This window comes from Carex rostrata, chromosome 17, assembly GCF_964058835.1.
Source record: "Carex rostrata chromosome 17, lpCarRost1.2, whole genome shotgun sequence".
In the NCBI taxonomy this organism is placed as follows: Eukaryota; Viridiplantae; Streptophyta; class Magnoliopsida; order Poales; family Cyperaceae; genus Carex; species Carex rostrata.
Window position 1 is genome coordinate 959,599 of NC_135934.1, and position 144,179 is coordinate 1,103,777.

The 144,179-nt window shown below is 32.8% G+C and overlaps 8 protein-coding genes across 12 annotated transcripts in view; all 8 read left to right on the plus strand.

Annotated features, from left to right (window-relative positions):
• Positions 1-5,320: 5,320 nt before the first annotated feature.
• LOC144568640 (GDSL esterase/lipase At5g45910-like) lies at positions 5,321-7,097 on the plus strand. The gene is made up of 4 exons (XM_078319014.1): positions 5,321-5,396; positions 5,475-5,623; positions 6,017-6,293; positions 6,871-7,097. The coding sequence occupies exons 1-4, from the start codon at positions 5,321-5,323 to the stop codon at positions 7,095-7,097; spliced, it is 729 nt and encodes a 242-aa protein (XP_078175140.1).
• Positions 7,098-7,867: 770 nt separating this feature from the next.
• LOC144567927 (GDSL esterase/lipase At1g28590-like) lies at positions 7,868-10,566 on the plus strand. Its single transcript, XM_078318124.1, has 5 exons — positions 7,868-8,182; positions 8,739-8,954; positions 9,388-9,536; positions 9,667-9,943; positions 10,199-10,566. The coding sequence occupies exons 1-5, from the start codon at positions 7,921-7,923 to the stop codon at positions 10,423-10,425; spliced, it is 1,131 nt and encodes a 376-aa protein (XP_078174250.1). The 5' UTR covers positions 7,868-7,920; the 3' UTR covers positions 10,426-10,566.
• A 9,304-nt stretch (positions 10,567-19,870) lies between these two features.
• On the plus strand, positions 19,871-24,258 carry LOC144567957 (uncharacterized). Of its 2 annotated transcripts, XM_078318158.1 has the most exons (9): positions 19,871-20,028; positions 20,359-20,782; positions 21,116-21,230; positions 21,744-21,853; positions 22,236-22,321; positions 22,645-22,754; positions 22,912-22,941; positions 23,570-23,641; positions 23,712-24,258. In XM_078318158.1, exons 1-8 carry the CDS (start codon positions 19,935-19,937, stop codon positions 23,615-23,617), a joined length of 1,017 nt encoding a protein of 338 aa, XP_078174284.1. In that variant the 5' UTR covers positions 19,871-19,934; the 3' UTR covers positions 23,618-23,641; positions 23,712-24,258. The 2 variants fall into 2 exon arrangements, 1 of the variants encoding a protein (XP_078174284.1); XR_013515571.1 differs by lacking the exon at positions 23,712-24,258 and having other exon boundaries at positions 22,236-22,326.
• Positions 24,259-38,788: 14,530 nt separating this feature from the next.
• LOC144567934 (GDSL esterase/lipase At1g28590-like) lies at positions 38,789-81,364 on the plus strand. 2 transcript variants are annotated; one of them, XM_078318128.1, is made up of 5 exons: positions 38,789-39,085; positions 39,757-39,972; positions 40,247-40,398; positions 40,563-40,839; positions 40,984-41,423. In XM_078318128.1, exons 1-5 carry the CDS (start codon positions 38,833-38,835, stop codon positions 41,208-41,210), a joined length of 1,125 nt encoding a protein of 374 aa, XP_078174254.1. In that variant the 5' UTR covers positions 38,789-38,832; the 3' UTR covers positions 41,211-41,423. The 2 variants fall into 2 exon arrangements, with proteins under 2 accessions (XP_078174254.1, XP_078174255.1); XM_078318129.1 differs by lacking the exons at positions 40,247-40,398; positions 40,563-40,839; positions 40,984-41,423 and adding exons at positions 80,207-80,358; positions 80,513-80,789; positions 80,936-81,364 and having other exon boundaries at positions 38,804-39,085.
• Positions 70,108-72,771, plus strand: LOC144567936 (GDSL esterase/lipase At1g28600-like). The gene is made up of 5 exons (XM_078318133.1): positions 70,108-70,419; positions 71,302-71,520; positions 71,631-71,779; positions 71,890-72,169; positions 72,395-72,771. The coding sequence occupies exons 1-5, from the start codon at positions 70,173-70,175 to the stop codon at positions 72,619-72,621; spliced, it is 1,122 nt and encodes a 373-aa protein (XP_078174259.1). The 5' UTR covers positions 70,108-70,172; the 3' UTR covers positions 72,622-72,771.
• Positions 81,365-85,411: 4,047 nt separating the features above from the next.
• On the plus strand, positions 85,412-99,178 carry LOC144567935 (GDSL esterase/lipase At1g28600-like). 3 transcript variants are annotated; one of them, XM_078318130.1, is made up of 5 exons: positions 85,412-85,843; positions 86,228-86,446; positions 86,552-86,700; positions 86,818-87,097; positions 98,807-99,073. In XM_078318130.1, exons 1-5 carry the CDS (start codon positions 85,597-85,599, stop codon positions 99,031-99,033), a joined length of 1,122 nt encoding a protein of 373 aa, XP_078174256.1. In that variant the 5' UTR covers positions 85,412-85,596; the 3' UTR covers positions 99,034-99,073. The 3 variants fall into 3 exon arrangements, with proteins under 3 accessions (XP_078174256.1, XP_078174258.1, XP_078174257.1); XM_078318132.1 differs by lacking the exon at positions 98,807-99,073 and adding an exon at positions 87,249-87,705 and having other exon boundaries at positions 85,428-85,843; XM_078318131.1 differs by lacking the exons at positions 85,412-85,843; positions 86,228-86,446; positions 86,552-86,700; positions 86,818-87,097 and adding exons at positions 97,019-97,315; positions 97,714-97,932; positions 98,043-98,191; positions 98,302-98,581 and having other exon boundaries at positions 98,807-99,178.
• Positions 99,179-103,007: 3,829 nt separating this feature from the next.
• Positions 103,008-105,595, plus strand: LOC144568642 (GDSL esterase/lipase At1g28600-like). The gene is made up of 5 exons (XM_078319015.1): positions 103,008-103,254; positions 104,162-104,380; positions 104,491-104,639; positions 104,750-105,029; positions 105,255-105,595. Exons 1-5 carry the CDS (start codon positions 103,008-103,010, stop codon positions 105,479-105,481), a joined length of 1,122 nt encoding a protein of 373 aa, XP_078175141.1. The 3' UTR covers positions 105,482-105,595.
• A 36,323-nt stretch (positions 105,596-141,918) lies between these two features.
• Positions 141,919-144,179, plus strand: part of LOC144568600 (GDSL esterase/lipase At1g28580-like) — a 2,795-nt gene continuing 534 nt past the window's right edge. Inside the window, exons 1-4 of the mRNA XM_078318975.1 lie at positions 141,919-142,225; positions 142,952-143,167; positions 143,253-143,401; positions 143,678-143,954. Coding sequence (XP_078175101.1) covers positions 142,000-142,225; positions 142,952-143,167; positions 143,253-143,401; positions 143,678-143,954 — 868 coding nt within the window. The 5' untranslated portion in view covers positions 141,919-141,999. The remainder of the gene's footprint in view (positions 142,226-142,951; positions 143,168-143,252; positions 143,402-143,677; positions 143,955-144,179) is intronic.

Genomic DNA, 144,179 nt, shown 5'->3' on the forward strand with positions numbered 1-144,179 from the left:
CATGAGTTGTATATTTTCTCCTTGAAAACACAATGAATAATCTGCAGTACCTTTCAGATATCTAAGTATTCTTTTTACTGCTTTCCAATGGGACTGTCCTGGATTGGCTTGATATCTACTCACCATCCCAACGGCGAAACTGATATCCGGCCTAGTACACATCATAGCATACATGAGGCTGCCAACAGCACTTGAGTAAGGAACTTTTTCCATTTGTGCTTTTTCATCTGGAGTCTTTGGACACATTCTTAAACTAAGACCTTCGCCTTTTGCTATAGGAGTATCAATGGGTTTACAGTCTTGCATATGAAATTTTTCAAGTACTTTCTTGATGTAATGCTCTTGTGATAGAGCTAACATCTTCTTGGAACGATCTCTTTCAATCTTCACTCCAAGAATGTATGCTGCTTCACCCATATCCTTCATATCAAAATTGGAGGATAACCATTCCTTAATGATTTGTACATACTCTTTATTGTTACTAGCCAACAGTATGTCATCCACATAAAGCGATAGAATCACAAATTTGTCTTTGGATCTTTTGACATACACACAATGGTCTTCATCAATCATTTCGAAATCAAATGATATGATTGCTTGATGAAACCGAATGTACCATTGTCTGGAAGATTGCTTGAGACCATAAATAGATCTCAACAATTTGCACACTTTGTGCTCTTGTCCTTCGGCAACAAAACCGACAGGTTGTTCCATATATATCTCTTCTTCTAGATTGCCATTTAGAAACGCAGTTTTAACATCCATTTGATGCAATTCCAAATCTAAACTGGCAACCATAGCTAGTATCAATCGTATGGAAGTAAATCTTACAACAGGAGAGAAAGTCTCTTCGTAGTCTATCCCTTCTTGCTGTGTATACCCCTTAGCAACAAGACGTGCCTTATACCTCTCAATTGAGCCGTCAGCTAGACGTTTAATCTTGAGAACCCATTTGTTCCCAATTGCCTTGCGTCCTTCAGGGAGATCAACTAATTCCCAAACACTATTTGATCTCATTGACTCAATTTCTTCTTCCATTGCTTTCATCCATTTCTCTTTAGCAGGACAAGTGAGAGCCTCTCGAATATTTCTTGGCTCTTCTTCATCTTGCATGACAATCATGTAAGATTCATTTTCGATTGGAAAATGACGTTTAGGGACTCTAGCACAATTGCTATGCCTAATTTGTGATTGTGCTGAACTTGGCTCAGCATCATCTACAGACTTGCTCCCACTTGGATGAGATACTGTTGGAGGTTCAGGAATATGCACCAAACGATTTGCAACAATTAAATCATCTTGCTCCTCTACTTCATATAGAGAAAATTCCTGACTTATCTCACCCTTTCTTGGAAATTCATTTTCTATGAAAATGACATCTCGGGACTCAAATTCTGTTACACTCCCACTCGATTGTTCACCAATGAACACATAACCTTTGGAATGTTCAGAGTATCGTATAAATATACTCTTTTTACCTCTTGGACCCAATTTACCATGTTGATGAGACAAATCATGAACAAAGGCAGCGCATCCCCAAGGTCTCAGATTACTAAGATCTGGTTTTCTATTAGTCCAAAGTTCGTAAGGAGTTGAAGAAACAGATTTAGAAGGTACACGATTTAGAATATAGGCAGCTGTCAATAATGCATCACCCCAAAAATTGATTGGCAGATTTGCTTGAGCCATCATTGACCTAACCATTTCCAAAAGAGTCCGATTTCTCCTTTCAGCCACTCCGTTTTGCTGTGGAGTATATGGCATGGTTAGTTGCCTTAGTATTCCTTTTTCTTCGCACATTTGTTTGAACTCATCAGACAAATATTCGCGACCGCGATCCGTTCTTAAGGCCTTAACCTTTCTGTCTAATTGATTTTCACATAAAGTTATAAATTTCGTGAAACAAGAAAGAGCGTCAGATTTATGAGATATCAAATAGACGTGACCATATCACGTATAATCATCAATGAAGGTGATAAAGTATCTACCTCCATGTCGTGCCCTCACATTCATTGGTCCACAAATGTCAGAATGAATTAATTGCAATGGAAATTCAGATCTGGTTCCTGTTCCAAACGGTTTTCTTGCCATTTTTCCTTTTAAACAATTTTCACATGTTGGTAGACTAACCCTTTCAATTTGGCCTAACATGCCTTCCTTGGCTAATCTATCCATTCGTTGCTGTCCAATATGGCCTAATCTCATATGCCATACATTCACATCAACATTTTCATCAGCATATGATGTAATTAAAGAAAAATGGGTATTAGAAGTCATCATATTAATAACATCCAGAATAATAAAACCATTCGATACATATCCATAACCATAACACACATCATCCAGATACAACTTAATACAAGTACCACACATGTTCAAAGTAAATCCAAATCTAAGAAGAACTACTACAGATACAAGATTTCGTCGAATGTCAGGTGCAAAGAGAACATCATGTAAGAGGAGGGTTCGACCATCACGCATCTCCAACTTGCATGTGCCTATACCCTTGACTGGTACACGAGAGTTGTTTCCTACATAAAGCCATTTTGAACCTTGCGGAATTCGACGAAAATCCACAAACAAATCACGGTCTTTGGCTACATGGTCTGTTGCCCCTGAGTCTACAGTCCACAAAGGATGAGAATCAGCAATAAAAACATAACTGGAAACATATGAAAAATATAAAAGTTTTTCTATAATTTGTACCTTGCGGGGCTCTTTGCATTCACGAGCATAGTGACCCTTCTTGCCACAATTGAAACACTTGATCTTGGCCTTATTATGCTTCTTAAAATTCTGAGAAGCCTTTCCCTTGCCACGATCTTGCCCCTTATGCTTTTTCTCTTGTTTGCCCTTCTGACCATAATTTGACTTACGCTTCTGGCCTTGCCCTCCATGAGAGCTTGAACCAGCCAAATGCACAGCAGATTCAGTTTCTTGAGGCTTGGATGCCTCAATACGATCTTCCTCAAGTTCCAAATGCCTTGCTGCATCGTTGAGAGTTTTAATACTCTCATTGTGGGTCAGATTCACCTTCATGTGTTCCCAAGTATGAGGAAGTGAACGAATCACTGCTTGAAGTTGTTGCTCTTCAGTCAAAACATGGCCAGCGTCCTTCAACTCACTAATCATATTTGACATCTCCCTGAGATGTTGCCGCATGCTATGATTAGGACGCTTCTTGTAAGTGTCAAACTTGATGGTGAGTTGTCTCAGTTTTGTAACAGAAGTTCCACCAAACTTCTGCTTCAAAGCAAGCCACATCTCTTTTGCAATCTCATGTTGCCTAAACTCACGCATCACATCATTATCCATACTGCTCAGCAATGTAATACGAGCAATGGAGTTCTTCTTTTTCCAGGACTCATATGCAGCACTATCAGCAATGTGCTTTGCAGTTGTACCTTTTTCTGGTTCGGTTAGAATATGATCCAGGACCGAAAGAACCTCTTGTTCTTCCAGGACATACTGAATTTTCATGGCCCAAATTTCATAATTATCGCCATTCAGTTTTTCACCCTTATTGAGTTCTGCCACAATATTCCTAGATGCAGATGCCATTTCACTAAGAATTTACAATTAAACTAAGTTAGGACATATCACAATTCTGATGGCTTAATACAAATTATTTAATACCTAGCATAACAATTCTAGTTTTACAACAACTGTGAAATAATTTAATAATAATAATACTTATAGATTAAAATCGAAAGATCACTAAGTTCACAATCATCATTTAATTCTATAAATTTTATTACTATTAATTATTCACTGTGCAAAACTCCCACTAAAATTATACAAATAATATATAAACGAAAATTATATATAAAAAAAAATTGATACAGAATAATGCATAATTTCATAAAAAAAAATAGATGCATAAATCCATATTAAAATATATATATATATATATATATATATATATATATATATATTCTAACTAATTGTATAAAACAATATAATTTGATACAAAAAAAAATTATTTATACAACTAATTCTATGAATTTAAAAAAAAATTCGGACTAGAATCATTTGGATTGAAAATTCTTGAGAAAATCCGAAAAAATAGAAATTCGGCAAATTCCGAAAATTTGTTCTTTGGACGTGAAAAAATAGAAAAAATAGAAATTCGGAAAATATCAACCATCAAATCCGAAAAAATAGAAATTCGGCAAGTTCCAAAAATTCTTGAGAAAAAATGGTTCTTTGGACGGTTGTGATTCATTTGGACCAAAAAATTGTCCAACCAGTTGTATTAGATCCATAATAAACTAAAGATGCATGGTTTTGCTTTGCATCTCCCATTTTCACTATACAACATCACTGTTTTGCAATGCATCTCCAAAAGATACATTTAAAAAATCTCCAAAACAATGAATACAAATATAAAACGTATTTATATCTGAAAAATTAATTTTATAAAACGTATTTATTTTTATAAAACGTATTTTATAAAAATTTGTGAATAAAAAAAAATACGTATTTAAAAAAAAATTTGTGAATCAAATCTTAAAATTAATTTTCGGAAATTCTCCAAAAAATCTGAAAATTTCTTTACAATTAATTTTCGGAAAATTTTCAGAAAAAAACTGAAATTATTTAAAGAAAATAAAATCAGAAAAAATTTCGGAGAAAAAAAATTTAATTATAACAGATTTTACGTATGTATTAAAACCAGAATACATGCCATAACTAGTGCTCTGATACCAATGTTAATTAACGGATAGAACTTACAAATTACTCCGTTAATCTTCGTGCGGAAGCGGATCTTGCGAGCGTAGCAGTATTACTGGTTCTGCAAGGAATCACAAGCCGAAGCCGGAAGCCCTGCGTTTTTCACGACCTAAAACCTTCAATCCTAATTAACAGAGTGCTTCTTGGTGCTCTCTATCTTTTCTCTCTAATTTTGGTTGTTACTATTCACATGTTTTTCTAATTATTTCTGTTAAGTAACTTAGAGAAAGAGAGGGATTGGGTTTATATAAAAACCAATGCACCTCTTCATTATGAATCAACACCTTTTCATAACGGATCAGGTTTTGGATTCGGGTTTCCCATAACGGGCGTATTATTTAATTAATCCAACAAAAATGATATCCTTTCTGTCCATACATTTTCTTTTTATATTATTTAGTTATTTATTAAGTATTCATTACTAAACCTTTTTAAATATAATATAGCTGAAGAGTTTGACCTACCTTTTGTTCCACCTTATTTGGCGCATAATGCAAGCTTTGAACAAGGAGCAAACTTTGCTGTTGCCGGTGCCACGGCATTGGATTTTGATTTCTTTGTGAAGAACAACCTCTCAAATTCATTCATGTTCAACAGTTCCCTCAGTGTACAGCTTGGATGGTTTTCTGAGTTGAAGCCTTCCCTCTGCAAGTTCTCTGAAGGTCGTTGCTCTGCAAATTTTATTACAATAACAAAATGGCACTTGAATTATTAATTTAAGTTTTCCATTTTTGTAATAGAATGCGAGGAGTACTTTAGTAAGTCATTATTTATCGTTGGAGAATTTGGAGGGAACGACTATGCGTTCATGAGATTAGGAGGCAAAAGTCTTGAGCAAGTGCATGGTTATGTGCCTATGGTCATTAAAACAATTTCTGCTGCGACTGAGGTACATTTATTTTAACATTTCTTTAGTGCTGAAACACTTCATATTGGTACATATATATATATAATCTCCAGTAAGTAAAAGAGTTAATATTCACAAGGTTAAAGACGAAATGCTCGAGTAATCTTTATTTACACTTGAAGAACTCTCGAGGGAAAGAAATTTGGCAAATAGACAAAGCTAAACTATGATAACATGTGAGTATTAAGCATACCGCAAAAGCAAAAAGCAAAAAAAAAAAAAAAAAAAAAAATCGTTGGTAGCCACTAGCAATCATTTCAAAAAAAAAAGGGGGGCATATCATCATTCGTAACTTATTAATCAATAGTGTCATCCTCCAAATCATGCTAAATATTGAGCCACAAAACATACAACTAATAATAAGTTTCTACATAGAGTCTAATTAAAGAAGGAGCTAAAACAATAATTATACCGGGCGTATGGCCAGACGGGTGTATGCCTGTAAATCTAGCACAAAACACTAGTAGACCTAAGGAGGACTATGAGCCTGAAACAGGGTGCCTTAAGGACTCGAATTATCTATCGAGGCACCACAATGCAGAGCTCTTAAAGGCGATAAAGCATCTACAACACAAGTATCCACATGTCAGGCTTATCTATGCGAGCTATTATCGCCCCATTATAGATTTCGTCAGGATGCCAGACCGCTTTGGTAAGCTTCCCTTCCTTGTACAAGATAGAGATTAATTAGCCAATGATAAAAAGTCAAATATTAGACAGTTAAGGTTAATTATTTAGTATTCTTAGCACTCAACACATTATGTGTAATATGGAAAACTGTTTAACAAATTATCATCTGGGTGGAAGAATATTAATAGGAGAAATTAATTTTAAGAAAATGCCAAATGGAAAGTGATATTTATAGTGCTCATACCATTATAAAATGAATTGATCTACAAGCTTTAACCTTGTTAGAAATCAAAGGTTCTAATATTGTTCTATGTTCATAGCAATTTTAAATCAAAGTGCTTTTTTCTCTCTCCTTGACCAAATTAGCATTCATAAAACTTGTTTCAGAAAAAGGTCCAAATCAAGGATTATTAATTAGGTGGCATTGCACACATGAAATTAGATTTCAATGTTGCAATTAAGCACAAAGAAATGCTGCAGAACCCCTAATTGACACAATGAAATAAAGTAAAATCATTCAAGGAAAAACTTAAAGATGATATCAAACTGACTGATATTATTTCTAACATTCTCACCTGTACCACTTCTATTAATTGCAGGATTAATTGATACCCCTCCAAGGACTTGCTGTGGAAATGCGACTAACCAGTACAACTTGGACCAAACCAAAGTATGCGGCATGCCAGGTGTTGGTTCATGTGAAAATCCAATGGAATATGTCAATTGGGATGGTATTCACTTAACTGAGGCTGCTTATCACCGCATCGCTGAAGGATGGCTAAGAGGCCCTTATGCCGAACCACCAATACTCAGCATCGGCAATTAGAGGATTTCTAGATACATTATTGCAAAAAGACAAACTGCATACACTTGTTCTTCTGTTAAAAATAAAAGAGGAAAATCAAATGGAAGTAAGAAAAGACAATGAAAATTTTAAAATTCTGTGGGACTCGATTGCTTTCAATTGAAGAATAAATTCAGATATTATTTGGTTTAACCCCATTTAAATATACACTTTTCACAGTGAGTATACTCTTCCAAACTAGATAAATCAGCATATATTCTTAATGTTGTAATTTCTTTGGGTTCAATTCAATTTAATTTGACCTATTGAGGAAATTTGAGGAAATATGAACTGTAGTGTGCAATTGGTCAAAAGTCCTTTGGGCCATTTTGAATTGGTCAGCCACGCACCAGCGAAATTATTGAATTGCTTGTTTCGTGATCAATCACACATTAATTTTTGAACTGATAATACTGGAAAATTTCTACCTATTATTTTAAATTTTAATAATTGATTTTGACTACCCTTTTACAAAACAACCAAACATTTTGATGAGCTCAACAATTAATGCACTCTGTTTTCTTTTACTTTCTTTTAGAAGCAAGTTCAACCAAATAATAGTGTTTGTAGGTACATTCCAGTGTTGACATAAGAATTTCGATTATTTTTTCTATTTTACATCTTCTTAATGGTGCCCAATCAAGTCAACGGTTTATCCATGTGATTGAAGTGCTAAATTGGCTCCTTCGAGATCTTACATGCTCAAGCCTTTGTATATATATTTTTTTTTCCTCCTCTCTTAGGAACTGCACATGCATAGCTATGATTATATGAATGCAAGATTGCAAGTCGATATTTCATATTCATGAATTCATTACATCAGTACGTAATGAAGCTAGTACTATTCCTCCTGTTATCTATACCATGTCTGAGTCATGGCAAAACACAGATAACATCGATTTTTAGCTTCGGCAACTCATATGCCGATACAGGAAACCTATTTATTCTAGGGACACAGAATCTGACACTTGGGCCAGTCGTGTCAGGTTACCCACCTTATGGTATGAACTTCTTTCATCATCCCACCGGCCGCTTCTCTGATGGGAGATTATTACTGGATTTCATTGGTAAGAGTACTTTTCAGATATTAGTTTCATGCAATGCAATCAACATTATTTTTATTTTCTGTGCAAATAATATAAAAGGATTAAACAAATCTAATGTGAGTTATACTAAAAGCTTGGCTTAGACTCTTTCCTTTTTAGTAAGAATCATGTGCATATGCATTTTCCCTTTTATACTGTTGATCAGAAGCTGACAAATATGCATTACTTTTACGGCTTCCTTAATTTATATATTATTTAATTTTGTTTCTCTTTTATTTTATTTTCGTTTTTGGTTGTCTTTCTATGCAACTTTTACTAATATATGTTTCTGGTTGTTTACTTTCTTGTTCAATTTAATTTATGAACTGTTTGATGAACTGTTTAATTTTCACTATCAAGGAGAAAATATTTAACAGTACTAAGCAAAAATGTTATACATATCCCCATTCCTTTCTACTAACTTGATTTCCTCTAATTGAATACAGTTCTTAATTTTCAACAATAATCAAAGTAATTAAAATGAGAGATAAATATTAAGACTTGATTTAATTAATATTGGATTTAATTTTCTAAGCAGCCCAAGCATTTGATCTACCGTTTCTACCACCATACTTGGGCCACAATGGAAGCTTCCAGCATGGCATGGACTTTGCAGTTGCTGGTGCAACGGGATTAGACTATTCCTTCTTTGTGAAAAAAAATGCAACATTTCCAACTCTTTTAAATACAACGCTAAATGTTCAACTCGGATGGTTCCTGGATTTGAAGCCTTCGCTTTGCTCTTCATTTGACAGTACCCATCTCTGTTTTAAAGTTCCATGGCCTGGTGAAGGCATACTGTAAATTCATAGCATGCCAACACGATACTCCTTCAATGGCATGTTGCCTATGTGACATTCGGATCAGTATATGATGATGAAATGCAACACCATTATATCTAATTGGAGGAATTAATTGATTAAATACCAAATACAATAGTTCAGTGACTTGACCTAATAAAAAATTTATGGTCTAACTTCCAATTGAACCAAGTGGAATTATTCATTTGTTTAGGGTTTTGGTTTAATTAGGGTTAGTGGCTCTTGAAAATTTAAGGTCTGACTTCAAATTGAACCAAGTGGAATTATTCATTTGCTTAGGGTTTTGGTTTAATTGGGGTTAGTGGCAAGACCTAAGCACAATTTAATTATTTATTTAAATGAATTAGTCATTCGATTTATGTTTAGGTTGCAGGAAATTCTTTCGTAAATCACTCTTTATTGTTGGAGAATTTGGTATAAATGACTTTTCGATTGCCATTTTGGGTGGGAAGACCTTAGCTGAAGTTAAAAGCTACATTCCCTCTCTTGTTAAAGTCATCACAAAGGCAATTGAGGTTACAATTTGAATTATTGTTTACTCTTATTTTGTTGGTTTGTCACATATTCAATATTTTCTTTTCAAGTTCAATTATATAAAACACAATATACTCTATTTTTTTATCTTATTTCTATGCATTCTTGTAGAGACTAATCTGCGAAGGGGCATTGACTATAGTGGTACCAGAGAATGTGCCATATGGATGCATACCAGTGATTCTGTCGTTGTACCAAAGCACAGATGAATCAGATTATGATCCTCATACCCGGTGCCTGAGGAAATTCAATGAATTGTCACTGTATCAAAATAAGCTCCTGAATAAAGCCGTCAATCAGCTTAAGTTGAATTTCCCACATGTGAGACTCATCAATGCAGAGTATTATCGTCCCATAACTGAATTTCTCAAGAATCCTAAGCACTTTGGTATGTTATTTTTCACCATTAATGTCATAAGATTATACCTATATAGGTATGGGTACAAGTAATACTTTTTCAAAGATGAAAGAATATTGATACAGATACTTTTGGACAGAACATAGTAAAAAATGTGTGATAATTAAATTGGTCTGTCATAATAATTAATATGCAAGTAATACAAATTATGTGTGCAAAACATTCCTTTTTATTCTCTTATAAAAGAAGCGAATTATAGATAAATTGGCCTCCATTATAATGTAGGATTCATAGACACACCACTACGAGTATGTTGTGGAGTAGGAGGTACATATAACTTCAACATAAGTCAGGGATGCGGCATGCCAGGTGTAAATGCTTGTCAGAATCCATCAACCTATCTCAATTGGGATGGGGCCCACTTAACAGAAGCTGCTGCTCGCTACATCGCCCACGGTTGGCTCAGAGGTCCTTATGCTGATCCACCTATTTTAACTGCTATCCACAACTGACAAAATAAGTTACTCGAGAAGACCCTGGTTGATTATGAAGAATAAAATCAAATAAATTTGTGTTGAACTTCTTTTTCTTCTTTTAATATTCCACTTTTTGTTTCCTTGGATCCTTAAATGCTTAGAAGAATTAGGCCAACATGACACGGGAACTCAGTAATTTATCTTCTTTTTATATTTTGAATAAAGCTAGGTTGAAAATTTCCACATGCATAATTTATTACCATTGACAAGCACATCAATGCATCTTATCACTTTCTGAATCCATATCTTCTGGCATACGATTCAATTTTCTAATTGATTGGTCTTGGGATTGAAATTTTAAATTAATTATCTGGCTACTTTCAATGCACCACACATTAATTTTATCATTGAGCTCTCATTTCTACCAGTAGCACAATAAATCAGAGAAAGAAACGTCACAAAATGTCTTTCAATTAGGATAAAGTCTGGGTGCTATAGTAATTGTTCCGACAACCAAACAATCCAAACAACCAAATCAAACAACCAAACAACCAAAATCTAAACTTAATTATTGTTAGATCTTTAATACAATATACCGAAACCCCGGTCTATACTATACAAGATATTCATACGCTTGTGAATTATTCGTAAAGTGGACCATTAGAGTTAATAAATATTATTAGTTCTGATTTTAACCCATCAATTATCAATGTTAATTTCACTAATTTGCAAACTAATAGATAAACATTGTGCCTTTTTTTTCACCATTTTTTTAGAAAATGCAGACACAAAATGAATTATGTTTGTGGTCTTGCTATCCAAAATCAAGATTCAGATTCTCACAAACAATTACTAAAATTGGTACAATAATCATAAACTTAGTACAATGATCATTCTCACAAACAATTGCTAAAATTGGTATTAACAAACAATTACACAAAATACACACAACATTGGTACTTAATAACAATTGCTGGACCTCTTAACTGTAATTAAAAAAATGTTTATACCTAATATTTATCCAAAAAAATCCTAAATAATCATGAGAAAGTTCAAGATAAAAATAAGGATAGTTGTCATGATTATTTATCAAGTTCATATTTGTCTCATGATTAGTTATCAATGAGGATCCTACAGAAAGAAAGAATGTGGTCCAATTGTTATTAAAAATTTAAAACTGTATCAGTAAAGGAGAAAACAGGATGATAGTACGGAATTTTCGGTGTTGTGGGTTTTGCAAACCATCTTGTATTATGGTTTCTTATGTTTGTAGTTATTTCTTTATGAGATCAGAATTTCTGACGAAACTCTGAAGCGCAAAACAGAATTTCTTAAAAAAACGGAAGATTATTTATCAATTCAGAGGGATGAATTATACAGTTTAGACTTCAGAGGGCTAGTACCAGGTCCAGTAGCAGAAGGTAGCTAAGGCTATCGGGCACATGCGGCAAAGTGGTACTGTGCCGGCGATCTCCCTTTTTTTTGCGTATCGCGCATAGACACGCGTCTCAAGCTCAGAGACGAGGGTTAGTTTTTTTTTTATTATTCATGATCTCTCTTGCTGGACTCTGGACTCTGGGTCAGGAGTAGGCAACTTATTTTTTCAAGGATAGGCAAGTCTAAAAGAAGCCTGATCACAAAAAAAATAAAAATAAATAAATAATTCAAAGGTAGGACAATGCCTATCTCTGTTACACGTTAGCTTAGTCCACAAGCATAGTACTTTTTTGTTAATCACTCCGCTATAATAAACACTATTTAAATCTTTGATTATTTTTTACTTTCGAGAGTTCGACAAAATATATATCTACTCATTTTCTCCCTTTTCCATCTATCATTCACGTACCTTTTATTTATGCTGATTCAACATCTTTTTCTTAATTTCTTAGTTATCGGCTTATCGCTGATCATTTGGTTTCTATTTACTATTACCTCAACAAGAGGAGGGATCTAATTACATCATTTTATCGTGACACATTTTGGTTCTGAAACCTTCAAAAATAACTCAAATTTTGGATTTACAAATGTCATTATGCACCCTCCAGTCCATTTTTCTTGGTTCCAAATCCTTTAAAAATAACTCAAAATTTGAATTTGAATTTGGACCGGACAAGGATAATTCAGACTAATTCAATAATTCAAATTCTAAATTTACAGAGTCTTTTTTTATATTTTGTGTCATAGAATGATTCAAATTCAACCTCAAACTTTGAGTTACTTTTTGATAATCCAAATACATTCTCAAGACTTATTTCTTTTTTAAGAAATAGATTTTTTGACAATCCGAATTAAGCATGACCTTTCATACTTTTTTTAAGAATTTATATTTATAAATATGTTAACTATATGTTCAAAAATACAGTATTATAAAAACTTCTACACTAATTTATGATTTAGTATAATTGTATAAAACCTCACCTGTTGAGTCTTAACACCTTTTGTTTGAAATATAAGCATCCTAACCAGATGGCAAGTGCTTGTACGTTCATGATAATATATGTCGATATAAATCTTCATTCTATTATTATGCACGTTGGGTGTTCGATCCGCCAACGGCTACGATTGAGAGATGAAACTTCGGATTTGATCTCAGCTCTCCAATTACATAATTTGTCTTCTTTTGATTAAATGCATCTCTTTTATGTATAGAAGTCTAAATTTAGTTAAAAATATACCCACCACATGTGCTGCCACACGATACATTACAATTTAAAATTAACAAATTCTGAAATATAGCTATATATTTATTTGTTTCCTTATTCCTTTATTTCCATTTTTTTTTCTCTTCAATTGAGAAGACTCCACCTTCCATTTTCTTATTTATTGTTTCCTTACTTCGTTTCTATACGAATCACAATGGAAATCATTTTTTTTTATTTCCTTATTTTTCTTTTTTTTGTTTCTATACATATTGGTGTGGGCAATTTAGAATATATTTTCAATATATAATATATCAATGTGTGTATGTGTGGGATCATTTTTATTAATACCCAAAAAAATAGAAAATTTTAAAAATAACCTCGGTTTTTTTTTTTTATTGATGCCCTAACCGCTTGGAAGCGGAGCGGGTTGGATCAAGAGGAAACCGCCCAAATCCGGGGCGCTCCAGGCCCCACCAAACCGCCCAATATATAAGCGGTTTATTAAAACACCAAACCGCCCAGTTTTGTAGCGGTTCAATATATTAATATTCGGAGAGTTCATTAAATATATAAAAATATATAATATTCGGATATTCGGATTCATTAAATGTCGTCGGATATAATATTCCAAATACCAAACCGCCCGCGTTTTTAGCGGTTCATTAAATATATAATATTCACAACAATATATTAATTTTAAAATTAAAATATTCGAATCTGATCCAACAGTATATTAAATATTAAATTAAAATTAAAATATTTGAATCCGTGATTCAACAGTATATTAAATATTAAATTAAAATTAAAATATTTGAATCCGTGATCCAACAGTATATTAAAAAATTAGAGTTAATTAGAGTTGTTCTCGGCTCCATTATTTATTCTTCTCTCCTGTCATTCTGCACTTTATTCTTTCTCTCCCATCATTCTATACACTGGCCAGTCATTTTACTATTTGAGAGAAGGCGATTTATTTAGCGATTGAAGGCGATTTATTTGACGATTGAAGAAGAATTTTACTGTAACAGGTATTTTTTTTTAATTATTTTCTGTTTTATTACTAAATTAGTTATTACTGTAACTGTTGCTAAGGTACATTACTTTAACTATTACAATTACTGTAGCAAAAGGTAGCAGTTTTTTTGTAATTATTTTCTAATTAGATTATTGTACCTGTTTTAATTTGTGAACAATTACTTTAATCTTCTTAAAATTATTTTTTAAATGTAGTTTATTAAAAAAAAGATGTTAGTTGCACTGTATGTGGGCGGCAAGCTACAAAGAGGTGAAGATGGCGTGCAGTACACGAAAGAGGCCGCATTTGGCTTCGAGATTAATGAAAATACCACATTTCAGGAACTGAAGCAGCTAATATACAAAAAGACAGCTGTAAACCCCAACATGTATGAAATAGAATTGGCTACACGGATTGACAACTCACGTGGGGGGGTAGACCTTACTTTGTTAGGTTTCCAATAACAGATGCCAATTTGTGGAGAGTTGTGTATACTCAATTTGTGGCTTGTGGGGTCCCAGTAATTGACATATATTCGAAGAAGGTTCCCCGGACGAGGGCTGGACCTTCAAGTTCGGCTGGGGCTGGACCTTCAGGTTATGACAACCAGGGGTACCAGCAGCACTCTCCTTATGACAACCAGGGGTACCACCAACACTCCCCTTATGACAACCAGGGATACCACCAACACTCCCCTTATGACAACCAGGGGTACCATCAACACTCCCCTTATGACAACCAGGGGTACCACCAACACTCCCCTTATGACAACCAGGGGTACCACAACTCCCCAGAAAATACTGAAGGGTTACCACCACCACCGAGACAGACACCCATAATCCCCAGATTTCCAACTATGCCAGAGTCAGGACTGGTACCCGTTAATCGAACTGATATTGATATTGATGTCGATGCTATTGATGCCGTACCAGAAAGGGAAATGGAAACGGGGGATGAATACCAAGGGATTTGGGAAGCTGATGACTTATCAGATGGTGATGCAAATGTACCAGGGTTGTCCAGGGCAGAAAAATTCCCGATTAGAGGTCGGGGGAATAAGCATCCGGTTGCCACATTCAACGACACCACAGCTTTCGAAGAGGCAGACATTAGTTTCTTTGGTCCTCATGTTGAATACAATAAAGAACTTGCCGCAGGGCAACTTTATACCAACATAGACGAACTTGTAAAGAAAATAAATGAGACTCATGTTCACGGCAACTGGGAATATGTAATACAGAAAAGGGACCGAACAAGGTTAGTTGTGCTATGTAAAACTCACCCGCGCTGTGAGTTCCGCCTTTTTGCAATCCCTGGGGATTCAGGGGAAGCATGGATGATTAAGAAGTGTGAACCACCTCATACATGCAAGTCTGCGTCCACAAGGACAGACCATGCGCAGCTGACGTCATCACTAATTGCCGATGCAATTAAGGAGGACATTAAGTTGGATCCATCGATGAGTATCAAGGCAGTGGCTATGGCCGTCAGGCACAAATACAAATATCAAGGTACCATCCTTGCCCATCAGCGGGTCCTCCGGGATGAATGCATCTAAGCCAAACTGTCGAGACACCCGATCGGGGTAGTGAAACTCTACAATCCAGTAACATACGACCGGTCCCTGATAATACAAGAGTGCTCTCTGCTCTAGCATGAGCTGGCTCAGATAGTGGTGCTGATAGAATCTACGATATGGAAACCAATCGATATTCGCATTTCGGAGCATCTGGAACTGACCCCGGACATAAGAGATCCCCCTGCCCATCTCTTCGTAGTCGTGATGACTGCCCCATATGGCACCGTATGCGGGGCATCTCTCTAGATCAGGCCAACCCCAACGTAGGAGTAATGGATCTGGTATAACTGGCCGACATACGGGCAGATGTGACCACGACCAATGCTGGAGTAGAAGAAGCGGTCCGTGAATCTACTTGTTCTTCACCTGAAAATTTAAGTTAAAATAAGAACTCGGTACTTATTCAACCTTAAATAAAAACGTATTTTTCATAACCAAATTAGTACATGCTTACCAGACAAGCATGACACAGGGCTCTGTATAAGTGGGCGAGAACAGCTCCACCCCAGTTCCACCTCGATGGAGATAGCATGTCCCTCAGCAGAGAGAGAAACATGATCGGGACCGCATCACCGCTAGAGTCCACGAACATGACTGCACCACACAAATCTAGCACAAATGCCCTAGTATAACTGTAATATACAATAATCGATATCAATTGTTCAGATTATAGATGGATTGATAAGTTTATTTTAAATAATGTAATGGTACCTCAGGATCGCATCAACGTCCTCAGTCTCAGGAAATATCCGATTCCGGAAGAAGTAAGATCGGAGTGCCGCTAGAGAAATACAGTACTGGGAAGAACGGAAGTCATCCTCGTCCCCTTTCTTCTTCTTCAATTTCTTCTGCAGAATCTTCGGATGACACCCTAACAGCTCTGGTATCATATTCTGCAGGTCTGGATGGTCTGAGATGCCACCTATGGGGATGCCATCAATAGGTAAACCCCACAATGCGCTCACATCACCAAGGGTGACTGTCATCTCCCCAACCGGGAGATGAAATGTATGAGTCTCAGGACGCCATCTCTCTGCTAGACCATGCATCAGAGCCTGATTGATACTACTCTACGGCATGGTGGCAATCTGAAACAACCCGAGATTTATGAGGCATCGCTGCATCAATGGATTGGCAACGAACGGAATCTCAGATTTGCGGTGCCTCACCGTAAGCATGACATCGTCCTGTATTTATTATCAACCTGTGAGACTCAAATCGTGTCATCTTTAAGTACTATTTACATTACGTATAATAATCACATACCTCAAGCGATGCCAACGAGACACGGTGTTTAACATGATGGGTCCATAGAAGAGGACTGAAAGTGTCAGGATCATGCCAACCCGACGATGTCCCAGCCGCAGAGGACGGACCCGCTCCTCCCGAATCCCCAAATCCTGCGCCAGTCATTTCTTCATATGACGAGCCCTCTCCAGTCGGATCCACCGAGTACGGATCCACAGCATCCGGATGGGGATCCACAGCATCCGGTGGTGGATCCACAGCATCCGGAGGGTCTCTCCATCGTCTGCGCTCTCTGGGCATACTACATTTACAGACAATTATAGATAATTAAAACATATGATATTTTTTCTAAAATAACTAATAATAATATAACTATATATTATAATATAACTACAGTAATTGTTGTTATACTAATTATTTAATATATTAACAATATAACACAATATAGTTATATATAATTAATAAGATACTAATTATATAATATTAATATATTCATAATAACTATAATTATATAATATTTTTATAATAATTATAGAATATGGACCATAAATTCGACCATAAATTCTAACCCTAAATTTTTAACCATAAACTATAACCCTAAATTTTTAACCATAAACTATAATCCTAATTTTGTATAACCATAAACTATAAGATGCATGCAAACATTATTCATATAGAAAAAAATTTAAGATGCATGCAAATATTTTACAATATTTTATAACATGCATGCAAATATTTTACAACATTTTATAACATGCATGCAAATATTTTACAACATTTTATAACATGCATGCAAACATTAATAACTAATATAACACACATATTTTTATTATCACAACAAAAATACATGATACAACTAACACTTAACATTACAATTACTAAATTGACAATATAAATCATCTCACCCATTTATTAGACCACACTTAGAAAATATATTCTAACTAAATAACTCTAACACATGAATTTTAATCGAATTTAAATTATAACCAATTACCAAATAACATTATAATACACAATTCTAACAATTACAATCATAATATGAATTTTTATCACATGAATTTTTATCTAACATTCACAATTATAACATGAATTTTTATCACATGAATTTTTATCTAACAATCACAATACATAATTCTAACAATCACAATTCTAACAATACACAATTCTAACAATTACATGAATTTTTTTTCTAAACAATTACAATCCTAACATTTATTTTTTCAAAAACCCTAACATTTTTTTAATAACAATTACTAATTTGATCACAATCATAACCGCAATCACAACCAAAATCACAATCACATTTAATCACATTCAATAACATTCAAACGATTCGATTCGAATCTATCGAATCGATTTGACATTCGAATCGATTCGAATCATTTCGAATCGTATTTAATCGATTCGATTCCAATCGAATTCAACAATTACACAACTTAACATTCAATCCATTCGAATTAAAAACTCACCCGAGAAAGAAAGAAGAGTGATGAATTTAACGGTGAAGCACCGACAAAGTAGAGACAGAGAGCGAAGAAGCTAGCAGAGTTGAGCTTCTTATTTTTTTTCCCTTTTCTTCTACTGCTGCGGCGAGACCATCTCTGTTTCTCTTTTTTTTTTGGTGCGGCGCATGGAGGAAGAAGAGACAGAGAGAGTGGAGAGTGAGGAGGAAGAGACAGGGTTAGGGGTTCAGGGTGTTCACGGGTAGGATTTTAGGAATTAATATTATATTTAATATTATATTGTTCACGGGTGCATATTTTATTTGAATATTATTTTATAATTAATGGACCGCTGGAATTTTGGGCGGTTTGCTTGGAGCTTTGGCCCGCCCAGGATTTGGGCGCTTCACTTGGGGCTCGGCCCGCCCAGGATTTGGGCGGTTGGGGCATCAATAAAAAAAAAATTCGAGGTTATTTTTAAAATTATCTTTTTGTTTTTGGATATTAATAAAAATGTCTGGTATGTGTGTGTGTATTCTAAATTGGAAACAAAGAAGAATATAAATTGGAACATGTGTGTGAATATATATTTTTCTTATAATATGTGTGTGTGTGTGTGTATACATCCTATACATACAAACGATAACACTTTTTATTTATGTTTTTTGATATCATATTATATGTTGATATTGAATTGTTGTATGATATTTGATATTATATTCGAATCGAGCTATTATAGGATATCATATTATATGTTGATATTGAATTGTTGTATGATATTTGACATTAGATTCGAATCGAGCTATTATTTGATATCATTGGTACTTAAAAATAAAGAATCATCACATCATCAAATTGTTATCAGAGATTACGATTAAAATTAATTAAAAATACATAATCATATAAATTGTCTATTAACATGTGTTTTAATTTTTAGATAATTATTATTTTCATTGATATATTTGTTCCTTATAATATGTTCTCGTTGCAACGCACAGGTATGATACTAGTATATATATATATATATATTAAAAATCACTAACGTGTGTATAAATATTAATTAAAAAGTTGGAACATCTGACTTTACAAATATAAAAATCTATTAATAAAGGTTAAATAATGAAAGTATCGATCATTATTGATATGTTATCGGTATTGTTCACATCATAATGATGCAATCTTAAGTAGTTGTTTAGAAAAAAATATTGACCTCAAATAATGTTGAACAATAATAAAAAAATTTAAACGATTGGGGGACTGCCGTTATCTTTTGGGCCTAAAAGCCCACTGTAAAGAGAATTATTGCCAACGATCAGGATTTCATCTCCTTGTCCTCGGGTGCCTCACTCTGAATTTATTATACCTGAGGTAACTTAAATTTTGAGTTTAGATCTGGACCATCCGATCTGCTTAGTCTCAAATATTAAAGAACACCTGTGCATTTCATCTCGGACTGAATTGACCTGATTATAATGGGACGGTCCAGATCCAATCTCAATGTTTCGAGTTACCTCAGAGAGAGAGCCGCTTTCGCCAATCAATCTATCAATTTTGCTGCTGTGCTCCAGTTTCACCTTTGAAGCCCGAGCAGCACCTCTCCAGTCTTCTCCTCCTCCGCAATGTCCGCTGGTACCACCCGATTACTGCTGATCAACGGCGTTCTTCAAACTGGAGATGTTCCTCCCGTCTCATCCTTCCTAGAATCCACCTCTGGTATTATCCTCACTTCCCATTCCCATTCCCTCTTTTGCTGCACTTATTCGCATATGCCCGGTCAATTCTTGTAATTACTCACTGAATCCAGTATATACTTCAGTCTCAGTAACCTACAAATTAGTCAATTAACCTTCTTGCAACTAATCTTCCACCCAATTTGTCTCAATTTGTGTTATAAAAGTTGTCTTTTATAGCTGATGCATTTTGACAGTATACGACTAGTAGCTGACATGACTAGTTATGTACCAAATTCCATGCAATCCTTGTACCAATTAAGATGAAAAGCAACTATATTTTGAAGAAATAATGATTGATTTGGTTAAATAGGAGCTTACACCACAACTCGTACCCATGACAGTGCATCATGCATCCTTTTCTGGGATCGCCATGTCAGACGGCTCACTGAATCAGTACAAATTCTGTCAGAAACCCGGCCCGATCTACTTGGGATAGGACCCGGATCTGCACCCTGCCAAACCAAACTGTACATGTCATCAGTTACGAAATCACTAAACCACTCTTTGAGAATTGGACACAGGCTTGCATGTGACGAGCGAACCCGGTACGGTCTGACTGATGAGCTGGCAATCACGGCCTTTGTAAGAAGCAAAGATGGTGTTGGTGGGTTGTTGGATGTTTTTCTCCATATTGGGTTTTATGTATCCTCTGTTTTTGGTTCTGGTGGGGCCCGCTTGGCAGTGGCTGGGCCTGGCAGAGATCTGGCATCTGCCAAATATTCAGATTGGGTCAGGTGACTTGGTTGCTCTCTTATTTTTATTTACTTTTTTTTGTTGAAAATTTTTTATAGGGTTAATGAGATTTCTCAATTTGCTAGATTAGACATGATATAGAATGCGACTCAAATGAGAAATCCAAAAAAAATCCTTACCAAAAGAATTCAATCAGAACCAGTAATGCCAGTATAAGTTCTGGTGCCATATAAAAATCTACTTTTGAATGTTCCAAGCATCAAGCCAAAACTTGTGCAAATGAGTTACCATAGCATACTGTTTCTTTTTTCGTTGCTGCTTTGTCTTTATTTTGTTTTAACCTCAAGAGGAAATTGTAAATTCTTGATTGGTAGGGTGAGAAAAGGATTGGAAAAGATGAGGCTGCCTAATGTAACTGAGTTACTATTGACTAACAATGGAGATGAATTACTTGAGGGTTCAATAACAAACTTTTTTGTTGTCCGTAAGGTTACTGTTAATTTTCACAAATTTCATTATTTAATTCTTGTAATAGCAACATGTGGCATTTGAGTGTATGAATATCCGCTCCAGTGGGTTGTGTTTTTTGCTTCTTTTTGGTTTGGTATTATTTACTGCATTGCTAGTTATTCTGATTCTTTCGATGCAAACTTACTCCTCAAGTAAAAAAAAACTGTAACATTTAGGAATTTTTTATTAGTATTGCAGCTTTATATACATTCCTTTCTGGATTCAGAAAAATATCATATATACATTCTTTAAAGCAAAAAATATATGATGAACCAAGTCTACCTTTTCTTTGCAAGTTGTATGAGATAAGACTCAGCTACTATTTTTTTAATTTTGAAGTCCAAAGTGGGCAACAGCAAATGTATTATTTTACATATTTAAAAGCCTAATATGTATGATACTTTTGGTTGGTTACCTCCAAGTGGAAATCATTTGTATTTCAAGAAGTTTATATAGATATAAATATTAAAAAAAATTTGTCATGAATTTTAGGTGGCTGACAACTCCTCTGCGCCAAATTTATCAAGTTACAGGATAGAAGTGCAAACAGCCCCCGTAAAAGATGGTGTACTTCCTGGTGTTGTACGTCAATTAGTTATTGAGTATAACCCCAACCCACCCCCCCCCCCCCCCCCCCCCTCAGTATGAATATTTTGAATGAAAAATAAACATATTATGTTAATAGCCTGTACCAGGCATGTAACAAATAGTGCAAGTCATGATTATATATTTCTTTATTATATTTTGTATTTTTTTTTTCATTTAACATGAAGTACTTATGTGTCTATTGTTTTGCTTATTATGTCTAATGGTTTTCCAGTTATTTAATTGATGAACCTGTAAAAAATCCTTGCCAATCGCATTTCTGTTTTTACTTCATTATTTTAAGATATTTAGTAATTATTTGGTAAGATCTTTCTTTTTAGGTAATAATGCAATTGTTCTATCATCTATTATTTTTATCAGAATATGTTTGCTTGATAGGATATGCTCTGACAAAGGGATCCCACTAAGGGAGATCGCCCCGTCATGGTCTCAGAGACATTTTTGGGAGGAAGCCTTCATTACAAGTGTGGTGCAATGTTTGCTTTTTCTAATTGGTTATTTTATTTTTTATTTATTTATAAAAGCATCACTTTTTGCAAAACAGTAGACATTATTTCTATGATCATTAAATGTATTTGTGTATGTATTGATTTTAGACCTTTTGAAATTTAATCTCTTATTTCGGTTCGCCAAACAAACCGAAATTTAGGTTTGTTTGGTTTGGTTGTTATTCAGTTGGTTCGGTTAGATTTTTGAAAACCGAATAAATTTTTTGTTTTGAATATTTTAATTCCATTTGAACACCCCTACTTATGACAAGAAGAGTATATTGTGAAAAATATCGTAGGTAGCTTGCGAATTGTACAGCATGTTGATTCAATTCAAGCTCCAGCTTCGTATCAAGACTTGAAATTGAAAACATGGGAAGATGTATCGTGGATTTCAAAGAATTTTGAGGTAGAATGATACACTTTTAATAGATTATGATTTTGAGGTAGAAGATGTATCGTTCATTTCTAAGTATTTTGAGGTAGAATGATACACTTTTAATAGATTATGATTTTGAGGTAGAAGATGTATCGCTCATTTCTAAGTATTGATTAATTGGTACCAGGGTCCAGGAGGTATCACCACACTGATACAGGTACACTTTTTCTTTTTTGCGGTAATGATATGCTTCTATTATTTGTTGGTTTTTTTTTTACCGAGCCTTCATTTTTATGGGACAGTTGTGAATTAACCCTATTGTTTCCATTTCCTGGAATATTACCACCTCCTATATCATTAATTAAATTAGAAATGCATGCCACTAGTTTTTTTTCCATAGAACTTCTGTGCATTAATTTTGGTATAAATGTTCATAAGCTCACAAAAGTAACCCTGTGAGAACTATGAATGAAATTTTGCACATAATAGTTTAACAGTGCTGTTTATGAAGAAAGATGGGCTTATAATAGTGTGTTCACTAATTACTGAAATGTATTACCTTGATTGAAATTTGATATAAAGTATCCTTAAAATAAGGTACAAGTACACAAATTTTGAAAATAAATGGGGATCAATTGACCCCCATTCCTTGCCATTGCCTCTGTCACTGAGCAAGGATGCATTATTCAACATTTACTTGTTCAGTGGTTATTATTTTGCTTATTTAATAAAAGGAAAATAAAAGGAAGAGTTACAACCATGCAAATTGTACTTTAATTTTTTGGGTCTAGTAGTGAAATTTCAAATTTATATTTAATTTTTCAAGTTTTTTTTTTATTATTTAGAAGGAAATAATGGCTAGAGCAGGAGGAGAAGGGTATCGAATAAATTAACTGTTGCAAGCTTCTATCTAGAAGGTTTGCATGTACTTGCTATAATGTTTTTATGTTTTTATTCCTTTTTTTAACTGTTGTTGTATGTATGCAGTACCTGCACGCTTCTACTGGTGCGAGCTGTAACTGATCATGCAATGTATTGAATATGTCCTGGCTGGGTACACTACACTGGTATCAGATATGGTATGGTACATTTGGTCTGATAAATGACAAGTTTAACTTCAGAAAATAACAGCTAAAGGCAAAGCCTATTTTAGGTTTGCTAATTTCATTATTTTTTTGTTTAGCAAGGAATCCCGGTATTCGTAATAATTTATTTATTATAGGTTGGGTTGATTTTTTTTTTTCTGAGCTTGGCTGTTGATGCAAATGTTGGTTTGAAAAAACAAAACAAAACTAATTTATATGATTTAGCATCTGATTATGTTATTGTATCTAAATTTTTAGCTCTATAGAAGTTTGTGTTGCTCCTTTAGCAAAGAATTATGATATTTCTGATTGTTTGTATATCTCATCTAGTATTTGCGATTCAATGAATGTTCTCCCACTTGATATACTTTTGTACAAATTGTACTTTCAATTCAGATACCTTTCTTCAAGTAGACAAAAGTGCATTTTCAAAAAAAAAAAAAAGTAGACAAAAGTGAATTTATGTTTATAGCATTTATAGTGTAATTCTACCAAGAAAATATAAATGAAATATATAATAGAGATGGCCAGATGGGGGCTTTATTAGCATGGCAGAGAGGTTGGTAATGCTGTCACCATCAAGGATTGAATTTTGTGAAGAGGAATGAATCTTTTGCATTGGATCCTATGTGGCGATGACTTTGTAGCTTCATTCAGCTCCTATGATCTGTACCTTTAATTGTTACCACTTTTTGGTTAAAGTTTAACAATTATGCCATAACGCACTGTAAGTTGTAGTGAATTCTAAAAGTGCAAGTAAATTGTAGCGGTTGTATTGTTGTTTTTAGTACTTGAATTATACTTGTACTAGATTTCAGTATTATAATCAAGGAGGTTGCTTATGTACCAATGATGGCATAGAGCAGTTCATTATACCAAGTGGATTTTTGTGATTTCGAAATTTAAATAGTCAATTTTAAAGTGCTCAATGTGTTCTTCATATTTAAGTGTTCTTGTAGACCAAATTTTATATTTTTTGGAATTACTTTACTATTTTTTTGGATTTTTTTTAAATCACTGTTTTCAGATTTGTTTTTTATTTTTTATTTTTATCATATTCAATTAGTAATTTTAAAAAATCTGAAACAAGTACCATATTCAAACAGTGATTTCGCCATATCCGTTTATCATTTTTCGCTTTAATATCTGCAAGATTCACTCTTCAAATGTTTATGGTTTGTTCTTTTTTTAGCAAAGAAAATGGTGAATTCAGTTCTTCAAACTTTTTCATCATACTGAATTTTTTCGGACGAATAATGTCATTATTCTATTCACTAAGTCACCTCAAGGATCATTAATCTTTAGAATAAATTACACAAATGTGGTCCTCAAAATATTAAAAAAAAATTCATTATGTTCCTTGAAAGGTTTAAAAGTGTCATTTTTGATGCTAATTAAAAAATTTCATTTAATCTAATTTTATTGGTGATAGTAATATGACCAATTTGGTACATGATGAAAAAATCAGGTGTGTAATTAACTGTAGAAACTTGAGATCAACGAGACCACACAAAAATTAGAAGTGCAAAAAAAAAAAAACTATAGGACCTTAAACAACAACCTGTGCATAAAATGGAAGTTAGTATTGCTCAAAATTTTCTGGCCAGCTGCCACACATAAGTTCATGGCAGATTGTTGCATAAGATCTTAAGTTCCTTTTTAAGGTCCCCCATGAATGATTTGCAGATTGAGAGCTTTTAGTGGATATTTAAATTTGTCTTGACTTTATATTACTTACAAAATTAATTTGATGGTTATATCGGATTCACATCCTCTATTCTATAACCGCAGAATTTTGAAAACCATAGGTTGATTGAAGGCCCAATAAAACCCAAAATTATCAATTAAGCCCATGAAAGCTCATGCTCGTCCAATTTGTATGAAGTAAATTAAAGTGATAGAAGATGCATGACTCAGTCTTCAGTTTACCTTTTGAGAAGGCAATAATTATTTTTGTTCTCTCCCCCCACTAGAGAAGGTAATTGTTACGCTGTGATCAGTTACATCACGTCACATCACATCACGTTATGTGTGTCAATTATGTAACTTGCGTGTGGCGTGATGTGACCGCATTTGGGCGAAAATTATACATCACGTCACGTCATGTTAACCAGTCACGTTACGTCACAGTATGAAATATAGAATATCAATTTTTTTCTAGTTAATTTTTAATTTTTTTATATACATAGAGTATCTAGGTTTCTCTTTTAGTATAGGTTCAGTGATAATGGTATTCATTTAGTACTAGTTTTTATTTTCTCTAGTTTAGTTCAATGAATATTTGTAATTTAAATTTTTAAAGTAATGTCAGATGTCCAACAACCTTTCCTCAAAAAAAAAAAAAAAATTGCAACATTGTTTATTTATTTTAGAATTTTTCATAACTTTGCACTTTATTTTCATTCCTTTGGTCACCGATGAAAGTGACATTGCTAAATTGTGTATTTCGGTCACTTTTATTTTGGTTGGAAGATCGCGGAGCCTACTTCAGAGTTCAGACACCACCGCTGTGGTAACACAGTTGGAAGTGGTACAGCTCTTTATTCAGAAGGACATAGGATCGAACCCTGCAGTCCGCAGGTAATTAGGGAGTGAGTTGTGAGGTGAGTGTGTAGTAGTGGATTGAATTCGGGTACCTCGGGTACGGGTAGGGCGGGTAGTCGGGTAGAGCGGGTACGGGTAGGGCTGGTAGTCGGGTAGGCGGGTACGGGTAGGTCGGGTAGGGTTTTAAAAAAGTGTACCCTACCCGTTTCAAACCCGTGCCCGTCCCGGGTAACGGGTACGGGTACGGGTACCTCGGGTACGGGTAGTCAGGTAGGGCGGGTAGGGTACGGGTATTTTTTTTTTTTTTTTATTTTCTTTCTGTTTTTCTTTTCTTTTTTTTTAGTTTTTTTTCTGTTTTGCTTTTCCGTTTTTTTTTTTTTTTTCTGTTTTGTTTAATGTTTTTTTTTTCTGTTTTTTTCTGTTTTGTTTTTCCGTTTTTTTTTTTTTTTTTCTGTTTTGTTTAATGTTTTTTTTTTCTGTTTTTTTTTTTTTTTTGTTTTTTTTTACAGTGTCGTACGAATATTATTACATGTTTATAATTCGATTTTTATAATATGAATAGTTCGATATCAAATAGAGTATATATAAACATGAAATTATCAAGTCGCAACTTTATAATTTATAAATGAATAAAATTTGTACCTTATATATAAAAATTATTCATGCGAAAATTTGTATATTTATACGGCTAAGTACAAATCTATTTATTTATTTCTTTAAGCAAGTCATTTTATTTTATTTTCAAATTCTCATTCTAATTAAAACAATAAAATATAAATAAAAATATCTTAAATTAATTTATTACATTAAAAATAATTATGAATAATTTAAAAACAATAGATTAAAAAATAAAAGTTACCCTCCTCCTTTATTCCGGGCTTGAGACCGGCTATGTAAAATAACATAGGCGGAGTTCTAACTTTTTTTTTATTAGTAATTGTTCTTTAAAATGAATAATTTAAAAACTAATTGAAATGTTTAGAAATTATAATTTTAAAAATAACCATAAAATTATACTGACACTACCTATCTAGTAGTTTGGATTCATATACCATTGTTCGCTTTCTTCCGCACCGTCTGAATCTGAATTAACTTGGGGCTGCTGCTCGGTAACACTTTCTTCAGTATCAGCTGCGGATGATGATTCTTGATCTCGATGTTGGTTGCGCTCGTCAGCATTAATCCAATCTTTCAAGCACACAAGTCTCTCAAAAATATGTGGACCCAATTTACTGCGTCTGTCGGAGAGGATCCTGTTCGCCGAACTAAAACAACTTTCTGAAGGGACGGTTGACACGGGTATGACAAAGACGTCGCGGGCCATCATCGCCAGTGTTGGATAAGACCTTTGATTCCTCTTCCACCACGTCATGATGTCAACGTTTTCATTTTCGTTGCGCATATTCAAATAGCTCACTAACTCGTTTGTGGATGCGTGAGGTTCGCTATCTGACTGAAAATCTGCTAACAATCCACTACTGCTAGTGCTCCTGAAAGTGGAACTATTAAAAAATAAAAATAAAATTAGTGGACAAATAATGCAGATATTATAAATAATAAAGATTAAAAGCATAATGTATATTTATTCATACCTAGAACCAGCCCGGGACCCGGGACGAAGAGGGGTTCTGGTTGCCACTAATTCTTGAGTTGTATATGTTAAACATCTCAGCGAACTTCGCATCCACGTATGCCTCGACCCCGGTTGCGTCTAAATGTAGATTATCTTTGTACGCTTCAACCATTTTGATCGTGTAATATTTCTTGTATGCCGGGTTGAGGCAGCTTGCGATAATGGCCAGGAGGGGTACATCTTCCCAATATTTTAGAAATTTTAGTTTCAAAATAATTGAAAGCTATATGATAAGGTTTACATAATTCAAAATAATTGAAAGTAATATGGAATTAGCATTTAGATGCATATTTGAAAAAAAAAATGAAAATTTTTTTTACCTTATATCTGTTCAGTTAATTTTAAAGTGGCCTCTGTTAGTAATTACTATTTTGAAAATTTATTAAAGATTTTCTAGATGTGGTTTTAGTGGTCCTGGTCAAAGGTTTACAAGTGATTCCAGTCAAAGCAGTTAAAGTTGATATACTAGAGGTTAAACTAGAGGTTTATTGGGGACCACACGGTAATAAAAAGTTGTTATTAAAATTCGGAATTCAATTTTTTATTTTTTAAAATTTAGAAGTGAGAACACCGTTGTTATCTGACTGAAATGGATTCTAGATCTCTTTCCTGGTTTGGCTCTAGTCGGTGATGGGGCTCTCCTTTTTTGGAGTGACGAGAACGTCGATTAAACTTTAATGTTGACTTACTTTCTTACCGAGTCAAGTAAGCAAGCTGAATGATTTAGGATGATTTGCTGATTTGCTGATTAGTCAGTAATCAAAGCACGCTCAATTCCTTTTGTTGTCTGACCTTGCTCTACCAAATAAGTAAAGGCTTTTTTACTGAGACCAGTAAATGCATGTCGCCATCAAATTAGTCAGCAGTAATTTGTACAGTAAAAATCCATTTGTTTTGGTCGTGCGTGGACCAAGTCCAATTGGTACAATTGGGTCAAATGGGTATGGATCTGTTGCCAGAACGGGTATTTGCTAAACCGTTGGCGCAAGGAATTTATCCATGCTCATCTAGCTCAGATTATACCGGATCCACCTAAACAAAATTTGACATGCTTTGTTTAAGTCCCAACGCAGATGCGAATTTGTATTGAGTCATGGTAACTAGTAACAGTGAGTCGTGCACCGTCATAAACCAGCGCCCTAAAATTTCTATTGCATTTAATTTCGGATTTGGTGGACCGCGTAAAGACCCGACGAATGACTCTCGTAGAAAATAATTTTATTTTTTATACCACACGCAAAGACCAATTTTTTGGTCTTAGTGATCAGCCACAGAATTCAATTACGCACAGTATTCAAAGTTATTTAGTTAAGCCTTCAGTTTTCGGTTAAAATGAAAAATGAAGCATCTGGTTCGGATTTTAAGATGATTATAATTAATCTAAATCCATATGGAAATTAAGAGTCAAAATAAGAAAATTATATATTTGATTCTTAATAAAGTTTAAGACATGGATTCAGATTTTGGATTATACCGGTGTAAAATATACATTTATGAATTTGGATATAATTTTAAGTTCGAATAAAAGGTATTAAGGTTATATATTTTAAAATAGATTAGTTTCAATCGCTCCTCCCAAAGTGAGCTCTCATTTTGAAATTAATTTATTTTAAAATATAAAAGGTTTTATTGTGTGCATGTAATTGTCAGCCTAAATGAAGACCAATATTTATTAAAGTTGCATGTGCGCTTTGCTTTGTGGTAATAAGTGCAGTGATGATTGTTTGGCCTTTTACGTGTGATCAATTTAATCGGCCCAAAGTAAGGTTAATTGTTTGACATGTTACTTAATTATCAATGCTTGATTACTGCGCCAAGATACTATAAGAAATTAATATTTTAGTCCAAAGACAACTTATTAATGAAAAACGGTATCTTGAGGTAATGGGATTAACCTTTATTTGAACTTATTATTATATATGTATATTTAATGAGTATGTAGTGTTTGTTTATTGTTAAAATTTTAGTTAATATCAATTCTAGCATTAAATTTAAGGAAATGACAATAAGACTTATTGTTAGTTCTCATAATTATGGATCTTGACATTGTGTTAAGGATTGATTCTCCAATACTTACGGTTATGAGTACCTTTAATTTAAGAGGGAGAAAGAAAAGTAGAAGAAGTCAAATCGCATGTGTTATGATCATAATAAAGGAATATTCTAGAAACATTTAGGGGTACTTTTACGAATATTTTAGTTGGCTTATGAATTCCTTTCGACTATTGAAAACATATTTGTTAAGAACGAATAGTTCAAGTTGATATGATCTTAACAAATCAAATTTTCAATTAGGTATAAAGTCAAACGAATATAGGTAAGAAATAAGAGTATGGTAGCTGCATATACAACACTTCAATACAAATAACAAAAGAAATCAGTTAAATCGGATGGTAATAGTTGTCTCTTTTGAATTGTTGAAAAGTATAAAAGATTAAGCAATTTAGTACTTGTCATGCTTTGTGTGTCAAGAAAAGTATGCTTATTAATATGGCTTGTTTTGAAATTAATTTAACTTTGATACTAAGACATATATAGTGGATAATTTTTTATGTAAAAGAAATCACATCAATGTGTTTATGCAAGGTTTTTGAGTAGCCGTAGCCTAATAATGATGAAAGATACATCTATATTGGCCACAATGAGTATGTTTAAGTTGAAGCAATTAAAAAGTTAGATTATTATTTAAGAATGGATTTTATTTGAATCTAAATAAAGCATTTATAATTTCGTTTTTTGGACATAACTTAATTTTTTTATTTATGCTATGTACTAGTATGGATTTACTTGTTATTTTAGAAAAAAAAATTAGTTTGTTTCATGATACAAAATTGGTTGGATCTAAGTCTTTTTTCTATTATAATAATCTAAATTCCAATGACATAATTGCTTAATATAATGAGTCCTTGCATTTAAGTACTTGAAGTGTTAATAACGTAAAGCAATGAGAATTTTAATTACATTATGGCACAATCATTTCAGTTATATCTCCCGATAGAGATAAAGAGACTTCTGTCATAATGAAATTCTCGAGCATTTGTATAACACAATTTTTTTTTATATTTGCATTAATTATATTAGGATAAAATTAACCAATTGGAGGAGATTTATAGCCAACAAGTCTCAGGGTGTATTAGAACTAATAAAATTCAGATATATATGGACCATTTTCTTACGGATGTTAGAAAAGGCACATTATTTTATTATATTTATAGACAAATATTTTAAATATGGCTATATTTATCTCATTTATGAAAAAGCATATTTTTTGGATGTGTTCAAAATTATAAGAATGACATTGAGAATCAACTCAACATAAAGATTTCAAGCGTCATGTTTGATTGTGGTGTTGTACACTATAGTAGATATGACGGTTCAGGTGAACGACATCCATATATTCTTGTTAAATTTATAAAGAAAAGAATATCGTTTTACGGTACACAATGTATGGTTTTATCCATTATAAATGGTGTGGATAAAGACGAAACATAATATTTAAGGACATAATAAAGATTACAGCTTATATTCTTAATTGAAATATTACAACGATAGTCGCTTTTTTTTTATAGGAAGAAAAATGTAAATTTCTTTGAAAATTTTAAGTTTGCGGAGGGAAATACGATTCAAGATTTTCTCTTTGATGAGGAATATGTAAATATTCCCACAGGTATTAATGGCATTATTTAGGATTTCGATCCTGGTTTTGTTCAAGATTTAATAATCGATGATAATACAAAGAACAAACTTTAACAAATATGGAGATGAAATTTATGAAAGGCAAAGATATTTGTGATATTGTTCATTTGCCATAAGGTATAAGATTTATTGGTTTTAATGGAATTTGAATGGCAATGTGGGAGCAATACAAAGTACGTCTTGTCGCATATGGCTTCACACAAAAAAATGAATTGGATATAAAAGACTCTCTTCAGTTACTTTTGAAAGTCTTTCAGGATAATAATGACATTAAAAGTGCATTTTAGATCTTGAGTTACATTAGATGGATTTTAAGATGTTATTTCTTAATAGTAATATTGATGATATGATTTATATAGTGTGATCATAAAACTTGAGTCATGAGACCTAAAGCATATGGTTTGCAAATTTAGAAAATTCATCTATGGACTCAATCAAGTATATTTATCGACAATGATATTCAAAATTCATTAAGTGATTATCTCGTTTGGTTTTGAGATGAATTTGGTTGATGAATGCATATATCATAACTTATATGGGAGTAAAGTTATTTTTTTGGTTTTATATGTCACTGACATATTGCATACCAATAGCAATATAGGTTTGTTACTCGACATCAAGAGATTTCTATTTAGAAATTTTTGAGATGAAAGATCTTGATGATGCATCTTTTGTGATAGGTATAGAAATACATAAAGAGCAATCTCGATGTATTCTCAGGTTGTCACAAAAGATCTATATCATGAAAGTTTACAAGATGGTATGCATTAAAATAAACCAAGAGATATCTCTGTAATTAAGGGAGACGAGTTTAGTCTCAATCAGTTCTCTAAGAATGATTTTAAAATAAAGTAATATAGAAGATTTCTTATATTTCGATGTAAAAATTTTGAAGTATTCTCAAGTTTTATATGTATGCAGATATTGAATACATAATAAGGATGCTAGAGTGATATTTAAGTAATTTAGATGCAGACCATAAGATAGCAGCCAAAAGGATCTTGTGTTATTTTTAAGGAAAATAGAAACTACATACATATCGAATATCATAAAAGTTTGAGATCATCTGGTATACTGATTTCAATTTTGGTAGATGCCAATAAAGCATGTTATAAAATGTGTATAAGGTATCTAATTGGGAAATATAATTGTGAAATTTTTGTCCCATGGCTGCACAAAGTGGATAAGAATTAAATATAACTCAAGCTACTTTGTGACAATAACATGACAACTTTATATTCTAACAATAGGAACTTGACAAGGTTAATGTATATATAGATCAAGTTCTTAGTTGTAAATGAAAGGGTTCATAATGGATAGTTGTCTATCGAGCATATTGGCACAAACTCCATGATTGCAGTTGTATATTAAAGGATTGTCACCCAAAAGTTTTCATGAGCATGTTGCTTTTATGGGTGTGATGTCAAATTAAAGATCTTCAATTCTTGAGGACGTTTAGATTTTAGTGGGAGTTTGTAATTATCCTTGTGTGACATATGCGGTTTTTAATTTTTAAAGTTTAAGGATATTTTTGCAGAAATAAAGTTTCAGTTTATTCTTTTTTTTTTCAAAAAAAACCGGATAGTAGCTATCAGGTAAAGTTTCAGTTTATTCACATTCTGACTCTATTAAGGTTGATCTCATTTAAGGGAGGACCAGTTGGAAATAGGCATGTTATCATCACATTACGTGAAATTTCCATACTACATATCCACATCATGATTCATGTTATTCGGTTATGTCAATATATGTGACCACTGTTGGTTGAGTTATGAATAAATGTGGCAAAAACTGCTTTGATCCCATATTGATATAATTGATGGACGAAATTGTTCGGGACACATTTCGATAATGACATAAAAGATGAGCTCACTATGGTTATTAACAATACAAAATTATAAGATTTAACATATAGTCTATGTGGGAGATTGTTGGATCATTAATTCAATGTTGAACTAATATGTAAAATAATTATGTATTGTATACTGTCAATTTTATGCTCAATTAAAAGTGATAATTTATCGTTTATAATTTATTGCACAATAATGTGTCATATAGGGTGTGGGCCTTTAATGTGTAGAATTTAAAGAGTAATATTAATTTTAATGATGGGTTGAATTGAATAATTATAATATTTGGACGGCTAAGAGATTCCTTTGTCTGTATATAAAGATTTGGTCCCCATAATACAAGGCAATCTTAATTCATCTCTCATTATCCCATTATATGAAAGTGTGAGAGACTTTGGAGAAGGCAGAACTAAATGAGACTCTCTAAAGAGCCTTGCTATTCTCCATATTAATATGTATTTGGAGACCAAATTTTACTTTTTTTGGAATTTTATGCTCAATCAAAATCCTAACGGTCGATCCGAACCGTTCATCTTGTTCTCCATATTAATATGCATTTGGAGACCAAATTTTACTTTTTTTTGAATTTTTTTACTATTTTTTTAGATTTATTGAAAATCGCTGTTTTTTTATGGTCCAAATTTGCTGAAAACAATGATTTTCAATAAATCTAAAAAAATAGTAAAAAAATTCCAAAAAATGTAAAATTTGGTCTGCAAACACATATTAATATGGAGAACAAGATGAATGGTTCGGATCGATCCTTAGGATTTCAAAAAGTCAAATATTGAGCCGTTGCACGGAGGCCCTCTATGCTATGCGTAGCATGCTAGCATATTCCTATATATATATATAGAGTAAGGCTACGCTACTTCGCGAATTAAACGGGTTGTTTTAATTCGCGCTCATATCTCTAGTTTTGAAGTCCAAATAGTCGATCCAAACCGTTAGATGTTTAATCTATATTAAAATGTGCTTGGGACCAAATTTTACATTTTTTGGAATTTTTTTACTATTTATTAAGATGGTTTGAAAATCGCTGTTTTTTAATGCTGCAGAATTTTAATAAAAACAATGAATTTCAAACCACCTTAATAAATAACAAAAAAATTCCAAAAAATATAAAATTCGGTATCCAAGTATATATATATATATATATATATATATATATATATATATATATAGGAATATGCTAGCATGCTATGCATAGCATAGAGCCCCTTCATGCAACGCCTTGGATTTTGACTTTTCAAAATCCTAACGGTCGATTCGAACCGTTCATCTTGTTCTCCATATTAATATGTGTTTGGGGACCAAATTATATATTTTTTTGGAATTTTTTTACTATTTCTTTAGATTTATTGAAAATTGCTGTTTTTTTATGGTCCAGATTTGCTGAAAACAGTGATTTTCAATAAATCTAAAGAAATAGTAAAAAAATTCCAAAAAATGTAAAATTTGGTCCCCAAACACATATTAATATGGAGAACAAGATGAACGGTTCGGATCGACCGTTAGGATTTTGAAAAGTCAAAATCCAAAGCGTTGCATGGAGGGGCTCTATGCTATGCATAGCATGCTAGCATATTCCTATATATATAGATGAGCTACGGTGAGTTGCGAAGTAAAACGCGTTTCTACTTCACGCCGTATTTTTATTTTGAAAGTCCAAACGACCGATCCGAACCGTTAGATGTTTAATCCATATTTAAATGTGCTTGGAGACCAAATTTTACATTTTTTGAAATTTTTTTACTATTTATTAAGCATTTTTGAAAATTGTTGTTTTGCTGTGAATAGTAAAAAACAGTGAACTTTTCTGGACCATCAAACCAGCGACTTTCAAAATTGCTTAATAAATAGTAAAAAAATTCAAAAAAATGTAAAATTTGGTCTCCATGCACATTTCAATATGGAGAATAAGATGAACAGTTCGGATCGACATTTTGAACTTTAAAATCGCAAAATATGAGCGTGAAGTAAAATAGTCGCTTTACTTCGCAACTCACCGTAGCCCATCTATATATATATATATATATATAGAGGAGTAGAACTAGGGTGCTCTTAAGCTCACCAAAGTTTTGGTGAGCTTAACTCTAAAACTCATCAAATTCATTTCAAATGACAAATCCGAACCGTTGAAACCCTCCTACCTTACGTGTGATGCATCTACATGTAAAATTTTTAAACATTCGAATTAATTTAGTATAAAGTCAAGCGGTCAAAATTAGAAGGTTAATAAATTAATTTTAGTGCATTCATTTTTTGAACGTTTTTTGACCGCTTGACTTTATACTAAATTAATTCGAATGTTTAAAAATTTCACATGTAGATGCATCACACGTAAAGTAGGCAGATTTCAACGGTTCGGATTCGTCATTTAAAATCGATTTGATGAGTTTTAGAGTTAAGCTTACCAAAACTTTGGTAAGCTTAAGAGCACCCTAGTTCTACTCATAGAGAGAGAGAGAGAGAGAGAGAGAGATGGGCTATGGTGCATTGCAATGCATGGAGGGGTTTGTGCATTAGACCATAAATCTAAAATTCAAAATCCAAATGACTGATCCAAACCGTTCATCTTGTTCTCCATATTAATATGTGCTTGGAGACCAAATTTTACATTTATCTGAATTTTTTTACTATTTATTAAGTATTTTACAAAATTGTCGATCCAACGGTGGCTGCTGATTTTACTGTTTTGTTAAGCCACCGTTGGATAAACAATTTTGTAAAATACTTAATAAATAGTAAAAAAAATTCAGAAAAATGTAAAATTTGGTCTCCAAGCACATATTAATATGGAGAACAAGATGAACGGTTTGGATCAGTCATTTGAATTTTGAATTTTAGATTTATGGTCCAATGCACAAACCCCTCCATGCATTGCAATGCACCATAGCCCATCTCTCTCTCTCTCTCTATATATATATATGTGTGTGTGTGTGTGTGTGTGTGTATGTATAGAGGAGGGTTCCAATGCCTCATTTTTTTATACCTCATCATACCTCATATTTTATATTTTCATTTTCTTTATATTCAAAGTCTAAATTGTCGATCCGAACCGTTCAACATGATATCCATACTAAAATATGGTTAGAGATGAAATTTTATAATTTTTGAAATTTTTTTACTATTTTTTAAGATGGGTATAAAATCACTGTTTTTTGAACTGTTCAAAAACAGTGATTTTGTACCTATCTTAAAAAATAGCAAAAAAATTCCAAACAATATAAAATTTCATGTCCATGCATATTTTGTTGAACGGCTCGAATCGACAATTTGGACTTTGAAAATGAAAATATAAAATATGAGGTATGAAAAAAAATGAGGCATTGGAACCCTCCTCATATGTATATATGTATATATATATATATCTGTGTGTATATATATATGTGTGTGTATATATGTATACTAAAATATGGTTTGAAAACAGTAAAATCAGAAGCCACCGTTAGATCAGTCGTTTTCAAAGTGGCTTAATAAATAGTAAAAAAATTCAGAAAAATGTAAAATTTGGGATCCAAGCACAATTTATTATGGAGAACAACTTGAATGGTTCGGATCGACGTTTTGAAATTTAAAAATTGAAAAACGAATTGGTAGCACCAAAGCTCAGGAACTACCACTTTTATCTTAGCCAACCTCTCTCTCTCTCTCTCTCTCTATATATATATAGAGTAGAACTAGGGTGCTCTTAAGCTTACCAAAGTTTTGGTGAGCTTAACTCTAAAACTCATCAAATCGATTTCAAATGACGAATCTGAACCGTTGAAACCCACCTACCTTACGTGTGATGCATCTACATGTGAAATTTTTAAACATTTAAATTAATTTAGTATAAAGTCAAGCGGTCAAAAACATTCAAAAAATGAATGCACTAAAATTAATTTATAAACTTCTAATTTTGACCGCTTGACTTTATACTAAATTAATTCGAATGTTTAAAAATTTCACATATAGATGCATCACACGTAAGGTAGGCATGTTTCAACGGTTCGGATTCGTCATTTGAAATCAATTTGATGAGTTTTAGAGTTAAGCTCACCAAAACTTTGGTGAGCTTAAGAGCACCCTAGTTCTACTCTCTCTTTCTCTCTCTCTCTCTCTCTCTATATATATATATATATATATCTATATATATGAGGAGGGTTCCAATGCCTCATTTTTTTTTTATACCTCATATTTTATATCTTCATTTTCTTCATATTTAAAGTCTAAATTGTTGATCCGAACCATTTAACATGATATCCATACTAAAATATGGTTAGGGATGAAATTTTATATCTTTTGGAATTTTTTGCTATTTTTTAAGATGGGTAGAAAATCACTGTTTTTTGAACGGTTCAAAAACAGTGATTTTGTACCTATCGTAAAAAATAGCAAAAAAATTCCAAAAAATATAAAATTTCATCTCCATGCATATTTTAGTATAAATATTTTGTTGAACGGTTCGGATCGACAATTTGGATTTTGAAAACAAAAATATAAATTATGAGGTATGAAAAAAAATGAGGCATTGGAACCCTCCTCTCTCTCTCTCTATATATATATATATGTATGTATGTGTGTTTATTTAATTACATATGAATGTAATAAATGAAGCATGATATGTTTAATTGGTCCAAATTATAATGTGATTTCACTTCCATGTAATTGTGCATTTATAATTTTTTCATTAACACTTGGTAATACATAAGGAACGGGAGAACAAGAAAAATGACTAATAAACTAGATTTGTTTTAACATTTTGAGCATAATATTAAGTTATTAACCATATTATTTTTATTTGCATGTATTGTTTTTTAGTTAAGTAATTGAAAAAGAAATAATTGTATTATGAATTTTTCTTACTTTGATAAATAAACAATTTAGTTGAATTGATTGCATATTTATATTTGTAATGTAATTACACATGTGCAAAATGAATAATGAGTTTAATGGTCTATTTATAAAAAGAAACATAAAACTAAATATTATATTAGTTATTCGTCCGCTAATGCTAACAGATAAGAGTAGTTAGAACAAAATCAAATCTTAATAGATAAAAATAAGATATATATCAGATAAATTATTAACTGATATGAGTACGAAAATATTTTCACCCAAACTTTATTGTACTCATTCACACCCCTAATAATTTTTTTAGCATATAGCTGCCGCTATTTAATTTGAAAAAGCGACCCGCCCCGGCCGCTAGGTAGCTCTCTCTTCATATATATATATATATATTCTTCACCACATCTCTGCCTCAAGTTAATTTGACATTAAATTTCCGTCTAAATCCAAATTAACTAGCACAAATGAAGCAAAATGCTCTTATCATCTCTTTCTTTCTTTTGTTTCTGTGGCCAATCGAACCAACTCCATCTCACACATTCAACTCAATATTTAGCTTCGGCGACTCATATGCTGATACGGGAAACCTTTTTATTCTAGGATCACAGAATCGGATACCTGGACCAGTCGTCTCAGATAACCCACCTTATGGTATGACCTTCTTTCATCATCCCACCGGACGCTTCTCGGATGGAAGATTGATACTGGATTTCATTGGTAACAGTACTTTCTATATATATATGTCATGCACTGCAAATTATGCAATCGATCAACAACATTATTGTTGATTGCTGCGTAACTAAAATAATAAGAGAATTAAACAAATCAAAGGGGGAGCTATACTCCAAAAGCTTAGGTTAGATTTTTATTTTTAGGTTAGAATTATTTGCTTCTTCACATTTTTTTTTTTAATTTCACATATATTAGGTTACTTTAGCTCAGTTGTTGTTATGTGACCATACTGAGTTGCACAAGAGGCAAACGAAGGGGCTATTGGTCAAATCATTTTATGAAAAACTGTTCCTGACAAGCTGGCTAATAAATATACATTAATTACTTTGACTACTTCATTTACATTTTCTTATTTCTCTTTAATTTTCATTAATTCTTTCTGGTCTTTACAGCTTTTACTATATATGTTCCTGGTCATCTACATTTCTTAATCAATTTAATTTAGGGACTGTTTCATGAACTACTTACTTTCCATTATGAAAAAGATAATATTTGACTGCAACAAGTACTTGAATGAATTATACATTTCACTGTGCCTTTGCTATTAACGCGATATCCTTTAATTGCATACAATTCATGACTTAAGACAAACTAAGTAAATTGAGAGATAAATGTCAGTATTAGAAATATATATTAATATAGTTTTATCTAATCAGCACAAGCATTTGATCTACCGTTTCTTCCACCATACTTGGCTCACAATGGAAGTTTCCAGCACGGCATGAACTTTGCGGTTGCTGGTGCAACGGGACTAGACTATTCCTTCTTTGTGAAAAAAGATTTGAGATCTCCTAGTGTTGAAAATACAACGCTAAATGTTCAGCTTGGATGGTTCCTGGAGTTGAAGCCTTCCCTTTGCACTTCATTTGAAAGTATGCATCTCTGTTTTAAAGCATGCCAATCAACAAGGTTCTCCTTCAATGACATATTACCTATGTGATATTTGGATCAGTGATGATGCAATGCGACACCCTTATGTATAGTGTGGAGGAACCGAATAAATACCATGTTCAGAAGTTCTGTGAATATACCTAACCAGAAACGGGTCCACTTTTTAACTGAACCAAGTGGAATAGCACAAGACCCGTAAGCATGCACACATTCATCATTTATTTAATAAATTTAATCTATCATTTTATTTTTTAGGTTGCAGGGAATTCTTTCGTAAATCACTCTTTATTGTTGGAGAATTTGGTATAAACGACTTCTCCAGAGCCATTTTGGGTGGGAAAACCTTGGCTGAAGTTAAAAGCTACATTATTCCATCTCTTGTTAAAGTCATGTCAAAGGCAATTGAGGTATTATTTGAATTATTTTTTACTAATATTTCAATATTATTTTGTTGTTTTTGTCAATTATATTAATATTTCTTCTCTAAGTTTAATTAAATATAACAAAAAAAAAAAAAAAAAAAAAAACTCAGTGCTACTGTTTGATCCCTTAATTTATTGTATTCATGCAGAGACTAATCTCTGAAGGGGCATGGACCATAGTGGTACCGGGGAATGTGCCATATGGGTGCATGCCAGTGGTTCTGACTATGCACCAGAGCAAAAATGAAACTGATTATGACCCCCATACTGGGTGCCTGAGGAAATTCAATATATTATCACTTTATCAAAATAAGATATTACATAAAGCCATCAATCGACTAAGGTTAAAATACCCGCATGTGAAACTCATCAATGCAGAGTATTATCGTCCCATAACTAAATTTCTCAAGTCTCCTAAGCACTTCGGTATGCTATCTTTCACCATTAATGTTGTGGGATTAAACAGTAGATTGGAAAGTTTCTCTATCTTTCCAAATATATTATTTGAAATTAAAAAGGACGTGTGAAGTTATTTCTTAAATCTTATACTTATCATGCACTATACTGTAGGATTCATAGACAGACCACTACGAGTATGTTGTGGAGTAGGTGGTCAGTATAACTTCAACATAAGCCAGGGATGCGGCATGCCAGGTGTACACCATTGGCAGAATCCATCAACTTACTTGAATTGGGACGGGGCCCATTTAACAGAGGCTGCTGCTCGCTACATCGCTCAAGGTTGGCTCAGAGGTCCTTATGCTGATCCACCTATTTTAACTGCTATCAACAACTGAATTACCTCAATCATTGGAGCACAAAAATAAATTAGCAAACAAGACGCTGAATAAATATGGAGATCTAAAATCAAAAGAATTTGTGTGAATTTGCCTTTCTGTTTCCTTGGATCTCCTGTTAGTGGAATATGGTCAACAAGACCATGTGAACTCAGTAACTTTTTTTTTTTACTCTTTAATAAATGCAGAAGTCTTTGAAAGTTGAAACTACAATATTATTCAAATTGTGTCGAAGTTCATCTACTTATATAGTGACAAAGTTCGTATAAAATGGAAGATACTTCAAAGAAATAAGAGAAAAATCATCCCAAAAAAAAAAAAAAAAATTTAAGAGCAGAGACAGATTATTAAGTTAGTGCATGCAAGACCCCTACCTATGGTAATAAGATATTAGAATTGTAATTATTACATAATATCGATCCTATTCGAATCTTATGGGCCCAATATTAACTTGTGAACCTTGTCCATTATTTAAAAAACATTGACAAATAATCTGATCTAATTATGTCATCATAATCTTCTTTAAAAATCACAGTATATCAGTAAGCTGTAGAGGAAATTTAAGCAAACTAGAAAACTGTATGCCAGATGATGACTGTGAAGCAATATTCTGTCAATAATATGTCCAGAATCATTTAACAAAAGAAAACAGGTACTGTATTTGGAGGCTCCTGTACTTGTTCTATATATAGCAACAAAATTAATAGCCGTCTGTAGAGTAATGCGACATCTAAATAGAGGATATAAGGTATCTCAATGGAAATGCGCTAAAAATTCACCAGGGCAATTTTGCCTGTAGCCCTCATAATTATCCATTTTTCTTTTGACAAATGTCAAAACCATGTCTGATTTTGACCAAAATTGAGTTCAGCACCTCCAGGATTGGTAACTTGATGAGCTAAAATAAGAAATTGCCAGGAGGCATCTCAATACACAATTTTTACCTGAACTAAACTAAGGAATTAAACTAAATCTGTTATGAACAGAGAATTTCTGTTAATATTTGTTACATTGTAAGATTATTCTTTCCTCCTAAGCTTCACGTTTTATTTTTTTTTTCCCTTTTAGTGGAAAAGATCCCTTCTACTGGATGTGAATCCATCATGACAGACAGATCGTAGTCATGTGATATGAATTATTGCAGTTTGTTGCGATAATTCTGGTAACAATAGCAAATGAAGCGCAAAGCTCTGATCATCTTTTCTTTTCTTTTGTTTCTGTGGCCAATCGAGCCAAGTCCATATAACATATCTAACAAATTCAACTCAATATTTAGCTTTGGTGACTCCTACACTGACACTGGTAACTTAAATTTACTGGCTAAGAACCTCTCATTACCAGCTGTGAATACTGATGAGTTGCTTTATGGAGAGACTTTCTTTCATCATCCCTCTAAAATATTTAGCTTTGGTCTCATTTAAATTAACACATGTTTTACTACCTTGCAAAGTTAATTTAATCCTGGTAATAAATCTAGAACCAAAGCCCCTAGCTTGAAGGACCTCTAGTAAAAAGTCTCAATTCGCATTATCAAAAGCCTTTTTAAAATTCAATTTAAATAAAACTCTTTTTTGTTTTTTAATTCTATCTTGATGCAGTATTTCGTGATCACAAACATCGTTATCTAAAATTAACCTATCCTTAATATATGCAGTCTGAGAAGAGTCTATTAAAGAGTTCATAACATTGACTAATCTATCAACCAACAATTTAGTTATTAATTTATAACTACAATTAATGAGATTTATTGGCCTAAAATTCCTTACATCAGTTTCTCTAAACCAACAATTTGATGGCCATCGAAATTTGGTTAAATTGGAAGACTTTATTTCAGTATAATAATTTGATGGTTATATCGGATTCGCAATTTATATAAGCGCAGAATTTGAAAACCACATGTTGCCTGAAGATCCAATCCGGCCCAAATACTTCAATCCAGCCCATCAAAGCTAAAGCTGGTATGATTAGATGAAACAAATCCCATGTGACAGAAGATGTATGACAGTCTCATACTATAATTATTTCTTTTGTTCTCCCCTCATTCTCCCCCCAATTCCGAAATTTCTTCTCTTTTCTTTAGAGAATTTCACTGATCTAAAATATTTTAATAGAATGAAATTATGATAGAACAATCCTTTGTAAATCATTTAGAGATCATAATACTGTTTATTCATCTATCAAAATATCGTACATGGACCTACATGTACTATTTCATCATTATGGTTCTTATATTTTTATGAATAAAAAAAAATCTTTTTTTGTAATATAATGTTGCTTGTAAATTAAGATAAATTATATTTGTAAGGTATAAACTCATTTATGTCGTGTTTGGATGGGTAAAAAATAACACTAACTCAAAACTCTACTCCGTATTTGGTTTAAACTCTTATAATTAATATATATTCACATACTACATTTTTTTTCTCTGTTTCAGTGACAATCCAAACACGGTTAAAGGATTTGTAAGCAATTAATTGTCATGATTGAAGGAAAATGACACATTTGATTCCCATCTAGAAATCATAACAAACATTGCTTAATGAGACAAACAGCCCTTTTCATCTCAAATATTCAAATGAAGAAGAGCCAAGAGGTACGTAACGTAACACCGTAACAGAGATTTAGAGACTTAGATTTTCTTTCCTTATCATATCTTTTATTTTATAGTGAAATATTTACAAGACAGTTGCTACTATACAAACAATGCAGTGTTTTTTTCTACAAGAGGCACGAATGGCGGTGCCGGGAGGAATATGTTCTGAAAAATGATGTGACAAGTTAACATGCATGTGTCCATTTTTAAGGTGGCTGGTGTGTGGTGTGGTGCATATAATAGTAAAAAAATTTATAAAAATGTAAAATTTGGTGTCCAAGCATATTTTAATATGGAGATTGACTTGAACGGTTCGGATCGACATTTTGAACTTTGAAAATTGAAAAACGAATTGGTAGCACCAAAGATCAGGAACTACCACTTTAATCTTAGCCAACCTCTATATATATATATATAATTGTTATGCTCACGCACAATGATTTGGGTCATATATTTATTAAAAAAATATCAAATGTTCATGTTAGGTGATGACTGAAGCAGCATGACCCCCATATATTAATATGTGAATATGGACTTGATGCATCAGTTTCTCTAAACCAACAATTTAATGGCCATCGAAATTTTGTTAAGAACTCTAAATGATAAAATTTGGAATGCTCTGAGCACTGATCCAATTGAATAATTATTGTTTACAACTAACTGGTTTTTCAAATTACATCAAATTTGATATACAATATATTTATTTCATAGTGATACTAGAATCGTGCATATTCATTGTAATGGAGACTAATTATAAGATAACAAAAACAACTTATCCAAAATAATATATTTTCTTAAAAAAAATTAGACTAAATGATAAATAATATTTCTTAAATAACATTTATATGCAAATAACATTCTTTAAATTATATATTAAATAACATATTAAATTATATACATATTTTTTTATCTTTTGGGCATATTTTTATAAAAAAAAAATCAAACAAAATAACAAATTAAATGACAAATAACATTTCTTAAATGGTATAAAAAAATAGATAGAAATGAAGATATGACCAATTAATTATCAATCAATTCAAAAATTCCTTAAATGACATTTAAAAAATAGAGAAAAATCAGGTCCAATCAGAAAGACGATACAATTTGCATGTGGAGAGTACGTGTATAAATAATTTAAACTTGTACACATAAAAAATATAAAAAAGATGCATAAAATCAGAATATTTGATCGAAGGGCTGATATTCAATCCGAAATTTTATATTTTAATCAAAGTCATTGGCAGATCAAGACATCTACATGCTTAATATTAGAATGGAGATATAACCAATTAGCACTGCTACATAAACATTTAATATACACGGTTAAAAATTGAGGTTATACAAGGTTTTTGCATTCGTGTTCACAAACGTCGTGTATGAAAAAATTGGTCAATTGTACACGGTTGTAGAACCATAAGTTTATCCAAAAGCAGTGCTGATTATTTCTGCAAAATCATTCATACATGGCTGTAGAACCATGCATGTTTATCCAAAAACAAGCCAAATTTTTCGCCAAAACATTCAAACACATTTTTCATTAAAAAGCATGTATAATTTATAGATTTTTAAATAAAAAAAAACCTAGATTTCAATTCAAATTAAACACTACATTTATCAATGAGGAGGGTTCCAATGCCTCATTTTTTTTTATACCTCATCATACCTCATATTTTATATCTTCATTTTCTTCATATTCAAAGTCTAAATTGTCGATCCGAACCGTTCAACATAATATCCATACTAAAATATGGTTAGGGATGAAATTTTTTAATTTTTGAAATTTTTTTTACTATTTTTTAAGATGGGTAGAAAATCATTGTTTTTTGAACGATTCAAACAGTGATTTTGTACCTATCTTAAAAAATAGCAAAAAAATTCCAAAAAATATAAAATTTCATCTCCATGAACATTTTAGTATAAATATTTTGTTGAACGGTTCAGATCGACAATTTAAATTTTGAAAACGAGAATATAAGATATGAGGTATGATGAGGTATGAAAAAAATGAGGCTTTGGAACCCTCCTCTTTACCAATATACAAAAAATACTAAACTAAATTTAAAATATATATATAGAGAGAGAGAGAGATGAGCTACGCTACTCCATGGAGTAAAATGCATTGGTGCTTCATGGTACTATATTTTTATTTTGAAAGTCTAAATGACTGATCCGAACCGTTCGATGTGATCTCCATATTGAAATGTGCTTGGAGACCAAATTTTACACTTTTTTGGAATTTGTTTACTATTTATTAAGCAATTTTGAAATCGCTGATCCGATGGTCCAGAAGTTTTTACTGTTCACAGTAAAACAGCAATTTTCAAAATTGCTTAATAAATAGTAAACAAATTCCAAAAAATGTAAAATTTGGTCTCCAAGCACATTTCAATATGGAGATCACATCGAACGGTTCGGATAGGTCATTTAGACTTTCAAAATGAAAATACGGCGTGGAGTACAGACGCGTTTTACTCCATTGAGTAGCATAGTATATATATATATATAGATAGAGAGAGAGAGAGAGAGAGAGAGAGAGAGATAGGCTAATGTGCTTTCGGTAGCATATGGGCCGAAATACACACGGTCCAAATTTGAAATTTCAAAATTCAAAAAGTCGATCTGAACCGTTCATCTTGTTCTCCATATTAAGATGTGCTTAGAGACCAAATTTTACTGTTTTGTGCAGCCACCGTTGGATCAACAATTTTGTAAAATACTTAATAAATAGTAAAACAATTCAGAAAAATGTAAAATTTGGTCTCCAGGCACATATTAATATAAAGAACAAGATGAACAGTTCAGATCGACTTTTTGAATTTTAAAATTTCAAATTTGAACCGTGTGTATTTCGGCCCATATGCTACCGAAAGCACATTAGCCTCTCTCTCTCTTTCTCTCTCTCTCTATATATATATATATATTAAACACAACACATACCAAAAACACTATATTTACCCAAATAAATTATAACATTTACAATTACATTAGACAAATTATTATATGAACAACATTCTAAAAAAATTTAACAAAAACAATACTAGATCTGAAATTTTATACATTTACGTGAACAATGTCTAAGAAAAAAAAATGATAAAAAAATTACAAAATAAAAAATTAGAAAGGAAAAAGTTTTTTAGAAACTTCAAACAGCAATAATATATATTTACTCTATTCTTAATAACACTTTTCACACTATTTGATTTAAGCCCTTATAATATATTTTCATGTACTAACGTTTGTCTAAGACAATCCAAACACAGTTAAATTAAGGAATTGTAAGCAATATTAATTGTCAGGAGTGAAGGAAAATGACACATTTGATTCCCTTCTAGAAATCTTATAACAAACAATGCTTAATGAGACAAACAGTTGCCCTTTTCATATCAAATATTCAATCTGACTTAAATTGACAAATGACAATAACCTGTTCTGACCACTCAGAACTCACAAAATGATCTAATGAATTAGAAGATTGAGCCAAGAGAGAGATAAGACCGGACGTAACAGAGAGACTTGGATTTTCCTTTCTTGTCATATATCTTGTTCGATCTAGTGCATGCAATATATATAGAGTGAGTCTATGCTACTATGCATATTACGATTTGGCACTGTGCTACGGCTCTATATTCTATTTTTCAAATCCTAACGGTCAATCTGAACCGTTCATCTTGTTCTCCATATTAATATGTGTTTGGAGACCAAATTTTACATTTTTTGAAATTTTTTTACTATTTTTTTAGATATATTGAAAATCACTGTTTTTGGATGGTCCAGAATTTTCAGATCAAGTGATTTTCTAAATATCTAAAAAAATAGTAAAAAAGTTTCAAAAAATATAAAATTTGGTCTCCAAACACATATTAATATGAAGAACAAGATGAGCGGTTCGGATCGACCGTTAGGATTTGAAAACTCGAATATAGAGCCGTAGCACGGTAACAACCCGTGATATGCATAGTACCATAGACTCACTCATATATATATATATATATATGGGTCCGGCTAATTTGCTGCTGGCAGCATTTCTGCTGGCAGTGCTGTCACTGTTTTTTTTTTATTTTGTGATGTCCAAACAACAAATCCAAACCGTTAGATGCTTAATCTATATTATAATCTACTTGGAAACCAAATTTTACATTTTTTGGAATTTTTTTTACTATTTATTAAGCTGGTTTGAAAACCGCTGATTTCAGTAAATTTGTGTAGCATTGAAATCAGCGGTTTTCAAACCAGCTTAATAAATAATAAAAATTCCAAAAAATGTAAAATTTGGTCTCCAAGTAGATTATAATATAGATTAAACATCTAATGGTTTGAATTTATTGTTTGGACATCACAAAATAAAAAAAAAGGCAGCAGCACTGCCGGTAGCAAATTAGCCACAGCATATATATATATATATATATATATATATATATATATATATATATATATATATATATGAGGAGGATTCAAATGCACCCAAATTTTTGTGCACCCAAATGCACCCTATCTTTCAAATTATTTTTCAAAGTCCGAATAGTCAATCCGAACCGTTAGATGCGATCTATATATTAAGATGTGCTTGGAGACCAAATTTTACATTTTTTGGAATTTTTTTACTATTTATTAAACCACTTTAAAAATCGCTGATCCAATGATCCAGAAAATATAAAATCAGCGATTTTCAAAGTGGCTTCATAAATAGTAAAAAAATTCCAAAAAATATAAAATTTGATCTCAAAGCACATCTTAATATATAGATCGCATCTAACAGTTCGGATTGACTATTCAGACTTTGAATACGGAGAAAAATAATTTGAAAGATAGGGTGCATTTGAACCCTCCTCTATATATATATATATATAGAGGTTGACTAAGATCAAAGTGGTAGTTCCTGAGCTTTGGTGCTACCAATTAGTTTTTCAATTTTCAAAGTTCAAAACGTCAATCTGAATCGTTCAAGTTAATCTCTATATTAAAATGTGCTTGGAGACCAAATTTTACATTTTTCTGAATTTTTTTACTATTTATTAAGCCACTTTGAAAATCGCTGATTCAACAGTGTCTTAACAAAACAGTAAAATCAGAAGCCACCGTTGGATCAGCGATTTTCAAAGTGACTTAATAAATAGTAAAAAAATTCAGAAAAATGTAAAATTTGATCTCCAAGCACATTTTAATATAGAGACTAACTTGAACGGTTTGGATCGACGTTTTGAACTTTGAAAATTGAAAAACGAATTGGTAGCACCAAAGCTCAGGAACTACCACTTTGATCTTAGTCAAACTCTATATATATATATATGAGTAAAACTAGGGTGTTCTTAAGCTCACCAAAGTTTTGGTGAGCTTAACTCTAAAACTCATCAAATCAATTTCAAATGACGAATCCGAACTGTTGAAACCCGCATACCTTACGTGTGATGCATCTACATGTGAAATTTTTAAATGTTCGAATTAATTTAGTATAAAGTCAAGCGGTCAAAATTAGAAGGTTAATAAATTAATTTTAGTGTATTCATTTTTTGAACGTTTTTTGACCGCTTGACTTTATACTAAATTAATTCGAATGTTTAAAAATTTCACATGTAGATGCATCACACGTAAGGTAAGCGGGTTTCAACGGTTCGGATTCGTCATTTGAAATCGATTTAATGAGTTTTAGAGTTAAGCTCACCAAAACTTTGGTGCTCTGCACCCTAGTTTTACTCTCTCTCTATATATATATAGAGTAGAACTAGGGTGTTCTTAAGCTCACCAAAGTGTTTGGTGAGCTTGACTCCAAAATCCATCAAATCGGTTTCAAATGACGAATCCAAACCGTTGGAACCCGCCTATTTTACGTGTGATGCATCTACATGTGAAATTTTTAAACTTTCGAATTAGTTTAGTATAAAGTCAATTGGTCAAAATTAGAAGGTTAATAAATTAATTTTAGTGCATTCATTTTTTGAACATGTTTTGACCGCTTGACTTTATACTAAACTAATTCGAAAGTTTAAAAATTTCACATGTAGACGCATCACACGTAAAATAGGCGGGTTCTAACGGTTCGGATTTGTCATTTGAAACCGATTTGATGGGTTTTGGAGTCAAATACTTTGGTGAGCTTAAGAACACCCTAGTTCTACTCATATATATATATATATATAAGACATGCTACTTTACAAACCATGCAGTGCTTGGCGGTGCCGGGAGGAATCTTCTGAAAATTGATGTGCACGCCGGTAGGACTTTCTGCTGTCATTTGTGCGTACTCCACACGGAGACGGTGATAATGATGGCGACAAGCAGCAGGGCGTATCTAGCATTTTCTGAGGGAGGCAAAAAATAAACACTATCGATATATGTTTCCATTACATTGTTATGAGCCGAAAAAATAAAAAATAAAATAATAAAAGGATTCGTATAATCCACTTGAACTAAAATCGAAGCATTATATATATATTATAGAGTGAGTCTATGGTACTATGTATACTACGATTTGTTACCGTGCTACGGCTCTATATTCGAGTTTTCAAATCCTAACAGTCGATCCGAACCGTTCATCTTGTTCTCCATATTAATATGTGTTTGGAGACCAAATTTTACATTTTTTGAAATTTTTTTACTATTTTTTTAGATTTATTGAAAATCACTGTTTTTGGATGGTCCAGAATTTTCAGATCAAGTGATTTTCTAAATATCTAAAAAAATAGTAAAAATTTTTCAAAAAATGTAAAATTTGGTCTCCAAACACATATTAATATGGCGAACAAGATGAACGGTTCGGATCGACCGTTAGGATTTGAAAACTCGAATATAGAGCCGTAGCACAGTAACAACCCGTGATATGCATAGTACCATAGACTCACTCTATATTATATATCAAGCAAGACTTCAACATTTAATATGAGTTTGCAGGAGGGGCTAAACATGATCAATTTCATCCGAGCGATTAAAGGAAACAACAGCGCGCTGTTTCGGATTATGTTTTAATTATATATGAATACTGTTAAGATATATTAAACTTGTTTATATAGGTTATTAGAAGGTTTATGGTTTTCAATTTGGGCCTGCTAAAATTTCAGGCAGTAGCTTTGTTGGTTTGGGTTTAGAAATTTTCAAAATAATGTTTTAATATGGTAAAAAAAATTTTGAAAAACACTGTTTTCAAATTTTTTTTTTTTAAACATAGTAAAGAAGTTTAAAAAAAAAAAAATTGTTATCCAAGCACATTCAAATATAGAGAACATATTGAGCACTTCAGTTCGAGTATTTGAAAATTAAAAACACAAAAATGATTTATAAGCATATGCCTTCATATATTTATATAAGTAGAATAGTCAATATTTGTGTGTGTGTCTATGGATGGGCTACGCTATTTCATGGAATAAAATGCGTTTGAACTCCACACCGTATTTTCATTTTGAAAATCCAAACGACTGATTCGAACTGTTAGATGTGATCTCCATATTGAAATGTGCTTGGAGACCAAATTTTACATTTTGTGAATTTTTTTTACTATTTATTAAGCATTTTTAAAAATTGTTGTTTTGCTGTGAACAGGAAAAAACAGTAAAATTTTATGGACCATCAGATCAGCAATTTTCAAAAATGCTTAATAAATAGTAAAATAATTCCAAAAAATGTAAAATTTGATCTCCAAGCACATTTCAATATGGAGAACAAGATGAACGGTCCGGATCGGTTATTTGAATTTTCAAAATGGCTAAAATGAGCCATGGCTCACCAACACACTATGAGCCATAGCTCATTTTAGCCCAACTCTATATATAAGGATGGGCTATGCTACTCCATGGAGTAAAATGAGTTGGTGTTCCATGCCACTATATTTTTATTTTGAAAATTCAAATGACCGATCCGAACCGTTAGATGTGATCTCCATATTGAAATGTGCTTGGAGAGGAAATTTTACATTTTTGGGAACTTTTTTTACTATTTATTAAGAATTTTTCAAAATTTTTGTTTTGTTGTCAACAGTAAAAAAAGTAAAATTTTCTAGACCATCGGATCAGCAATTTTCAAAAATGCTTAATAAATAGTAAAAAATTTTCAAAAAATATAAAATTTGATCTCCAAGCACATTTCAATATGGAGATCACATCTAACAATTTGGATCGGTCGTTTGGACTTTCAAATGAAAATACGGTGTGGAATACAAACGCTTGGTAAGCCATGGCTCACCCAAGTCAACCTATATATATATGAGGGATCGAATTACACCCTTTTTTTTTGTGACACCAGTTATACCCTATGTTTACAAAGTCCAAACAGTCAATCCAAACCATTCAACTTGTTGGATATGTTAAAATGTGCTTGCAGATCAAATTTTACATTTTTCTGAATTTTTTTACTATTTATTAAAATGGGTACAAAAATTCAACGGTCTGAATATAGCGATTTTGTTAAATACTTAATAAATAGTAAAAAAATTCCAAAAAATATAAAATTTGATATGTAAGCACATTTTAACATATCCAACAAGTTGAACGGTTGGAATCGACTGTTTGGACTTTGAAAACTTTGAAAATGAAGAGTGTAATCTGGTGTCACCAAAGAAGGGTGTAATCGGATCTCTGTCTTCATTGTAATAAGGAAAATATTGATGATTTTAAAAATAAAAGAGATAATTTAATTAGTTTAAATGCGTTCATTTTTTGTACCTCCATCATGTCATCATTTTTAAAAAATTTAATAGCTTAAAATCTAAAATTTAAAAGTCAAAATAAAACCGTTGGATGTAATCTATGATATTTTCTCTATGTTCTCATAAAAAATTATCACATTTTAATTTTGTTTTTATGTGAATCAATAAGTTAAAAAAATCAATGCCTCTAAATTATCCACGTTAGTATATTTTTTTACAAGTTCTTAATGATTCTCAAAATGAAGTTGGAATGTCATAATTTTTTACATGTGCATAGATAAAATAATGTAGATCATATCAAACAGTTTTATTTTGACTTTTAAGTTTCAAATTTTTAGTTATTAAAGTTTTTAAAAATGAAGGTATGATGAAGATACAAAAAATAAAGACATTTGAACCCTCTTCATTTAATTATTATACTTGGCAGAACTTAAAATTTATCGAAGGGATATGATCAACATTTATGGCATATTTTTCTCTTTGGGTTTTTTAAATTAGCTAGATTTCCACATGTTAAAATGTTTATTGACTTAGACTTTTATTTTTATTTTGGAGTAAGGTTAAGGTGATTTGGGTTGCATAGCGACCTACGGTGCTACGGCTCAATAATTAAGTTTTTAAAATTCAAACGTTCGATCCGAACCATTCATTTTATTTTTTATATTAATATGTGTTTGGAGACAAAATTTTACATTTTCTGGAAATTTTTTACTATTTTTATAAATAGGTAGAAAATCAAATATTTGAATGGTGCAGAATTTTTTAGATCAACTGATTTTCTACCTATCTAAAAAAATAGTAAACAATTTCTAAAAAATATATAATTTGGTCTCCAAACACATATTAATATGGAGAACAAGATGAACGGTTCAGATCGTCAGTTTGAATTTTGAAAACTCGAATATTGAGCCGTAACACCATAGGTCTCTATGCAACCCATAACAACTTAGTCTTACCATTTATTTTGAATAAAATTAGAAATCAAGTCTCTCAACTATTAAATATTTATTTTATTTTTAATAAAATTAGAGATCAAGGATCTCAACTATTAAATATTTATATTATTTTTAAATAATTAGTGGTTAAATTAGAGATCAAGGATCTCAACTATTAAATATTTATATTATTTTTAAATAATTAGTGGTTAAAATTATCACTAATAAATATATTGAAAAAGAAAAATTATTTACAAAATTCTAAATCCTCATGTAACGTATAAAAGTAAATATTTACATTAATATTCAATTTTAGAATTTTATCTCCATCTCGTTTCACGGTTGGATTAGCTTTTTTTACCACCGATATGCTTCGATGATGATTGGATATACTCACCATTGGGCTTTGGTAGAGATAGAAATTCTACACTCTGAACTTCGACGATACCGCACTCTCAACTCCAATCAGCTCCGCTCGGCTCCGATCCCTCCACTCTCGCTTCATGACAGATATGTTTTTTCAACTGCCATCGCACTCCAACAATGATTAAATCTACTCATCATCGCACTCAGATTGAGATAAGACTCAAGTTATGCTCTAAGCTTCGACAATATCCCACTCTTGGCTCTAGTCCTCTCCTTTCTCTGATTCTGCTCTCTTCTCGAGGAGGTAGTATTGAGAGAGAGATGGATGTTGTATCGGGAATGAAGCCTACAAGTGTTGGGGTTCACGCGGTGCTAACCAAAACCCGTTTAGGCTTAAGTTGCGGAATGACCGTAGAACAAAAATTTTTATGGCCAACTTAAGCTCAGGATTAAACTGGGTATGTCAGGAAACTTTCCAAGGCGGTCCACCTTCAGTATTCCTTTGGCATCAAAACCCAATTTAATCCTTTTACAGATCTACTCCATGATTGATTTCTAAAACTTTAATCTACTTACCAATTAAATAGATTAATATAACATATTTATACCTTGTTTCCAAATCACAGTTGGAATGCAGACCGAGCGAGTAGAGCCTCACCAGGGAAGGAATCGACTCAGAGTATCACACGTGTGATACCTCTATCGGTTATCCACCAGGACTAACCAGAGAGCGGTTTGTTTCTTCTGCCAGAAATACGGTAAACCGCGGAATTCTGGAAAAATACTATTCACAGGGAAAATACGAAAACCCGTAAACACGAATTTTCGGTTGCTCAGTTTTATCAATATGCAAAACTGACATACCGCTAAATTCGGTAAAACACTATTCATCGATCCCGTAAATATACTCCACAACAACCCGCAAGATTATACGTCAACTACGTATAACTTTCTTTTCTCAACCGAAACACTATTTTGGAGAGAAACCGAGAAAGAGAGAAAATACCGATCCGTTTCGACACGAAACCGGTACGAATGAATTAGTTATTTTCTCTCTACCCCTCCACCCCTATTTATAGTGTTTAGGGTCGGTTGCAAAAGACCAAAATGCCCTCCAAGTTCGGCCTATTTACAAGGTATGCCATTGACACCTCATCCTTTTATATGTGAAATGACCAAAATACCCCTTCCACACCCTTCCACACTCTTCTCCATGTTTCTACACATGGAAGGTGGCATAGGTGTGAAATGACCATTTTTCCCTTGTGGATAGGATTGATGACATGTCATCTGGATAGGATCAATGACATGTCATGCGGATAAGGACGAATCTGAAAAGACCCGAATGCCCTCGGCCCGAACACAAATAATATTCGTATAATTATTCTGAACAATTATATATATATTTTTCTTGCGGTTTGTTGTTTCAGTAATTTATACAACGTGTCCTGCACATTTATAAATTAACCGGTTAACTTTTATACAACGTGTCACACACGTTTATAAATTAACCAATGTTTTTGCTTGTTATTTTTACATAACATTTATAATTTAATTATAACACGTATAATTAATTATAACCATCTTAATATTAATTATAATCAATTTATAATTAATCAGTAAGATTCTCCGAGTAGCTCCTATATGGTGTGACCCAATAGGATCTGTGTTATGTTGGTAAATAGAGTTAAAACTGTTTTAACTTCTATAATCATGGGTGGCGTCTGGCAACACATCATGACCATCCAATTACACAGATGATGCTGTACTGTACAATATCACGATCCAGTAAACTATTTACTTGTGTCTGTTCTTCTGTCTCATAGCTATCAGATCAGTTTCAAGGTAGATGTGTGTCATCCTTGCTAACTGAATCTTTTCTTGATGTTGAGCAGATTATCAAATATAATTACTCTTGTAATTATACCGCTAGCAGATAATCTAACTTTACCAAGGGGCCCAGTGATGCTATAGCTCGTATAGAGATACGAGGGACAAATAGTATTCTTGGTAAACTATCACTTCCTCAGCTAAGCTATACATATGGAAAAGCTACCGTTATGACTGCTTTTTACGGACAGCGGTGGATAACAATCACACATACATATTTCTCAGTGGGAACGATAAATACCTCATACTGTAGAACGTGACACTGAATGAAAACATAAATGACACGAACACAATTCTATTTAATGTTTCATTCGGGGTCTGTCAAATACCATGTTCCTAGAACATGTATCTATGTGATTAAAATGACATCTCGTGTCAGGTGGTTTGTAAAACTTAACCATCTTTTAATCCACATACTAACCTTATCGCGGTAATTAGTGTTCCTGCTAATTACCTTGGTCAGTGACCTTTTAAGAGTATATATCATCTATATTATGGAGTTTCACAATTTCAGTCATGAACTCGAAATGATCCATAAATTCAATAATACTCAAGGCAACAAAATGATATATAAATAAACATTCAATTCATGAACAAAGTTTTATGATAATTTATCGTATTATTGACTTCTAGATTATTACAAACTAACAATCTCCCACTTAAGCTAGGAGCCAATCATCGTAGGCCCTACTTATATACAAAATTCTTTATTCTCTAAGATCTCGTAGATCCTGAGAAAATCACACAGCCAATCTTCTATGTGTTCCAGACCCATAGAAGCATTAAGCATCTCGTGCTTGGCTTGAGGAAGAGATTTTGTGAGTGGATCAGCTGTGTTGCTGACTGTGTCAACTCTACTTATCTTTACATCACCTTTATATTAATTATATCATTTATAATTAATTATAAGCATCTTTTGATGTTTACGATCTCTCGTATTAGGTGATAACGTTGTAGACGAGAAACATATCCTTAGTTCTCCTCAAGAACTTAAGGATATTCTTTACAGCATTCCAGTGCTTTATGCCTGGATTAGCCTGATATCTACTCGTCACACTCAAAGCGTACGAGACATCAGGGCGAGTGTACAACATGGCGTTTATGATAGAGCCAATAGCCGAAGCGTATGGTACTCTACTCATAGTGCTTTGCTCATCAGTTGTCGAAAGACACTGAGTCTTGCTAAGCTGTGTACCATGATTCATTGGCAGGAATCCTCTCTTAGAATCCTGCATGCTGAACCGATTCAGCACTTTGTCAATGTACGTGCTTTGACTTAATCCTATAAGTCTCTTTGATCTACCTTGGTAGATCTTTATGCCTAGTATATAGACATCCTCGCCCAAGTCCTTCATCGAGAAAACTTTTCTTTAATGAAGACTTGGCTAATTGCAAATAGAGGAATATCGTTTCCTATTAAGAGTATGTCATCTACATATAAGATTAAGAAAGGTGATGGCACTCCCACTAGTTTTTCTGTACACATAAGATTTTTTTTCGCATCTGACGAAGTCAAGCTTTTTGACTTCTTCGCCAAATCGAAGATTCCAACTCCGTGATGCATGCTTCAATCCATAAATGGATTCAAGAAGCTTGCATACCTTCCCAGCATTCTCTGGATCTTCAAAACCCGTAGGCTGTGTCAGGTACACATCCTCTTCTTAAATTTTCATTTAAGAAGGCGGTTTTGACATCCATTTGCCATATTTCATCATCATGAAATGCGGCAATTCCTAGGAGTATCCAAATTGACTTAAACATAGCCACGGGTGAAAAAGTTTCATCAATTCCCAGAATTTGTTTGAAACTTTTTCGTTACTAGCCGTGCTTTGTAAATAGTCATATTGTCATCCATGTCTATTTTCTTTTGAAAACCCACTTGTTAGCTATGGGCTTCACCCCATCAAGTAGTAAAACTAGGTTCCAGACCGTGTTGTCATACATGGACTGTATTTCGGATCTCATGGCCTCCAGCCATTTATCAGAGTCAGGCCTATCCATTGCTTCCGCATAGGTCAGAGGATCTTCAGTGTCAAAAACTGAGACCTCGTGCAGTCCCAAGTACCTCTCGGGTGCATGGACTGTTCTTGTTGACCTACGTAGTACTTGTTCTTCGGGCTGTAGAACTTGATCCACAACGATCTGCGGATCTAGTTCTTCTTCAACTTGCGGTGAAGTACTTGAGCTCGGGACTAGAACCTCATCCACAGCTACTTGTGGACTTGGTACTTCCAGATGCTCATCAGCCAAAAAATCAAGAGGTGGGTTAATCTGATCTAGTTCAGATATTGTATTGCGTGATGTATCTTGAATTTCTTCAAGTATTACATTACTCCCACTACTTCCTTTTGCAAGAAACTCGTTCTCCAAAAGTATACCATGACGAGCAACAACTAATTTGTTCTCGGATTGGTAATAGAAGTAATATCCTTTCGTTTTCTTAGGATACCCTACGAAAAAGCACTTGTCAGATTTGGGATCAAGTTTGTCAGACGTCTGGCGTGTGACAAATACTTCGCAACCCCATTTTTAAGATAAGACATATTTGGGATTTCCCAAACCATAACTCGTATGGAGTCTTTTCAACTGACTTGGATGGAACCATATTTATCGTTAGTGCGACAGTATCTAGTGCGTGTCCCCAAAATAATTTTGGGAAGGGTGGCGTTACTCATCATGGAACGAATCATGTCCAACATGGTTTGTTTCATTTTCTTGGCAACACTGTAACATTGCGGTGTTCCTAGAGGTGTGAGTTGTAAGACTATCTTACATTCCTTTAAGTACGTTTTAAAAATCATAACTCAAGTATTCGCCTCCACTGTCCTACCGTAATGCCTTAATACTTTTGTTCAGTTGATTTTCTACTTTAGTCTTAAATTCCTTGAACTCGTCAAAGGATTCAGACTTATGTCTCATGTAAGTCAATACTTTCATGAAACGTTTTGAGTCTTTTGTTATTGATGTTAAACACGGGGTTTTCCATTTCTAGCATATAAAGACCATTTAACAAGTAAGATGATCCATAATATGTCTCATATTTATAAATAGAACATCTATTGTCATTTATAACAAACGAGAAACCATTCATCTCTAAACACGAGATTGATATGATATTTCTAGAAATGGTAGGAACAAAATATACATTTTTTAGTTCCAGAATAAACCCGCTAGGCAAGTACAATTCTATCCTACCGACTGTAACGGCTGCAACTTGTGCTCCGTTTCCAACTTGGAGTTGTACTTCCTTATTGCGTAACTTCCTCTTAGTGCGTGCATATTCGTGCAAATATGAGCACATGATTCGGTATCCAGTACCCAATCATTAAGAGAGGTCGCAACATTAATTTCAATAACATAAATACTTGAGACTGAGACTTTTGAGACATTCTCAAACTTCATATCTCCAAGATACTCCGGGCAGTTTCTCTTCCAGTGACCTTTGCTATTGCTAAAATAGCAGTCAGAGTTAGCAGAAACATTTATCTTGGGAGAGTTCGTTCCCGGAACCAACTTCCCTTTGCCTTTGTACTTAATCACCGTTTTTCCCTTTTGCTTTCTTGATCTTCCTCCTACCTTCTTGGATCATGAGGACATGAGAGCTATTCTCAATGTCTTTATCAGTGATCCTCAGCATCCCTTGGAGCTCCTGCAAGCTATCCAACTCTTGCTTATGGGAGTTCACAATGAACTCCGAATAGCTGGGAGGAAATGAGTTCAGGATAACTTCCGTGGCCAACTCGTGGCTCAATGGACAATTAAGCTTCTCCAGTTTCTCATCATCACTTGTCATACGAAGCGTGTGAGTACTGACAGAGCTGCTCTCTACTATTTAAGCAGGGACCGGTGTATTTAGGATATATTCCTTTTTCTCACGTATGTCTACCTTTTCGAGTAGGTAGCGTAAAGAGAAAGACGTTTCTTTAGCCATATTTCTACAACGTTTAAAGTAAAGATTTTTAGCTTTGTTCATGTAATGTTTTATTCAATAATAAAACTCCCACTGCAAATTTGTTCTATTCCCGTTTGCAGTAGGACCAAGATCCATATTTTCACCAATAACCAAGGCAGTGTATGCATATCATGGCTATCACTTATCTTAGGTAAGCAAACTTGCTAATCACAACTCTTTGTGATTCTTAGTTTCGTTAAAACATCACATGTATTTAACGAAGACTTTGCCCCGAGCCTAAAACTCTTTTAGAAATCATCAGTAAGTAACCTCACTCTATTTTGTTTTGTGATGTCTCATATAACCCTCGACCTGTTAGTTTGTAATAATCTAGAAGTCAATAATACGATAATTTATCATAAAGCTTTGTTCATGAATTGAATGTTTATTTATATAGCATTTTGTTGCCTTGAGTATTATTGAATTTATGGATCATTTCGAGTTCATGACTGAAATTGTGAAACTCCATAATATAGATGATATATACTCTTAAAAGGTCACTGACCAAGGTAATTAGCAGGAATACTAATTACCGTGATAAGGTTAGTATGTGGATTAAAAGATGGTTAAGTTTTACAAACCACCTGACACGAGATGTCATTTTAATCACATAGATACATGTTTTAGAAACATGGTATTTGACAGACCCCGAATAAAACATTAAATAGAATTGTGTTCGTGTCATTTATGTTTTCATTCAGTGTCACGTTCTACAGTATGAGGTATTTATCGTTCCCACTGAGAAATATGTATGTGTGATTGTTATCCACCGCTGTCCGTAAAAAGCAGTCATAACGGTAGCTTTTCCATATGTATAGCTTAGCTGAGGAAGTGATAGTTTACCAAGAATACTATTTGTCCCTCGTATCTCTATACGAGCTATAGCATCACTGGGCCCCTTGATAGAGTAAGATTATCTGCTAGCGGTATAATTACAAGAGTAATTATATTTGATAATCTGCTCAAGATCAAGAAAAGATTAAGTTAGCAAGGATGACACACATCTACCTTGAAACTAATCTGATAGCTATGAGACAGAAGAACAGACACAAGTAAATTGTTTACTGGATCGTGATATTGTACAGTACTGGATCGTGATATTGTACAGTACAGCATCATCTGTGTAATTGGATGGTCATGATGTGTTGCCAGATGCCACCCATGACTAACAGAAGTTAAAACAGTTTTAACTCTGTTTACCAACATAACACAGATCCTATTGGGTCACACCATATAGGAGCTACTCGGAGAATCTTACTGATTAATTATAAATTGATTATAATTAATATTAAGATGGTTATAATTAATTATACGTGTTATAATTAAATTATAAATGTTATGTAAAAATAACAAGCAAAAACATTGGTTAATTTATAAACGTGTATGACACGTTGTATAAAAGTTAACCGGTTAATTTATAAATGTGCAGGACACATTGTATAAATTATCGAAACAACAAATAACCGCAAGAAAAATATATATAATTATTCAGAATAATTATACGAATATTATTTGTGTTCGGGCCGAGGGCATTCGAGTCTTTTCAGATTCGTCCTTATCCGCATGACACGTCATCGATACCGAAACAAATAACCGAAAGAAAAATATATATATAATTGTTCAGAATAATTATACGAATATTATTTGTGTTCGGGCCGAGGGCATTCGGGTCTTTTCAGATTCGTGCTTATCCGCATGACACGTCATTGATCCTATCCAGATGACATGTCATCAATCCTATCCACAAGGGCAAAATGGTCATTTCACACCTATGCCACCTTGCATGTGTAGAAGCATGGAGAAGAATGTGGAAGGGTGTGGAAGGGGTATTTTGGTCATTTCACATATAAAAGGATGAGGTGTCAATGGCATATCTTGTAAATAGGCCGAACTTGGAGGGCATTTTGGTCTTTTGCAACCGAATCTAAACACTATAAATAGGGGTGGAGGGGTAGAGAGAGAAAGATATATTCACATATATACATATGCACATTCACATGTATCTTTTCGTGCAGAAACGAATCGGTATTTTCTCTCTTTCTCGGTTTCTCTCCCAAATAGTGTTTCGGTTGAGAAAAGAAAGTTATACGTAGTTGACGTATAATCTTGCGGGTTGTTGTGGAGAATATTTACGGGATCGATGAATAGTGTTTTACCGAATTTAGCGGTATGTCAGTTTTGCATATTGATGAAACTGAGCAATCGAAAATTCGTGTTTACGGGTTTTCGTCTTTTCCTTGTGAATAGTGTTTTTGCAGAATTCCGCGGTTTACGGTATTTCTGGCAGAAGAAATAAACCGCTCTCCGGTTAGTCCTGGTGGATAACCGATAGAGGTATCACACGTGTGATACTCCGAGTCGATTCCTTCCCTGGTGAGGCTCTACTCGCTCGGTCTGCATTCCAACTGTGATTTGGAAACAAGGTATAAATATGTTATATTAATCTATTTAATTTGTAAGTAGATTAAAGTTTTAGAAATCAATCATGGAGTAGATCTGTAAAAGGATTAAATTGGGTTTTGATGCCAAAGGAATACTGAAGGTGGACCGCCTTGGAAAGTTTCCTGACATACCCCGTTTAATCTTGAGCTTAAGTTGGCCGTAGAAATTTTTGTTCTACGGTCATTCCGCAACTTAAGCCTAAAACGGGTTCCGGTTAGCACCGCGTGAACCCGAACACGACCACCAAAGGTAAAAGGCGATGCCTACTGAGTAGGTTTCAATCATACAACCAATGAACAATGATGTGAGGAGGATAGAGTGGGAAGGGCATACTACTTAATATTTAATGGGTTGGTGTTTATGCTTAACAGTGCTAGCAATATCCAAAGGGGTATGTCAGAAAGAACGACTAATGTGATTTTATTCGTATCTTTATAGCGACTTCTTTCATATGCTTCATTAAGCAATTATGGAAAGGAAGTCTTGAATACTGAATGTGATCTCCATTTCTTTTCTTATCTTATGTCAGAAAGAACGATTAATGTGATTCTATTCGTATCTTTATAGCGACCTCTTTCATATGCTTCATTAAGCAGTCGTGGAAAGGACGTCTAAAATATCGAATGTGATCCCCATTACTTTCTTTTCTTAGCATATGTAAGAATGACTAAATGTGATTCTATTCGTATCTTTATAACGACCTCTTTCATATGCTTCATTAAGCAGTCGTGGAAAGGAAGTCTTGAATACGAAATGTGATCTCCATTAGTTTATGTTCTTATCAGTACCTCTTTGATACGCTTAGCTTTGTTAAGCAGTCAGTTCTTGTAACTGACTTTAGCTACCGTCTATCTTGTAGAGGTAGTTTATATGGATTCTTATAAAAAACGGTAAATCTAATCTATACGTTTTTATATGATAGCAGTAAATCTGATTTACCTATATATGTGACCGAGTCACGTATATTTCTTTCAGTTCGTAATGTTGACCTTGGTCAGCGTTACAGACGTGAAAGTTGCTTGTCAGAAAAATACATTCAATTTCTATCTTCCTGAGAGACCTCTTTCATATGCTTCAGTAAGCAGTCGTGGAAAGGAAGTCAGACAGAAAGAATAGTGAATATGATCTCATTTACATTTTTCTAAAAGACCTCTTTCATATGCTTCAGCAAGCAGTCGTGGAAAGGAAGTCAGAAAGAAACAATGTCAAATGTGATCCCACATTCGTATTTTTCTTCAAAGAAAATTTTCTTTCACGGTTCCTTGGAAAGACGGTAAATCTAGTTTTACCCATTTTTCATTTTAAAGCAGTAAATCTAATTTACTCTAAGCTGTAAATCTAATTTACTTATATACGGGACCAAGTCGGGTATATAATCTATCAGTTACCAATTCTTTATTTTGCAGCTATGCTCAGTTCTTATTTATACCATTTAAAGCACATAAACAATTTATATGTTTTAAAATCAGATATTTTTTTCGGTCCATAAAGCAATTTGGTAACGTGACAAAGTTCCTTTTGGGCCATCCATTAGGACACGTGAAAGGGGCTCCCAGGAAAGATCAGGGTCACAAGGACCGCTAGACTCAATCTTTCCTAGACAGAACCATCTCTTTCTTGTGTGGAAATGACAGCTCTTACTCAGGTACTTTATTGCTTCATCACATTCTTCAATGAACTTTACTTATCCGAAGGTTTTCGAAAAAGGCGAAAAACTTACACTAAATTTTGCCATTTCAAAAGCATAGAGTAATTTGGTAACGTGACAAAGTCCCCTTTGGGCCAGCTATCAGGACACGTAAACGAGGGTTAGACGAAAAGCCGAGACTTTTCTTGTCATTAACCTTGTCGTTTACGGGTGGAGATTAGCAGTTCTTACTTGGGTACTTTATTGCTTCATCACATTCTTAGATATACTCAAATGCAGTTGAAAGTTTTGAAAACGAAAACATAAAGAAAGCATAAAATCCTATTTTATCTTTCTCGGTCGGAAAACCGATCCAAGAAATGTAAAAGTTTACATTTCATAAGAAAGCATAAAGAAAACTTAAATCTAATTTAACTTTCTTAGTCGGTAGAACCGATCCAAGAAAATCTCATTTCTAATCGGTTTTGGACTTAAGCTGCAAATGTAAGAATTAAACTGATATGCGGTATATGCACTTAATTTGCATAAGTTATAACTTTTAGAAAATCAATCAGCGGGAGAGCCTTGTGCTCTGATACCACTGTTGGGGTTCACGCGGTGCTAACCAAAACCTGTTTAGGCTTAAGTTGCGGAATGACCGTAGAACAAAAATTTCTATGGCCAACTTAAGCTCAGGATTAAACTGGGTATGTCAGGAAACTTTCCAAGGCGGTCCACCTTCAGTATTCCTTTGGCATCAAAACCCAATTTAATCCTTTTACAGATCTACTCCATGATTGATTTCTAAAACTTTAATCTACTTACCAATTAAATAGATTAATATAGCATATTTATACCTTGTTTTCAAATCACAGTTGGAATGCAGACCGAGCGAGTAGAGCCTCACCAGGGAAGGAATCGACTCAGAGTATCACACGTGTGATACCTCTATCAGTTATCCACCAGGACTAACCAGAGAGCGGTTTGTTTCTTCTGCCAGAAATACGGTAAACCGCGGAATTCTGCAAAAACACTATTCACGAGGAAAAGACGAAAACCCATAAACACGAATTTTCGGTTGCTCAGTTTCATCAATATGCAAAACTGACATACCGCTAAATTCGGTAAAACACTATTCATCGATCCCGTAAATATACTCCACAACAACCCGCAAGATTATACGTCAACTACGTATAACTTTCTTTTCTCAACCGAAACACTATTTGGGAGAGAAACCGAGAAAGAGAGAAAATACCGATCCGTTTCGATACGAAACCGGTACGAATGAATTAGTTATTTTCTCTCTACCCCTCCACCCCTATTTATAGTGTTTAGGGTCGGTTGCAAAAGACCAAAATGCCCTCCAAGTTCGGCCTATTTACAAGGTATGCCATTGACACCTCATCCTTTTATATGTGAAATGACCAAAATACCCCTTCCACATCCTTCCACACTCTTCTCCATGTTTCTACACATGCAAGGTGGCATAGGTGTGAAATGACCATTTTGCCCTTGTGGATAGGATTGATGACATGTCATCTGGATAGGATCAATGACATGTCATGCGGATAAGGACGAATCTGAAAAGACCCGAATGCCCTCGGCCCGAACACAAATAATATTCGTATAATTATTCTGAACAATTATATATATATTTTTCTTGCGGTTTGTTGTTTCGGTAATTTATACAACGTGTCATGCACATTTATAAATTAACCGGTTAACTTTTATACAACGTGACACACACGTTTATAAATTAACCAATGTTTTTGCTTGTTATTTTTACATAACATTTATAATTTAATTATAACATGTATAATTAATTATAACCATCTTAATATTAATTATAATCAATTTATAATTAATCAGTAAGATTCTCCGAGTAGCTCCTATATGGTGTGACCCAATAGGATCTGTGTTATGTTGGTAAATAGAGTTAAAACTGTTTTAACTTCTATAATCATGGGTGGCGTCTGGCAACACATCATGACCATCCAATTACACAGATGATGCTGTACTGTACAATATCACGATCAAGTAAACTATTTACTTGTGTCTGTTCTTCTGTCTGATAGCTATTAGATCTTTTCTTGATCTTGAGCAGATTATCAAATATAATTACTCTTGTAATTATACCGCTAGCAGATAATCTAACTCTACCAAGGGGCCCAGTGATGCTATAGCTCGTATAGAGATACGAGGGACAAATAGTATTCTTGGTAAACTATCACTTCCTCAGCTAAGCTATACATATGGAAAAGCTACCGTTATGACTGCTTTTTACGGACAGCGGTGGATAACATTCACACATACATATTTCTCAGTGGGAACGATAAATACCTCATACTGTAGAACGTGACACTGAATGAAAACATAAATGACACGAACACAATTCTATTTAATGTTTCATTCGGGGTCTGTCAAATACCATGTTCCTAGAACATGTATCTCTGTGATTAAAATGACATCTCGTGTCAGGTGGTTTGTAAAACTTAACCATCTTTTAATCCACATACTAACCTTATCGCGGTAATTAGTGTTCCTGCTAATTACCTTGGTCAGTGACCTTTTAAGAGTATATATCATCTATATTATGGAGTTTCACAATTTCAGTCATGAACTCGAAATGATCCATAAATTCAATAATACTCAAGGCAACAAAATGATATATAAATAAACATTCAATTCATGAACAAAGCTTTATGATAATTTATCGTATTATTGACTTCTAGATTATTACAAACTAACAACAAGAAGTGATAAGAACCGAGTTGGATAGAGGGGGATGGAGGGGGGAAGTGGGAGTTTGATGGGGGGCACTTACCTAATTGTCAGAAGAGAGAAAAAAAAAAAAGCTAACTTTCTCTGCTAAATATCTATAAAGGAGAGTTCAAATACCTCCATTTTTGGTGCCTCCATTTTTAAAAACTTTAATAACTAAACATTTGAAACTTAAAAGTCAAAATAAAACCGTTGATATGATCTACATTATTTTATCTATGCGCATGTAAAATATTACGACATTTCAACTTTGTTTTGGTTGTCTTCGAGAGATTGCAAAAAAATGGACTAATGTAGATAATTTCTAAACGTTGATTTTTCAATTTATTAATTCACATAAAAACAAAATTGAAATGCGATATTATTTTATGAGCATACAGAGAAAATAACATAGATCACATCTAATAGTTTTATTTTGACATTTATAATTTAAATTTTAAATTATTTAAATTTTTAAAAATGAAGACATAATAAAAACACAAAAAATAGAGACATTTGAACCACCCTCATATCTATATCAGTACAACAAGAAAATTAGGCACATTCAGAGTCCGAGCACATAATCTCCTACATAGAAAACCATGTGCATTTGTTACTAGATCAAATATTAATTCTCTTACTTAATTTTTAGAATTATTTTCAATTTGTTCTGTAAATTGAAGAAAAAAACAAAACGAAAACAAAACAAATCTCATGTTGGTTGACATCAGCTTTTCTTTGTTAAAAGGTACAGTATTTTTTAAATAATTGCCTCAATGTTATTTGTTTGTTTATTTGTTCTTGTCAAAGTTAATATTGTTACATGTAACACTCGTTTGTAATTCTTTGACTTATCTCAGGTTCGTATTTATCAATAGCGAAATTGCCGTATTTTTGAAGCCGGTGCAGTCTGATGTCCGATTCTGTTAGTTAATTTGATGAATACGTACAAAGATTTCCATATCATGACTCATCATGAGGTCAAGTTCCTTTCGTACGCTACAGGGAAACAAATCAGGGACCACATGACAGATTTGACCGGCTGCATGTACCCTTTTTTTGAACAGAACTATAAACAGTTGTCTCTTTAATTACCAACTCGCAACATAAAATGCTACATAAACAAAGACTAGTAATCGTGTCCGTGCACAGCAACGGGAGCAAATTATGTAGTAGAAAATATTAAGTTCCTTAATAAGGAGGAGATATAATTTAAATCAAATTTGTAGAGAAAAATAGTTAAGTACTATATTTATCTACAAGATAACAAATGTGAACTCTAGTGTAGTGGTAAAATTTTTGGCACCAATAGAACTCAACTGGGTTTGAATCCCGCCTTCAGCAGAAAAAAGGAAAAAGGGTGCGCGGTACACAGGTTCGGTCCGCAGGTGCCATGCGTGGTTCAGAGGCGCGTTCCATGGGTGCGGTGTGCGGTCTATGGGCACTGGGATCATATGCGACGCAACACTGGGATCATATGCGGCGCGACCAATGCATACTTAAGTGTTGAAACTCATAATTTGAAAATTTCATCTATGTGCGATCTGAAAATTCAATAGCTGAGCATCATTCAAAAAAAAAAAAATTCAAGATCCTTGCAGAATCTAGACATTAAGCTCCTTAATAAGAAGGAGAAGGAGAGATACGGTTTTGCCTGTAACGTTGATCTAAAAAAACCAACCCCATACTCTCTCAACAACTGCTTCCCGGTTCCTGTGAAAACAACCTCTCTGCTTAATCCCTTTCTATTAAAAACATAAAACCTTGCCCCTTTCTGTTTTGATCTAACCGCCTCCCTTTCTTTTTATTATTCTCTGCCACATCTCTCTATCTCTTCCTTCACAACCAACCAAGGAAACTCCAAAAAAAAAATTTAATCTTACCAAATTCAAATTGAATCCCTGCTTTTGTGTTGGAAATTTCTACACTAAGGTACTATAAACTTTGATATTTTATTACAATTTTTCTATAAATTTCATTAATTAGAATATGATAAATAGATATATTAGTTACAATAAGTTATTGTTCTTAGATTGTAGGATTTTATTGTGAAAAGAAATAGAGAGTTCAAATGTCATTTTGCTTTTCTTCTTAGAATTAAAATAATTTCAAATTTCAAATTTACATGTTAAAATAAAACCATTAAATATGATCTATATCATTTTCAATATGCACACATAAAAGATTTCGAAATTTTGATTTTATTTTGATTAATATCAAGAGTTTGCAAAAATACACCGATATTGATAAATTCTGGATGTTGATTTTTCAACTTATTGATTTATATAAAACAAAAATCGAAAAATTAATATTTATTCATGTCCATGTAAAGAATATTATATAGGTTACATCTAACGGTTTTAATTTGATATATATATACTTTAGAGTTTTTGTTATTTGAAAATTAAAAAATAAAAGCATGATGGAGGCACAAAAAATGAAAGCATTTGAACCCTTCTCAAAAAAATATACAAATTAAACAAAATCAAAAGTACTAGAAGTAGAACTTTTTTATTTAAAATGTTTTTTTTACATAAAAGTCCAATATATCTTTATGATATTTAAGATAATTAACATTACAGTCACTTAAGAGTTAGGACCAAATTATATATATGGTTCTAAGTGTGCAGGAACTTTTAACAATAATTGATCTGTTTGGTAGTATATATAAAAGTTCTAATCATTCGTAGTGAAACAAATTAATTAATTTTGGCTGCCTAAAGTTAGAAAAAAAAAAAAAAAGCAAGTAATATTTGGAATTCATAGAAAAACTAGAAAAAGATTGAAGCCATTATCAAACAAAATTGCTAAGTTTCCGGATATTATCTAAATAATTAATATAGTCCTATGGATATAAGGTATCTCAATAATGGAGATATGCTAAAAATTCACTATGGCAATTTTAATTGCCTTGCTGCAGCCCTCACAAGTATCCACTTTGCTTTTGACAAATGTCAGCTATGTAAGTTGACCCAAAACAAAAAATTAAAGCAATATATATTCTTGCGATATGTAAACTAATTAAAGCAACAAATTAATTGTGATCAATAATAGAGAATTTGTTTTAAGATTTGGTACATTGTAAGATTATTCTTTCCTCTTAAACTTGAGGTTTTCTCACGACCAACTATATTCTTATGAGACCGAATCATCTGCCCTCCTGGGGGCAGGAAATTTCTGCCTCCAGAGTCACTGTTATTGGGCCCTCAACTCAAAAATGAACAGTGACCGATCCCAGTTGCAGAAATAGAGGGGGCAGGATTTTCCTGCACCCGGGGAGCAGACGATTTGAGTTCATATCCTTATCGTTTCTCTTTTGGAAATCTCAGTAATAAAATATAAGCACTGAAAAATTACCATTGGTTGATTGAGAAACTTTCATTAATTTTGTAAATTCCTATTACATATACAATCAAACAGAATCAGTTTAAAATATTTTTTTTCTTCCCTTCCATCCGTTCAAGTACTGCATGCTTCCTGTCCAACAAAGGTTTTAGAATATAGTTTTTCATATTTATATTATTACATCTTAATCTTTTTTGTTATTGCAGCTAGTCATTTTCTGTTGCCTTTCAACCTTTTGAGTCACACACAGCGACGAAAAGAAAAGTGGAAAATATATACATAGCAATGTCAGACCTTCAAGAATTTGTGTAAAAGCGACTTTCTATGGCTGCTAGCTAGATCTCACTTCATATATATTTACTTCACCACATCTCTTCCTCTAGTTAATTTAGCATTTGTGTCTAATCTAATCTACCGCAAATGAAGCGCAACGCTCTTATCATCTATTTCTTCCTTGTGTTTCTATGGCCAATCGAAGCAACTCCATCTCACACATTCAACTCAATATTTAGCTTTGGTGACTCCTACACTGACACTGGTAACTTAAATGTATTGGCTAAGAAGCTTGTATTTCCAGTGTATACTGACAAGCTGCCTTATGGAGAGACTTTCTTTCATCATCCCTCTAACCGCTGCAGTGATGGAAGATTGATCGTTGATTTTCTAGGTATATATATTATGCCTCATTTTATATCCTGTTTATATATAGCTCATTTTGGATCATCTATATAGATTGAATGTATGAAGTTGGCCATCCAATATAGGATTACCAGACTGCACCAGTAGTTTTTCTTTGTTTATTGTAGATGTTTGATATATCTATAAAAAACTTCATTGTCTGATATAATTATATATATTTGACAAGTCCTCGACTCTTTTCGGTATTTTTGGTGACGATAACCATAATAGGAATTATCGGCTGATATATATAGGTATCGGCCGTGACCGATCCGATATTGGTCCGATACTGTGGATTCTGCGTTTTTCGTCCAATTTTTGCTATTCTGGTCTGATACTGGTCATTATTCGGCTGAAACATAATGAACTATGCACATCCATTGTGTACACATGATTAAATAGAGGAGACAATGAAGTGATCCAGCCAACACGACATAGTTTCTGGCAGTGAAAGAGTGTGTTTATAGTTTTAATGTTTGTATTATATTGTATTAGTGGATTATTAGATTGTAATCATTTATCTAAACATAAATTATTGACAAATTATTTTTTTTATCAATTTTTTCCTATTTTTTGTGTAAAACAAGCTTCTGGCCAAAAAGTCCGATTTTCCGATCCGAATCAATTGATATCGGCTGATACACTGATCCTGGATCGGTATCGGACGAGACCGATCCCGATACCGATACCGATATTTCCTTCTATGACGATAACTTTGACTGTACCTTATCAAATAGCTTTTAAGAAACAATAACAATAAGTGATAGTATTAATCATACAAATATATACCCAAACAAATTAAATGGAAGAACTATTTGCTGCTCTTCATATTTATGAAAATTAAAGCTGTAATTTTTTTTCTATTGCAAAGCGGAGGAGTTTGGTCTACCATTTCTTCAACCCTACTTGTCACAAAATGGAAGCTTTCGGCAAGGCGCAAACTTTGCTGTCGCAGGTGCAACAGCACTTGAACCTTCATTCTTCAAGCAGCACAATATCACAACGTTGGCAATGCCATTAAACACCTCCTTGGATTTTCAATTACAATGGTTTCAGAATTTGAAACCTTCGTTATGCCAAACAACAAAAGGTGTGTAATCTCTAGCTCTCATTACATGTCTAGTAAAATATTGAATCATATGTCCTCATACATATAGTCGAACTTATTGATTATTAGCAAATGATGTCGCTGTTTTGCAGGCTGCAGAGATTATTTTGGTAGATCTCTTTTTATTGTTGGAGAAATCGGAGGAAACGACTATATCAACATGTATGTAAGTCGGTTGAGTATGACACAACTGAAATCTTATGCTTCAACAATTGTTCAGACAATTGCAAGGACAATTAAGGTTTGTTAAAGACAACATAAAATTATAGAAACATTTAAATAAGTTTCTTCTAATATTATCTAATTGGCATAACTGAATTGTCTGAATAGATATATGTTTCCATTGAACAGAAACTTTTAGATCAAGGTGCGAGGACTGTGGTGGTACCAGGAAATATACCAATGGGCTGCATCCCGCTGCTTCTCACAATTTTCAAAAGCCAAGAACAAAACTCCTCCTATGATCACAATACTGGATGCATTAAACGATTTAACGTACTATCAAGATATCATAACTCCCTCCTCATTGAGGCAATACAAGAATTTCGGGTCAAGTATCCTCATGCAAAGATCATTTATGCAAATTATTACAAACCTTATCTCAATCTTGTGAGGTTTCCTGAACGATACGGTAAGCTGCAAATTTGATTAAGCAATCTTAATTTAATTTCTCATAAAAGGAGAAAATACTATTGTCCATTCTAACATATATTTACCTATTTAGACTGTTTTGAGATATCGCATATTCCGTAAAAAAACATAAATATTGTTCGATTCCAAAATAAAGTGAGAAATCTACAGGTCTTATTCACTTTTTATGGTCTTAATTAAGGAGTTTATAATTTTGTTATTTCAGGATTTACATCTAAACCGCTTGTAGTTTGCTGTGGAAAAGGAGGTGAATACAATTGTAACTTGACTGAATTGTGCGGCATGCCACATGTAAGTACATGCCAGAATCCATCAACTCGTGTAAATTGGGATGGCATCCACTTAACCGAGGCCGCTTACCGATATATTTCCACTAGCTGGTTAAAGGGTCCCTATGCTGATCCACCTATACTTGGTGCTCATACAAAATAGGTCTAATCAGGGCATTAAATCTGTTATCTTGATGTAAAAGAAAATAAATCAGAGTCTAGTAGTATGTCTCTCCTTATGGAAAGACACGGTTAGATTTGTCAAATTAAGCAAATTAAGGAAAATGAAAACCAATGTGCGATCCGAGTTATTTTCAATGAATAAAGATAAATAAAAATTAAATTATCTCGGTGCAATTATGTTTCTATCTTAATATGCTTAAACAATGTATTACTTGCTAGAACTATCTATAAGACTATAACTATACTTTCTCCATTCCATTATTATACCAGAAATCACGCATGGACATTACTAAATATTTGATAATGGAATTTCACTGCAAAAGCCTAAACGGGCAAATTTATATGGGCCTTTATTTGCAAAGAAAACCAACCTATTCCCATTTTTAGGACTTTTTATTGATAAGGCCCAAAATTCCAAATGAGGAAACTACTTGGGCTTTATGAGTTAGACAAAGTTATCCTTGCGCATAACTTTAAAAAAAAAAAAAAAAGTAATTTATTTTTTCTTTTCTGGATAGAACATTGCCAAAATAAAATATCCGACCTACTTTTTTTTTTATAGAGTGAGGCTAAGTTCCGTGCATTGAATATATATATATATATATATATAGGACATGGCTACGGTGCTATGGGTAGCTAAGAGGCCTCTCGTGCTACGGCTCAATATTCGACTTTTCGAAATCCTAACGGTCGATCCGAACCGTTCATCTTGTTCTTCATATCAGTATGTGCTTGGAGACCAAATTTCACATTTTTTGGAAATTTTTTACTATTTTTTTAGATTTATTGAAAATCGCTGTTTTTCAGACAAATCTGGACCATAAAAAACAGCGATATTCAATAAATCTAAAAAAATAGTAAAAAATTTCCAAAAAATGTAAAATTTAGTCTCCAAACACATATTAATATGGAGAACAAGATGAACGGTTCAGATCGACCGTTAGGTTTTCGAAAAGTCGAATATTGAGCCGTAGCACGGGAGGCTTCTTAGCTACCCATAGCATATTAGCCAAATCCTATATATATATATATATATATATAGAGAGAGAGAGAGGAGGGATCGGATGACACCTTTTTTGGTGACATCGAATAACATCGTGCATTTTCAAACTTTTCAAAGTCCAAAAAGTCGATCCAAACCGTTCAACATAATGGATATGTTAAAATGTGCTTGCAGATCAAATTTTACATTTTTTGGAATTTTTTTACTATTTATTAAGTATTTAACAAAATCGCTATATTCAGACCGTTGAATTTTTGTACCTATCTTAATAAATAGTAAAAAAATTCAGAAAAATGTAAAATTTGATCTGCAAGCACATTTTAACATATCCATCAAGTTCAACGGTTTGGATCGACTGTTTGGACTTTGAAAATGCACGGTGTCATCCGATCCCTTCTCATATATATATATATATATATATATATATATATATATATATATATAGAGGGAGAGAGAGAGAGAGAGAGAGAGAGAGATAGATAGATAAATAGATAGATAGATAGAGGTTAGCTCATATCAAAATATTTGTTCCGAAGCTGTGGTGCAACTAATTAATTAGTTTTCTGATTTTCAAAGTCCAAATAGTCAATCCAAATCGTTTGTGATCTCTATATTAAAATGTACTTGGAAACCAAATTTTACATTTTTTGGAAACTTTTTACTATTTATTAAGTCAATTTTTAGATCGCTGATTTTAATAAACAGTGAAAAATTTATGAATCATTGAAAACAATAATTTTAACACTGAATTAATAAATAGTAAAAAAATTCAAAAAAAATGTAAAATTTGGTCTCTAAGCACATTTTAATATAAATTGAATATTGAACAGTATGGATCAACTGTTTGAACTTTGAAAATATAAAAACCGAAGCATTTGTTTTATGGCCTAAGAACAAACATTTTAGCCAACCTCTTAGAGGTGTGTGTATATATATATATATAAATAGAGGAGGGATCAAGTTACAACAAGCATTTTCTACATTTTCAAAGTCCCAATCGTCGATCCAAACCGTTAGATGTGATCTCTACAATAAAATGTGCTTGGAGACCAAATTTTACATTTTTTGGATTTTTTTTACTATTTATCAAACAGATTTTAAGAAATAATAACAATTAGTGATAGTATTAATACAACTCATACAAATATACTCACACAAATTAAATGGAAGATTTATTTTCTGCCCTTCATATTTCTGAAAAATAAAGCTGTAATTGTTTTCTATTGCAAAGCGGAGGAGTTTGGTCTGCCACTTCTTAGACCCTACTTGGCACAAAATGGAACTTTTCGGCAAGGCGCAAACTGTTGAAGTTACAAGCTAATACGTACAACAAGGTTCACATCCAATCCAGAAGAAAATGAAGAAAGGAATCAACATATATTCTTGGTGTATTCGGCTAGATTAGAATCTGATATGTTTCCTTTATTTGTCAAAATTGATTTGTGTAATTTACTTCCAAATTTAGATTAAATGAAGATTTATTTCTAAGATAGTAGAGGTGAGCTGTGAGCTCTAGGATAGATATAAAATCCTCTCTATACGTAAGAAAAAATATGTAAGAAAAAGATAATTTTGAGTGAAATAAAATATGGGAGGGAAAGGAGCTTCTTGGGAATGCTGTGTTCATATTTTCTAATATTTTGACATGGTATCAGAGCAGTGATCGATCCGAAAACCTCAACATTCCAAAACCTCACCAATAATCTCTCCCTTTTATCATGAGTGAATCTGAAGCTAGTTCTTACTCCTCACGAGATGAGAACACAGCAGCATTGTTGGAAAAATTAACCCAACTTGTTGCACTACAACAAACCCAAATTATGGCCATTCAACAATTAACCCAACTTGTTGCACTACAACAAACCCAAATTATGGCCATTCAACTCGCTGGTGTGAATTCGGCTCAACCAGAAACGGGTTTTCAGCAAGGGATTCATGGTGCAGTTCAGGCCAAAACCAGCTATGGGTCTGGATCTATTGCCCTTCATGCTGCAGGTAGTTCCAGCAACTCAGGTAACAAAGAATGGGTCATTGACTCAGGAGCTTCTGACCACATGACATATTCTGAAAAAGATTTTATGGTGAGAAAGAAAACAAAAAAGGATGGTATTTTTAATGCGAATGGAATCGCGTATCCGGTAAACGGGGCAGGAGATGTACAGATTTCTAAAACTCTTACTCTTAAAAACACCTTGCTAGTGCCATCTTTATCTACAAAATTGATTTCTATTGGACAGTTAACAGAAGAACAAAATTGTGTAGCTCTCATGTTTCCCAATCATTGTATTTTTTAGGATATCCTCACCAAGGAGATCATTGGCCGTGGTACTAAGCGAGATGGATTGTATTACTTGGAGGAGATGAAGACTGGAAACTCATTTCTGTCAAAAACCGATTCAAAACAACTGAGAGAGCAAGTTTTGTTATGGCATAGGAGATTAGGGCATCCCTCGTTTGGGTACATGAGAAAACTCTCACCTCATTTATTTTCTGGTTTAAATGAACAATTGGTTTGTGAAACGTGTATTAAGGCTAAAAGTCATCGTACAACTTATCTTGATAGTTATCATAAAAACCTTCTTCCTTTTGATTTAGTTCATACTGATGTTTGGGGACCATCCCCGGTTGTCTCAAAGTCTGGTTGTCGATGGTTTATTCTTTTTACCGATGACTGTACACGAATGACATGGCTTTATTTACTCAAAACTAAGGATGAAGTTATAAAAGTATTTCAAGATTTTTTTCACATGATAAAAACTCAGTTTGAAAAAGAGATAAAAGTTGTCAGAAGTGATAATGGGACAGAATATGTAAATAAAAATTTGGATAATTTCTTTAAAGATAAAGGGATTATACATGAGACCTCGTGTGTGGGAACCCCTCAACAAAATGGAATAGCAGAGAGGAAAAATAGGCATATTCTTGAAACCGCTCGGTCAATATTGTTTGAGAGTAATATGCCCCCGATTTTTTGGGATAATGCTGTGTCTTTTGCAATTTACGTAATTAATCGTACACCAACCCGAGTACATGATTACAAAACTCCTCTTCAAATGTTATCCTCTCATATTAGAATTCCGTCTGTTTTAAATTTACCTCCTAAAATTTTCGGATGCATTGCATATGTGCATGTTCAAAAGAATTTTCGGTCCAAATTAGAACCTTGTGCACAAAAATGTGTTTTTTTGGGATTTGGTACACATCAAAAAGGATATAAATGTTATAATCCAAACACGAGAAAATTCTTTACAACTATGGATGTCACATTTTTAGAAGGTGAATATTTTTTTAAACAAACCGAAAGTCCAATTCAGGAGGAGAATCAGGTAGAATTGGATTTCTCTGATTTACATTTCTTAAGCTCTCCTGCTGAAACCGAAAATTCAAATTCACCTACTGCCGAGAATCAACCCACAGAAAAAAATCCACCTATTGCCGAAAATTCACCTGTTGCCGAAAATTCACCTGTTGCCGAAAATCAATACCTTGCCGAAATCAATAGCTTGCCTAATTCACAAATTGCCAAAAATCCTCATGTTGCCGAAAATAGAAATCAAGAAGGTGCCGAATTTGGAAATATTGTTTACCAATCAAATAATGCCGAAACCTTGCTTAATTCACAAATTGCCAAGAATCCACATGTTGCCAAAAATAAAAATCAAGCAACAGGTGCCGAATTTGAAAATATTGGAAACCAATCAAATAATACCGAAACCAGTCAAATATTTCGAAATATTGAAAACCAGTCAAATCTTGCGGAATTTGATCAAAATCCTGCCGAACTTTTTAACCCTACTGAATTTGGAAACCAGTCAAATCAGATTCATGACCCAACTCGGGTCATCCAAACAGATCCAATTCGGGTCATCCAATCTGAATCGAATTTTTGGATAGAGCTAAATGATACAGTAATACAATCCGATCAAGTATCACATGGGCCAAGATCTCCTGAGGATATTCCCGAGGTAAGTGCTCCTAATACTCTCTATAAATTACCACCTAGAAATAACCGAGGAAAACCACCAAAACGGTACGTTCCGGAGAATGGAACAAGTGAAGAAGTAAGATATCCTATTGCTAATTATACAACCACTGAAAAATTGTCAGAACCCTTGAAAGCCTTTGTGAACCAAATATCTTCGGTAAATGTACCAGAAAAAATAGAAGAAGCCTTGAAAGACCATAATTGGGTAAAAGCAATGAAAGAAGAAATGGATGCATTAGAGAAGAATGGTACTTGGAAATTAGTAACATTACCAGAAGGGAAGAAAACAGTCGGGTGCAAATGGGTATATACTATAAAATACAATGCAGAGGGAAAAATTGACAGATACAAAGCAAGATTAGTTGCAAAAGGATATACACAAACGTATGGTGTTGATTTTCATGAAACATTCTCACCTGTTGCAAAATTAAATTCTGTTCGAGTTCTCTTATCTCTTGCAGCAAACCTAGACTGGCCACTACATCAATTTGATGTTAAAAATGCATTTTTGCATGGTGATCTGAAGGAGGAGATTTACATGGATATCCCACCTGGATATTGGTACCCTGAAACAACTATGAAAGTATGTAAGCTGGAGAGAGCACTCTATGGGTTAAAACAATCACCAAGAGCATGGTTCGGTCGATTTTGTCAGGCAATGAAAGGTTATGGGTACACCCAAAGTGAATCTGACCACACGATGTTCTTTAAGAAATGTCGAGGTAAGATATATGTGTTAATAATTTATGTTGATGATATGATTATTACAGGAGATGATCATATGGAGATAAAAGAATTAGAAGCTAGATTGTCAAAAGAATTTGAAATGAAAAATTTGGGTGGGTTGAAATATTTTCTTGGAATAGAAGTATCACGCAACAAAGAAGGTATCTTTCTCTCTCAAAGAAAATACATACTTGATCTTCTAACTGAAGTTGGAATGATAGATTGCAAGCCAGCAGATACACCCATGGTTCAAAATTTGAAACTGGACATAGACCCAGATGGAAAATCCGAAAATAAGGAAAGGTATCAGAAATTGGTTGGAAAATTAATTTATTTATCTCATACTAGACCTGACATAGCTTATGCAGTGAGTGTTGTTAGTAGATTTATGCATTCTCCAAGCAGAGAGCACATGGAGGCAGTAGTAAGAATCCTTAGGTATCTGAAGGGTGCACCTGGAAGAGGAATCTCTTTTCGAAAAAATCAACACATGAATATAACCGGTTACTGTGACGCTGACTGGGCTGGATGTGTGGTTGATAGGAGATCTACCGCGGGATATTTTACCTTTGTAGGTGGAAACTTGGTAACCTGGAAGAGTAAAAAACAAAATGTAGTGACACTCTCCAGTGCTGAGGCTGAATTTCGAGGAATGGTAAAAGGTATTTGTGAACTGTTGTGGTTGAGAAAACTACTAACAGAATTAGGCTTTGAACCCTGTACTGAAATGAAACTTTTTTGTGATGATAAAGCTGCTATAGATATATCTCATAATCCAGTGCAGCATGACAGAACAAAGCATATTGAAGTGGATAGGCATTTCATCAAAGAGAAATTGGACTCTAAGATTATTTCAATGCCATTCGTGAGATCACACGAACAGTTGGCAGATATGCTCACAAAGGCGATATCAAGCAAGGCATTTGAGGAATCTCTATCTAAACTCAGTATGACAGATATTTATGTATGAGCTTGAAGGAGGGTGTTGAAGTTACAAGCTAATACGTACAACAAGGTTCACATCCAATCCAGAAGAAAATGAAGAAAGGAATCAACATATATTCTTGGTGTATTCGGCTAGATTAGAATCTGATATGTTTCCTTTATTTGTCAAAATTGATTTGTGTAATTTACTTCCAAATTTAGATTAAATGAAGATTTATTTCTAAGATAGTAGAGGTGAGCTGTGAGCTCTAGGATAGATATAAAATCCTCTCTATACGTAAGAAAAAATATGTAAGAAAAAGATAATTTTGAGTGAAATAAAATATGGGAGGGAAGGGAGCTTCTTGGGAATGCTGTGTTCATATTTTCTAATATTTTGACACAAACTTTGCTGTTGCAGGTGCAACAACACTTGAACCAGCATTCTTCAAACAGCACAATATCACAACAATGGCAATACCATTAAACACTTCCTTAAATTTTCAATTACAATGGTTTGAGAAGTTGAAGCCCTCGCTTTGCAGAACAACAAAAGGTGTTTAGCCTCTAGCACTCATTCATGCTGAGTTAAATATTGAATCAATGCCGTCATACGGATGGTTCCTGGAGTTGAAGCCTTCCCTTTGCACTTCATTTGAGCGCATGCATCTCTGTTTTAAAGCATGCCAACAAGGTTCTCCTTCGATGGCATATTACCTATGTGATATTTGTATCAGTAATGATGCAATGTGATGCCATTATATATATTGCGGAGGAACCGAATAAATACCATGAACAGAAGTTCTGTGAATATACCTAACCAGAAACGGGTCCACTTTTTAACTGAACCAAGTGGAATAGCAGAAGACCCGTAAGCACACATTCATCATTTATTTAATGAATTTAATCTATCATTTTATTTTTTAGGTTGCAGGAAATTCTTTCATAAATCACTCTTTATTGTTGGAGAATTTGGTATAAACGACTTCTCCGTTGCCATTTTGGGTGGGAAAACCTTGGCTGAAGTAAAAAGCTATATTATTCCATCTCTTGTTAAAGTCATGTCAAAGGCAATTGAGGTATTATTTGAATTATTTTTTACTAATATTTCAATATTATTTTATTGTTTTTGTCAATTATATTAATTTTTCTTCTCTAAGTTTAATTAAATATAACAAAAAACTGTAAACTCAGTGCCACCGTTTGATCCCTTCATTTATTGTATTCATGTAGAGAATAATCTCTGAAGGGGCGTGGACTATAGTGGTACCAGGGAATGTGCCATATGGGTGCTTACCAGTGATTCTGTCGTTGTACCAGAGCAAAAATGAAATTGATTATGATCCTCATACTGGGTGCCTGAGGAAATACAATGAATTGTCACTGTACCAAAATAAGCTCATGCACAAAGCCATCAATCAGCTAAGGTTGAAATACCAGCACGTGAGACTCATTAATGCAGAGTATTATTGTCCCATATCTGAATTTATCAAGTATCCTAAGCACTTCGGTATGTTATCTTTCACCATTAATGTTGTGGGATTAAACAGTAGTTTTGAAAGTTTTTCTATCTTTCCAAATATATTATTTGAAATTCAAAAGGACATGTGTGAAGTTATTTCTTAAATCTCATATTTATCATACATTATACTGTAGGATTCATAGACAAACCACTACGAGTATGTTGTGGAGTAGGTGGCCAGTATAACTTCAACATAAGGCAGGGATGCGGCATGCCGGGTGTACACCTTTGTCAGAATCCATCAACTTACTTGAATTGGGACGGGGTCCATTTAACAGAGGCTGCTGCTCGCTACATCACTCGAGGTTGGCTCAGAGGTCCTTATGCTGATCCACCTATTTTAACTGCTATCAACAACTGAATTACCTCAATCATTGGAGCACAAAAATAAATTAGCAAACAAGACGCTGAATAAATATGGAGATCTAAAATCAAAAGAATTTGTGTGAATTTGCCTTTCTGTTTCCTTGGATCTCCTGTTAGTGGAATATGGTCAACAAGACCATGTGAACTCAGTAACTTTTTTTTTACTCTTTAATAAATGCAGAAGTCTTTGAAAGTTGAAACTACAATATTATTCAAATTGTGTCGAAGTTCATCTACTTATATAGTGACAAAGTTCGTATAAAATGGAAGATACTTCAAAGAAATAAGAGAAAAATCATCCCAAAAAAAAAAAAAAAAATTTAAGAGCAGAGACAGATTATTAAGTTAGTGCATGCAAGACCCCTACCTATGGTAATAAGATATTAGAATTGTAATTATTACATAATATCGATCCTATTCGAATCTTATGGGCACAATATTAACTTGTGAACCTTGTCCATTATTTAAAAAACTTTGACAAATAATCTGATCTAATTATGTCATCATAATCTTCTTTAAAAATCACAGTATATCAGTAAGCTGTAGAGGAAATTTAAGCAAACTAGAAAACTGTATGCCAGATGATGACTGTGAAGCAATATTCTGTCAATAATATGTCCAGAATCATTTAACAAAAGAAAACAGGTACTGTACTTGGAGGCTCCTGTACTTGTTCTATATATAGCAACAAAATTAATAGCCGTCTGTAGAGTAATGCGACATCTAAATAGAGGATATAAGGTTTCTCGATGGAAACGCGCTAAAAATTCACCAGGGCAATTTTGCCTGTAGCCCTCATAATTATCCATTTTTCTTTTGACAAATGTCAAAACCATGTCTGATTTTGACCAAAATTGAGTTCAGCACCTCCAGGATTGATAACTTGATGAGCTAAAATAAGAAATTGCCAGGAGGCATCTCAATACACAATTTTTACCTGAACTAAACTAAGGAATTAAACTAAATCTGTTATGAACAGAGAATTTCTGTTAATATTTGTTACATTGTAAGATTATTCTTTCCTCCTAAGCTTCACGTTTTATTTTTTTTCCCTTTTAGTGGAAAAGATCCCTTCTACTGGATGTGAATCCATCATGACAGACAGATCGTAGTCATGTGATATGAATTATTGCAGTTTGTTGCGATAATTCTGGTAACAATAGCAAATGAAGCGCAAAGCTCTGATCATCTTTTCTTTTCTTTTGTTTCTGTGGCCAATCGAGCCAAGTCCATATAACATATCTAACAAATTCTACTCAATATTTAGCTTTGGTGACTCCTACACTGACACTGGTAACTTAAATTTACTGGCTAAGAACCTCTCATTACCAGCTGTGAATACTGATGAGTTGCTTTATGGAGAGACTTTCTTTCATCATCCCTCTAAAATATTTAGCTTTGGTCTCATTTAAATTAACACATGTTCTACTATCTTGCAAAGTTAATTTAATCAGATAATAAATCTAGAACCAAAGCTCCTAGCTTAAAGGACCTCTGGTAAAAAGTCTCAATTCACATAATCAAAAGCATTTTTAAAATCTAATTTAAATAAAACTCTTTTTTGTTTTTTAATTCTATCTTGATGCAGTATTTCGTGAGCACAAACAACCTTATCTAAAATTAACCTATCCTTAATATATGTAGTCTGAGAAGAGTCTATTAAAGAGTTTATAACATTGGCTAATCTATCAACCAACAATTTAGTTATTAATTTATAACTACAATTAATGAGATTTATTGGCCTAAAATTCCTTACATCAGTTTCTCTAAACCAACAATTTGATGGCCATCGAAATTTGGTTAAATTGGAAGACTTTATTTCAGTTTTATTAAAGAAAAAATAATAATTTGATGGTTATATCGGATTCACAATTTATATAAGCGCAGAATTTGAAAACCACATGTTGCCTGAAGATCCAATCCGGCCCAAATACTTCAATCCAGCCCATCAAAGCTAAAGCTGGTATGATTAGATGAAACAAATCCCATGTGACAGAAGATGTATGAGTCTCATACTATAATTATTTCTTTTGTTCTCCCCTCATTCTCTCCCCAATTCCGAAATTTCTCCTCTTTTTTTTAGAGAATTTCACTGATCTAAAATATTTTAATAGAATGAAATTATGATAGAATAATCCTTTGTAAATCATTTAGAGATCATAATACTGTTTATTCATCTATCAAAATATCGTACATGGACCTACATGTACTATTTCATCATTATTTGGTTTAAACTCTTATAATTAATATGTATTCACATACTATATTTTTTTTTCTCTGTTTCAGTGACAATCCAAACACAGTTAGAGGATTTGTAAGCAATTAATTGTCATGATTGAAGGAAAATGACACATTTGATTCCCATCTAGAAACCATAACAAACATTGCTTAATGAGACAAACACTTGCCCTTTTCATCTCAAATATTCAAATGAAGAAGAGCCAAGAGGTACGTAACGTAACACCGTAACAGAGATTTAGAGACTTAGATTTTCTTTCCTTATCATATCTTTTATTTTATAGTGAAATATACACAAGACAGTTGCTACTATACAAACAATGCAGTGTTTTTTTCTACAAGAGGCACGAATGGCGGTGCCGGGAGGAATATGTTCTGAAAAATGATGTGACAAGTTGACATGCATGTGTCCATTTTTAAGGTGGCTGGTGTGTGGTGTGGTGCATATATATAAGACGGTGTTTTTGTTGGATTCTTTTAGGATTTTACTTTATAATTATTAATTAATGTGTTTCTCGTTTTTTATTTTTCCTAATTCTTCTTATAATCTCTAGCTATTTGTCAATATTTTAAGTCCACAATTTCTCAAAACCTTGATTATTTCATTTCAATTATAATAATAGTCTCTCTTGTAATATAATTACTAAAAGAGTGAGGCTATGATATTATGCATATTAATTACGGATGGATCCGTAATATGAATTTTTATTTTTAATTTTCAAATTCTAAATAGTTGATTTGAAAAGTTAAACGTGATCTTCATATGGAAATATACTTGAACGGTCTAAACTTTTTAATTCACTAAAGACCCTGTATTTATTATCATTACAATAGAATTTAAATATTATTTACAAGAGATAAAGTTTTTCAAAAAATTGTCGAAGATTTTATATATGAGGAGGGTTCAAATGCCTCCATTTTTAAAATTTTTAATAACTCAAAATTTAAATCTTAAAATTCAAAATAAAGCCGTTGGATATGAACTACATCATTTTATTTATGCATGTGTAAAAAATTATAACATTTCAACTTTGTTTTGGTTGTCATCTTGAGCTTGTAAAAATGTATACTAATGTGGATAATTTCTAGACGTTGATTTTTCAACTTATTGATTCATGTAAAAGCAAAATCAAAATGTGATAATTTTTTATGGGCACATAGAGAAAATAACATAGATCGCATTTAACAGTTTTATTTTGACATTTAAATTTTAAACTTTGAGTTATTTAAGTTTTTAAAAATGGAGGCATGATGGAGGCATTTGAATCCTCATCTTTATATATATAGAGAGGTTGGCTAATATCAAAAGGTTTGTTCAAGAGCCGGGGTGTAACCAATTGGTACTCCAATTTTCAAAGTTCAAACGGTCGATCCAAACAGTTAGATGTAATCTCCATATTAAAATGTAGTTGGAGACCAAGTTTTATATTTTTTGTAATTTTTTACTATTTATTAAGCCAGTTTTATGATCGCTAATTTGAATAAACAGTGAAAAATATTATCATTAAAAACAACGATTTTAAAACTAGCTTAATAAATAGTAAAAAAGTTTCAAAAAATATAAAATTTGATCACCAAGCACATTGTAATACAGATTGAATGTTGAACGATCGACTGTTTGGACTTTGAAAATATAAAAGCCGAAGCATTTGTTTCACAACCTACAAAAATTTTGATATTAACATCATGTTTCATCTGCCATTACATTCGTGCTAAAACATTATCTTATGCTAAAAATTATTTTTTCGGAATTTTTGGTAGAATCTAACGGGAACCCTCAAGTATCCACTCTTCTTTCATTTGAACAAATGTCAGCCATGCACAAGTTGGCCCAAAACAAAGTGGGCACTTGCGGCCGTTGCATGCGGGCGATATATAGCACGCCTTGTTGGTAGAGATAAAAAACAAACTAGTTCGGAGGCATCTTAATACACCCTTCTTCTTCTTTTTTCCTTGTTAATGCAGCTAATCATTTTCTCTTGCCTTTCAACCTTTTGAGTCACACACAGCGACGACAAGAAAAGTGAAAAATATATATATAGCAATGTCAGACCTTCAAGAAGTTGTATAAAAGCGACACTTTCTGGCTACTAGCTACATCGCATTTCATATATATATATATATACTACACCACATCTCTTACTCTAGTTAATTTGAAATCTCTGTCTAATCCAAATTAACTAGCACGCAAATGAAGCACAAAGCTCTTATAATCTTTTCTTTTCTTTTGTTTCTGTGGCCAATCGAGACAACCCCATCTCACACATTCAACTCAATATTTAGCTTTGGTGACTCCTACACCGACACTGGTAACTTAAATGTATTGGCTAAGAAGCTTGCATTTCCAGTGTATACTGACAAGTTGCCTTATGGAGAGACTTTCTTTCATCATCCCTCTAACCGCTGCAGTGATGGAAGATTGATCGTGGATTTTCTCGGTAGATATATTATTTATGCCTCTTTTATTTATCCCGTTTATAGCGCATTTTAGAGTTTAGATCTTCTATTTTTATAGAATGTATGAAGTTGGCCATCCAATATTGGATTGCCAAACTGCACCTGTAGTTTTTTTTGGATTATTGTAGATGATTGACATGTACTACTACAACTTTATTTTCTGGTATAATAATATTTGACAAGTCAGCAACTTTTTTTAGTACTATTTGTGACAATAACTTTGACTGTACCTTATCAAACAGATTTTAAGAAATAATAACAATTAGTGATAGTATTAATACAACTCATACAAATTAAATGGAAGATCTATTTGCTGCCCTTCATATTTCTGAAAATTAAAGCTCTATTTTTTTTCTATTGCAAAGCTGAGGAGTTTGGTCTGCCACTTCTTAGACCCTACTTGGCACAAAATGGAACTTTTCGGCAAGGCGCAAACTTTGCTGTTGCAGGTGCAACAACACTTGAACCAGTATTCTTCAAGCAGCACAATATCACAACAATAGCAATACCATTAAACACTTCCTTAAATTTTCAATTTCAATGGTTTGAGAAGTTGAAGCCTTCGCTCTGCAGAACAACAAAAGGTGTGTAGCCTCTAGCACTCATTCATGCTGAGTTAAATATTTAAATAATGCCGTCATATGTATAGTTGAACTAATTAATTAGCAATTAATGTCTCTGTTCTGCAGAATGCCGAGATTATTTTGGTAAATCTCTTTTTGTTGTTGGAGAAATCGGAGGAAACGACTATATCAACATGTATGTAAATCGGTTGAGTATGACACAAGTGCGATCTTTTGCTTCAACAATTGTTCAGACAATTGCAAGTACAATTAAGGTTTGTTAAAGATACCATAAAACTATATAAACATGTAAATAAGTTTCTTTTCAATATATGTATCTGCAAAAAATATATGAATAACTGTCTGAATAGATATATGTTTCCTTCGAACAGAAACTTTTAGATCAAGGTGCCAGGACTGTGGTGGTACCAGGAAATATACCGATGGGCTGCATGCCGATGCTTCTCATAACTTTCAAAAGCCATAAACACATCTCCTCTTATGATCATAAGACTGGATGCATTAAAAGATTCAACATACTATCGAGATATCATAACTCCCTCCTCTTTGAAGAAATAAAAGAATTTCGGGTCAAGTATCCTCATGCAACAATCATTTATGCAGATTATTACAAACCTGTTCTCAATTTTGTGAGGTATCCTGAACGTTACGGTAAGCTACAAATTTGATTAACCATTCTTAATTTTCTCATAAAAGGAGTAAATAAATACTATTGTCCATTCTAATCTTAAATAAAATGAGAAATCTACAGGTGTTATGCACTTTTTCTTGTCATAAGGAGTTTATATTTTTGTTGTTTCAGGATTTACAAAACCGCTTGTGGCTTGCTGCGGAAAGGGAGGTGAATACAATTATAACTCGACTGAATTGTGCGGCATGCCACAAGTAAGTGCGTGCCGGAATCCATCAACTCATGTCAATTGGGATGGCGTCCACTTAACCGAGGCCGCTTACCGATATGTTTCCACTGGCTGGTTAAAGGGTCCCTATGCTGATCCACCGATACTTGGTGCTCAAACAAAATAGGTCTACTCAGGGCAATAATTAAATTTGTTTACTGATGCCATATCTCTATTATCTTGATGTAAAACAAAATAAAACAGAGTCTAGTATATATGCCTCTCCTTATATGGAAATACAAGGTTAGATTTGTCAAATTAAGTAAAAGAAAATGAAAACCAATGTGAGTTCTAAGTCATTTTCAATGAATAAAGATAAATAAGAAAATGAACTCTCTGGGTGCAATTATGTTTCTCTCTTAATATGCTTAAAAAAATGTATTCCTTGCTAGAATTATCTATAATTATTATAATTTCTCCATTCCATTATTATACCATAAATCACGCAAGGACATTACTAATAAATATTTGATAATGCAATTTCACTTCTAAAGCCTAACGGTGCAAATTATATGGACCTTTATTTGCAAAGCAGATCAAATTATTCCCTTTTTTAGGCCTTATGTTGATAAGCCCCCTTACTCCAAATGCGTAAACTATTTGGGCTCTATGAGTTGGACAAAGTTATGTTCACGCACGCATAACTTAATTGTTGTTTTAAATAATTTCTTAAAAATATATATATATAATGAGGAGGGTTCAAATGCACCCAAATTTTTGTGCACCCAAATGTACCCTATCCTTTTTCTTCGTTTTCAAAGTCTGAATAGTCAATCCGAACCGTTAGATGCGATCTATATATTAAGATGTGCTTGGAGACCAAATTTTACATTTTTTTGAATTTTTTTACTATTTATTAAGCCACTTTGAAAATCGCTGATCCAATGGTCCAGAAAATGTAAAATCAGCGATTTTCAAAGTGACTTAATAAATAGTAAAAAAATTCTAAAAAATGTAAAATTTGGTCTCCAAGCACATCTTAATATATAGATCGTATGACTATTCGGACTTTGAAAACAGAGAAAAATGATTTAAAAGATAGGGTGCATTTGGGTGCACAAAAATTTGGGTGCATTTGAACCCTCCTCATATAATTGTTATGCTCACGCACAATGAGTTGGGTCATAAATTTATTAAAAAAATATCAAATGTTCATAATATTTATCTTATTATAATATAACACTTTAATATTCTTTAATATATATTAAACTATGGTATATATCTACTATCCTGAATACAGATAATTTAAATTTCAAACTATATCTATATCTATATCTATATTTCAATATGTACACGGATATTTAGATACTGAATATTCAGATCTAAGTTTCTAACACGGATCGAAAATTATCTGCTCTGTTTTCACCCCTATATATATGTTCATGTTAGGTGATGACTGAAGCAGCGTGAACCCATATATTAATATGTGAATATGGACTTGTTGCATTAGTTTCTCTAAAGCAACAATTTGATGGCCATCGAAATTTGGTTAAGAACTCTAAATGATAAAATTTGGATTGCTTTGAGCACTGATACAATTGAATAATTATTGTTTACAACTAAATGATGCACAACTAACTGGTTTTTCAAATTACATCAAATTTGATATACAATCTATTTATATAATAGTAATACTAAAATCGTGCATGTACATTGTAATGGAGACTAATTATAAGAAAATAAAAAAACTTATACAAAATAATATATTTTCTTAAAAAAAATTAGACTAAATGACAAATAATATTTCTTAAATAACATTATTTAAATTACATATTAAATTATATACATTTTTTTTTTGTCTTTTTGGCATATTTTAATAAAGAATTCAAATAAAATGACAAATATATAACATTTCTTAAATGGTATAAAAAAATAGAACGAAATGAAAACATGACCAATCAATTCAAAAATTCCTTAAATGACATTTAAAAAATAGAGAAAAATCAGGTCCAATCAGAAAGACGATACAATTTGCATGTAGTGAGTATGTGTATAAATAATTTAAACTTGTACACATAAAAAATATCAAAAAGATGCATAGAATCAAAATATTTGATCAGAGGGCTGATATTCAATCCGAAATTTTATCTTTTAATCAAAGTCTTTTAATCCGAAATAAGCACCGAGAAAAGCAAAATGAACGCCGGGAAAACCAAAACAAGTATGGCGGCACTTTGCAAACGTCGGGAAAAGCAAAATTTCGGGCGGCATTTTATAAGCGCTGGGAAAACCCAGGGAAGCGCCGGCAAAGGCCTTTCCCGACAGTAGTATTGCAGGCACTTGTCTGAACGCCGGGATTGGTATTTGGTGGCATTTTTCAGCACATTTGCTAGCGTTTGTAAGCACCAAAAAATGGTAGTTTTCTTGTAGTGCTACATGCTTAATACAGAATGGAGATATAATCAATTAGCACTACTACATAAACATTTAATATACACGGTTAAAAATTGGGGTTATACAAGTTTTTTGCATCCGTGTTCACGGGCGTCATGTATGAAAAGTTCAATAAATTCTACACGGTTGTAGAACCGTGAGTTTATCCACAAACAGCGATGATTATTTTTGCCAATTATTTTTGCAAAAACATCTATACATGGTTGTAGAACCATGCGTGTTTATCCAAAAAAGAGCCGATTTTTTTGCCAAAACATTCAAACACATTTTTCATTAAAAACCATGTATAATTTATAGTTTTTTAAATAAAAAATTCTAGATTTGAATTCAAATTAAACACTACATTTACCAATATACAAAAAATACTAAACTAATTTTTTAAAAAATATATAATTTAAATACAACACATACCAAAAACACTATATTTACCAAAATAAATTATAACATTTACAATTACATTAGACAAATTGTTATATGAACAACATTCTAGAAAAATTTAACAAACAAAATACTAAATTTGAAACTTTATACATTTATATGAACAATGATTAAGAAAAAAAATATGATAAAAAAAGTACAAAATAAAAAAAATAGAAAGGAAAAAAGTTTTTCAGAAAGTTCAAACAATAATATTTACTCTATTCTTAATAACACTTTTCACAGTCACACTATTTGATTTAAGCCCTTATAATATATTTTCATCTACTAACGTTTATCTAAGACAATCCAAACACAGTTAAAAGAATTGTAAGCAATATTGATTGTCAAGATTGAAGGAAAATGACACATTTGATTCCCATCTAGAAACCTTAACAAGCAATGCTTAAATTGACAAATGACAATAACCTGTTCTGACCACTGAGAAGTCAGAACTCACAAAATGATCAAAAGAATTAGAAGATCAGCCAAGAGAGAGACATAAGACGGTAAGTAACAGAGAGACTTGGATTTTCCTTTCTTGTCATCATATATATCTTAGAGTGCATGCAATTGCAATATATATAAGACAGTTGCTACTTTACAAGCCATGCATGCAGTGCTTTTTCTACAAGAGGCACGAATGGCGGTGCCGGGAGGAATCTTCTGAAAACTGATCGTGATGTGCACGCCGGTAGGAGTTTCTGCTGTCATTTGTGCGTACTCCACGCGGAGACGGTGATAATGATGGCGACAAGCAGCAGTGCGTATCTAGTATTTTGTGATCAGGGAGAGGCGAAAAAAAAAAAAATTTAAATAGTTAATCGAATTTAAATACATTTAATTAACTAATTGAGTACTCGATAAAAAATAATGTTATAATTTATAATTTATAATTATAATTACTAATTATAATTCAAAGAAATTATTTTAATTTTAACACTAAATTAATTTAATCCGAATTACAAATTAAATATTCAGAGAAGGATAAAAAAATTTGGTAGGAGATAGTTAATCGGGACCGATCGATAAATTACCATTAAAATTTAAAACTCAAAATTCAAGGAGGAGCACCCTCCCACCCTGAGGCCATATGGATCCACCCTAACGACAAGTGAACATGTGTCATTTTTAAGGTGGTTAACTGGTGTGTGGTGCATATAAATCGTTTTTGTTTCGATTCTTTTAGGAATTTACATTTATCGTGTTTCTGCGTTTTTTTTTTCGTAATTCTTCTTATAATCTCTAGCTATTTGTCACTATTTTAAGTCGACGATTTTCAAAATTTTGATTATTTCGTTTCACTCATAATAATTGACTCTTTTGTTATATAATTATTAGAAGAGAAGCTATGGTATTTATGTATATTAATTACGATCGATAATAAGTGATATGAATTGATAAAATTAAATTTTCAAATAGTCAATTCAAACTATTGAATGTGATATTTATACAAAAAATGTATAGAAATCATTAGTTTTGAATGGTTCATAATTTTTAGTTCACTAAAAGCCTGTAATTATTATCATTACAATAGAATCTAAATATTAATTACGAGTGATAAAATGTTGAACATTTTATATATATAAATATTAGTTTCCCACTGTTTTCTATAAATAAAAAGAGTAAATAACAGAATTGAAACTGTAGAATATTTGATAATTTATTTTTATGTAAAATAATAATAAGTATAAGACTATTAATTGGCGAGTAAATTTTTAAAGACTTTGATAATTTTTTTAAAATTTATGATAATAATAATTAATGAAAAATAACTCTGGGTCAAAGCGGCTCTATAATCGGAGAAACGTTATATACTTTACACATGTGAAGGGCTTCTGATGGGTTTCAGGGCAGGCTAGATCCTTTGCAATTTAGACATTAAACGAATCACACTGTTTTTTTTCTTTTTTTTAATTTATGCAGAGACTGTAAAATCGTGAAGAGGGGATCTAACACTCGTTTTTAAATAACGAACAGTGTTCTACAATTTTTTGTCAATCAACTATGCTACCTCTCTTTTTTGTCAATATAATGAAATATAATGAAATATAATGAAGGATTCGTATAATCCACTTGAGCTAAAATCGAAGCATTATATATATATCAAGCAAGACTTCAACATTTAATATGAGTTTGCAGGAGGGGCTAAACATAATCAATTTCATCCGAGCGATTAAAGGAAACAACAGCGCGCTGTTTCGGATTATGTTTTAATTATATATGAATAATGTTAAGATATATTAAACTTGTTTATATAGGTTATTAGAAGGTTTATGGTTTTCAGTTTGGGCCTGCTAAAATTTCAGGCAGTAGCTTTGTTGGTTTGGTTTTAGAAATTTTCAAAATAATGTTTTAATATGGTAAAAAAAATTTGAAAAACACTGTTTTCAATTTTTTTTTTTTAAACATAGTAAAGAAGTTTTAAAAAATAAAAATTTGATCTCCAAGCACATTCAAATATAGAGAACATATTGAGCACTTCAGTTCAACTATTTGAAAATTAAAAACACAAAAATAATTTATAAGCATATGCCTTCATATATTTATATAAGTAGAATAGCCAATATTTATGTGTATATATATATATTGTTGTCTTCATTGTAATAAGGAAAATATTGATTATTTTAAAAAATAAAAGAGATAATTTAATTAGTTCAAATGCGTTTATTTTTTGTACCTCCATCGTGTCGCCATTTTAAAAAAATTTAATAGCTTAAAATCTAAAATCTAAAATATAAAAATTAAAATAAAACCGTTGGATGTAATCTATGATATTTTCTCTATGTGCTCATAAAAAATTATCACATTTTAATTTTGTTTTTATATGAATCAATAGGTTAAAAAAAAATCAATGCCTCTAAATTATCCACACTAGTATATTTTTTACAAGCTCTTGATGATTATAAAAATGAAGTTGGAATGTCATAATTTTTTACATGTGCATAGATAAAATGATGTAGATCATATTGAACGGTTTTATTTTAACTTTTAAGTTTTAAATTTTTAGTTATTAAAGTTTTTAAAAATAAAGGTATGATGGAGACACAAAAAATAAAGGCATTTGAACCCTCTTCATTTAATTATTATATTTGGCAGAACTTAAAATTTGTCGAAGGGATATGATCAACATTTATGGCATATTTTTCTCTTTGGGTTTTTTAAATTAACTAGATTTCCACATGTTAAAATGTTTATTGACTTAGACTTTTATTTTTATTTTGAATAAAACTAGAGATCAAGTATCTCAACTATTAAATATTTATTTTATTTTTTAATAAAATTAGAGATCAAGAATCTCAACTATTAAATATTTATATTATTTTTAAATAATTAGCGGTTAAAATTATCACTAATAAATATATTGAAAAAGAAAAATTATTTACAAAATTCTAAATCCTCATGTAACGTATAAAAGTAAATATTTACATTAATAATTAATTTTAGAATTTTATCTCCATCTCGTTTTTTGGATCAGCTTTTTTTACCACCGCTATGCTCCGATGATGATCGGATATACTCACCATTGGGTTCTGGTAGAGATGAAAATTCTACACTCCGAACTTCGACGATACCGCACTCTCAGCTCCAATCAGCTCCGCTCGGCTCTGATCCCTCCCCTCTCGCTTCATGACAGATCCGCTTTTTCGATCGCCATCGCACTCCGACAATGATCGAATCTTCTCATCATCGCACTCCGATTGAGATAAGACTCAAGTTATGCTCTAAGCTTCGACAATATCCCACTCTCAAGGAGGTAGTATTGAGAGAGATGGATGTTGTATCGGGAATGAAGCCTACAAGAAGTGATAAGAACCGAGTTGGATAGAGGGGGGTGGAGGGGGGAAGTGGGAGTTTGACATGGCCTGGGAGCTTACCTAATTGTCAAAAGAGAGAAAAAGAAGAAAGCTAACTTTCTCCGCTAAATATCTATAGAGGAGAGTTCAAATACCTCCATTTTTGGTGCCTCTATCATGCCTTTATTTTTAAAAACTTTAATAACTAAACATTTGAAACTTAAAAGTCAAAATAAAACAGTTGGATCTACATTATTTTATCTATGCGCATGTAAAATATTACGACATTTCAACTTTGTTTTGATTATCATCAAGAGATTGTAAAAAAATGTACTAATGTGGATAATTTATAGACGTTAATTTTTCAACTTATTAATTAACATAAAAACAAAATTGAAATGTGATAATATTTTATGAACATATAGAGAAAATAACATATATCACATCTAATAGTTTTATTTTGACATTTATAAGTTAAATTTTGAGTTATTTAAGTTTTTTAAAAATGGAGACATGATAGAGGTACAAAAAACGGAGACATTTGAACCACCCTCATATCTATATCATTACAACAACAAAAAATTAGCCACATTCAGAATTCGAACACATAATCTCCTACATAAAAAACCATGTGCATTTGTTACTGGATCAAATATTTATTCTCTTACTTTTAGAATTATTTTCAATTTGTTCTGTAAATTGAAGAAAAAACTAAACGAAAACAAAACAAATCTCATGTTGGTTCACATCAGCTTTTCTTTGTCAAAAGGTACAGTATTTTTTAAATAATTGCCTCAATGTTATTTGTTTGTTTATTTGTTCTTGTCAAAGTTAATATTGTTACATGTAACACTCGTTTGTAATTCTTTGACTTATCTCAGGTTCGTATTTATCAATAGCGAAATTACTGCATTTTTGAAGCCGGTGCAGTCTGATGTCCGATTCTGTTAGTTAATTAATTTGATGAATACAAAGATTTCCATATCATGACTCATGAGGTCAAGTTCCTTTCGTATGCTACAGGGAAACAAATCAGGGACCACATGACAGATTTGACCGGCTGCATGTACCCTTTTTTTGAACAGAACTATAAACAGTCGTCTCTTTAATTACCAACTCGCAACAGAAAATGCTACATAAACAAAGATACAGTTTTGCTGAGCGGAAATTTCTGAGTAATCTGTAACGTTGATCTAAAATAACCAACCCCATACTCTCTCAACAACTGTAACGTTGAAAACAACCTCTCTGCTTAATCCCTTTCTATTAAAAACATAAAACCTTACCCCTTTCTGTTTTGATTTAACCGCCTCCCTTTCTTTTTATTATTCTCTGCAACATCTCTCTATCTCTTCCTTCACAACCAACCAAGGAAACTCCAAAAAAAAATTTAATCTTACCAAATTCAAATTGAATCCCTGCTTTTGTGTTGGAAATTTCTACACTAAGGTACTATAGACTTTGATATTTTATTATAATTGTTCTATAAATTTCATTAATTAGAATATGATAAATAGATATCTTAGTTACAATAAATTATTGTTCTTAGATTGTAGGATTTTATAGTGAAAAGAAATAGAGAGTTCAAATGTCCATTTTGCTTTTATTCTTAGAATTAAAATAATTTCAAATTTAAAACTTACATGTTAAAATAAAACCATTAAATATGATCTATATCATTTTCAATATGCACACATAAAAGATTTCGACATTTTGATTTTGTTTTGATTAATATCAAGAGTTTGCAAAAATACACTGATATTGATAAATTCTGGATGTTGATTTTTCAACTTATTAGTTTATATAAAACAAAAATCAGAAAATTAATAATTATTCATGTCCATGTAAAGAATATTATATAGGTTACATCTAACGGTTTTAATTTGATATATATATATACTTTAGAGTTTTTGTTATTTGAAAATTAAAAAAATAAAAGCATGATGGAGGCACAAAAAATGAAAGCATTTGAACCCTTCTCAAAAAAATAAACAAATTAAACAAAATCAAAAGTACTAGAAGTAGAACTTTTTTATTTAAAATGTTTTTTTTTACATAAAAGTCCTATATATCTTTATGATATTCAAGATAATTAACATTACAGTCACTTAAGAGTTAGGACCAAATTATATGGTTCTTAGTGTGCAGGAACTTTTAACAATAATTGATCTGTTTGGTAGTATATATAAAAGTTCTAATCATTCGTAGTGAAACAAATTAATTAATTTTGGCTGCCTAAAGTTAGAAAAAAAAAAAGCAAGTAATATTTGGAATTCATAGAAAAACTAAATTAAAAAAGATTGAAGCCATTATCAAACAAAATTGCTAAGTTTCCGGATATTATCTAAATAATTAATATAGTCCTATGGATATAAGGTATCTCAATAATGGTGATATGCTAAAAATTCAATATGGCAATTTTAATTGCCTTGCTGTAGCCCCTACAAGTATCCACTTTGCTTTTGACAAATGTCAGCTATGTAAGTTGACCCAAAACAAAAAAAATAAAGCAATATATATTCATGCGATATCTAAACTAATTAAATCAACAAATTAATTGTGATCAATAGAGAATTTGTTTTAAGATTTGGTACATTGTAAGATTATTCTTTCCTCTTAAACTTGAGGTTTTCTCATGACCAACTATATCCTTATCGTTTCTCTTTTGGAAATATCGGTAAGAAAATATAAGCTCTGAAAAATTACCATTGGTTGATTGAGAAACTTTCATTAATTTTGTAAATTCCTATTACATATACAATCAAACAGAATCAATTTAAAATATTTATTTTTCTTCCCTTCCATCCGTTCATGTACTGCATGCTTCCTGTCCAACAAAGGTTTTAGAATATAGTTTTTCATATTTATATTATTACATCTTAATCTTCTTTGTTATTGCAGCTAGTCATTTTCTATTGCCTTTGAACCTTTTGAGTCACACACAGCGACGACAACAAAAGTGAAAAATATATACATAGCAATGTCAGACCTTCAAGAAGTTGTATAAAAGCGACTTTCTATGGCTGCTAGCTAGATCTCACTTCATATATATATACTTCACCACATCTCTTCCTCTAGTTAATTTAGCATTTGTATCTAATCTAATCTACCGCAAATGAAGCACAACGCTCTTATCATCTATTTCTTCCTTGTGTTTCTATGGCCAATCGAAGCAACTCCATCTCACACATTCAACTCAATATTTAGCTTTGGTGACTCCTACACTGACACTGGTAACTTAAATGTATTGGCTAAGAAGCTTGCATTTCCAGTGTATACTGACAAGCTGCCTTATGGAGAGACTTTCTTTCATCATCCCTCTAACCGCTGCAGTGATGGAAGATTGATCGTTGATTTTCTAGGTATATATATTATGCCTCATTTTATATCCTGTTTATATATAGCTCATTTTGGATCATCTATATAGATTGAATGTATGAAGTTGGCCATCCAATATAGGATTACCATACTGCACCAGTAGTTTTTCTTTGTTTATTGTAGATGTTTGATATATCTATAAACAACTTCATTGTCTGATATAATTATATATATTTGACAAGTCCTCAACTCTTTTCAGTATTTTTGGTGACGATAAGTCGATAACTTTGACTGTACCTTATCAAATAGCTTTTAAGAAATAATAACAATAAGTGATAGTATTAATCATACAAATATATACCCAAACAAATTAAATGGAAGAACTATTTGCTGCTCTTCATATTTATGAAAATTAAAGCTGTAATTTTTTTCTATTGCAAAGCGGAGGAGTTTGGTCTACCATTTCTTCAACCCTACTTGTCACAAAATGGAAGCTTTCGGCAAGGCGCAAACTTTGCTGTCGCAGGTGCAACAGCACTTGAACCTTCATTCTTCAAGCAGCACAATATCACAACGTTGGCAATGCCATTAAACACCTCCTTGGATTTTCAATTACAATGGTTTCAGAATTTGAAACCTTCGTTATGCCAAACAACAAAAGGTGTGTAATCTCTAGCTCTCATTACATGTCTAGTAAAATATTGAATCATATGTCCTCATACATATAGTCGAACTTATTGATTATTAGCAAATGATGTCGCTGTTTTGCAGGCTGCAGAGATTATTTTGGTAGATCTCTTTTTATTGTTGGAGAAATCGGAGGAAACGACTATATCAACATGTATGTAAGTCGGTTGAGTATGACACAACTGAAATCTTATGCTTCAACAATTGTTCAGACAATTGCAAGGACAATTAAGGTTTGTTAAAGACAACATAAAATTATAGAAACATTTAAATAAGTTTCTTCTAATATTATCTAATTGGCATAACTGAATTGTCTGAATAGATATATGTTTCCATTGAACAGAAACTTTTAGATCAAGGTGCGAGGACTGTGGTGGTACCAGGAAATATACCAATGGGCTGCATCCCGCTGCTTCTCACAATTTTCAAAAGCCAAGAACAAAACTCCTCCTATGATCACAATACTGGATGCATTAAACGATTTAACGTACTATCAAGATATCATAACTCCCTCCTCATTGAGGCAATACAAGAATTTCGGGTCAAGTATCCTCATGCAAAGATCATTTATGCAAATTATTACAAACCTTATCTCAATCTTGTGAGGTTTCCTGAACGATACGGTAAGCTGCAAATTTGATTAAGCAATCTTAATTTAATTTCTCATAAAAGGAGAAAATACTATTGTCCATTCTAACATATATTTACCTATTTAGACTGTTTTGAGATATCGCATATTCCGTAAAAAAACATAAATATTGTTCGATTCCAAAATAAAGTGAGAAATCTACAGGTCTTATTCACTTTTTATGGTCTTAATTAAGGAGTTTATAATTTTGTTATTTCAGGATTTACATCTAAACCGCTTGTAGTTTGCTGTGGAAAAGGAGGTGAATACAATTGTAACTTGACTGAATTGTGCGGCATGCCACATGTAAGTACATGCCAGAATCCATCAACTCGTGTAAATTGGGATGGCATCCACTTAACCGAGGCCGCTTACCGATATATTTCCGCTAGCTGGTTAAAGGGTCCCTATGCTGATCCACCTATACTTGGTGCTCATACAAAATAGGTCTAATCAGGGCATTAAATCTGTTATCTTGATGTAAAACAAAATAAATCAGAGTCTAGTAGTATGTCTCTCCTTATGGAAAGACACGGTTAGATTTGTCAAATTAAGAAAATTAAGGAAAATGAAAACCAATGTGCGATCCGAGTTATTTTCAATGAATAAAGATAAATAAAAATTAAATTATCTCGGTGCAATTATGTTTCTCTCTTAATATGCTTAAACAATGTATTACTTGCTAGAACTATCTATAACTATACTTTCTCCATTCCATTATTATACCAGAAATCACGCATGGACATTACTAAATATTTGATAATGGAATTTCACTGCAAAAGCCTAAAGGGGCAAATTTATATGGGCCTTTATTTGCAAAGAAAACCAACTTATTCTCATTTTTAGGACTTTTTATTGATAAGGCCCAAAATTCCAAATGAGGAAACTACTTGGGCTTTATGAGTTGGACAAAGTTATCCTTGCGCATAACTTAAAAAAAAAAAATGTAATTTCTTTTTTCTTTTCTGGATAGAACATTGCCAAAAAAAAATATCCGACCTACTTTTTTTTATAGAGTGAGGCTAAGTTATATATATATATATATATATATATATATATATTTATATATTTAAAAAAAAAAAGCATTCGCCTAGTACATGCAATATAGTTTTTTTTGTTTTTCTGTGAAAATATTTGCCTTTTTTTTTTCCAAAATAGCGTCCATATAGTTGTTTGCCGTCCAGATGAGGAATGCCCAATCAAAGTTGGCCAAACATAAATCAAGTTTTGATCTTTATTTTTTTTTGAAGTCAAACTGGTAGGAACCAATTAATTGCAAATCCTGGTAAATCAAAATCCAACGGTATTAGATCGATAACGAATGATCTTAAATAATAGATAATAAATTATACTACATGATCATGGTTCATCACTTTTGATTTTATCTCAACAAATCAGATTTGATAGCAATAGTCTAAACATAAAATCACAAACTGCAGCCGCTACTACAAATTACAGAGTTAATTAAATTGGGATCAACGTGACACCAATATTAATCCAATATGCAGAGTTGTCATAATTCAATTGGCCAATTAAATTAAATTAAATTGAATTTATATAAGAATTATGATATTATTTATAGAGAAATTTAGATATATACCCATCATAACTTCATCAATTAGATATTTACCCATCAAATCTTAAAATTAGTTATTTCTCCATCCAAACTCACTCAATTTATTAATATCCCCATTTGATGATTTAACTCATTTAAAATATTGATTGATATTAATAAAAATACAAATTGACATTTTTTTCCTTAGCTTCAAACCTGTGTCGTCCCCTCCTCTTTCCTGGGCTGACTACCTAGCCTTTCATTTCTTTTTGTGGTTCCACCTTTCTTTTTCCTCTTATCCTGCACCTCTCATCTCTAACTCTATTCCTTTAAAAAAAAAATATTGGCAGGAGCTTCCCAAACTATATATTGTAAATGAAAAATGTAAATTGCAAACGCACAGCCTCATGATCTCCGGCACAACAGAATTCAGAAATAGAAAAATGAAAAAAAAAACTTGGCTGCATCCCAACTGAAATCATAAAGCACCTTCTAAAACTTAAAAATTACTACTTACACTCTGAGTTAAAAAAAACATCTCTACCCAACTGCCGTACCAGTATCTATGGCATATATACTCTACCAGTATAAAAAAAAAAAAAACTCGCTCAGCTTCTCATGCACACCCCCAAGAACTTCTCCTTTGTCATTAACGATTAAAAGGTTGTTTAATCGACCGTTAAATCCGTTTTTTATAACACTGCTTCATGCAACATAAAATCTAGCACTTCAAATTTCATCCTAGTTTGGATGAGTGCGTATCCTCTGAGATATCTCATATTTTGCGTGACCGACGTGTCCGGTGCCTATTCGGGGTGACATAGGGGGCGAGTATTATTTGAGCTTTGAGATTCGCTCATAACGTATTGCAACGGTTGAGATTTTCCATAAAGTCATGCAAAATATGAGATATCTCAGAGATGCTAATTCAGTTTGGATTGGACTCATACAGTGGAGGATTTTCTGTAACTTTAGATCTTGTAGCTGATCCTCAAGATGTTCGAAATGAAATTAATAAATAATTTTTTGACTCGGAACCCATGAGTCCAATCGAAAATTTTGAATCGGAAGTTCGGAACTATTGATCTCGATATTATCAATCTAACAAACACAACACTTGCTATTTTTCTACCTTCTTTTTTATTAATTTTTATGAATAAACAAATATCAAGCAAATCTTTATTTGCCTGACAAACCTTCCAGTTCTTCTGACATTTTTGCTTCATAAATATGTTTTGATGAAAAAAAAAGTATGAAACACGCATCTCATTTTCCAGATACTTTTCTGTTTTGTTCTTTTTAATTCTACCGAATATTATTTTATTGGCAAAGATTAAACTTTCATTCCTTTAGCCTTAAACTTTATCTTTAATTTTAATCATCCGTCGTCTTAAAAAACCTCCACCATTGAATTTTAATCATCTCTTTTTTCACCTCCATTATTCTTTTTTTCTTCAGTGTAGTTTGCTTGCTCACCATTTTTCACTCTACAAAACTTCTCTATATGCCCATACTTCTTGCAATGATAACATTGAGGCTTCCCCTTGTTTCTACAAAAATTTTCTTTGTGACCCGACATCTTGCAATAATGACATGTTTTTACTTCACCACCTTCGTTGTTGCCTCAACTACTTTGGTTGTTGCTTCTACCACCTCCTCGACCAAAGCTACCTCTACTTCTACCACCACCATGGCCACCACGGGTTGCATTCCCATTCCTCGCATTTTGGTTGTTCGACTCTTTCACATTCACCTTAGTTTGGAAAACACTTTCAAATGATTGTTCACAGCTTCTACTCATTCTTTGCTCGTCCATCTCAAGAGAGCCCATCAAGTCATGTACACTTAAAGTGGAGAGTTCTTTGGTTTCTTCAATAATCGCCGCAATGTTGTTGTATTTAGGAGAAAGGCTAATGAGAATTTTTTCACACACCGACTTGTCGTCCAAATTTTCACCCAAACTTTTAATTTGAATCACTAACTCAATCACCTTTGAAAAATACTCTTTCAATGTTTCTTTGTCCTTCATTTGCAAATTTTGGAACTCTCTCTTTAATGTTAAGAGCTTCACCATTCTAACTTTGTCGGTGCCTTTAAACTCCTTTTGCAAAAACTCCCACGCCTCCTTCGCACTACTAGCCCCGATTATTCTCGGAAAAATCTTGTCGGAGATGGATTGTTGAATCAAATAGAGAGCCTTTGCATCTCTCTTCTTCTTTTCTTTCACCTCACCCGACGTCTCGCCATCTTCCTCGACAACACCTTTTTCCACTATCTCCCACAAATCTTGTGAGATCAAGAGGGTCTTCATCTTAATACTCCAATAGTCGTAACTTTCGCCATCGAACACGGGTTGCACACCGTGCGCACCTCCTTGCAGAGCCATGATGCTCTCAACTTCCTTTTTTTTTTTGAAGAAGAACCTCACTTGAACTCTCACACAACCTGGCTTTGATACCACTTATGTTGGCCTATGACCTTTGTTTTTGGTATTTTAGTGGAAGAGAAAAAAAGGAAGGAGCAGAAATTTTTTTTTATTTCAATGATTCAACACACATTACAAATGACAACATCTATATTTAAATAACATGAACCTTGTTAACCACACCACTCATTTAATTCTATTCTTAGATACTAGTCCCCATGACACTCTTAGAAACTACAACTCAATAACTCAACATAGAAAACCACAACATAATTAAAAACACAAAACATAGAAACCATAAAAATATTAATTTCAACACAAGAAGTTGCATAAAAGCGACTTTCTATGGCTGCTAGCTAGATCTCACTTCATATATTTATACTTCACCACATCTCTTCCTCTAGTTAATTTAGCATTTGTGTCTAATCTAATCTACCGCAAATGAAGCGCAACGCTCTTATCATCTATTTCTTCCTTGTGTTTCTATGGCCAATCGAAGCAACTCCATCTCACACATTCAACTCAATATTTAGCTTTGGTGACTCCTACACTGACACTGGTAACTTAAATGTATTGGCTAAGAAGCTTGTATTTCCAGTGTATACTGACAAGTTGCCTCATGGAGAAACTTTCTTTCATCATCCCTCTAACCGCTGCAGTGATGGAAGATTGATCGTTGATTTTCTAGGTATATATATTATGCCTCATTTTATATCCTGTTTATATGCTCATTTTGGATCATCTATATAGATTGAATGTATGAAGTTGGCCATCCAATATAGGATTACCAGACTGCACCAGTAGTTTTTCTTTGTTTATTGTAGATGTTTGATATATCTATAAAAAACTTCATTGTCTGATATAATTATATATATTTGACAAGTCCTCAACTCTTTTCGGTATTTTTGGTGACGATAACCATAGTAGGAATTATCGGCCGATACCGATCCGTATCGGCTGATATATATCGGTATCGGCCGTGACCGATCCGATATTGGTCCGATATTGGTCCGATACTGTGGATTATGCGTTTTTGGTCCAATTTTTGCTATTCTGGTCTGATACTGGTCATTATTCGGCTGAAACATAATGAACTATGCACATCCATTGTGTACCCATGATTAAATAGAGGAGACGATGAAGTGATCCAGCCAACACGACATAGTTTCTGGCAGTGAAAGAGTGTGTTTATAGTTTTAATGTTTGTATTATATTGTATTAGTGGATTATTAGATTGTAATCATTTATCTAAACATAAATTATTGACAAATTATTTTTTTATCAATTTTTTCCTATTTTTGTGTAAAACAAGCTTCTGGCCAAAAAGTCCGATTTTTCGATCCGAATCAACTGATATCGGCCGATACACTGATCCCAGATCGGTATCGGACGAGACCGATCCCGATACCGATACCGATATTTCCTTCTATGACGATAACTTTGACTGTACCTTATCAAATAGCTTTTAAGAAATAATAACAATAAGTGATAGTATTAATCATACAAATATATACCCAAACAAATTAAATGGAAGAACTATTTGCTGCTCTTCATATTTATGAAAATTAAAGCTGTAATTTTTTTCTATTGCAAAGCGGAGGAGTTTGGTCTACCATTTCTTCAACCCTACTTGTCACAAAATGGAAGCTTTCGGCAAGGCGCAAACTTTGCTGTCGCAGGTGCAACAGCACTTGAACCTTCATTCTTCAAGCAGCACAATATCACAACGTTGGCAATGCCATTAAACACCTCCTTGGATTTTCAATTACAATGGTTTCAGAATTTGAAACCTTCGTTATGCCAAACAACAAAAGGTGTGTAATCTCTAGCTCTCATTACATGTCTAGTAAAATATTGAATCATATGTCCTCATACATATAGTCGAACTTATTGATTATTAGCAAATGATGTCGCTGTTTTGCAGGCTGCAGAGATTATTTTGGTAGATCTCTTTTTATTGTTGGAGAAATCGGAGGAAACGACTATATCAACATGTATGTAAGTCGGTTGAGTATGACACAACTGAAATCTTATGCTTCAACAATTGTTCAGACAATTGCAAGGACAATTAAGGTTTGTTAAAGACAACATAAAATTATAGAAACATTTAAATAAGTTTCTTCTAATATTATCTAATTGGCATAACTGAATTGTCTGAATAGATATATGTTTCCATTGAACAGAAACTTTTAGATCAAGGTGCGAGGACTGTGGTGGTACCAGGAAATATACCAATGGGCTGCATCCCGCTGCTTCTCACAATTTTCAAAAGCCAAGAACAAAACTCCTCCTATGATCACAATACTGGATGCATTAAACGATTTAACGTACTATCAAGATATCATAACTCCCTCCTCATTGAGGCAATACAAGAATTTCGGGTCAAGTATCCTCATGCAAAGATCATTTATGCAAATTATTACAAACCTTATCTCAATCTTGTGAGGTTTCCTGAACGATACGGTAAGCTGCAAATTTGATTAAGCAATCTTAATTTAATTTCTCATAAAAGGAGAAAATACTATTGTCCATTCTAACATATATTTACCTATTTAGACTGTTTTGAGATATCGCATATTCCGTAAAAAAACATAAATATTGTTCGATTCCAAAATAAAGTGAGAAATCTACAGGTCTTATTCACTTTTTATGGTCTTAATTAAGGAGTTTATAATTTTGTTATTTCAGGATTTACATCTAAACCGCTTGTAGTTTGCTGTGGAAAAGGAGGTGAATACAATTGTAACTTGACTGAATTGTGCGGCATGCCACATGTAAGTACATGCCAGAATCCATCAACTCGTGTAAATTGGGATGGCATCCACTTAACCGAGGCCGCTTACCGATATATTTCCGCTAGCTGGTTAAAGGGTCCCTATGCTGATCCACCTATACTTGGTGCTCATACAAAATAGGTCTAATCAGGGCATTAAATCTGTTATCTTGATGTAAAACAAAATAAATCAGAGTCTAGTAGTATGTCTCTCCTTATGGAAAGACACGGTTAGATTTGTCAAATTAAGCAAATTAAGGAAAATGAAAACCAATGTGCGATCCGAGTTATTTTCAATGAATAAAGATAAATAAAAATTAAATTATCTCGGTGCAATTATGTTTCTCTCTTAATATGCTTAAACAATGTATTACTTGCTAGAACTATCTATAACTATACTTTCTCCATTCCATTATTATACCAGAAATCACTCATGGACATTACTAAAATATTTGATAATGGAATTTCACTGCAAAAGCCTAAAGGGGCAAATTTATATGGGCCTTTATTTGCAAAGAAGACCAACTTATTCCCATTTTAGGACTTTTTATTGATAAGGCCCAAAATTCCAAATGAGGAAACTACTTGGGCTTTATGAGTTGGACAAACGCTCTTACATAAATCAAGTTTTGATCTTTATTTTTTTTTGAAGTCAAACTGGTAGGAACCAATTGCAAATCCTGGTAAATCAAAATCCAACGGTATTAGATCGATAACGAATGATCTTAAATAATAGATAATAAATTATACTACATGATCATGGTTCATCACTTTTGATTTTATCTCAACAAATCAGATTTGATAGCAATAGTCTAAACATAAAATCACAAACTGCTGCCGCTACTACAAATTACAGAGTTAATTAAATTGGGGTCAACGTGAGACCAATATTAATCCAATATGCAGAGTTGTCATAATTCAATTGGCCAATTAAATTAAATTAAATTGAATTTATATAAGAATTATGATATTATTTATATATATTCCTACCTTGCAAAATACCTGTGATTTCTAGGTCTGCAAAGTTTAAAATTTCATCATATATATTGAATAAAATTAGGTGTGCCCCAATAATATTTTTCCTAGGCGCCTAACGCCAATGATGCCTAAAAATGCTTAGATCATGTGCTCCTGTTGATGCATCTTCAACTGTAAATGAAAACATGTATTCATAGTACAGAATACAGAATGATATGAGCTATGCATAGTATTGTAGCCTCACTCAAATAATAATTGCATGAGCATGCTACTACAATGATTTAACGATTTTGACCCCTGTCTCAAACCTAAAAAAATTAACTAAAGTTAATTATCCTGCATTGTAGAATGAACAGAATTTACCTCCATCATGCATATCTTTTGTAATTCATAATAATAAAAATTGTAAAATAAAAAAAATAGAATAAAATCACTAGAAAATGGTAGGTGTTACCTTTTCAACAGGCACAAGAAGTTACTACATTTCATATATATTTGTTTTATGGGAAATCAATAAATAGACATCAATGTTAATTAGTTGTCAAGAAGTCAATCCTTTGGTGATTTAATTTTTGAATTTGAGTTATTGTGTTTTATAAATGAAGATATTCATATTGACCAAACTTGAGACTTAATTAGTTGTTTCAACCCACGTTGTATATATATAATGACTAGCTAGGACTGTAGTCCACACGTTATGGCGGATTTTTTGTTGTTCATTATGTACAAATTAATTTTCTACGTTTACAAAATCGATATTAGCTGTGTGATTGACATTAGACTGGCACAATTTTAAAGAAATTTACAAAATTCTAACATGTGCTGAATCGGCACAATCCGAACCGTCCAATCAGAATCAATTGTTCAATCTTAGTAATTTTTGAAAGTTATAGCATGCCTTGATCACACAAAAAATCCGAAAAATAATAGAACCAAATTATTGATTTTTTTTTTCCCACTAGAAACAAAATTTAGTGTATAAATTAATTTAAAATTTTTGTTAAAGATCACCAGAAACCAAATTAATAGATTAGTTGGTGTAACTGAAGACAGACCAATGGGACCGAATAATTTCGGCCCCGTTAATTTTTCACAATATGTGTTAGTTGATTTGGAACAATTGAAAAATTAACGGGATCAAACTCAATGAGAGATCGGGTTCGGTTTCATCCATCTATTACAAAAGAAAGAAAAAAAAAAATCTCTTTTGCTTCTGTTTATTAAATTATTTAATTTCTTAAAATATTAATTTTTGTTACCTGAAGGCCCACAACATGTGAGGAAAATTTAAATACATTCGTACCGTCTTTTGTGGCACTGTTTATATATTTTTTTTTCTTATAAAATTTTAGCAGTTTTTGACGTAAAATTAATGCAAGTGTCACCTGTTATTTATTTCCATTTAGTCAAAGATGTGATTTGACCAACGTAGGGCCCACAGCACTCCTTTAAGTGCTAAATTAATATTTGGTGGTGCTAAATTAATTAAAATATTACACAGCTTTTATTTCCTTAAACCCCGCTCCTCATCCTAGAATGGAGATATCTATAATATAATATATTAATCTAATAATAGGGATAAATAATATATTTTGTTATCCTCCTTTAAGCCTTTACCAATGATACAACAAAATGTTGGTAATAAACAAATGAATTTTGAAGCAAGAAATAAACAAATGAATTGTACACCTTAATCGCTTGATCTAAAGAAAATTATCTCTAAAAATCGGTAAAAATAAATAAACAATAAATGTTTTGACATTTCGTGGCATATTTTTATAAAAATACACTTTCAAAGATGATATCTTCTTTTTAGGGTTAAAAAAAAGCTGATATCTTGTAGTTTCAAAAAAAAAAAAAGATTTATTTTTTTATTACAATCTTTTATATTTATATCTGTACTACAAAATTTGCACCTACCATGATTTAAAAAAAAAAAAAATATTTGCACCTACCAAATCCTAACAGTTACAGTCGGTTGAATATTTTTGTGTATAAGCTAGTTATTAATTAATAATCCTATATATCTAAAAAGAAAAACTAGTTAATTAATTAATGCGAGAAGTCTTTGGTTTTGAGATGTCGCCAGATTAATGGAAGAAAACAAAAGAAATGCGCGTTATGTGGAGACGTGCCGCCTTCTAATTAAAGTTATAAGCCAAATATATATTGCCACCTCATTCACTTCTAGTATTCTCTTTCTCTTTGTTTATTCCAGTTTAATTAATTAGCAGATTAAATAGATGGATATTTGCAATTGGGTATTTGGGTGGGACTAGTGGATGCTAATTAATTAGTAACATGCAGGGTAGTATAGCATCCGATCCAACAAGGCCTTAATTAATTAATATTCAGCTCTGTTTGTGTCTTGATTTGTTGTAATAAGAAGATTAGCTTATTTCTTGTCTCTTTTATTAAAATGTTAGAAAGGTGCATGACAAGATCGAACTGAAGCTGACTCAGCTAAAGTCAATTATATTAGGGTCGATCAACTATATATTTATGATCCGAACTTAAATTTTGTCTAGCTAGCTTTGATAGGGCTATGTACTGAAAGCTCTGTAAAATTATTATGAGCTGACGTACTAAGTTCACGTAATTAATAAGCTCAAATAGGAGGTCCGTTTGGAACAACCGTATCAGTATGAGAATCAAACCGTTTTAGCAGTCAGTGAGACAAGTCTAGTTCGAGTCATCCGTATGAGACCCAAACCGATTTACCATCCTATGAGCCCAGCCCATGTGAGACGACTGTACGATTTTTTGTTAGCGGTTTTCTTTTTACATACTAGATCCAGTATAATTAACTACTACTTGAAAAGCAAATTGTTTCATATGATGGACCTATTTTAAGGCATTTTTATTTTTATTTTTCTAGTGGTGCCTCAGTTCAAATGACATGCAAATTAAAATTTCCCTTGACATGCTAATTAAAATTTCCAAAGAGCCTGATTATTGAAAAGCAAAACTATGATATTAAATTTGAGGGAGGAAGTCAGTTTTTTACGCCTGTCAACTCAGAGAAATTAAATGAAATAACAGAAATAAACAGACGATTAAAAGGGAAAACGGCCAATTAATCGGAAAATACGGTCAATTAATCGTTTTCATCGCTAACAGACCTCCGTTAAGTGCATTCGTAACGGTTTGACTGTCACTACTGATTAAACGGTCGTTTAATCCACCATTACATCCGTTTTACAACAGTGCTTCATGCAACAGAAAATCTAGCACTTCAAATTTCATCCTAGTTTGGATGAGTGCGTATCCTCTGAGATATGTCATATTTTACGTGACCGACGTGTCCGTTGCCTATTCGGAGTGACATAGGGGGCGAGTATTATTTGAGCTTTGAGATTTGCTCATAACGTATTGCAACGGTTGAGATTTTCCATAAAGTCATGCAAAATATGAGATATCTCAGAGATGCTAATTCAGTCTGGATTTGACTCATACAGTGGAGGATTTTCTGTAACTTTAGATCCTGTAGCTGATCCTCAAGATGTTCGAAATGAAATTAAAAAAATAATTTCTTGACTCGGAACCCATGAGTCCAATCGAAAATTTTGAATCGGAATTATTGATCTCGATATTAACAATCTAACAAACACAACACTTGCTATTTTTCTACCTTCTTTTTTATTATTTTTTATGAATAAAAAAATATCAAGCAAATCTTTATTTGTCTGACAAACCTTCCAGTTCTTCTGACATTTTTGCTTAATAAATATGTTTTGATGAAAAAAAAGAGTATGAAACACGCATCTCATTTTTCAGATACTTTTTTTGTTTTGTTATTTTTAATTCTACCGAATATTATTTTATTGGCAAAGATTAAACTTTCATTCCTTTAGCCTTAAACTTTATTTTTAATTTTAATCATCCGTCGTCTTAAAAAACCTCCACCATTGAATTAAGAATTTAAGATCCATCATGTCACTGAAAAAAAAAAACAAGAATTCGATTAAGTCCCTCCATGATTAATCCAACCTATTTTTCACGTTAAATTTAACTACTTATCAATTTTTTTTATTATTCCCGAGGTACTTATTTTTGTCATCAAATGAAGGAGAAAATAATTAAAAAAATAATTAGTTCTCCACCCTTCATCAATTTTGTATTTTTTTTAATTCCGGAAAAAGTTCACTTCAAGTTAGTACAAAATAAAATAAAAAATGCAAACATATATTCTAGCGATAATCATTCTGTGGTCCAAAAAAAAAAATTTGCTGTCGTGCAAAAAATTATAACTTTCAGATGATTTCTTAAAGTTGAAGCAGAAGCATTTCATTAAGAAAAGAAAAGAAAAAAAAAAGATCATTAAATTGTAGCTCATGGGAAAATGAGACATGCCAAACACCACCAGAATACCAATTTTTACATTTTTTAGCTGCATTTGAAAGTGCATTTCATTAAAGTAGAACAAAAGAGATACCAGAATTCCTTATTAGGAGATCTGTAACCTCTCACCTAAAAAAATTAAAATTAAACTTGACAAGTTTTTCAGAATAATTCACAGATCTCAAGACACTCAATAAGTACTGTTTCTACAATGTTTTTTTCATCTGTGATTTGTTCAATGTCAACCATTAATAATGAAGTGTTTTGTACTCGAATCTTTTGCTTATTTTTAAACCTAATTCTGACCTAAATGCGATCCACAATTACTATAACTGAACCAACAACCGATTTGACTATTACCAGAACATGTTCGCATATACTTCCAAATTAATGTTTGAATTGGATCTGTGTTGAAAGTTGATTTTAAGTTCTCATAATGAAATGAGCGCCAGAAATTTCGATGGTCATGTGTAGGGCTGGCAAAAAAAATTCGAGGTTCGTGATTTGATTCGAGTTTGATTCGAGTTTAATTCAATTCAAAATAGATTCGAATTGAAACGAACCAAATCAGGTTCGATCGAAATAAGTTTGTGATTTTTTTGTGGTTTGTCATAAAATTACCGGCCATCCATTTACCTGATGAAATTAAAATCCAAGATAGAGAGTCATAATTTAACTTAGCCGACACTCCCTCGCTCTCAAATCTCAATAACCTAGTTCTCTCAACACCTCTCTCTAACTCACTCTCCCTTCAGCTCTAAAATCTAGCCGACACTCTTGTCGACTGGCTGTCTCTCCGGCTGTCACTCCTCTCTCCGGCTGTCACCCAAACCTAAGGTAAGTTCGGTTCGGTTCGGTTCGTTGCCACCCCTAGTCATGTGACTTCACCTCTGCTAATTGTTTGAACCAAAACTATCTGTTGACTATTTTTTATTTATTGAAAGTTTGACCAAAAAAAAAAATCTGTCAGTAACAAAATGATTTTAAATTGAGATGGATAGTATCTCATTGAATACAACAATAATATGCACACAATTTTCGATATAAAATCACATTATATATAATTTAATTAATAAGTTAAATTAGTCCGCATCCACATAATAATAAGTAAAATGTTCTAGCCCCAAGTCATCATACTCAAGTGCATTCTCTAACTAGTTTAATAGAAAAATCCTTTCAATTTTATCTAACTTTCATTTCTAGCAATCATATTCAAATTTTAAATTTTTTGTTTATAATATTTTACAATATTACTCGGAAGCATTTAAATTCTAAATCCGTGTAGTTTTAATTTCTAACTACTTTTGTCTTCAAGCTAAAAAAATATATATTTATTTTATCCACTCTTTTTTTTCCTCTGATAATTATCGTCTATTTTTCCGATGATCCATGATAAATTTTACGAATCTAAAAATACGAATATTTTCTACTCGATCTTCTCTTTTAAATGAGAACCATAAAGAAATACTTTTGAATTATTTTTGAAGTCGTTTTTTTTTTTAAGTAAAGTCCATGAGCAATTTAAATTTTCAAAATTTAAAACCTCCGTCTACAACTATTTAAACCTCTAATGTCACCATTTAAACTACTATGTTGAAGCGTTTTTACCTCTGATGCCGATCATATAGTATCATGTATTTAAACCTCTATATACAACTGTTAAAAGTAGTTGTATTAAACATTTAAATAGTTTCCATGTCAGGTTTAAAACATTGTTGGCTGAGGTTTAAAAGCTTAAGAATTTAAAGTGCTCATGGGCTTTACTTTCAAAAATAAAATAAAAACAATGACTTGAAAAAAAATCACAAGTATTTATTCATGAATCTCATTTGAAAAAAAAAATCGAATAAAAAACGTTTGTATTTTTATATTCGCAAAATCATTACAGATCGTCGAGAAAATGGACGAGAATGATCAGAGAAAAAAAAGAGTGGGTGAAACAAAACTTTTTTTTTTGACTTGAAAACAAAAGTAGTTAAAACTAACTAGATTTAGAATTTAAATTTTTGCAGATAGAGGTTTAAGTGCTTACGAGCATCATTGTAAAAAATTATAAACAGAGTTTTAAATACCTGGATTTGAATGCTGAAAATAAAATTTAGACATTAAATACTTGAGGGGTGCACTAACATATTTATTTGAGATGTAATTATGAGGCTTCTAATAATAAAACAATTTATGGAAGTTTTAGTTATTGTAAAATCCAATAAAATATGTGAAACAAATCACCATATATATGAAAAAAAATCAACGGACGAAAACACATGTGATGTGGCATAGTTAAGGAAATTAAAAAAAAAAAAACTTAAATTCTCCTTATAAATTATGAATCTCTTTCTAAATTATGAGCCCACAAATATTTTCTCTAATAAATTTCGGATGGTAAATCAAATAACGATCCTGAAGGGTGTAGGTGTAATTAAACAACATGCAACGCAGTAGACAATTGGTTAGGCTAATCACAGATCTGATTTAATGATTCGAGCCGCATATAATACCAGCATGTGCATCAGTGCATGAGTAAGTAGAAAACATGCAATTAATTAATTAAAAACTTGTGAGCTGTAATCATTACTATCATCATGCCGCAATTTGCGCTTGTTGGAACATCTCTTCTAAATTTTAATTATGTTATCTTGCTAACAAATGTTGTTCCCACTTAAATTCCAACCTTTATTTGCTATGCAATGCACAGAGCGGTCTATACTATCAATTCAATGAATTCATATTTCAATTTTTAAATTTGAAAGATATAGTTCTTCAACTTTTAAATTTGAAACATATAATTCAAACCAATCTTAATATGAAAATATACTTGAAGACAAAATTTTATATTATTTTAATTATTTTTTAAAATCGTTATATGAGGTAATTTTCTACTTATATAAAATAATAGTAGTAAAATTTTAAAAAAATTGTAAAAATTTGGCCTTTCATATGGAAATCATATTGAAGCGATTCAAATTGACTGTTTGAATTTTGATAAGAGAGATATGAGTCTCTATTAATACAAACATGTTATATAAATTAATTATGAACTAATATAATTGTTTTTTTTATATGGTTAAGATGTTGAAAAGAAAAGAAAAAATTGATTGAAACTTTTGGTATTGAAGTGGTTTAGATTGACTGTTTGAATTTTGATAAATGAGATATGAGTCTCTAGTGTGGACTAACATATGTGATGCGTAGCACCATAGTAATATTAGCAGATATAAATTAATTTTTTTTTTATAAATACTGTTTTATTATAATACCATATCAATCATTATTTTTATTTGTCAACAGTGTGTCACTCTATCTAATTTAAGAAATATACTCATATATATATATATATATGAGCTAGGCTACGGTGAGTTGCGAAGTAAAGCGACTATTTTACTTCACGCTCATATTTTGCGATTTTAAAGTTCAAAACGTCGATCCGAACCGTTCATCTTGTTCTTCATATTGAAATGTGCTTGGAGACCAAATTTTACAGTTTTTGAAATTATTTTACTATTTATTAAGCAATTTTGAAAGTCGCTGATCTGATGGTCCAGAAAATTTTACTGTTTTTTACTGTTCACAGCAAAACAGCAATTTTAAAAAATGCTTAATAAATAGTAAAAAAATTCCAAAAAATGTAAATTTTGGTCTCCAAGCACATTTTAATATGGATTAAATATCTAACGGTTCATATCGGTAATTTGGACTTTCAAAATAAAAATACAGCGTGAAGTAGAAACGCGTTTTACTTCGCAACTCACCGTAGACTACCTCTCTCTCTCTCTCTCTATATATATATATATATATATATGTTTATGAAAAAGATTTGATAAATCTCATTATGTCATCTTTTCAATGAATACTGGTCTCAGGCCATTTGTAGTACTATAACAACCTACCTTCGGATGCACTTTGCAACTTGTCACTACCCTCTTCTTTTTATTTTGAGAAAGAGAAAAATACTCATACATATATGCTTCATATAAAAGATTTCATAAATCTCATTATGTCATATTATTCATAAAGATTGTTCCCACTGTAACACTCTAACAACCTATCTTGTAACCAACATTTCGATTGTCTATCTCTATGTTTTGTTTCCAGAGAAGTACTACATATGCACAAAAAGTTCGTAACTTATGATTCGATTGAGTTCGATTCGAAAAAAATTCAGTTCGAAATGAATCCAACCAACTCGGTTCTGAAACGAATCAAACCCAGTTGGGTTCGAAATAGGTTCGAATCGAATTCGAATTGAGTCTGACTCAGTTCGAAACTAGAGGTGCTACTTTTACCCGATTACCCGGATCCGATCCGGAACCGACCCGGATCCGATTAATTTGGATAGGGTATGGTTTAAAAAATATAACCGATTAAATTATGGATATGGGTACAAAATTAATAATTTAATATCCGACCCGGATCCGAACCGGAACCGATACTGTAATGGGTAGGATATGGGTATCATTTAATTATCCGACCCATAACCGGACCCGACCCGATACCCGTATAAATACCTGATAAAATATATATTAATAACTCTGCATCAAGTTTTTGTGTTAGATAATATATTTCAGGTGAGCTATAATTTGATAAAACTTAACCAAATTTATACTACTGTTTTACACTACCCTTTAATTACATCCTTAACTAGCCCTTTAATTACGCCCTTTAATTTTTGTTCTATATTATACACATGTGACACATGACACATGATTGTCAAATTTATTCTTCTATAACCAGCTTATTTTATACCTTTTTTCTTCTATTACATTCAATTCATAGATTTTTTTTGAATTATAGAAAAGGAAATCATCATCTCTAATATTTTACTTTCTAAAAATTATATCTCCTCCATCCTCCTGAATTCAAAAGCTATTAACAAAAAACTGAATTCAATATTTTTTGTTACACCATGAGTACTCCAAACAACCAACAACCAACTAATAATTTAGAATTATTATTTTTATTTTGCTATGTAGCATGATATATTTTATTATTTATAAACATGATTAATAGTATAATTTTTATTTTGCAGTAGTTTTTAATTTATATTGTAATGATTTATTATATGAGATGTTTAAGAAATTATAATTATATTTAAATGTAAATAATTTCTCGAATACTTTGGAGTTGTGACCTATACCCGCTCTGGATCCGGAACCGCCCCGTATCCGAACCAAACCCGATAATCCACAAACAAGTTACGGGTATCTATCTACCCGGAACCGAAAGACTGGACCCGAAATATCTACGGGTAGATAGGTATCCGGATCCGGACCCGACCCGATTTGAAACAAATAAGTATATGGATCGAAATTTGGACCCGAATACTTTTAGGGTCCGGGTCCAAATATAATAGTATCCCGACCCGACCCGACCCGATAGCACCTCTATTCGAAACTTTTCCTTTTAGTTCTAAACGCTCTTATATAGTAATCGCATGCTTAATAAACAAACAAAAGTTCATGAATCTCTACTTACTTTTTGTAATTAATTACAAGTGGTCAACGGTACTGTGAGTAATCGCATGCGGCGGCCATGTTCAAGGCCTTATTTAGTAATCAGACAAAAAAAAATTAGAAAATTATATGCAATCACGCACAATATTACTGATTTCATGTAAAAAAAATGTAAAAGTATAATATTGGGAACCCCAAAGTTAGTGTTTAGATCTATTAATACGAATTAAATCATTGTTTTAATCTGGCACAAATTTTAAAATGATCACATACATTAAAATGATCACAACGGAAAAATATTGTTTTCCTTTTCCTTTTCCTTTTCCTTTTCCTTTTACCTTTATTAAGAAAAAGGAAGGTATATGATGAACATGATGGGTCTCTAGCTCCTGGTCTGGTCCCCTGCTATTTTATTAATTTAATTATGAGTAAAATAATTGCATCCTTATCTTGCAAAACTCTATTAAAAATTATGCATTGCTCAGAGTATATACTTTTGAGATGATGATAATGTATTTTAATTACTGGCCCCAAAACCTCAGTTGTGTCTTAGGAAGTTTCTATGGTTGTGTAAAAGGATATGTGATGTATGATAGAAATCATTTTTTAACTTATTTCCAATGTTGGATAGAAATCTTTTTTTTTTCTTGAATGAAATATCCAAAGAAATGTATATATCGAATTAATTATTTTGAAGGAATAAAATATTTGCTTACTATTAACTTCAAATACGACCTTCAATCAAAATTAGTCAAATTGGGCATATCTCTATTCTTATATTAAGCATATAAATGTTCTGATTTGCCAATGATTTTAATTAAAAGATAAAATTTCGGATTGAATATCAGTCCTCCAATTAAATATTATGATTATATACATCTCTTTTTATGTCTTTTTTCCGTGTAGAAGACTAAATTTATTTAGATACGTACTCGCCTTACATACTGATTTCTACATGGAAATTGCATCATCTTTTATGTATGATCCTGATTACTTTATATTTTTTAAATGTCATTTGAGAAAATATTTGAATTTATTGATAATTAATTTTTTATGTTTTTATTTCTTCTATTTCTTATATCATATAAGGAATGTTACGTGTAGATGCTATGTATATGTCATTTAAAAATTATTATAAATCATTTAGTTCAAATTTTTTTTATAAAAATATATCATTTTGTATGACATTTTTTTTTTCATTTGTAATATGTCTTCATGCCAATACTAGTATCAAAATTAAGAGTCAACTTCTTTTTAGAATGAAATGAAACTCAAATGTTCTCAAATCAAAGATTTTTCATGAAATATAAAATGTATTTTCAATGCTCAAAATATGTGTCGTGCTCTTCCAAATTTTAAGATTGAAGAAACTATAACATAACAGATATAATTAGTTACTTAGAACTCAACAAAAAAAGATATATAATAATACAACCAACTGTTATAAGTTATAACAATAACAGTAATAAAGAGGAGCCATATCTTGTAATCCACCAAATTTAATGGATTGTATACCATCATATATGGTATATATCTCTCTAGCTGTCCCAATAATATGCATACCACTAATAAAATAAATAATATATGTGCACTCATTAACATCGAATAATCTGTCCTTTTATATATATTCTTTTATTAAAACAAATCGGTGAAATGACGAAGCTTTCTTTGCATGCAGGCATGCAGCCAACAACTACCAACAAAATCTCGAGCTTTTCCGAGATAATCATGTAATATGACCCACTTGCATGCATGTCGAAACACAAAATTTACCGAGTGCTGAAGAAGTATTAAACAGATTAAGTTTATCTATATTTTTTTTTTTCAGTTTCATATTTTTATACTCATTATATGACTCTTAAAAAGAATATGGCATGCCATCCATCACTTTGAAAAAGCAAAAGTTATAAGTTTGAACTCAAAATATAATTTCAATTTCAAGTGCTCTTATACCGTGAATTAAGCCAAACAACATAATATTTTCCCCAAATAATTACGCAATTACGAAATATTGAATCAAACATGTTGGACGTTTGTCCTCCATAAGAATGGTTATGTTTTAATGAGTGTTGTATATAATGCACGGTTTGTGTTCGTCAGACGAACATAGTACTGTCAAGTGATTAATCGAGAATAATTGATCATAAGCGGGAATAATTGATCGATTAGTTGTGAAAATTTGTAACGGTTTGATCGCTACCAACAACTAATTGGCCTATTAATCGGCCTAAACAGCCGTTTTTTACAACACTGGTTTTAATGTCCGTAAACAACGCAATTTGATTACAAATCATCAAATATTTTATTAATCGGTCTAAACGGCTATTTTTTTACAACACTGATTTTAATGTATGTAAACAAGGCAATTTGATTACAAGTCATCAAATATTTTTAACAGTTTATATCAATTTTGAACCAACATTAAATTTAATTATACGACTAGAAAATAATTTAGTTTGGAATTAATAGATGTAATCAATATGTCTATATATATTGTCTCAATTTAATACATCCCAAAATTTTCTCTAACAATTATTTATTTTCCCGGAGCGAAGTCTATAAAACAATCCTAAGTATAACATCATAAGGGATAAATGAAGTCAATTTCAGTTCCATGGACAACTTAGAAGCATTGCATGTATAGCTAAATATATATATTTGGAATACTTTAAAAATAAAATAGAATAATTTTATAAGCATCAAATATTTGTGTTTATGGTGCATTGAAAACTATGTTGCAACCAATGTTTGAAATTTTTCCATAAAATTAAAATGAGTAAATATTTTAACATAGTAGTTTTCGCTTCATACAGCACACAAACCGTATGCGTCTTTGTTTTGATTCTAGAGCCCGTGTGCTGCATGAAGCCAAAATAGCTCTGTTAAAATCTTTACCCGAAAAAATTTGGGATCTATTAATTGCCGACGCGATTGTTTAGGCATAATTAAAGGGGTATGTTTGATATAATTGAAGTTGAAGGATACCAAATTTGCAATTATTTTGATAATGACATTTATATTCCTAAATTGAATAATTCAAATTTTAGATGCATCATAGTATTGGATGTGCACTACTACAAAAAAAAAACTCTTTTATATCGGTTAGAATCGCGTTGCGCCATCGGGGTCCGATCCGATGCATATCGCCCCGATAGAAAATCCACAGACATAGGCCATCGGCGAAAATCGATGGCGTTAAGCACCAACGCCATCTATTGAGAGATTAGGGACTGATGGGAGTAATAGTTTTTCGGTCGTTAAGTAAGTTGTTTAATGTAGAACACCATCGGATCTACTTTGTAATGAACCGATGGCGATCCTACATACGGCGGATATTTAACGCCGCTAAGGGTCTAATGCCATCTTGTGCGCGCGGTTGTTCGAACCAATGGTAGATGTCACTTACGCCATCTGTTACTAACTAATTTTGAGCCGTTGGTAATAATTTATGACAATATATATTTTTTAATTGTGCTTTCATATATATATATATATATATATATAGAGTACGGCTAACGCGCTTCCTCTAGCATATGAGCCGAAATGCTTCCGGTGGAAAGTTGAAATTTCAAAATCCAAAAAGTCGATCTGAACCGTTCATCTTCTTCTCCATATTAATATCTGTTTGGAGACCAAATTTTACATTTTTCTGAAATTTTTTACTATTTATTAAGCCACTTTGAAAATTGCTGATCCAACGGTGGCTTACCAAACAGTAAAAATCAGAATCTACCGTTGGATCAGCGATTTTCAAAATGGCTTAATAAATAGTAAAAAATTTCAGAAAAATGTAAAATTTGGTCTCCAAGCAGATATTAATATGGAGAAGAAGATGAACGGTTCAGATCGACTTTTTGGATTTTGAAATTTCAACTTTCCACCGGAAGCATTTCGGTCCATATGCTAGAGGAAGCGCGTTAGCCGTACTCTATATATATATATAGAGGTTGGCTAAGATCAAAGTGGTAGTTCCTGAGCTTTGGTGCTACCAATTCATTTTTCAATTTTCAAAGTTCAAAACGTCGATCCGAACCGTTCAAGTCAATCTCTATATTAAAATATGCTTGGAGACCAAATTTTACATTTTTTTGAATTTTTTTACTATTTATTAAGCCACTTTGAAAATCGCTGATCCAACGGTGGCTTAACAAAATAGTAAAATCAAAAAGCCACCGTTGGATCAGCGATTTTCAAAGTGGCTTAATAAATAGTAAAAAAAATTCAGAAAAATGTAAAATTTGGTCTCCAAGCATATTTTAATATAGAGATTGACTTGAACGGTTCAGATCGACGTTTTGAACTTTGAAAATTGAAAAACAAATTGGTAGCACCAAAGTTTAGGAACTACCACTTTGATCTTAGCCAACCTCTCTCTCTCTCTCTATATATATATATATATATCCATCCATTTATATTAAAAACACGCAATAGTAGGTACCAATCAACAAATAATATAAAACCATGCAAGCTTATATGAATAGAAAATTAATATAAATAAAAACAACCAATTGTATCATATATATAATTAATACATGGAAGTTGTATTCAACTCATACAAGGGTAGTTATAAAATTAAGGACCCCCTACCTAGATATCACTGATAACAAAATCCAAAACGGGGTTGCAGTTCCTAAACAGACACATATTAATCATCATCACTAATAACAAAATCCAAACATATTCTCTCTGTTGCCCTGTGTTTTTATTCATATTTTGAAATGCAAGATTGGATCATAGAGAGTTGTCCAAAGCTGACAAAGCTTGAACTAGTATAACATCAGTCTTGTGTAAGTTTCCAAATACATAGCGCTTCTGTTCATTTTTAATTTGCTGTTTACATTAAGTAAAGATCATAAGTAATCTAGCTAGCTAGTTATATATCAACTTATCAACTATTTGTTGCAATCATGTGATAATGATTATGAAGAATGGGAAAAAACTTTAGTTCCAGTCCCGATGGTTGAAGCATCTGACAGAAGAGATCTCCAAAGGGTTGAGGTTAAGTTTTGGTGGTTTGATACCATGGTGAAATAAGCGATTCAGTATCTTATGTTGGGTAAAGGAGAATTGAGAAACTTTAGGCACTATGCTTTAGTTGTCAGTCGTATAATACCTCGTGATCCGAACAATTGTGACGTACGTCGTATACATTTAAGTACAATGAGGGGGTTATATGGAAGCAGCATGGCGATTTCAAGCATGATGTTTGACCGTTATTGCCCGGATGATGGTTTTATTATGAAGTCAATTGATTTGTACTTGTGAAGGAGGAGGATGTTTTTTGTTATTAGTGATCGATATACCTCAGCCCCCAATGTGTGTGACTTATGAACATTTGGATAGGTTTAATTATCTTTTGGTAGTAAATGCATCATGTCCAGCTGATCACATATATCCTGATTAGTGTGCTGTGATTTGTTGTTTATTTGCTAAATTAACTTGGATGTATGGATGAACAACATATTTTTGTGTATGCATGGATGTATGTATAATTAATTTGGATGTTTTGTAATTAATATATGCATATGTTTAATTTAACTTTCTTGCATGTATAGTTCTGTTACTCTAATTAGTTACGAAAACTTAATTATTATAAACTTCATTAGTTTAACTTCGTCGACCTTGGATTTGTTTAATTTAAATAGTATTCTCTAGTAATTAATAAGCTAGCTAGTGATATGTGTGTGTGTGTGTGTGTGTAGAGGAGGGTTCAAATGCCTCCATTTTTTGTGCCTCCATCTTGCCTCTATTTTTAAAAACTTTAATAATTCAAAAATTAAAACTTAAAATTCAAAATAAACCGTTGGATGTGATCTACATCATTTTATCTATGCACGTGTAAAAAATTATGACATTTCAATTTTATTTTGGTTGTCATCAAGAGCTTGTAAAAAACGTACTAATATGGATAATTTCTAGACGTTGATTTTTCTACTTATTGATTCACATAAAAACAAAATTGGAATGTGATAATTTTTTATGAGCACCTAGATAAAATAACAAATATCACATCTAATGGTTTTGTTTTGACTTTTAAGTTTTAAATTTTGAGTTATTAAAGTTTTAAAAAATGGAGGCATGGTGGAGGCACAAGAAATGGAGGCATTTGAACCCTCCTCATATATATATATATGTTACTCTCTTGATTAATTATGAACTTTTATGTTAAAAAAATATAACAAAAAAATTTCAATTGATGTGGTTAATGATCCTTAATTAATTAGATAGATATTATTGAGTTGGGATTATGTGTGTTATTAAATAATTATTTCATTATAATGATTAATTATATATATATATATATATATAGATAGGCTAATATGCTTTCGGTAGCACTTCGGGTGAAGTGCTACCGGTCCAATTTTCGATTTTTAAAATTCAAACGGTCGATCCAAACCGTTCATCTTATTCTCCATATTAATATCTGCTTGGAGACCAAATTTTACATTTTTATGAATTTTTTTACTATTTATTAAGTATTTTACAAAATTGTTGATCCAACGGTGGCTGCACAAAACAGTAAAACCGTTGGATTAGCGATTTTCAAAGTGGCTTAATAAATAGTAAAAAAATTCAGAAAAATGTAAAATTTGGTCTCCAAACAGATATTAATATGGAGAATAAGATGAACGGTTTGGATCGACCGTTTGAATTTTAAAAATTGAAAATTGGACCGGTAGCACTTCGGCCGAAGTGCTACCGAAAAGCATATTAGCCTATCTATATATATATATATATATATAGGCTGTGGCTAATTTGCTACCGGCAGCATTTCTGCCGGCGGTGCTGCCAGCCTTTTTTTTTATTTTGTGATGTCCAAACAACAAATCCAAACCGTTAGATGTTAAATCTATACTATAATCTACTTGGAGACCAAATTTTACATTTTTTGGAATTTTTTTACTATTTATTAAGCTGGTTTGAAAACCGCTGATTTCAGTAAATTTCTGCAGCATTGAAATCAGCGGTTTTCAAACCAGCTTAATAAATAGTAAAAAAAAATCCAAAAAATGTAAAATTTGGTCTCCAAGTAGATTATAATATAGATTAAACATCTAACGGTTTGAATTTGTTGTTTGGACATCATAAAAATAAAAAAGGGCGGCAGCACCTCCGGTTAAAATGTTGCCGGCAGCAAATTAGCCGGACCCTATATATATATGAGGAGGGATCCAATTACACTCTTTTTTTGTGACACCGGATTACACTCTATATTTACGAAGTCCAAATAGTCGATCCAAGCCGTTCAACTTGATGGATAAGTTAAAATGTGCTTACAGATCAAATTTTACATTTTTCTGAATTTTTTTACTATTTATTAAGATGGGTACAAAAATTCAACGGTCTGAATATAGCGATTTTGTTAAATACTTAATAAATAGTAAAAAAATTCCAAAAAATATAAAATTTGATATGCAAGTACATTTTAACATATCCATTATGTTGAACGGTTTGGATCAACTATTTGGAATTTGAAAACTTTGAAACTGGAGAGTGTAATTCGGTGTCACCAAAAAAGGGTGTAATTGGATCCCTCCTCTCTCTCTCTCTATATATATATATAGTAATTAAATGTGTTTTTTGTAGTAGTACACAATCAGTTAAATTGATTTACCTACATGACCAATATTCCAATTATTTAATTATCATAGCTACTAATAAAAAATACAACATCGGTTCAGTAAGGATACCAGACATTGTTGATCAACCTAAAAACCAACGGATCATGAAACTGTAGGGTTTTGTGGAACGGTTCAAACCCTTTTAATTAGCTTAAGCTGCGGAAAGAGTAAAACAAAAATTTTACATCTAACTTAAGCTATGGATTAAACGAGGTATGTCAGGAAACTTTCCAAGGCGGTCCACCTTCAGTATTCCTTCGGCATCAAAACCTCATTTAATTCATTTACAGATCTACTCCATAATTGATTTTCTAAAGTAATAAATCTATTTACAAATTAAATAGATTAATATAACAATTTATACCTTGATTCCAAATCTCAGTTGGAATGCAGACCGAGCGAGTAGAGCCTCACCAGGGATGGAATCGACTCGCAGTATCACACGTGTGATACCTCTATTGGTTATCCACCAGGACTAACCGGAGAGCGATTTATTTCTTCTGCCAGAAATACCGTAAACCGCGGAATTCTGCAGAAACACTATTCACCGAAACCGTAACCGAGAAAGAGAGAAAATAGAAACTCGAATCGATCAGACAGATCAGATACGATACATGTGAATTAGTAGTTTTCTCTCTACCCCTACCCTTCTATTTATAGGCAAATGTGGTGGTTTTGCAAATGACCAAAATGCCCTTGGCATTTGGCCTAATTACAAAAATTTGCCATTAGAATGGCGGTTCTAATCAAATGACAAAATCAAATTCATTTTTGCTACTATTGCCGACATGCATTCCTTTTATTTATTAATTTTTTTCCTTTGCCGACATCCATACTTAAAATATATATATATCCATACTTAAAATATATATATTTATATATATATATTGAATATATATATAGAAATGCATATATGTGATTCGGCCAACATGCAAATGAATTTGATTTATATTTTGAATCTTTGGATTTCAATTTTTAATTAAAGTTTTAATTTGCTAGGTTAGCCTAAAATTAAAACCATAATTAATATTTAAAATCTAAATCAAAATTATATATATAATTGTTCTAAACAATTATATTTCTCACGGTTCGATTTCGGTTGTTGTTCGGTAACTTTTATACAACGTAACGTGTACGTTTATAAATTAACCGTTGTTTCTGCTTGTCAATTTTATATGACATTTATAATTTAATTATATCACGTATAATTAATTATAACCATCTTAATATTAATTATAATCAATTTATAATTAATCAGTAAGATTCTCCGAGTAGCTCCTATATGGTGTGACCCAATAGGATCTGTGTTATGTTGGTAAACAGAGTTAAAACTGTTTTAACTTCTGTTAGTCATGGGTGGCATCTGGCAACACATCATGACCATCCAATTACACAGATGATGCTGTACTGTACAATATCACGATCCAGTAAACAATTTACTTGTGTCAGTTCTTCTGCCTCATAGCTATCAGATCAGTTTTAAGGTAGATATGTGTCATCCTCGTTAACTGTATCTTTTCTTGATCTTGAGTAGATTATCAAATATAATTACTCTTGTAATTATACCGCATGCAGATAATCTAACTCTATCAAGGGGCCCAGTGATGCTATAGCTCGTATAGAGATACGAGGGACAAGTAGTATTCTTGGTAGACTATCACTTCCTCAGCTAAGTTATATATATGGAAATGCTACCGTTATGGCTGCTTTTTACGGACAGCGTTAGATAACACTCACTCATATATATTTCTTACTGGGAACGATAAATACCTCATACTGTAGAACTTTGACACTGAATGAAAAACATAAATGACACGAACACAATTCTATTTAATGTTTCATTCGGGGTCTGTCAAATACCATGTTCCTAGAACATGTATCTATGTGATTAAAATGACATCTCGTGTCAGGTGGTTTGTAAAACTTAACCATCTTTTAATCCACATACTAACCTTATAGCGGTAATTAGTGTTCCTGCTAATTACCTTGGTCAGTGACCTTTTAAGAGTATATATTATCTATATTATGGAGTTTCACAATTTCAGTCATGAACTCGAAATGATCCATAAATGCAATAATACTCAAGGCAACAAAATGATATATAAATAAACATTCAATTCATGAACAAAGCTTTATGATTAACTTATCGTATTATTGACTTCTAGATTATTACAAACTAACAATCTCCCACTTAAGCTAGGAGCCAATCATCGTAGGCCCTACTTATACAAATCTCTAGTATTTCTAAAAATCTCGTAGATCTAAAGAAAAAACTCATAGCCAGTCTCCTATGTGTCTCAGACCCATAGAGGCAATATGCATCTGGTGCTTGGCTTGAGGAAGAGGTTTCGTGAGTGGATCAGCTGTGTTGCTGACTGTGTCAACTCTACATATCTTTACATCACCTCTATTTACGATCTCTCGTATCAGGTGAAAACGCCGTAGAACATGCTTGGATTTCGAGTGCGATCTCGGTTCTTTGGCCTGAGCTATAGCTCCATTGTTGTCACAGTAGAGGTCCACAGGGCCTTGAACACTGGGAACCACTCCAAGTTCGCTAAGGAACTTCTTGATCCAGAAACCTTCTTTAGCTGCCTCGGATGCAGCTATGTACTCTGCTTCGGTGGTTGAGTCTGCTGTAGTCTCTTGCTTTGAGCTCTTCCAGCTCACAGCACCACCGTTGAGTATGAACACATACCCAGACTGTGATCTCGAGTCATCATGGTCAGTTTGGAAACTGGCGTCAGTGTAACCATTAATCACAAGCTCGGAATCACCACCGTAGACGAGAAACATATCCTTAGTTCTTCTCAAGTACTTAAGGATATTCTTTGCAGCAATCCAGTGCTCTTTGCCTGGATTAGCCTGATATCTACTCGTCACACTCAAAGCGTACGAGACATCAGGGCGAGTGCACAACATAGCGTACATGATAGAGCCAATAGCCGAAGCGTATGGTACTCTACTCATAATGCTTCGCTCATCAGTTGTCGAAGGACACTGAGTCTTGCTTAGCTGAACGCTATGCGACATTGGCAGGAATCCTCTCTTAGAATCCTGCATGCTGAACCGATTCAGCACTTTGTCAATGTACGTGCTTTGACTTAAACCTATAAGTCTATTTGATCTATCTCGATAGATCTTTATGCCTAGTATATAGACAGCCTCGCCCAAGTCTTTCATTGAAAAGACTTTCTTCAACGAAGACTTGGCTTGTTGCAAAAGAGGAATATCATTTCCCATTAGTAGTATGTCATCTACATATAGGATAAGAAAAGCGATGGCACTCCCACTAGTCTTTCTGTATACACATGGTTCTTCTTCGCATCTGACGAAGTCAAGCTTTTTGACTTCTTCGTCAAATCGAAGATTCCAACTCCGTGATGCTTGCTTCAGTCCATAAATGGATTTAAGAAGCTTGCACACTTTCCCAACATTCTTTGAATCCTCAAAACCCTCAGGCTGTGTCATGTACACATCCTCTTCTAAATTTCCATTTAAGAAGGCGGTTTTGACATCCATTTGCCATATTTCATAATCATGAAATGCGGCAATTGCTAGGAGTATCCGAATTGACTTAAACATAGCCACGGGCGAAAAGGTTTCATCATAATCTACACCGAGAATCTGTTTAAAACCTTTCGCTACTAGCCGTGCTTTGTATATAGTCATCTTACCATCCATGTCTGTTTTCATTTTGAAAACCCACTTGTTAGCTATGGGTTTTACCCCATCAGGTGGTACAACTAGGTTCCAGACCGTGTTGTCATACATGGACTGTATTTCGGATCTCATGGCCTCCAGCCATTTATCAGAGTCGGGCCTATCCATTGCTTCCGCATAGGTCAAAGGATCTTCAGTATCATATGCTGAGATCTCGTGCAGTCCCAAGTACCTTTCAGGTGCATGGACTACTCTTGTTGACCTACGTAGCACTCGTTCTTCGGGCTGTTGAACTTGATCCACAACTGTCTGCGGATCCAGTTCTACTTCAACTTGCGTTGAAGTACTTGAGCTCGGGACTAGAACCTCATCCACAGCTACTTGTGGATTTGGTACTTCCAGATGCTCATCAGCCGAAAAATCAAGAGGTGGGTTAATCTGATCTGGTTCAGATATTGTATTGTGTGATGTATCTTGAATTTCTTCAAGTATTACATTACTCCCACTACTTCTTTTTGCGAGAAACTCGTTCTCCAAAAATCTACCATCACGAGCAACAACTATTTTGTTCTCAGATTGGTGATAGAAGTAATATCCTTTCGTTTCCTTAGGATACCCTACGAAGAAGCACTTGTCAGCCTTGGGATCAAGTTTGCCAGACGTCGGGCGTTTGACAAATACTTCACAACCCCAAATTTTAAGATAAGACATAGTTGGGATTTTCCCAAACCATAACTCGTATGGAGTCTTTTCTACTGACTTGGATGGAACCATGTTTATTGTTCGTGCAGCAGTTTCTAGTGCGTGTCCCCAGAAGGATTTCGGAAGAGTGGCTACACTCATCATGGAACGAACCATATCCAGTAGAGTTCGATTCCGTCTCTCAGAAACACCGTTCCACTGTGGTGTCCCCGGAGGTGTGAGCTGTGAGACTATCCCACATTCCTTTAAGTATTCTTTAAACTCAAAACTCAAGTATTCGCCTCCACGATCAGATCGTAGAGCCTTAATACTTTTGTTTAATTGATTTTCTACTTCAGCCTTGAATTCTTTGAACTTGTCAAAGGATTCAGACTTATGTCTCATCAAGTAGACATAACCGTATCTACTGTAATCATCAGTAAACGTGATAAAGTAAGAAAAACCATTTCTTGTACAAGTGCTCATAGGTCCACATACATCTGTGTGTATTAGACTTAATAAGTCACTTGCCCTTTCGCCCTTTTTGGAGAAAGGCGCTTTGGTCATTTTACCTCGTAAACAAGATTCGCAAGTGTTAATTGATTCCAAATCAAATTTACCAAGAAGTCCATTTTTATGTAACTTCTTGATGCGTTTCTCGTTTATATGACCAAGGCGACAATGCCACATGTAAGTCATGCTTTCATGTGATGCTTTGAGTCGTTTGTTATTGATGTTAAACACGGGTTTGTCCATTTCCAGTATATAAAGACCATTCATCATATATGAAGATCCATAATATAATTCATCTTTGTATATAGAACATCTATTGTCCTTTATCACAAAAGAGAAACCATTCATCTCTAAACATGAGATTGAAATGATGTTTCTGGAAATGCTAGGAACAAAATATACATTTTCTAGTTCTATTACAAGCCCGCTGGGTAAATACAACTCTATACTACCAGCTGTTACGGCTGCAACTCGTGCTCCGTTTCCAACTTGGAGTTGTATCTCCTTGTTATGTAGCTTCCTCTTATTTTTCAGTGCTTGCATATTTGAACAAATATGAGCACATGATCCGGTATCCAGTACCCAATCATTAATAGAGGTTGCAACGTTAACTTCAATAACATTGATACCAGAAACTGAAATTTCTGAGACTCGCCCAGATTTCAGAACTTCCAGATCCTTCGGGCAGTCTCTCTTCCAATGACTTTTGCTATTGCTGAAATAGCAGTCAAAGTTAGCAGAAACTTTTATCTTGGGAGAGTTCGTTCCTAGAACCAACTTCCCTTTGCCTTTGTACTTCGGAGCCACCTTCTTTGGGGCTTTCTTTATCTTCCTCCCACCTTCTTGGATCATGAGGACATGAGAGCTATTCTCAATGTCTTTATCAGTGATCCTCAGCATCCCTTGGGGCTCCTGCAAGCTCTTATCCAACTCTTGCTTATGGGAGTTCACAATGAACTCCGAATAGCTGGGAGGAAATGAGTTCAGGATAACTTTCGTGGCCAACTCGTGGCTCCACGGACAGTTAAGCTTCTCCAGTTTCTCATCATCGCTTGTCATACGAAGCGTGTGAGTACTGACAGAGCTGCTCTCTACTATTTTAGCAGGGACCGGTGTATTTCGGATATATTCCATTTTCTCACGTGTTTGTTTTTCGAGCAGGGAGTGTAGAGAGAAGGACGTTTCTTTAGCCATATTACTACAACGTTAAAAGTAAAGATTTTAGCTTTGTTCATGTAATGTTTTATTCTTATGATAAAACTCCCACTGCAAATTTGTTTTATTCCCGTTTTGCAGTAGGACCAAGATCCATGTTTTCACCAATAACCAAGGCAGTGTATGCATATCATGGCTATCAGTTATCTTAGGTAAGCAAACTTTGCTAATCACACCTCTTTTGTGATTCTTGGTTTCGTTAAAACATCACGTGTATTTAACGAAGACTTTGCCCCGAGCCTAAAACTCTTTTAGAAATCATCGGTAAGTAACCTCACTCTATTTTGTTTTGTTATGTCTCACATAACCCTCGACCACCAAAGGTAAAAGGCGATGCCCACTGAGCAGGTTAATCATCAACCAATGAACATTGGTTTGAGGAGGATAGAGTGGGAAGGGCATACTACTTAATATTTAATGGGTTGGTGGTTATGCTTAACAGTGCCAGCAATCTCTAAAAGGGATATGTCAGGAAGAATAATTAATGTGATTCTATTCGTATCTTTAAGCGACCTCTTTCATATGCTTCATTAAGCAGTCGTGGAAAGGAAGTCTAGAGTACGAAATGTGATCGCATTATTTTCTATCCTTAACGTGCCAGAAAGAACGACTAATGTGATTTTATTCGTATCTAAAGAGACCTCTTTCATATGCTTCATTAAGCAGTCGTGGAAAGGAAGTCTAGAAAGAATACCGAATGTGATCTCCATTACTTTCTTTTCTTTTAGCAGTATCTCTTTCATATACTTAGCTTTTGTTAAGCAGTCAGTTCTTGCAACTGACATTAGACATTCTAGCGGACACGTGAAAGTCGTCTGCCAGAAAGACAACGGTGAGTTCCTTCACAAATCTTTCTTTGACATCACGTTCTTTCACGGTTCCATGAAAGCAATAAATCTAATTTATTCAGTTCATATCAAAGCAGTAAATCTAATTTACTTATATACGGGACCAAGTCAGGTATATTTATTTATCAGTTCCTAATTCTTTATTTTGCAGCTATGCTCAGTTCTTTATTCTATACCGTTTAAAGCATATAAACAGTTCACATGTTTTAAAACAGATATTCTTTTCGGTCCATAAAGCAATTTGGTAACGTGACAAAGTTCCTTTTGGGCCAGTCATTAGGACATGTAAAGGGGCCCCCAGGAAAGATTGGGGTCACGAGGACCGCTTAGACTCAATCTTTCCTAGACAGAACCATCTCCTTTACGGTGTGGAAATGACAGTTCTTACTAAGGTACTTTATTGCTTCATCACATTCTTCGATGAACTTTATTTTCCGAAGGTTTTCGAAAAGGCGAAAGATTTACACTAAATTTTGCCATTTCAAAATACGTTAAAGCAATTTGGTAACGTGACAAAGTTCCTTTTCGGCCAGCCATTAGGACGTGTAAAAGGGGGCTCCCAGGAAAGATCGGGGTCACAAGGACCGCTTAGACTCAATCTTTCCTAGACAGAACCATCTCTTTTACGGTGTGGAAATGACAGCTCTTACTAAGGTACTTTATTGCTTCATCACATTCTTCGATGAACTTTAACGCAATCAAAAGTTTTGAAAAACGAAAACATAAAGAAAGCATAAAGAAAGCGTAAATCTAATTTAAACTTTCTCAGTCGGAAAAACCGAACCAAGAAAATCTCATTTCTAATCGGTTTTGGACTTGTGCTGCAAATGTAAGAATTTAAACCAATACGCGGTATATGCACCTTATTTGCATAAGTTATAACTTTAGAAAATCAATCAGCGGGAGAGCCTTGAGCTCTGATACCACTGTAGGGTTTTGTGGAACGGTTCAAACCCTTTTAATTAGCTTAAGCTGCGGAAAGAGTAAAACAAAAATTTTACATCTAACTTAAGCTATGGATTAAACGAGGTATGTCAGGAAACTTTCCAAGGCGGTCCACCTTCAGTATTCCTTCGGCATCAAAACCTCATTTAATTCATTTACAGATCTACTCCATAATTGATTTTCTAAAGTAATAAATCTATTTACAAATTAAATAGATTAATATAACAATTTATACCTTGATTCCAAATCTCAGTTGGAATGCAGACCGAGCGAGTAGAGCCTCACCAGGGATGGAATCGACTCGCAGTATCACACGTGTGATACCTCTATTGGTTATCCACCAGGACTAACCGGAGAGCGATTTATTTCTTCTGCCAGAAATACCGTAAACCGCGGAATTCTGCAGAAACACTATTCACCGAAACCGTAACCGAGAAAGAGAGAAAATAGAAACTCGAATCGATCAGACAGATCAGATACGATACATGTGAATTAGTAGTTTTCTCTCTACCCCTACCCTTCTATTTATAGGCAAATGTGGTGGTTTTGCAAATGACCAAAATGCCCTTGGCATTTGGCCTAATTACAAAAATTTGCCATTAGAATGGCGGTTCTAATCAAATGACAAAATCAAATTCATTTTTGCTACTATTGCCGACATGCATTCCTTTTATTTATTAATTTTTTTCCTTTGCCGACATCCATACTTAAAATATATATATATCCATACTTAAAATATATATATTTATATATATATATTGAATATATATATAGAAATGCATATATGTGATTCGGCCAACATGCAAATGAATTTGATTTATATTTTGAATCTTTGGATTTCAATTTTTAATTAAAGTTTTAATTTGCTAGGTTAGCCTAAAATTAAAACCATAATTAATATTTAAAATCTAAATCAAAATTATATATATAATTGTTCTAAACAATTATATTTCTCACGGTTCGATTTCGGTTGTTGTTCGGTAACTTTTATACAACGTAACGTGTACGTTTATAAATTAACCGTTGTTTCTGCTTGTCAATTTTATATGACATTTATAATTTAATTATATCACGTATAATTAATTATAACCATCTTAATATTAATTATAATCAATTTATAATTAATCAGTAAGATTCTCCGAGTAGCTCCTATATGGTGTGACCCAATAGGATCTGTGTTATGTTGGTAAACAGAGTTAAAACTGTTTTAACTTCTGTTAGTCATGGGTGGCATCTGGCAACACATCATGACCATCCAATTACACAGATGATGCTGTACTGTACAATATCACGATCCAGTAAACAATTTACTTGTGTCAGTTCTTCTGCCTCATAGCTATCAGATCAGTTTTAAGGTAGATATGTGTCATCCTCGTTAACTGTATCTTTTCTTGATCTTGAGTAGATTATCAAATATAATTACTCTTGTAATTATACCGCATGCAGATAATCTAACTCTATCAAGGGGCCCAGTGATGCTATAGCTCGTATAGAGATACGAGGGACAAGTAGTATTCTTGGTAGACTATCACTTCCTCAGCTAAGTTATATATATGGAAATGCTACCGTTATGGCTGCTTTTTACGGACAGCGTTAGATAACACTCACTCATATATATTTCTTACTGGGAACGATAAATACCTCATACTGTAGAACTTTGACACTGAATGAAAAACATAAATGACACGAACACAATTCTATTTAATGTTTCATTCGGGGTCTGTCAAATACCATGTTCCTAGAACATGTATCTATGTGATTAAAATGACATCTCGTGTCAGGTGGTTTGTAAAACTTAACCATCTTTTAATCCACATACTAACCTTATAGCGGTAATTAGTGTTCCTGCTAATTACCTTGGTCAGTGACCTTTTAAGAGTATATATTATCTATATTATGGAGTTTCACAATTTCAGTCATGAACTCGAAATGATCCATAAATGCAATAATACTCAAGGCAACAAAATGATATATAAATAAACATTCAATTCATGAACAAAGCTTTATGATTAACTTATCGTATTATTGACTTCTAGATTATTACAAACTAACAGAAACAGACAGATGGTAAAGTAATCTCCTCAGTGCTATTGTCCGTTTAGCCAAACCGATGTACAAGAGTCGCCTAGTACTAACTGTTCGTGAAACTTAACCGATGGCAAAGGAGGGGGTCCTTCAATGCAATCGGTTTGTTATCTATAACCGATGGTACAAAGTTCAACGTAATTACAGCGCTGTCACTCATGACGAGCGCCATCTGTGCGGAAGCACATCCGATGATAAGGAAAAATATTTTTTGTAGTAGTGGTGTCATATATAAATCTTGGAAGCACGCTAAAATTATTTTTTTAAAAGAAGAGTTCTTGTGAATTTTGATCGGCATTTTTTCCTGTTTAATTTTTTTTTTTTGCAAAAATATAATTTGTATCTCTACATAGACTGCCAAGACTTATCATTAGGGCTGAAAACAAATCAAACCAAATCTAACTTATCTCAGTTTGAGTTTGAATAAGATTTGAATTGAACTGATTTGATTTGTTTCAGAACGAACTAATTTCAAATCGAATTAATTGCGAACTACAAATTTTTTGAATCGAAGTAAATAGAATTACAAACGACAAATTGTTTGATAGCTCTAGTTATACCGGTAGTTTATGTATTAGTTTTTTTTTTCTCGCTGAACAAAATTCACACGGCTTCCTTTTATGGTCCAGCTCAGGATTCCCTTACCTTTTATGCTGCTGGATTGATTAAAATCACGGCATGGACATTGTCAAATGAAACTTATTCCATTGTTAATTTGTTACGCTGCTGAAATATTTTTCTATTATAAGTTACCATTATATTAATAATTTTGAGCTCTAATATAAGTTTGGTTTCCACATTATTAAAGATTGATAGTTGAATCCATTATTTGCATTATTTGAGATTTGAATCTAAATAGTTTGCGAATCAATTTCGAACGAATTATATCCAGTTTGAGTTTGAATAAGATTCGAACTGTAAATGTTTAATTTGTTTCAAAACGAATTAATTGCGAACTTCTTTTAAATAAAACTCAAATCGAATCACGAAGTACGAATATTTTGTGCAGCGCTACTTATCATTATTTGTGTTAGGTTTTCTGTTTTATTAGACGTACTTTGATTTTTGATTTTTTTTTTTTTTAATTCTGTTATTTAAAAGCTAAAGCAACTGAACACATTAAATGCGGTAATTCAAAAGCTACAGTATAAGATTCGAATTACGATTCCTATCTACTTGTTCCCTACCAGAAAAAAAAAAATGCTCGGATTCTTATTAGCATAATTAGTCATCATTCATAAATAATAATATTAACTGTAGCGCTGTCAGTAAAATAGCATGTAACTATTACATTAATTAGCCTTATCGTGGATCCTATGAGTCTATGACCCATATGATCATGTGCTACACGGTGCATGGTTGGATGTCATGAGAAGTTTCAATTGGCTAAATTACAATATATAATAAAATGATGAAGGTTGACATAATTTAAACTGAACTGGGGCAGGTAGTACCTCAGCTGTAATTAATTAAGGTGTATAGGTTCTCTGTTACAATTCCTTAAGTAGCTTTTACTACTACACATTTTAAAATCAAATTGGCCGAATTCGGGAATAACAGCAGAAGGAATTGCTCGTGGTATATAACAGAGAACATGAGACATGATCTGGATCGAATATGGTTTTTCTAAACAGTTCGATCCTTTTCCTATCTTGTTACCTTGTTTTATTTTTTGAACGCACTTGTGAGCGACAGGTGTTGGGTTGGGGGTCCGGATCCCTTAAAATAATCTAATCTTTGGATTTTAAATCTGAACCGTTCGATTTGCATTCGAGATTGCTTCGCGATTTGAATTTAAAATCCAAAAATTGAGTGAGTTCACTGAATCGATGGAGAGCCTTTTTGGATAATCACTGTCCATTACGCTGTGTCTTTTCGTACGTCAGATTTCTGCCAGGTGTTTTGCAACCGTCAAGGCGTCAACATGTGTTGTGGTCTGTGGGGTACCACTCCCCCGTGTGCCGTGTGCGTGTCTCATCATTGTTGGGTGGTTGATGTAGTGGGTCCTATTTAGCTCCTGCCATGTTTTCTAGCATGTCATATACAAAAAGAAAAAGGAAATAAATTTTGCTATAATAACGTGTTTTGAGGAGACCAAAGCTCGCTTAATGATTTAAGCAGGGTACAAAGACCCGGTTTTCCATCTTAATTATCAGTCGTACAGACATTGCTTGCAAGGGTTGCAAGGGCTGGGCATATACATTGTTTGAGTCTTGTTTATGGGCTCTGTGCATTCAATATCTGTGTGCTGAGCTTATTTTATTTTGTTTTTCTGGAAATGGTAATGTTATTTTACGTCGGTTTGTTTTACGTTGTTTTATTTCACATCATTTGTTAAATATTTTTTTATGGATAATATGAGTCGCTAATTTTTTGAAAAATAACTATTGTAAAAAAATTATATTTTTTTTTTCTGAATACACATATGGAGCAGATATCAGACAAATTCGAATACGGATACAAATTGCATCATATATTTATTAAAATAATATAAAAATGTTAAGATATACTAAAGTTTATAATATTTATTTAATCAATAACATAATTGTTTCATAATATATAGTAAAATATATGATATATATCTACTATTCAGATATAGATAATAAAAATGTAAAATTATATCAGTATCCATATCCACACAAATATTTGAATATTGGATATCAGACCAAATTAAGACCACCATTTTACGTGTTTAACAATAATGGGGCACACAAGTCAAATAATTAAATTAATAATCTGAAATTTTTTCTTTTTATATTTGAACTTCTTTGTATGCATCAGACCTTAGAATTTAATTAATTACAACTATTAAACATAAATGTTCACTTTTTGAACAAAATGAATTTAATATTAAATATATTTTGCTATCGTTCTAACAGTCATTTTTTTTGACAAAATTGTTGTTTTTTAGTGGTTCAAAATTAAAAAAAAAACTATAATTTTGTAAAATACTTAATAAATAGTAAAAAAAAAATTAATCTCTAAGCACATTTTAATATAGAGATCATGTTGAATGGTTTGAATCGACCGTTTGGACTTTGAAAATTACGAAATCAAATTGTTATAGGATGTTGTAACTTATAAATGTTGTAAGTGGATCCCTACTCCTAATTTATATACTTTTTGTGATTGTAGTTTAGACTTACTGATTTTAACAAACAAAAAAGTTTACTTTTATAATAGTTGTGTTTTGTTATGAAGTGGTGAAGTAAATCATTTACCTCTACCTTTAAACAGTCAAACGGAAAATAAATTTGAAGGATTAAGATGGAGTAACATGACTCTGGAATAAGTTACACCTATAGAGGTGGAGATTGTGAGTCATGAAGTTAGAGTAACATCCAACTTATAATTTTATTTCTCTTCATCAACTTATTTCACAAGTTCTAATAAAAAATAATTAATTCAATTTATCTTAACTTAAAGTAAGTAATTTAATTTGAAGTAACTTTACTCCACAACCAAACATGACCATTAATTATCTTTAAAAATACTGCTTAATTACATATGTTGGTTTTTTTTTTCAGCTAAACACCTTTAAAAAATATTATTTCATTTCTCATATTAAGTTCTTATTCTTTTAATTTTAATTAATTAATCTATAAAAATAGTATTTATTAAGTTGAAACTGCTACATATTTACACATAATATTAGAAAATATCTTAACTCTGTAATTATACAACGGTACATAATAGGTACAAAATAATTAAATGGATGTGTCCATGTATCGCTATTTTAAAGCTAATTATTATATATATATTGCTAAAGTTCCCTTGTTATTATAATTATTTAACGAATTTAATTAAAAGAAAGAATAAGAATAATCAACTAAATAAAAATATTAATATCTTTTATCGTCTTTTAGAAGCAAAATCATGACTAGCTTTTTTTAGTCAAAATGCCGCCACTGGTTTGGCAAACTCTTTATATATATATATATATATATATAGAGTACGGCTAACGCGCTTCCTCTAGCATATGGGCCGAAATGCTTCCGGTGGAAATTTGAAATTTCAAAATCCAAAAAGTCGATCTGAACCGTTCATCTTCTTCTCCATATTAATATCTGCTTGGAGACCAAATTTTACATTTTTCTGAAATTTTTTACTATTTATTAAGCCACTTTGAAAATCGCTGATCCAACGGTGGCTTAACAAAACAGTAAAACCATTGGATCAGCGATTTTCAAAGTGGCTTAATAAATAGTAAAAAATTTCAGAAAAATGTAAAATTTGGTCTCCAAGCAGATATTAATATGGAGAAGAAGATGAACGGTTCAGATCGACTTTTTGGATTTTGAAATTTCAAATTTCCACCGGAAGCATTTCGGCCCATATGCTAGAGGAAGCGCGTTAGCCGTACTCATATATATATATATATATATATATATATCATAAAGAATAAACTAAATATCCAATCCAAGTGTATTATACGAGACGACATTTTTTTCTTTCTGAAAAATGGTATTATCTGTACAGCTGTTCCAGCCAGCAACGATAAACTTGACCGATAAGAGCCGAGGTGCACCCACATGATGGAATCGGGTCGGGTTGTCTAATTAATATCCACATCCAAAACCCATATCTAGCTAACTCAACAGTCCTTTTTTTTTTCTTAAAAAACAAGAAAGGAATATTTTCGGTCCTCACAGACTCACAGTCACATGTAGCATTCAAATCAACTGAATGACTCTCCAACAACTGTGCTAGATATGTAATTCAACTTTTCGTTACTGTTTTTTTTTATTAGGGTATGTTTGGATGAAGAGTGAGAGAATAACGATCTAATTTACATTTAAGGAGTCTGCATCGTCTGCATTAACTCAAAAGAGTATCTTTTGAGTTAATGCATCTCAGTCGTCTGATTTTAAACGGAGTCATTTCGGACATAATTTATAATTCAGGGGCCTTTTAATATTAGTGTGGATCTAGTCCGTACCGATTTTAAAGTGTATTGGATAGTCCAGATGCATTAACTCAAAAGATTTATTTTTTAGTTAATGCAAATGATACAAATTCAAATTTGAGATAATGAGCTAACTCAATTTTTAGCTAGGCCCAAGTAAAATAGCATGCTAACTCATAAAAGATAAATAAAAAATAGTGTTTTTCTTTGCTAATTCAAACACATCCAAACATAGAATAATAGTTCGAAATAGTCGCTAACTCGAATTAGCACTATTTTTCATTTCTTTGCCTCATCCAAACATACCCATAAATTTATTAAACAAATCACAAATATGATGTGCAAAATGACAATATTATTAAGGGTAATTATAATTTCCCCCACCTATCCATCCCCCATTTCATCCCCCAACTAACTTTCTATTTTAACTATAACTATAACTACTATTTCTAACAACTTTTATTTCTTTCCTCTTTCTCCCTTTCTCTTCCACCTCTATTTTCTTTTTTCACATCCATCTTCTTCTCCCACCTCCACATCCGCCTCCCTCTCCCACCTCTGCCTCCCACCTCCCTCTCTCACCTTCACCTCCCACACCTCACCTCACCTCCGCCTCTACCTCCCTCTCCCACCTCCTCCTCCGCCTCCGTTTTTCCATCGATAAGCTCCCCTCCCTCTCCCACCTCCCATCCTCTCCCATCTCGAAATGATAAATACAATAAGCTCCCTCCCTCTTACACTTTCGCCTCGATTTTTTCCCTCTATGCCTGCTGCTCCCGCTCCAGCAAACGTTCTGCCGGAGATCATCCGTCACTCCATCCCAATCAAGCATGCGTGCCAGGAATGAATACTTCAACGTGTATGAATGAATACTTCAATGTGTATGAATGAATACTAGAGCATGTCTATACCGGGTCAGATCTGTCACTGTCAATCGTATCAAAATAATTTTGTATATGTATATGCAATTAATCATTTTCATTTTCATGTTTATGTTCCCCTTCCTCATGAAGTAGCGAGTTTTGCAAAGAACAAAGATTTATTAATGGTGAATTAGGCCACTGCTTATTAAATAAATGACATAAAAAAAAAATTTGAAAAAAAAATAGAGATATATGAATGAATACTTGATTTCTTAGATATGAATACTTCAATGTGTATAAATGAATACTTAATATCTTAGGGTGAATACTTGCGTGACAAGATATTAATACTTGTGCAACAGACAACTCGAAAGTATGTCATCATGGATCTCATTTGAAAGATAAAATTGTGTAGAAAACGTTCGTGATTTTAGATTTGTAAAATTCTTCACAGATCGTCAGAAATATTGGTTAGATTGAATGAAGAAAAAAAAACCACTTCTAAAAACGTGTAAAAAATAGATGAGTGATGTGTCCAGTTTTTATATTTACACTTACACGATGAGGATTAATACTTTCTCGATAAGAGATGAATACTTGTGCAACGGACAACTCGAAAGTATGTCATCATGGATCTCATTTGAAAGATAAAATTGTGTAGAAAACGTTTGTGGTTTTAGATTTGCAAAATTTCTCATAGATCATCATAAATATTGGTTAGATTGAACGGAGAAAAAAACTCACCTCTAAAAACGTGTAAAAGATGGATAAGTGATGTGTCTAGTTTTTATATTTGCACTTGCACGACGAGGATGAATACTTTATTGATAAGGATGAATACTTGTACAACGAACAACTCGAAAGTATATCATCATGGATCTCATTTTAAAGATAAAATTATGTAAAAAACATTCGTAGTTTTAGATTTGCAAAATTCATCACCGATCGTCAGACATATTGATTAGATTGAACGAAGAAAAAAAATCCCACCTCTAAAAACGTGTCCAGTTTTTAAAAAAAAAATACTTGATATGTTAGGTATGAATACTTGATGTGTTATATATGAATACTTGATGCATTACATATGAATACTTGCGCGCGCCAGTTGTAAAATCTTTCAAATATTATGTGGTCCCCAAATAGCAAGTGGTCCCCCTAGGTAGTTAGTAGTTATTGAAGTAGTTAATGACTGGGGGATGAAATGGGGGATTGTTACGGGGGGATAGCTAGATGCTCCCTATTATTAATTATCTGACAAATCTACATTACTATCTGAAATGTTAGCTTAATTTTGAAATTAAGAGAGTAAATAATTAAGCAACATGAATTAATTAAAGAAAACCGCATGTAGGATTGTAGGTAGGGAAACAGGATCCGGTAAGAACGGTGACGTGGCCACTTTAAACGGTCGAAAGATAGACAGTTCAAAAAGAAGAATTAAAAAAGGTGATAACAGGGCCAAGCAAGGAATGGGTGCATGTCCACTAGCTCAAGCCACTGCATTCTTTTTTATTGGTGCACAAAAAAGCAAATATATTTTTGTGTCATGTTGGGGTCTCCAAAATGGCGTCTCTAACAAGCAAAGATGCATCACCATTCAGCAAATGGGGCCAACATACACATGCATTAAGATGATATTCATTTTTCCTTCTTTTTTTTTTAAAAAAAAGAGAGAAGAAAATAATAACTTTTTTTAATATAACAAAGTTAATTATTATTTGATATGTAGATAATATTGGACAGTTTGGATCGACTGTTCAGACATACAAATACTTGATTTGAACTGTTAGTTTTTTTTTACAATAATTCTAACATTATACCATATAGTTAATAAAATATTAACTAATATGATTAGGAGTAAGTAATGAAATTAAATATTTCAGGTTTCTCCATCTTTTTGTTCCTTAATATAATTCTGAACCTTTTTAATGAAAAAACTTGAAACTCAAGTAATAAAATATAACTGTTACGTACTTCTCTATACTGATATAAATTGTAGCATTTTTTATATTTTGATGAGCATTGGAAGATTAAAGGTTTACGCTATTGTTTCAAGGGTTACCAAATAAAACTCTATCCACAAAATTTGTTACTGTGGATAATATTTTTATAGGAAATGGTGCAATCTTGTGTACCTCTTTAGTAAAATTAACATCAATTATATCTTATATATATATATATATTTTTTTTTTTTTTCAAATTTTAAGTTTCATTTTATTAAACATTAATACTTATCTTATTTAATTGCATTACGATAAATTTTCATTATTCTGTTTTTTTTGTCATACCCATTAAAGCGAATACTATGCTATTAACTTTTCGATGTTAATTAATATGTTTATAATCAAACAAAAAAGATTATATTCTCATCAGGAGATGGATGGTTGGGAGCCTAGCGACAAAACGCAAACAAAACCAGAGAATCTCCTGTAAGTTGTGCCATATATAATGACACCAATAGCCTTTGTTAACCTCTGTGCTTTCACTAACAACAATTCAACACCTCTCTGTTTCTTCTCCATTTCTTCATCGAAACCAGAAAAATATTAAATGAAGGTTTCTACAAGACCTCTTCTTCTCCTCTCTCTTTGCTTCTCATGTCTCAGTTTTGGTTTTGCCATCACTGATTACTACAATGCCATCTTTAGTTTTGGCGATTCCTTCTCCGACACGGGCAATTTTGTCATCATGGAATCGCCGGTCTTACCAAATATACCGGTGTTTCCTCCACCGTATGCAAGGTGCTCCAATGGCCGTTTGGTTATTGATTTTATGGGTAAGTTTTTAAGTAATGCATAAAAAACCTTTTGCACTAATATTTTTTTTACTTGAATGGTTAATTGATTGGATATTTACTACAAGTTTCTACTTTTTTGTTTCCTTTTTCCTTCTGTTGTGTGTCAGAAATATCTTCAATCCAGAATGGTTTTGAGGAAAGCTCGTTTTCTCTTTATGAATTTTATTTAAAAGTAGAAAAGTTTAATATTATTAGACGTCCATTTTGAATTGATTATAGAGAGTTGTTTTTTATTTTTATTTTCATATGTAGAGATTTTGATCTTAATTTTTTTTTTATTAATTTCTCTAATGTGGTTAAAAAGATTTAAATTATGTACATTTACTGTCTGACATTTTTTTTAATGTAAGCCGACATTGAAGAACCCTTGTTCAATTTGAGATCTCACCAATGGGAAACCATACTTTTGTCAGGTCCTTTATCCAATTCTCTGTTACAAGGGACCATGCATATTGATATACTTTTCAGAAACAAAATAGAAGAAACATTTCAACATACTCAAAGTGTACTTTTATTTATTTATAAGACATGTGCAATTACCCTAGCACATGTAAAAGATGAATGATCTGTTACAAACATGAATCATGAACTTTTTTGGGACCAAGCAATCTCACACTATTCTCTCCCTCCAAACAGCAAAAAAGAAAAACAAATTTCTTTCTTAACAAACTATAAACTCAATGTGAATGGTTTTATATATTTCAGCTGAATATTTTGGCTTGCCATTGCTGCCGCCGTCTCATTCAATAAGCAAGAACTTCACACAAGGCGCCAATTTTGCGGTGATCGGTGCCACAGCACTTCCTCTCGAGTACTTCAAGAAGAATAATATCTATGATATACCTCCAATCAATAGTTCGCTGCCGGTACAGCTCGATTGGTTCGACGACCTTAAACAATATGTTTGCAACTCCACCCAAGGTTTGAATCAATTATAATAAACTTGAGCTAATTTTGAGCAATCAAGCAAAATTAGTAGTGTTGAACGCAACTAATTATTTTGCAGAGTGCAAGGATTTCTTTAGGAGATCATTGTTTATAATTGGAGAATTCGGAGGAAACGACTACAGTTTTGCGATGAAATCCGGAAGAACAGTTGAGCAAGTGAAAGGTATGGTGCCGACAGTTGTCGACGCCATTTGCGCTGCCGTTGAGGTAAAAATAAATTAACATTTTCTTTCGAGAAAAATATATATATATATATATATATATAAATTTTTTTTTTTTAAATATGAAATCTTGAGTAGGCTGAGCCCACTATCCTAAATCTCGGCAAAACAAAGTTGAAATTTCCTGACACGACAATAAATGCATCCGTTGACGAAACAAATTTGAACACTCTCACACACGCACACATGCACACATGCACACATGCGCTCCCCACATGATGAGCACCGAATTCTGATGTAATTCACCAAATTCCCAATGCAGAAATTGATTAACGATGGTGCTAGGCATGTGCTGGTACCTGGAAATCTGCCATCAGGTTGCATTCCGATCATGCTCACATTCTATCAGAGCTCTAACAAGGACGACTACGATCCCCGCACCGGCTGCCTCAAGGGCATGAACAGCCTTGCGCTCTACCACAATGCCGTGCTCAGGATCGCGCTAGAGAAGTTGAACAACAAGTACCCCGAAGCCAGGGTTATTTATGGTGACTATTACGGGCCCGTCGTTCAATTTGCACGCACTCCTGAGTTATATGGTCAGTAATTAATTTTTTTTTTACCAATTTCTTCCTTAATTTTGTCTGTCACATGGGTTGAGAATTAAGTTATTAACTATTAATAAGAGAACACTTGGAAGTGTTACCAATGCAATTATATATTACACTACAGTAAGCAAAGCAAAATAAATTTGAGGAATTCAAACCCACAAGGGAACTTAATTAATTAAGGGCTTTAATATCAAAGCCCATATATATGTTGGC

Excerpts from the sequence above, each read along its gene's own strand:
- LOC144568640 (XM_078319014.1), top strand. The coding sequence starts at position 5,321 with ATGTTCAACAGTTCCCTCAGTGTACAGCTTGGATGGTTTTCTGAGTTG. Across the intron at positions 5,397-5,474 it reads CCTCTGCAAGTTCTCTGAAG|AATGCGAGGAGTACTTTAGT; the intron begins GTCGTTGCTCTG and ends TTTTTGTAATAG. Across the intron at positions 5,624-6,016 it reads CAATTTCTGCTGCGACTGAG|AGTCTAATTAAAGAAGGAGC; the intron begins GTACATTTATTT and ends GTTTCTACATAG.
- LOC144567927 (XM_078318124.1), top strand. The coding sequence starts at position 7,921 with ATGAATTCATTACATCAGTACGTAATGAAGCTAGTACTATTCCTCCTG. Across the intron at positions 9,537-9,666 it reads TCATCACAAAGGCAATTGAG|AGACTAATCTGCGAAGGGGC; the intron begins GTTACAATTTGA and ends GCATTCTTGTAG. Across the intron at positions 9,944-10,198 it reads CAAGAATCCTAAGCACTTTG|GATTCATAGACACACCACTA; the intron begins GTATGTTATTTT and ends ATTATAATGTAG.
- LOC144567957 (XM_078318158.1), top strand. The coding sequence starts at position 19,935 with ATGTCCGCTGGTACCACCCGATTACTGCTGATCAACGGCGTTCTTCAA. Across the intron at positions 20,029-20,358 it reads CTTCCTAGAATCCACCTCTG|GAGCTTACACCACAACTCGT; the intron begins GTATTATCCTCA and ends TTGGTTAAATAG. Across the intron at positions 21,231-21,743 it reads ACTTTTTTGTTGTCCGTAAG|GTGGCTGACAACTCCTCTGC; the intron begins GTTACTGTTAAT and ends CATGAATTTTAG.
- LOC144567934 (XM_078318128.1), top strand. The coding sequence starts at position 38,833 with ATGAAGCAAAATGCTCTTATCATCTCTTTCTTTCTTTTGTTTCTGTGG. Across the intron at positions 40,399-40,562 it reads TCATGTCAAAGGCAATTGAG|AGACTAATCTCTGAAGGGGC; the intron begins GTATTATTTGAA and ends GTATTCATGCAG. Across the intron at positions 40,840-40,983 it reads CAAGTCTCCTAAGCACTTCG|GATTCATAGACAGACCACTA; the intron begins GTATGCTATCTT and ends ACTATACTGTAG.
- LOC144567936 (XM_078318133.1), top strand. The coding sequence starts at position 70,173 with ATGAAGCGCAACGCTCTTATCATCTATTTCTTCCTTGTGTTTCTATGG. Across the intron at positions 70,420-71,301 it reads ATTGATCGTTGATTTTCTAG|CGGAGGAGTTTGGTCTACCA; the intron begins GTATATATATTA and ends TCTATTGCAAAG. Across the intron at positions 71,780-71,889 it reads CAATTGCAAGGACAATTAAG|AAACTTTTAGATCAAGGTGC; the intron begins GTTTGTTAAAGA and ends TCCATTGAACAG.
- LOC144567935 (XM_078318130.1), top strand. The coding sequence starts at position 85,597 with ATGAAGCACAAAGCTCTTATAATCTTTTCTTTTCTTTTGTTTCTGTGG. Across the intron at positions 86,701-86,817 it reads CAATTGCAAGTACAATTAAG|AAACTTTTAGATCAAGGTGC; the intron begins GTTTGTTAAAGA and ends TCCTTCGAACAG. Across the intron at positions 87,098-98,806 it reads GAGGTATCCTGAACGTTACG|GATTTACATCTAAACCGCTT; the intron begins GTAAGCTACAAA and ends TTGTTATTTCAG.
- LOC144568642 (XM_078319015.1), top strand. The coding sequence starts at position 103,008 with ATGAAGCGCAACGCTCTTATCATCTATTTCTTCCTTGTGTTTCTATGG. Across the intron at positions 103,255-104,161 it reads ATTGATCGTTGATTTTCTAG|CGGAGGAGTTTGGTCTACCA; the intron begins GTATATATATTA and ends TCTATTGCAAAG. Across the intron at positions 104,640-104,749 it reads CAATTGCAAGGACAATTAAG|AAACTTTTAGATCAAGGTGC; the intron begins GTTTGTTAAAGA and ends TCCATTGAACAG.